This window comes from Gossypium raimondii, chromosome 4 (assembly GCF_025698545.1).
Source record: "Gossypium raimondii isolate GPD5lz chromosome 4, ASM2569854v1, whole genome shotgun sequence".
Classification (NCBI taxonomy): Eukaryota; Viridiplantae; Streptophyta; class Magnoliopsida; order Malvales; family Malvaceae; genus Gossypium; species Gossypium raimondii.
Window position 1 is genome coordinate 3,708 of NC_068568.1, and position 121,896 is coordinate 125,603.

The following is a 121,896-nucleotide window of genomic DNA, read 5'->3' on the forward strand; positions in this document are numbered from 1 at the left end:
TAAGGGAAGAAGAGGGTAAAATTTCCACAACATGACAACAGAACAATTGTATTACACTATTGCAAAAAACAGTACATGTGATGGTATTGCAGCCAGCACAAGCGTGCTACAACCTAACCTGAAGACGACTTTGGACCAGAAGTATCGACAGAAAAACTAGTTGTAGAAGTTGAGGAATTATGGACAGCTCTTGTGTGGCTGATGCTTGGTTTAGTGAACCAAGTTGTTTACAGAAATTGTTTGTGAGGCCCCACATGGTTGCATATTAGCCTAATCTTTTGTCTCCCTCTCATCCATCTCATTACGATCTTCATGTGCCTCTTGCTTGTAAGTCCTCTCAGTCCAACCTCCTGAACTCATAAACACATTTCTACTCCATTATGTCGAGCAAAGGCAAGTAAAGTGTGAAAAAAACAATATCGCAATGAATTCAAGATCCTAATATTATGCAACGATAAAACTGCACTGCCCTTACTTCACTCTTGGGCTTGGCTTAATTAGATGTGGAAACAACAAATATAGATACACAATGAATACAGATTATACTCTACTAAACAACTGACCTTGACTCGTTCCCAAGTATCACCGACGGTGAGGGGCCCATGCTCCTTGAGAATGTCAAAGATGACTCTGGTTGTGGTCTACGTTTGCTCTGGCGACGTTTTCAACTCGATTGGCTTCATTTTCGACTTGGGTTTCGTTGAAAAGTACCGAATCATACTCCCAAACATCTTGCTTTTAATTTCATTTTATATTAATTGTATAATATGAATTAAATAATATTATAATTGGTATATATATCATGTCAATTTGCTTTTAATTCTAAAATATTTAACCATCAACATTTATACACTATGACAACATTGAAAAAGGAAAATTAAACAGCACCTGTATAAGGTAATAATTATCAAACGATTGACCAAAGACAATCTTTAAATCCTGTAAGCTAACCCAAAACAGAAAAATCAAAAGAAAAAAAAATTATTCAGAACCAGCATGCATCAAATCAACTAAGACAATAAATGAACAAGAAATTGGTTATGACATCATTAGAGACAACACATCTTTTTATCAGTCTCATAAAACCATCAACCAATAAGCAAATTAAAATTATGTTAATCAGTCTCATAGAACCTATTTACTTAAAAGATTACAACTCAATTTCCCTTCATGTAAGGCTAGGTAACACAGATGAATATAATTCTATCTTTAACCAAAATCAGAGTATTTTCACCACATGGATATATCAATAATCACACAAAACTTCCCATTCAGCAGATACACAGAGATACCATGGGTCTACCTAAAACTTCCAATCAAAATCCATTTGCAAATCATACCCAACAGAACTCAAACAATCCCAACTATTTTAAAGAATATATACCCAACACTTACTGACTAATGCAAGCACCCAGCAGTATGAAAAAGAAAACATATATGCATACACAATCTCCACCATATATAATCATGAAACCCAAATCGACAAAAACCTTTGCAATTAGCAAATCGGTTGAAATTCTCCAATTCTTATCAATATCAACAAGCATCCCAATTAGATTTTTTTTTTTTTAAAAACTAAAGTACAGACTTTTTGAGAAAACTAAGAAACAGAATGTCACAACTCACAACGAATTAAAAAGACATTTTATTACCATCCAGAAAAACTACCAAATAAACTCTACATGCGTCACAACTCCCACCGGGTTCCTAGAACCAAAATCAAGCCAACACAGATGCAGTAAACAATTTACATACGGATGCTTTTTGTTTAGGCAATTAGTATTCTGCTAAGCAAAGATTTAAAAGAAATAGAAAAAAACACAAAAGCTATAATATTAAACAGAGGGGAACAAACAATCCAAAAATAAAGAACATATAGTATACGATAAACAAACAAAAATGAAGAACAAGACCGACATTTATAGATCTGAAAGACAGAACGAAACAGAGATTTCTAAAGCTGAAAACCAAAAACCCTAAGAAAAACCCACTGAAATACAAGTAAAAAAAGCATGGTTCTTAAAAGGGAGAACGGAAAAGACAATGTTGGAGAAAAGATTCATACCTGATTAAGCAAGGGAGTCCAAAAATCCCAAAAACAGAAATGGTAGAGAGAATCACAATATAGTGTCTTTGAATTCTTTCGGGCCTAAAAATATAAGAGGTAAAATTTGAAATGAGACAGACATAATAAACGAGAGAATAAAAGGGAAAGAAATGTTAGAAAAAAAAGGAAAATGAGGAGAGAATAAACTAAGAAAACATGCTCAGTATCACAAGCCACAGGAACTAAACAGAAACCCGAAAAACATTACCATTATAACAGCCCAAAAACACAGGACAACTATCACAAGTCGCAAAAAACCAATGGCCACATAGGCCCAATGAAAATTAAATTCGATCCAAAGAAAATTTACTTTAATTTTGACATTTAGAAAACAACAATCAAATAAAACAAACGCATCAATGTTACTGCAAACAAAACCATGAGATTGTAGAGAGATGAGTAATTTGGATTTTTTGAAAAATAAATCAGTAATACGATTCAAATATGAAACTTTGAAAGAAAACTCTCATCGTAAGATCAAAAAAGGCAAATATACTGTGTTCTTCATAAGAAAGAAAACAACACCTAGTTAACATCTTCTAAAGCAACACAATAAACACTTGTAACTACTTTGTAATATAAAACAACATTTTCAGTTAAATTGCATCCCTAATTCCATCCAGGCCATGCATTTAGATATTACGCGAATATTTCAATCAAAATCCAATTCCAAATCATATAAGCACCAGCACACAAACAGTTCCAACTAAGTTCATCGATGACCTCCACTCAACTATTTTAAAGAAAACCTACCCCGATCCTTACTGATGAGTGAAAGCACCAAGCAGTGTGAAAAGAAAACCAAATACTAATATGCACCTCCTTAGCACCAGATAAAATGCAAGAATTTTCACTCCAAATATGACCATGTTCTTCTAGTTAAAATTGATGTTAATTGATCCCAAAGTCTCTTACTTTCTATTCTATTTGAAAACACACAACAACGCCATACAAACTGTATTTTTCCTTTAAAAAAGAAAATCAAACAACACTTGTATAAGGAAAGTGGCCTTAAATATATATTAACTGTAGATTAAATGAAAACAGCCAAGTGTTCAAGTAATTGGAAACAGCTATTCCCTGACCTTAAATATATATAAACTGTAGATTAAAGATATCAACCTCATATAACACTCAAGATTAAACTTACCAGTAAACAGAGTGTAGGCTTCCCCTAACATACCTATATCTTGACAGTTCAGAAAATTAGAGCATAACTTTTTCACATTGTCCTAATCAAATTTCCACATCAACCATTAATAATTCGGAAAATTTTGAATTAAACCCAAGACACCACAAGAAGGTTATTCAAAGAATCAAATTCATGCAAACTAATACGATATAAACCGAAGTCATTAACCAATGGCTTAAAAAGGAAAGTGGGCTCAATTTGTTAGTTACTATCTCACAAACAAAAACACTTTAACTAAAAACAGGGCAAGAAAGATACTAACTAAAAACAGTTATATATGGACAGGAAGTGTACTACATATCCCAAGGACAGATCGATTAAACTTATTATTGTAGAGTTTCACAGGGAATTATTTAATTAAAGTCATTCATATGCGCCGATTTACTGATGGTTGACTTAACAATTGGGATACTGGTTTCACAGTACTTATAATCCAGCCAATCAGAGATTTTTCTTTTGCAACACATCAGACTAGAAAGCAGTTTTTTATACACGAGATCATTAGGCTATCTGGACTGTCACATTAGAAAGAAAGGCAGGCGAAAAAGTTTAAAGCATTATCTTAAGTGAGATAAAAGGGAAAGGAAAGAAGAGACTTTACTTTGGTCAGACCAAAGACTACAAAACTGAACCAACAACACCCCAAACACACACAGTTAAACACACCACACTCCAAAACAGATAATGGCAAAGATTCAAATGATCGACCCGTAATTCCAAACCAAAAGTTGTGTAAAAAAGATAATGCCAAAGATTCAAATGAGAAGAATCTTTAGGAGAAGAGAAATAAGGAGTCGAACTGTGAAACAAAGGCACAAATTCTTAGCCGGGAGTCGATCTGAGCCAAAAACCCTACAAACGAAGATAGAAAGAAACGGTGGAGTTTTATTGCCGGAGATATATCAGGAGGAGAGAGATTGAAATCGAGGTTATTCATAAATCCTATAACAAAGGAGAGAGAAGCTTCATTTCTTAAGTGGCTGGCTTCCTTGTTTTCTTCCCCTCATTCGGATGGTCCATTTGGTTTGTTGGATTAAAGTCATCAATAGTCTAGAGTAGGCTTGTTGGATTTATTATAAAAAAGCCCATTTCAATTAAAAAGAAACCTCATTCTCAATTCTTTTTTAATAATTTACAAGGCTAATAAATTTTGGGTATATATTTTGGTCCCTGAAATCACTATCCGATGTAGTCCAAAACCCAGTAATCCAAAACCTAAGAGATTCAAAGCCCCAAACACTGAAACAAAAGCCCAAAAACACCAGCCCAACCCTAAACCCAAGCCCCAAGCCTCAAACCCCTAGACACCAATCCGGGATATCCCTAGAATGGGATATCCCAATCCGGGATATCCCTGGAATGGGATATCCCTGGTTGGAATAACTATGTTAGTTAACCCGGTCCATACACGTTAAAACTCTGAACCGGCTACCAATACTGCTGAACCGGGCACAAAAAATACTGAATCGGGACGGGATATGATGCGGACAATCTTGGAATCGCTTATCCCGGTACGGGATATCATGGGGATATCCTGGAGCAGAATAAGAATGAAAATACATTCAGGGCTTATTAAAGAAACGAATTCAAAGTTACATGGCAGAGTTAAATGGGCTGGAGGAAAGAACGCTTACCTCAGATGTTGATAGAAGGCAGAGACAACATGAAGGGAACACAAGGGTAGCCATTTATTTTGACGCAGCTTTCGACGGAAGATTTTCCAAATCGGCTTCGGGTCTGGTGGCTCGGGGATTGATGGGCGAGATTTTAGCCTCGAAGACAGTCCTACACACCGCAATGTCGTCCCCGTTCATGTCAGAGGCACATGCAGGTTTACAAGCCGTTAAATTAGGAATTTCAATGGGTTTTAACTCAATAGAAATTGTAGGGGATTCAAGAATGGTAATTCAAAAATGGTAATTCAAAAATGTAAATCAACAGCGTCAGATAAATCAGTTATTGGGGCAATTATTAGAGACATTCAAAGCAAAAAAGACCATTTTCAAGAAATCAATTTCCAGTTTGTTCAAAGATCAGGAAATGGTTGTGCCCACGAACTCGCGAAAGAAGCATTAAAAAGGGGAGAAGAACAGTACCTGGAGGGAGCAGTTATAGTCTACAATCGACGCCAACAAGAGGAAAGATGGCCGAGGCACCCAGATTAAAGAGGTTTTCATGGAAGGTTTGCAAAGAAAAGAGATAGCAGGAAATGGAAGATTTTTTTAAACTGGCTATCGATTGGACTGCTGGTAAAGAGATGTGAAAAAGGCAACAATTTAGTGCAGACCAGGTATTAGGTTTCCTGTTTTTTAATTTTGTCTTTTGTTTCCTGTAATTCGGACCGATTTTTTTCATTATTTGGGCCCGCTTTTTCATTTAAATTGTTTCCTTTTCCTAGGACTCAGCCCGGTGTTCCCAAGGAACTGATAGCCATATATTGTAGAATTATCATACATGTTCAATTATAGGTTATCATACAACTGAAATATTTTGCAACCGAAACTTCAAACCAAAACCAAATCAAAAACCCAAAATCAAAATTGAAAGTGAAAGCCTGAATTGACTCTAAACTCCAAATAGAAAACCTTAACTCAAAAACCCAAACTTAAAGCTTTTAACATATATAACTCTCAAAGTAACAATCTATATAAACTAGAAAACTTAAAAATTATGAACAACTTACGACGATTTTTAATATTTTTGTCTCAAATCTTAAACTTTTGATTACAATTTTTAATAACGAAATTTCTAGATTTAAATTATATTTGAATTTTAAATTATCATTCTTAAAACTGTAAAATATTTCAACCAAAGATAAAATTTTAGGAGTAATGACGGAGACCAACACAACATTGAACATTGAAGCCAATGAATAATACCATAGTTGTCATAGAATGTGTTTTATGAGGCATTTAAATCATTATTATTCAAATATTAGATAATTAATTATATATTTAAAATATTAAATATTAAATTATTATGTTTTAATTTTGTAATCAAATTATTACTCAAATATTAAAATAATTGAGACAAATTTTGTAATAAATCGGCCTTGATGGGATAAAAAATTAGTTAACTAATATTAATTAAAATTTCATTAATTTAATTCTAGTCTATTCTAAAATCGTTGAAGTATAACCATTTCCCAAGAATAGAAATGGCACCTAGTATTCTCTCCTTTGCCGCGGAGAAGAGAAAGGGGAAAATATTGCTTTTCTCTATTTTTAGGATATTTTTGTTGTATTCATAACTCCCCTTCATACCTTCACATAGGTTGCCGCTGGTCTTGGTAATGTCTGGACCAGGACCTCGAGGCGCCTTGAAAATAGTCTCTTTTAATTTTGCGAGGAGCCGAAATCCAAAGCCCAAAGCAAAAAGTGCTTAACATGGATGCCGCCGGCAATCGAAGTTGTAAGTTACTATTATTTTTCTTCGCTGCCATAATCCCAGCCCTGCAAGGTCACATCGGAGAATATGATGAGTATTGGAAACAACGTGAATTGGAAGCTAAAGAAAACACCGAGCAGGCATATAACCCCAATCCTGAGGAAGTTACCCAGCATGTCAACCACCTTGTTTCCAGGTAGAAAAACATAGAGGATTGAGATTGTTAAGTGCCATTTTTCAAATACTAATGGTTTTTGGAATGTTTTTTTTTAGTTGATATCGGCTTTTGTATTTTCTATTTTGCATCAAGGTCGCTGATGAGGCTAAATAGCACAAGACGACATTTGAGGGCAAGAAAAAAAGGCGGTCCCTGCGATCCAACCAGCCCCATTGACCAGTGCTGGCGCTGTGATCGTAACTGGGAGAAAAACAGGCAGAGACTGGCTGATTGCGCCATTGGATTCGCACGTGGTACTATTGGTGGAAAGTACGGCAGAATTTACGTAGTGACCGATCCTTCAGATGATGATTTGTTAAATCCTAAACCTGGAACCCTACGTCATGCTGTGATTCAGAAGGAACCTCTTTGGATCATCTTTGCACGAGCTATGATCATCACGCTAAAAGAGGAGCTCATTATGTCGGGTGACAAAACAATCGACGCTAGGGGAGCCAATGTGCATGTGGCTTATGGGGCTGGTATTACTATCCAATATGTGAGGAACGTTATTATCCATGGCCTCCATATTCATCACATTGTTCCGGGCAATGGCGGCATGATCAGGGATTCCGTAAACCACTATGGATTCAGGACAAAGAGCGATGGTGATGGGATTTCTCTTTTTGGAGCAACGAACGTTTGGCTTGATCACCTTTCAATGTATAAGTGTAGGGATGGTCTCATTGATGCCATTCAGGGATCAACTGCCATAACAATCTCCAACTGCCATTTCACTCATCACGACCAGGTAATCAAAATTTTGATACTTCCAAGGATCATTAATATTAAAAACGTTTTTACCATTGATTCTAGGATGAGGTTGAGCAAGCTAGGGTGACGAATTATTTATCTGTACCTGTTGATACAGGTGATGTTGTTTGGAGCAAATGACAATCACAAAATGGATGAGAAGATGCAGATCACTCTTGCTTTCAACCACTTCGGTAAAGGATTGGTACAAAGGATGCCGAGGTGTCGATGGGGGTTTATTCACGTGGTCAACAATGACTATACTCATTGGCTCATGTATGCCATTGGAGGTAGTAGCCACCCTACCGTCATCAGCCAAGGCAACCGATATATTGCTCGACGTCACGTGGCATCCAAGGAGGTAGCCAATCTCATTTCCTTGTCAGAAATAAAATGATATGTTTTTTTACTTTCTAAAGTAACATTCATGACTGGTAAATTTTGGTAAAGGTGACCAAGAGGGACTATGCACCACCAGAAGTATGGAAGACGTGGAATTGGAGATCAGAAGGGGACCTGATGGTGAATGGGGCTTTTTTCTCTCAATCCGGTGATCCAAAAGCCAGCTCGAAATTCAAAGGCGACACTAAGGTTTCTGCTAAGCCTGCTTATAAGGTGGACTTACTTACAAAAGATTCTGGAACACTTATATGTATCCGTGGCCGAGCTTGCTAACAATCATCAATGCACCCAAGGAAAAACATGGTCAGGGAGTCTGTCGGAATTATTATGATAAGAAAGAATTGCAGAGAAGAAACAATTGAATTGCAACAAAATTGTCTGCAATAGTTTTATATATTTCACTCACCCGTTTTGAACAATGAAACATGAGTTCTTCTAACAAAGAAAAACTTCTAACTATGGAAAGAAATAATAAAGATTATATGCTAATAAATAACAAATATATTATGTTAATAAATTCTAAATTTTTAGAAAATATAATCTGAAAACATAACTTGCCCGCAAGTTCTTCAAATCCAGTTGCTTCGTAGCTTCTTAATTTGCTCGCATCTTTTCTGCGACCTCAGTTTGGATTCCTAATTCTCCAAAATAATGAATTCGCCATTTACTGTGAGTTCACCAGGCTTATAAAATTAGTCAAGCATATAGACTTCATCGAGCTTATAGACTTTGCCAGGCTTATAGAGTTCGTTAACTTTGCATGATGCATGAACAGTAATCGCAACACTTTCCTTGGCTTTCATGTTGCAAACACCAAATTTATCTCTCAATTCTTCAAACCTCATCTTTCGAAGTAGTGTGGTTAGAATATCTACAAGTTGAGTTTCTGTACTGCAATGAACCAGAGTCACTTTTTTGCTTTGTTCGACTTCTTTCACGAAGTAGTACTTAATTTTAAAATGTTTTGTCTTCCCGTGGAAGATTGGGTCCTTCGCAATTGTTATGGCAGACTGATTATCGTAAAAAAAAATTGAGTTGTTTCATTTTGCATAAAATTGAAGTCAGACAAAAACTTTCTCAACCAATTTGCTTAATTAACTATTGCTACTGCAGCTACATACTCAGGCTTAGCTGTGGATTGAACAACTGTCAATTGCTTCTTAGAACACCAAGAGAATACCCCAGATCCAAGCAAAAAGAAATATTGTCACATATCATCCACTGGTCCTGCCCAATCACTGTTAGTGTACCCAAAAAAACTTTGATGAGTTTGCCATTGCAGTGTCCATTGCAGTCTCAACACCCTTTTCGTAGATTTAAAATGAGATGCATCATAGCAATGCATAAATTTTGACTACAAGCCAACTGTGAACATAATATATGGTCGTGTCGTTGTTAAGTACAACAAACAACCAATAAGACTTCGATAGTTTTTTTCATCAATCTTTTGAAAATTTCCACTACTACTGAGTTTTTCTCCAACTGCAATAAACGTGCTACTTGGTTTACATTTCTCCATGTAAAACCTCTTTAAAATCTTTAGTGCGAAGTTCTGTTGGCTTATGAAAATACCTTCTTGAACTTGTCGCACTTTCATCCCAAGGAAATATCTTATTTCCCCAAGATCCGACATTTCAAATATCTTCTTCATTTGCAGTTTAAACTCCTTCACTAAGTCATTGCTGCTCCCAATCACAAGAAGATCGTAAACATATAGCGAAACAATTAATACTGTGAGTTCGCTGATCTTCTTCATATACATAGTAGGTTTGCTAGGACTCTTTTCAAATCACAAGCTCGCGAAATGCTCATCTATTCTTGCATACCTGTAACGACTCTATGGTTAGAGGTGTCAGAAAGTGCATTTTCGGGACTCCGTTCCTGTAAATCGAACTCTTAAATATTTATTAAAAATATTTACGAAATTAATTATGTATTTAATTAGGTTTCGGTTAAGTAAAATTGCATGAATTAAGAGTTATTATAGTATAAGAACTAAATTGCATAAAGGTTAAAAGTTAAATTATAGATTAAACTAACTATAAAGGACTAAAGTAGCAAATGCACATTATTTCATGTTAGTGACAGTCGTTAATGAAAGTTTAAATTTTATATATGTTATATGTTATAATAATAGTTAAAATACATTTAATTTATGTATAATTTATAAAATAATAATGGTTATTATAATAAAACATAAGGAAAAAGATGTTAACATGCAAAAGAGAAAGAAAAGAAAAGAAAGATAGAAATGAGAAAGTAGAACGGTGGCATCGTAAGGGCTTTTAAGTTTCAACTTCAATTGGTTAGTTAATTTAGTCTATTTTTTGTGATTTTTATATTTTTAGAATCCCAAGAACTAGGGCTACCCAACCCATGTTATAATTTTAGTATTGATTTAAGTTTTAATTATTTTTATTATTAAATAGTTTTAGTATTAGAGATTAAATTGATAGATTTTAAGCTAGAAACGGAAAAGGGTTAAATTGTATAACAAATTGTAAATTTTGAGTAATAAGGACTAAATTGTGAAAAATTCAAAATTTAGGGTTTAATTGAAAATATGGAGTTAAATTTAGTTTAAAGTGAAATTTGTATGAAAATATAGAATTAATTGTAAAGAATAAAAATTAGTCTCGGTTTAGGGACAAAATTGGAATTTAGGCAAACATTGAGTAAAGATTTAAAATATTTAATATGAGATCGAATTTTGTTGTATTGATGAATTTTAATTATTTTAATTTCGTAGCTAACAGCGTACTGGAATCCTCAACTAAAAAGGGGAAAGATAAAAACGACGTCGAATAGCTCAGAATCCATGATTTATATTTCTATAATCCGAACCTAGTTACTAATTATTATATTTTGATTTAATGCATATGATAAGTGGTTGAGGTGAGTATTTTGGCACTTTGATATTGAATTGAAATTATAGTTTATTGAAATTGATTGAGTTGGTATATATTATGAATGTATTGATTATTTGAATTGAAATAAATGTTTGTGTAAATGTGATAATGTGCAATTATGATAATTGGATATTGGTTGTATATCGAAAGTGAATTGGAACCCTATTAACTGTATCGGGCTGAGTCGGATATAGATGACATGCCATAGGATAGGAAGAGTTTAGGGATTTCTTCAACTTCGAGTCGATGAGGCACTGGGGGCCAATTTACTTCAGTTTAACTGATGAGACACTAGGTGTCAATTTATATAGCGCTGGGCGTAGTTATTACTTTGGATTTTTTCGATGAGGCACTGGGTGCCAAACTGGTGTGTTGGTTGGATCCGTGTATCCGTCCAAGTCCGAGTCGTGTTAATAGGGGTAATTAAATAACAAGTTCTATGATCGATATTGAAATGAATAAATATATGAATTGGAAATGGAAAAGTGAATTGATATATGAAATTTGGAAATGTTGTGATTATAAATGAGATATATATGAGTAATGTACTCATTGATTGAATATAGTTGAATTATGCCATTGTTAAAATGAAATGTTGATTGAGATGTGAAAAGCTATTTTATAACAAGTGATGTTAATTGAGTTATATGTTAAACCAACTAATGGAAAACTATTAGTGAAGTGAGCAAATCATGATGTAATGTGGTATTATGCATGAAATTGAGATGATAAATTTACAATTGCTTGTCAAATAGTAATATGATTATGCATTTCAAATTGAGGATTCATGTATCTTTTATGTCTTTAATTGTTCAGATTATAGAAATATCACTGAGTTTTAATCAGCGTGCGATTTTATTTTTCGTGCGTATGTTAGGTACTTCACTTTTGATCGCTGATTCAACATCCAACAACGATCTCGATCTCAAATGTGCTGATATTTATCCTTTTGTGTTGGTTTGACATATATGTAAACATGTGTTTGTGTTTGAAGCCATAATATGGTATATTGAATTGAATCAATGCTTGTTATGTGCATGTGAATTAATGTTGATGTTTTAGGTAGATATGAACTAGGCTAAATTGATGGATTTTGACATGTTTATAATTATGCATTGATGATATGTTTTGACGATATAAATGTGGTACCAATGATGGTACATTGGTTAGACACCTAGAATGATTGTTTTGGCTCGTTTTGAGTGTGTTTGATCGTATTTTGAACAGGTTAAACGATTGGTTTTTGAATTGCTTAATGCCCAAGCAAGTAGAAATGGCAAGCTTGTGTTTTAAGACACATTTTAAGTCTACACGACGTCATAGCAAATAATTGGAGTCATCAAGAAGGATATTAATCTTTTTGGTGGAGAGAAGGGCTATCAAAAGCTGAATAAAAAATCATTGCTGGTGTTGTGAGATGAACCATGAATGCTCCACATGACCTTAGAAATCCATAATGAGAGAGACGTCTGATACCATGTTAAAGTTTGCTTTCATTCAAAATTTTTCATATATTGAAAATACTTAAGCAAAGGTATTTATACAACACAGGATATTCTTGTTGTCAACAATGATAATAGCATTAACCCATTAACTGCTAGTAACTAAATTGCAACAGAATTAACAAACAACATTTATCTTAACAGCCTTGACCGTTATCATCAGTGCCATATCTAACTGCATTCACCATTGGAAACTCCTTGAAAATATGTTCAAACATTGACAAATGGTAAAACACTTAATCATTGTACAGACCGTTAAGTGATGGATAATTTTGCATGAGAAAAATAGGTAAGCTTACTGATTCATAGAGTTGGAAAGCTCAGCCACCAGCTTCAATGGCGATACTCACAGGTTGATGTGAGACGGACTTTTTTAAAGCATTCTCGTCATTTGAAACATCCCAATAAGTCATACCCATCAATGCTAACAACCTTAACGTTTTTCTGCCTGGAAAAGAAAAAGGCATCAAAATCCATAACTATAAACTAACTGCAAGATTACTATGGTGTTAGGATTTAAGCATTGGAAACCGAATTTTGGCACAATGGATTAACCCGATAAATTATTATTGAATACCAAACATGATAGAAAAACTAATAAATGCAACCAAATTGCTATTGAATATAAATACGATGGAAAAATCAATTATTGTAGATAAAAATAATAAAAGAGAGAACCCACCAAATTTATTAGATTCAGCAAATTGTTTATGTACTTCAACACTAACACCAAAAAATTTACAAACTAATAGAATCCTTAATTAAAAAGTTTACAACTATTTACTCTTTTGATTCAATATGTGATGAAGGATTTCAAGCAATGGCTGCAACATGCAAGCACCAATGATGGAGAAGAAAGAAAAAGGAAAAAAGAATAAATGAAAGAAATGTAAAAGAAAATAAAAAGGAAATATAATAATATGGTGGAGCTCACTCGGAAATAATGTAATGCACTGGTCGTTTGAGATTTAGCCACACAGTAATTAAAAAGATTTCTTAAACTTCAAATTATAGATTTTTATAGTTAAATGACAAAAAAAACACATTAAAATTTAGTGATTAATTAGGTAGTTTTCCTTTATTTTATCTTCATAGTTGAATATCTTACTTTTCTATAAAAATTTTGATTTTTTGAAAAAATAATAAAGTTAATAATGAGTAATCAAAACGAAACTTATTAATATTGGGAGATTATAATGAGTGAAAAATATCATTAAATTAATGGCGGTGGCCAAATTTTTAGTGTCTAAAATAAAAATTTATGAAAACTGAGGGATCACTTGTGAATTTACCCCTATGTTTTAAATCAAAACATAATTGAAAGCTAACTGATAACTTATAAAATCTGAAGAGGATCGAGACATTCTGTTTGGGTAAAGTGAATCCCATGAAGAAGCTCTCACATCCTTTGAGTTGGATATTTTCAGCTTTGTCATCCATCGAAACCCATGATTTTCTTCTACAATCATTTCCGAGCTTTCATTCAAGACTTGTATGGTCGTCATCATCATCCTCATCCCTTGGCGTTCCAAGTCATGAGCATATTGCCCATCTCATACTAGACCAGAATTCAGCAGAAACAGCGCTGAAAACCTTCCAATGGGCTTCAAAGCTCCCAAATTTCACCCACTCTCAGTCCACCTACCGTGCTTTGATCCAAAAGCTCTGTGCTTTCCGCCGTTTCAACACTGTCAAGGAACTGCTCGACGAAATGCCCACCACATTAGGCGTTCCCCCAGATGAAGATATTCTTGTCACCCTAGTTCGAGGCCTTGGGCGAGCCCGGATGATCCGGGATGTCATCGAGGTCCTTGATTTGGCTTCCAGATTTAACAAACCCCCTTCCTTGAAGATTTTTAATTCTATACTCGACGTTCTTGTCAAGGAAGACATTGATTTGGCTAGGAACTTTTATAGGAAGAAGATGATGCCGACTGGTGTCCAAAGCGATGAATATACTTTTGGCATTTTGATGAAAGGTCTTTGCTTAACTAACAGAATTGCCGATGCTTTTAAGCTTCTGCAACTTATCAAGTCTAGCACTGTAAAGCCCAATGCTGTGCTTTACAACACTTTGATCCATGCTCTATGTAAGAATGGCAAGGTTGGGAGAGCCAGAAGCTTGATGAATGAAATGGAGAACCCCAATGCAGTTACCTTTAATATCTTGATATCTGCCTACTGTAAAGAAGAAAATTTAGTTCAAGCTCTTGTGTTGTTAGAGAAGAGCTTCACCATGGGGTTTGTACCAGATGTCATTACCCTGACTAAGGTTCTGAAAATTCTCTGCGATGTGGGTCGTGTATCTGAAGGCTTTGAGATTTTAGAGAAAGTCGAGAGCAAGGGGGGTGTAGTGGATGTGGTAGCATATAATACTTTGATAAAGGGTTACTGTAGAATAGGAAAGGTGAAACTTGGACAGAGGCTTTCCAGGGATATGGAGAATAAAGGCCGTCTCCCAAATGCTGACACATACAACATATTGATCTCTGGTTTCTGTGAGTCTGACATGTTGGATTCAGCTCTGGATATGTTCAATGAAATGAAGACAGATGGGATCAGTTGGAACTTTGCTACTTTCGATAAATTGATTGAAGGGCTGTGTTCAGCAGGGAGAATGGAAGATGGGTTTAAGATTTTGGAGCTAATGGAGGAGAGTAAGGTGGGTTCAGGTGGGCGTGTTAGCCCTTATAACAGTGTGCTCTATGGTTTGTACAAGAACAATTGCTCGGGGGAAGCATTGGAGTTCCTTTCCAAGATGCAAAATTTATTTCCTAGGGCTGTTGATAGGAACATAAGGATATTGGAATTTTGCAAGGAGGGCAGTATTGAGGATGCAAAGAGAGTTTATGATCAGATGATCGGGGAAGGGGGTATTCCAAGTGTTCATGTTTTCGATTGTTTAATTCGTAGATTTTGCCAGAAAGGGTGTATGCGAGAGGCAGTTGAGCTGATGAATGAAATGGTTGTCTGTGGCTATTTACCAGCAGCATCAACATTCAATGATGTAATTAGTGGGTTTTGCAGTCGTGATAAACTTGGTAGTGCTTTAAAGCTAATGGAGGACATGGCTGGAAGAGGTTGCAGACTTGATGATGGAAGTTATAGTCCACTGATCAATGCTTTTTGTAGGATGGGGAATATTCAAAAGGCTATAATGCTTTTGCTACAAATGTTGGGAGAGAATATCATACCTGATGATTTGACGTGGAAAATAGTACTCGTCTGTCTTAGTCAAGAAAGGCAGTGGCTGGAGAGCAAAAAATTACTTGTAAATAACCTATTACCGTGTATTATTGAGATGTGAAACATTAGTCATGATTCCAGATCAAAAAAGGAAAAAAGAGTCGTGATTTGCTCTTAAAGTCTCTCACTCGTTTGGATTTAACAACGTTGATCATAATATGATGACGACGACTCTTGTGCTCTATTAAAAAAAAACACACTGCTGTGGAGAAGGGGCAAAGCAAAAAAGTATGCTCTGTATTCTCAATCTTAGACTCATAGAAAGGGCAATACTTGGTCTTTTATCGACACTCTTTGAGCAATTTCCCCTTTAAGGAAGGCATCTATTAAGAGTTTTCAAGAGGAAAAGAATAATTTTATAAGGCACTTTTAGTAATTATTGAATGAAATTATATAAATTATCAATAAAATATTAAATACTATAGAAAAATTTTAAAATTTTGCTACTCTTTTTTTTATAATTTTTTTATAAATTTTATCATTTTAATAAATTTCTATATAACTTTCTTTAATATTTTTCCATAAATTCTAAAATTAATCTAACCATCATAAAATAATTAAAAAAGATTAATCTCTCGTAAAATAATTTAAAAATTAAATTATTTTTACATGTCAATATTTTTATGTTTAATGTATGTTATCATTTTTTCTATATTAACTACTACATTAATCACCGTATCAATTGTCGTGTCATCACTTAGTCCATTTAGACTTCAATAAAAAATTTATATTATAAGGCTCAATTGATTGGGGTTTTAATTAAGAGATTAATTAATTTTTATTATTTTACAAGATCATTTTAGTTCTTAAGTATTAGTATCATGGGATCAATTGTGAAATTATAAAAAATTATAAAGTAACAAATATTATGTTAAAAGAATTATTTTTGTCATTTTATATTTTTATATAAAATATGAAAAGTTGTAAAAAAATCGCCCAATCTCTCTCAAATTTGATATTGAACAAATTGATCTCTTTAAAAAAACAATCTTGTCAATTTTAAAATGAACAATTAAAGACAATTAATCATGGAAATTAATATTTTCTATTAATTATACATAATTTTGATTGATATAATAACAAATTAAACCGTTGTTGTTTATATATTCTATCTATTTTATACTTTTTGAAGCAAAAGTTTTTTAATTATTCTCTTTGAATTTTTCAGATTTAAAAAAAGACTAATATATTTTTAGGATAGAATTCGTAAACTTTGAAAGATAACTTTGTTATATTCTAATATATTTATATAAATTTGATACAAATTCTTAATATTATGAGTAATTATTCTTAAATATTTACTTTTAAAATTGATAGATATTAAAATACTCTAATTTAAAAAATAATTTGCTCCAGATTAAAGGACAAAAATCATTTTACCAAAATAAATACACATAATAAAAATTAAATAAAAATAATTATTCATTATTTCAACTTTACCGTTTCTATTAAAACCAACCTCATAAAATTCATAAAGTTTTTCACCCGTAATCCAGTTAATAATTAAATTATGTATTTTATCGCTGACGTAAAAACGGTCTTTAATTAATAACTATATATACATATACAGAAATTTCCAGTTACCTGTTTCTTTTTTCTCCTCTACTTTCATTTATCATTTGGGTCCCTATACAAATCCCTCTTTTTTCCCCCAATATTCCCATTTTCAAACCCTAATCCATCTAATACAAAGATTTTAATCAGACGAGTTTATTGATCATTTTAATTTTGATAGATCGTGTATTTTCTTTTGCTTGTTCTGTTAGTCTTCGGGCGGGTTTCCGTTCGATTAGGGTTTCGTAATCTGAAGAAAAGGATAAAAAGGAAGGTAGGTTGGAAAGAAATGAGTAATCAAAAGAAAAGGAATTTCCAGATAGAAGCGTTCAAGCACCGAGTCGTGGTGGATCCTAAATATGCAGAGAAGACCTGGAGCATTCTTGAACATGCAATCCATGAGATTTACAATCATAATGCCAGTGGCCTCAGTTTTGAAGAGCTTTACAGGTTCCCCCCTCCCCTTTCTCCTTTTTAATTAATTTATGTGATTTTACTTCGTGATTAACGCTATGATTTTGATTCATAAATCTAGAGCTTTCCAGCAACGATTCCGTGCTTAGATTATTAAAAATCATTTAAATATATATATAGAAGTTGCGGATGCAAGTTTAATTAGGGTTTTGTCTAAATAATTTAAAACTACGAAGACTTTATTATTGGTTAATCTGCGTTGTACATGGATTTTTTTACATAATATTTGGGTTACAAATTTGCTGAAAATACTGTTTAAACATGACTATGGAGATAATAAGCTTGGAGATATTTAATTGAATTCTTCTTAAGAGTGATTTGGTAACCTACATGATGGGAACAATTGAATTTTGCCCGTCCGTGGATGCTCATAGCACTGTTAATGTTTTCGTACACATATGCACATTTGACGATTAATGTGGACTGTCCATATGCTGGTGTGATTTGACTGTATATGTCAGCTGATGTTCACTGTTAGACTCTGTTAAGTTATGAAAAGTTGAAAGTACTTATCCCTATTGTTCTTATCAGTTGCAGTAATGGGGATTCAGATTTTGGTTAAAGTTTTTGTCAGTATCCATGCTAAAAATCTTGGAAACTATATTATGTGCTTGGAAAAGATCTCTCCCTTGCCATCTCTCCTAAGTCAATTTCAAATGAGCAAATTAAAGCTTAGGTAATTTTTTTTTTTCATGGTATTGGCTTTTCTCACATGAATTCAGGAATGCATACAACATGGTTTTGCACAAATTTGGTGAGAAGCTGTACTCTGGGCTGGTTGCAACTATGACTGCACACCTCAAAGAAATATCAAAATCTATAGAGGCTGCTCAAGGTGATTTGTTTCTTGAAGAGCTGAACAGGAAATGGAACGACCACAACAAGGCATTGCAAATGATTCGAGACATATTGATGTACATGGACAGGACCTACATTCCAAACACCCATAAAACCCCTGTTCATGAGCTGGGACTTAACTTGTGGAGGGATAATGTTATACACTCCAGCAAAATACAGTCCAGGCTTTTGAGCATGCTTCTTGAACTAGTACACAGAGAGCGAACTGGTGAAGTTATAGACCGGGGCCTCATGAGGAATATAATCAAGATGCTTATGGATTTGGGTTCCTCTGTTTACCAGGAGGATTTTGAGAAGCCATTTCTTGAGGTTTCTGCTGAGTTTTATATGGGTGAATCTCAGAAATTTATTGAGTGCTGTGACTGTGGGGACTATCTGAAGAAAGCTGAATTACGTCTAAATGAAGAAATTGAGAGAGTTACCCATTACTTGGATGTCAAGAGTGAAGTCAAGATAACTAATGTAGTCGAGAAGGAGATGATTGCTAACCACATGATGCGACTAGTCCACATGGAGAACTCTGGCTTGGTAAATATGCTTCTTGATGACAAGTATGAGGACTTGGGGAGAATGTACAATTTATTTAGAAGAGTTCCCAATGGTCTCTCAACTATACGAGATGTGATGACCTCTCACCTCAGAGAAATAGGAAAACAGCTGGTTACTGATGCGGAAAAGTTAAAAGATCCTGTGGAATTTGTCCAGAGGCTCCTGGATGAAAAGGACAAATATGATAGTATCATTAGCCAAGCATTTAGCAATGATAAGACATTCCAGAATGCTCTGAACTCCTCTTTTGAGTATTTCATCAACTTGAATAACCGTTCTCCTGAGTTCATTTCCTTGTTTGTGGATGACAAGCTTCGTAAAGGTTTGAAAGGAGTCAGTGAGGAGGATGTGGAGATAATTCTTGACAAAGTTATGATGCTGTTTCGCTATCTGCAGGAGAAGGATGTATTTGAGAAGTACTACAAACAGCACTTGGCTAAGCGGCTTCTATCTGGCAAAACTGTATCTGATGATGCAGAGAGAAGTCTGATAGTCAAGCTTAAGACAGAATGTGGGTATCAATTTACATCGAAATTAGAAGGCATGTTTACTGACATGAAGACCTCCCAGGATACAATGCAAGGGTTTTACGCAAGCCATCCTGAGCTGACTGATGGTCCTACCCTAGTTGTTCAGGTTCTAACAACAGGGTCCTGGCCTACTCAGCCCAGTATTACTTGCAACCTGCCTGCTGAAACGTCAGCACTTTGCGAGAAGTTTCGGTCATATTATCTTGGAACCCATACTGGTAGGAGGTTGTCCTGGCAAACCAATATGGGGACAGCAGATATAAAAGCAACATTTGGGAAGGGTCAGAAGCATGAGTTGAATGTTTCAACTTACCAGATGTGTGTGCTGATGCTTTTTAACAATGCTGATAGGCTTAGCTACAAGGAGGTTGAACAGGCCACTGGGATTCCTGCTTCAGACTTGAAAAGGTGTTTGCAATCAATGGCGTGCGTGAAGGGAAAGAATGTTCTTAGGAAAGAACCTATGAGTAAAGACATTGGTGAGGATGATGCATTTTTTGTCAATGATAAGTTCACAAGCAAATTCTACAAAGTGAAGATAGGAACTGTGGTTGCACAAAAGGAATCGGAACCTGAAAAGCAGGAGACACGACAGAGAGTGGAGGAGGACAGGAAGCCGCAGATTGAAGCTGCAATAGTTAGGATCATGAAATCAAGGAGGGTGCTGGATCACAACAATATAATAGCTGAGGTTACAAAGCAGTTGCAGTCGCGGTTCCTGGCCAACCCAACGGAGATTAAGAAAAGGATCGAGTCTCTTATCGAGCGTGATTTCTTGGAAAGGGACAACAATGATAGGAAATTGTATCGGTATCTAGCCTAGAGAGAGACAGGAGTGTTTGATTTGGAAAGGTTAATGTTGACAAATGAAATTGTACCCTACTTGGTAAGTCAAAATTTGTTTCACATACTATGCTATCTCGATTTGTTTGAGTGGATGTCTATTTGTTTCTGGTTTTGCTATTTCTTACGCTGCTGCTTCTAACACATTTTATCCCCCAATCCATCTACTTCGTATTTGCTTCTTCCTGGCTTTGATTCGGAAAGCCTGCATGAGCGGTACTGTTGGGTATTTCAGAACTATGAATTAAGTAGAAGAAGGATTGGTGTCCAAAACAAAGCATTCTTCTCAACTATTAGTAATAGTTAAACCGAAGAAGAAAGATCCATTAAAATCCTGGTTGGGAAGTAGTTTGTTGAACACAAGAGGTTTAATGACCTCTGCCGCTCTGCTCGAGTGGTCACTCCTCTTATGATTCCTTCTGCCACGCTTCCATCATTTGGATTCGATCCAACATTTACATGGCCTCAAAAACTTCTCATATCAAAGCCTCGACTCCCCCTGGAAGCTTGTGGCTTTTGTTACTTAATTCTGAACATTTTATGGGAAGCCAACTTCCCTTAATTCTCTGCAATACTCTTGCCATCGCTGGCTTTTTTCATAATAAATCCATGGAGACCTTCCATCATCAATTTGTGCAAGTCAAATGGCACACACCTGAATTTGGATGGTTCACATTGATTTCTCTTGTTGAGCTTATTCGATTCTTATATGGTTGTGGAATTGGTCTTTCACTTGCAAGCCAACTTTAAAATCTCGCATGAAGTTGGTGCTACTTCAATAATTAGTTTGTGTACGATACTTCCTACTCGATCCTTTAATTAGTAACTGCAGGATTATCTTGAGAAATTTTGAACGTGAGAAAGGATTGTATGAAATTATGATTTAAATCCAACTAAAAATGCTAAAAATTAGGAAAAAAAAGTTGATTTGTCATTTTCTATTGGAAAATGATAATGACGACCTGAAATCACAGTTTCATTCAACCCTTTCTCTTTTCAATGTAGTCAAATATTGAATGTGTTTTGAGAGACAATAATCTTTCTAATAATTTTGATTATAAACCCTAATAACAGTTATAAGGGTTGAGGGGGTCTTAGCTTTTCAAAATTTTGGGAAATTTTGATTTTTTTTGAAATTTTGGAAAATTTTATTTAGGTTTCCAAAATTTTAAAAATTCATTTTTTCTGAAGCTTTTAGAAAATTTTAACTAGATCTTCTCAAAATTTTGAAAATTTTAATTATACCTTTTAATTATTTTTTAAAATTCTTTTAATTTTTTAAAAAATCTCATTACTCATACAAAAATATTAATTAGATCCCAATTTTTTTTAAAAAACTCATTAAACTCCTAAAATTTTTAAAAACTTTACTAATCTCCTAAAATTTAATCCCAAATTTACTATTGAACTATATTGTGCATTTTATATTCTTGCCGTTGTTAAGATTGATATAGTCAATTTTTCCATGAATCAGATTGTTATTTAAGTTATTAAATGTTCCTCTTTTTTTCCAAAATAAAAAATGATGACATTTTCATAATTATATATTCAACTATTAATTGGAAACTAACTGTGGTTAAGAGATAGACATAAATGTAAAATTCAGTGGAGGAAATCATAAATTAGAGAAGTTGAGGGACCTATTTTTGTTTTTCCGCGTAACGTAACCTTATCCCCAACCGCTTTGCCTGGATATCTCTGCTTGAATTCGTAAACTCCAAACTTCCGATCAAATCCAAACAATGGTTGCGACAATGATTACAAGCTTACCTCGGTTTTGCTTCTCTGCTTCGATCAAAACCTTCGCCAAGCGAGCTCCCCCCTTTCTTTATAACAGGCCAAACACTCTTTTATTAAAGTTCCCAAACACTTGTACCACCTTACCTTCTCTTACTCCCTTAAAACTGCTTCCTTTTTGCTTCTTCAATGCTGGAAAAGACAATCCCGATTTCCAGAAAAAGGTAAAATAAAATAAAATAAAATTCCCCACAATTTTATTACTACTTACCCCAAAGTTGCACGAGGCTAATATTTGCCCATCTTAAATCCCAGGAAGAGACTGAATTGGGGTGGCCAATACTCAAGCGATGGGAGGTTCCATGGGAGTGGCAAACAGTTTCATTAACTTCACTTGCATGTGGATTAAGGTGTGTTTCATCTTTGCTTATTTTTTTATAAATGGTTTGTGAGTGGTATCTTTGGATTAAGAAAGCAATAAAGTTTTCCCAGGCAGTTTTATTTTGACAGGATTAATAGAGACAGCAGCTATACCTTATCTAGGACTTAATATTGAAGAACTAAGTTTGGACCAGAAGGCTGAGATACTGTTTGTGGATCAAAGGTATGCATCACTATCCTTAAATAGTTACCATCATTGCATTTGCATTGAAGTTCCATTTGTAAACTTTATGTTCTAATGTCTTGTCTTTACTTCAATCTGCGGATAAGCTACGCTGAGACTTAGTTTCTCCTTATATAACAGAACTGTGAAACTTGCTTTTTATTTTTTTCAATTTTTGTCATGTTTTAAATACAGATAGATTTTCCTTTACCTCTGAATTGAATTGCTGGGTTTTTTTTGGTGTAAATATGGATGTAAATATGTTTGTTATTGCTTTGACAGCATTACAACTATAGTGGTACTTGGAGTTCTTTCTGGTGTAGCCAACACTTTTCAACCCCTTCCTGAAGACCTATTTCGCTATGGTATCTATTCATCATGCAAAACCTGTTTATTGCTTTGATCTCTATGCACCTTATGAAAATAATGTCTTATTCTATTAGGCAACACTGAAAAGAGGCATTGTCTCGTTCTTTTAGCCTTTTGTTTATATAGGTATTTGCATGGAAGGCTGCCAACTGACCTTTTTTAATGTTTCAGTTATAAAATTGAATTTTCTTTTATGTTGATGGTAATAGAGATTTAAAAATAAAAATCTAAACCAAACTTGACTGGTAATGATATGAATTATTTATCCAAATTTTCAAGCCAATATTGTGTAATACTCTTTTCAGATTTTAAGGAACCTTTCAACCTAAAGAAAGGATGGCTTTTGTGGGCAGCAATTGGTCTTGTTGGTGCTCTTATTGCTATTGCTTTAACAGGGGCTGCCATGTCCTTGTTTCGTGGTGAGGACTCTCAAAGAGAGGTTAGAAATTATTTGCTACTATTTTCAATTTAATAAAGGATAGTCAAGTGGATTCCTCTTGCGTTTGATTTTGATTTTAATTTTTGTATTTCAGAGAATTAGCTAAAACCTAGCTGAGGAATTTAGAGTGGATACTACCTTGTTGGAATTACAATTACTGTTATCTAAACTTAGTGGCATTCTGCCACTTAATATTCCTTACTGACCTCTCAAGCTTTTTTATTTTTTATTTATCAGACTGATGCTCTGGTCCGCTTGCTTCCATTGATTGGATCCTCAAGTATCAGGTACTTGCATAGGAGCTTTCCTTCATATTGTGGCTGCAAATTTGGTTAGAATGATGTGTAGCTTATGGGTTCTAAGCACTATTCCCTTCACTATTAGTTGAATTGATGTTGTTGATCTCTATTGTAGCACTGCTTGCTTGGTGGGCATCACAGGTGTTCTGGCACCAGTTCTTGAGGAGACGGTATTTCGAGGCTTTTTTATGACATCCCTGACAAAATGGTATTTTTACTTAATCTGTATTTTAAATAAATTATTGGATGCTCTCTTGGCTATGTTGTCTTAATGAATCAGTGAACATGGTCAACTATACTAATTCTAACAGTCTTTTTCCCTTTGTCGAGAATGTGCAATTTTACTGAACATTGAAGAGCTATTTCTTTGTTTAGAAAACTCATATACCTTACTTTCAAACATTTGATTCATCCTATAAAAACAATTTGCTGATACATAAATCAGTTATTAGAAAATAAAATATAACAGGAAATATAATAAAGGGTAGTAAGTAGAAGAACAAGAGTGATTTTATGATGAACTCATGATCTAAATATATATGTCAAAAACTGGGAATTATTTATTAACAAGTAGATTGACAACCATATTGTGCGACTTAAATTGAATCTTGGTAAGAGACGCTGTACTAAATATATAAGAACGGTATAACAAGTATGAAACATAGATAAATGCAAGAATGGACAAACTCTGAAGTTGTTACATTTGGGAATTCTTGGCTTCAATAATATAAGCATTGTATGGCCCCAATTTGTGGCTCTGGCCTGGGAAACTCAAGAAGGACATCTCAAATCTCAATTATCAAAGTAAATGTGGCCATTTAAAGCATGTTCTGAATAGTGTTTGTGGAATCTATCCAAATGGTTTGAAACAAGCTTGATTTAGCATGAGGGTTGTTCTTTTGAACTCCCTCTGCTCCCTCTGCTCCCCTGCAACACTGTTCTATCTTTTCTCTTGCTGCACAAAAGTTTTGTTTATAAAAATGCATAATTTCTGAATTGATTTGTGTGCATTGGAGGCTTGGTATTCAAGCTTGTTATACTTTCGTAATTAATTTACAACTTGGTTTGATGTTTTCCTCAATTCTTCTTTCAGGGTGCCTACACCAGTTTCTGTAATTATTAGTGCTGCTGTATTTGCACTTGCACATCTCACTCCCGGAGAGTTTCCTCAGCTATTTGTACTAGGTAATATTTGACAGCAAAGTACAAGTGGAGGATTTGCTGTAAACAATTATCATTTTTTGAGTTTCCACTTCCCAATCACATTCAAATATCACAATCGTTTAAGATACATCCAAAGATCAAATTACATAGTGCATATCATGTGTTTCCTTACATCGAATGGAAGCCGACAAATCTCTTGGTCTATTGTAGGGACTGCTTTGGGGTTTTCATATGCTCAAACTCGCAATCTGGTGACTCCTATCACAATACATGCTTTCTGGAACTCAGGAGTGATTTTGCTTCTTACCTTTCTTCAGGTAAAAATTTTCAACACTGATGATCATGAATCTTGTTGATGACCTTGATTTGGACTTGGTATCCTTGAATGTTGCAAGCAAATTTAGAATCACGAAACGAAAAATTATGTCTTGGTTTTTATGTGTGTGCAGTTGCAAGGGTATGATATCAAGGAATTGTTGCAGGCGACCTGATTAAGTGGAGAAGCTTATTTCCAGGTGATAATGGAGCCTTATTTAGCTGAGAGTCCGTAATGTGTAATTAGAAAACCAAATTTTAGTTTCATTGAGTTGAAATTATGATTGTGTTTAAATCCAAATCTGCTAGCATGATTGTTGAAATTATGTGCATGTGTAAAGTTGATCAGTGAACTCGCAAGCAAAAGAAATTATGAAGACAGATTCTTCAGCACAGCTGTTGTAAAGATTATTTGTCGTCAAGCTCATGCCTGATTTATAATATTGCACCAAATGCAAACAATCTTAAACGCAAACCATTTCTTTTTTCTTCCAAAACTTACTCATCACTGTCTATTGCACGACTTTTGGGATATATGTTCATAGGATCTAATATTAGAATACTTGGACACATACTAAATATTAATTTATTATAATGGAAATGAGAATCAAATATCTGAGCAATTTTTCCCCACAAAGTCATAAACCAAGAGGCAAACATCAATTAGGAAGGGACAACCACCATAAGGAAAAGGAAAAAGAAATGCAGACAGTCAAGGATAGATGAAGAAAGGTAACACCTAAAGGCCACTAGCCAGAGCTCTTGCATTTTCCCAAAACAAAATAAATACAGACTAAGCACACTGAAACACTCTTAAGTCTCGACAAGAAAACCGTACAGTGGTATATGTATGTTAATTAAAGGAGGCTCCTCCATCTTTCTTTCCAGCAAGAATCATAGATATATGGAGGCCTCTGCTGAAAGCTTGATTAAAGAGAATTCGTGTTTGGAATTCGTTTACCGCTGGGAGCCATGATAAAAATGCAATGGGCGTGAACAACAACAATCCCATCATGAAGTCATATGCTCTGGCCACCTCCTTTATTGGTTCCCAGAGTAGCTTATGCAGGCAAGGCCTGCAGGCTTGCCCAACCTAAGAAGAACAAGGAAAAGAATGGTTGGATTATGAACACATACGTACATACATATATATTACTTTTCTTTCCATAAAATATCTACTCTTGCTGTTTGTCAGTTAACAGAATGCATAATCTTATATGCTTTCTCTAGGTACAATCTTTCAAAGGCATGTACATCCCACAGGGTTTTAGATGTCAATAAAAATAGTTCTAAAAAAGGGAGAATTTTTTTTCCTTCCTTTCTCAAAAGTCAACATTAGGAAATTCTTTGGTGCTGTTTGAAAGTTTCAGAGATGGACAATACTAGAAAGTGAGCAATAAGTTGGTACTTGGTAATCAGAGGAAAACAGACTTTAGCATGTTTGCGCAGAAAGACACACTTAATATATCAGATAAACTTTGTGAAACCAAATGAGAAAAAAAAAAAGCATGGTTCTCTTTCTAGGCATTATGTTAAGGCATTTTAGTGATTACTTAAAATATTAGTTTTCTGTGAAATAAATTTTGGTACATTCAATGGATCATGTTAAATGAGTCAAAGCACTTCCAGTAAGAATGCAGTTTGTTTCAAAGTGATTATCATCAAGTAAAATGTTTTGGTGGTTATACCAAATGAACACGAGATGAAAATTTTCCTTTATTGGTCAGGAAATAAAGGAGAAGATTAATTGGATAACAAAGATGCAGTTCATTTTTGCCATGATCTATTGACAGAATGTGGCTTAAAATTTGAAAACCGTAAAATTTAAGGACTTACAAGAATGAAAGCCCAGCCGGTGGGCATGAAGGCAAGGATAGATGCGAATAAATCTGACAAAGTGAGGCCACAAAATTTGAATAAAATGATCATGACCGCCAACAAGATAAGGTAAAGAAGCCCTTTGAGCATTCTGAGTGGCAGCTGGAGGTCCATATGGAACATCTGTAGTCTACGTACTGATACCATCTACAGCAAAGAACATGCAAGCAGAACACCAAATCAATTTTATGCTTCTGTTGATAAATTTCAGAAGAAAATCTGAATTTCTATTTCACCTGCTTTTCTCAACGAAAGACTACATTCAATGTCTAATAAAAGTTAAAATGAAAAAAAAAAAAAAAAACTAGGCCGCTATGGAATAAAATGTGTGGGGTGAACAACATTATGCCTAGCACCTGCACACATTTACACTTTGACTATCAAAGCATTTGTCAACTATAAATCGTGGGGACTATAAGCTGTTATTAGAAAATTTCATTTTCATATTTTCACCTTAGGTTAAGCAAATTCCATTGACTTAGTCCTCCTAAGAGTTACTTCATAATTTCAAATTTATTACGTACCTTTGGAACTATAAGTATTACTAGAACAGCACACCAAGAGAGTCCATAAACCTGCAAAAAAGTTACATGTAATAAGGTTATGGTGATGAAACTAATCAGAGAGTAGCCAAAAATCACATTATTTTTGCTGTCATTAGCATATTTTATACCAACAAATTCCTGCTGTGATGGGCTATATCAAGGTGGTAGACTATTCCATACTGGTAGACAAAAAAACGAAGTGCAAGAAGAATTTCAAGCACCCTCCCCCTTATGCTTGTGTATCTAAGGTGCTCTTGTTCTTTATCCCACCATGACTCCCAACTGTTCTCAGGCTGGATACCAACACCACCACGAATTCCCATCCACCACTTCCAATCAGTCCAATCATTCACTGTTTTTTGCCACTCGAAACCAGATGGGTTGAATATAAAGGGAGCAAATAACCAAGATCCAACTAGGAACCACATTGAGAAGGTGATGAACAAATAAAGACTTGAACTGCGATATGATTCCCCATAAACTTCATATATGACAAGCAGTAGACCCAGTTCCAATGCTTTCACAAAGTGACTTCGGGAGTAAAGCCTGTAGTTATCAGCAAATTTAGAATGTCGAACAACAAAACCACGCCCAGTAGCTCGATATTTAGAACCTCCATGCAAGATTGTTTTCCCAAAATAATGTGCCTTTGTTCCAAGCTGGAATGTAAAGAACACAGAAGATAGCTGCAGCTGCATAATGAAAAAATCACCCAAAGCAGTGCGGAACCCTTTCTCTAGGCCAATCTCCATTAACATGGGCAGTACCAGTAACATGCCCATCTGAATGAAAGATTGTGTAACTAAAGCTGCTTCCAGGGCATTGTTATTTTTAATTTGTGGATCCTCTAGAATCTCTCTTTCCAGTCCAGTCATAACCATGTACAAACGGCCGTAAAGGAAAACATACACAATAAGGACGGTAACCTGAATCATAATAGGGTTAGTCACAATAGCTTTCCGAGTATAACAGACTACAAGCAAGAACACAGATAAAACCATCCATAAGTCTTAGTATTATCCAGGAGCCTACATTTATATGCAGTGAATGCCAGATCCAACTATCAAGGCTTATCTAGTTAAATTAAGGATTCAACACCCAGGCAACACCGAATATTTGTCATACGGTGAGATACCAACGTAACAGTAACCCTGACTAATAAGGTCAAGTCACTTAAAAATGAATCTAGTCAATCTTTTAATTTTTGAAGGAGCTCATCCAATCTAAAAATAGAAAAAAAAATTTGTATATATTATATATACCAGGCTGTTAAAATAGAAGCCAACTGTTGTACAGTAGAATGATAGCATTCTGAAGAAGTCAAAGTGACATCCAAGACGGTGGACATCACGAGTAAGTGTTTGTTCCCCATTTCCGTTTGCAACTTTGGCCTCAAAAATTGATATCTGATTCATCCCCACATCACGCCCCTTTCCAACTTGCACATAATCATGGTGTGTCACAGACCCAAGACGAAGAGTTGAATTGAACCCTGAAGAGATTTAAGCAATTAGCCATTATATCCAATATATGACATTGGCAACTTACAATGGTTGATCATTACCTGCGAATATGTCCTCACTTAAGTTTATAGTTTTTGATGCTTTGCTTATCCCACCCCTTGTTATGTGGAAGATTCTGTCAAATATATCAGGATGACCATAATGGAATCGCACCCTGAAAAGATAATCATTTAAAGAAACTGCACTGGTTAAGATAGAATTAAGTGGGTAAAGTTGTACAACTGAACTGAAATAGCTTTGTATACCATAAAAGAAAAGGAAAAAGCCCATGAGAATGTATTGCTGAATATAGAATCAACCAAAATCATCACTTAGGAGATTTCATTTTCAAATATATTGTCGTATACTATAATGAAAAGGATTCAACTCAGCTCAAACTGAATTGGAAATGCCTGGTTTGGCTTGACCTTCTGTAGCTAATTCAAAGTTACAAAATGCTACATTATTTCTATTCAGTTCCTTTATTAGATTTAAATGGAATTGTGAAAGATTTAATTTCAGATGTTGTGAGAGAGGGTTAGTTATCAGTACAAAATGGCTATTTATCACTATTATTATGCGAGTTCTTATAATAGCATAACCACCATTTAAGCTCTTCTTAGAAGCTCAATGAAAATATTAGTAGTAATCAGGCATGATGTTTCAGAAGCACTGAGTCAGTTATCGTAAGAATGCCAGGTTTACCTTAGAGGACTTGCCAAAAAGCGTTGGCCAATGGTTACAAAGCTGAACTCTTGATTGGACATAAACCAAGCAAGTGATGAAACACTGTAGAAGAGGAAGAAAAGCTCAAGCAAAATTCAGAACTTCAAATTATTCTGCAAATGGTATTTTTCATATTGACTCTATTTATCCATTCAAGATCAGTTGAACTTATAAAGAGAAGTGGTCACTCTAACCTTCCCGTAAATACATGCTCCCTTAAACCTAATATTGTAGGCTTTTGTGCACCATGGGAATGTGGGAACTCTTCCAATACATTTCTCATCTTAAAAGCCTCTTCAAAGTAATTGTCCTACAACCAAAGAGATAAAGACAATAGACATAGGAAAAATTTCTACAAAAAATGACTCCTTGAAAGACAGCAGAAAGGCATCTACCTGGTTCATGTCTATAGTCTGCAGGGCCTCTCCACGAGTGAATATAATAGCGTGATTTTGATTTTCAGGTTTCCCTTCACCAATTTTTGTTGGAGAACCTGGAAGTCTTATACGGTATATTTCCTACAAGCCACATGGCACGCCAGGTTGTCATAAGAAATTAGTAACACAAGAAAATAAAACAATAAGAGAGCAAGATATTTTACCACACGACTGTAAAGGGATGTCATAAGCAATTAGAATTTCAAATAATTCCATAAAAATCAGGGCATTAAGTAATGCACAGTAGTCTAGCTATTCATCTTAATCAAACAATTGAAACAGAATTCTTTTTCCAACATAATATTTTTGCCACTTCAATAGAAACTGGCTAGAACAGATTCTAAGAGTTAGATATAAAACTTCAAATGCCGGACACCAATTCACCAGTGAAACCTAACCATTCAGGCAATGAATTGTTGAGGTTAGCATGTGTAGATGTCTTGTAGATTGATTAAATCAGTTTTTCCAGACTATGATATCACTCTTTGACACGAGCCTTAACAGGTTTGTATGCCACTTTAAGAATATTGCAGATGCAAACCCTCTTTTGATTCTACAGACATGGTAAGGATCAAGGAGAAAGGAAATTAGAATACAATTTCTTATATTCCAAATCTAGTGGAATCTGAACTAATTTCTGGTCTCAACATATATACAAGTATTAGGTTATACTTTACTTTTTAGCATCCCACTTGCCACTAGTAGATAAGAGAGAAAGCACATAAAGCTAGTTGTAACTTATAACCGTTAACTTTATATGCATGAGTATATCTGGTCACAACAGGAAATATTTAACTCACTCCATCAAGAATCATATTCATAGAATCTTCACCGAAACCCCACCAGGCCCAAATTTATTATAAATGGTTGAGGATTGCCAGGTTCCAAAGAGGGTGAAGATTCAAAATCAAGTACTTTAAACAAAATTCATTTAGGAAATTAATTTCATACAAACTAGCACTTACTCTTTCAGAATAATTGATCGTATCACCCTTGATAAGAACAGAGTAATACACTTTCTCAGTTTTTCCCTCAGTCTTTTCCTTCAAAGCCTCATCTACTTCATCGATGTAAGCAACACGTAGTGATGGATACCTTTTGAAAGTAAAGGAATCAGCCATAGGTTTATGTCAAGAACTTTAATCTTATGACTGCACTCTGCAAGTTAGCTTACATTATCATGAGGTTTAGAATATCCTTTTGACGAGGATCTTTTGAACGTTTGAGATTTCCGTATATCTGACAAGAAATGATATAGGTGAACTTCAAATCAGGTAATTTTTGCTTCCGAATGCAATCCTCCTCGTTTGAAATAGCTATGAAGGAAGTCAATATAAAGTTAATAACTATATGAGACAACTTTCAGCTGAACTGAAAAATATTGAATCAATTTTGGAGATAATATTTAGAATTTTCATCTCATGTCTATATAAGCCATTGGTCGTTACAATCAGTAAATTCCATTGAGCACTGCAGTTCTAGAGCCTTCTTGTAGTACATCATCCCTCTAACTGGTTAGAAACACATAGGAAAACATATTTGTGTCAAACGCCAAGAATGAACAATTAACTTTAAGTTATTGTATGACAGACTGCTAATTGATCACCATCATCCTGACCTGATCTAGAGAGTGTCTGTCCTCTGTAACTCACCCATTTACGACGCTCCTCCTTCTTCTCCTCCTCCAGTTTGTCCTTCATACGCTCCTCGAAATTGGTCCATTCATCTAGTTTGCAGACATCTCTAACTTAGTTCATGTGATTCCAAAGAATAAAGAGCAATATGTTAATGGATAAAGAACTCACCTGGATAAATTGTCTTCAGGTAAAACAGAGTTGATACCCCATCCTCATTTTCTTTATTAAGTTCTTCATCAGAGTAAACAACTTCTTCATTGTAATGCGGAGTCAAAACACTAAGAAAATAAATTGCAAGAAATACATTTATATTAAAATTCTAAGAAGGTACTTTAAAGTCATATCTTTTCCAACCAACAGATTATAGTATCTACATATACTTCGTATAGAACTACCCTGGAGACCTCAACCTATCATGAAGCTAGAATTGTAGATTCACTTTTGAATTGATGTGGAGGTTACGACAGCTAGTTTCTAATATAACAGTCTCAAAACTGACTACAGTTACCAACCTGAAGGAACGCATGTTACTGACTTTTGGTGCACTTCTCATATTCATAAATAAGGAGTTCACAAAAAATGTGATTCGACGACGAGCCTCTGAATTCAGAGGCACATCTGTGCCAGATTCCTTGAAAGTCAAAAGCAAATGAAGCCTATTTACCTGTAGAAAATTTTAGAACTTGATAAAAATTTGTCTTTGTTTGAAATATGTGAAAATCATATTTAAGAGTAATGAGTTTCAGTGCCTTTTCACTCCAGATATTCTTTTTGATATCACTAGTATTTATGTTTTTAAACTTGTGAGAGATTTCATCACGTTTCAGAGCTCCCTTGAGAGGAGAGTTATCATCAATACTTTCAGGTATTATATACATGATCTCCTGGAGGGCAGTGGTGATTTTACTCTTGAATTCTTCATCCCCATAATCAGCCATCTGCCACATAACAACTCAAGAAACAGATGCTTAATTAACAGATACAGGTCAATTACATGCCACCAACAGCGAATGCAGGGACAAAAATACAGGAAATGAAAATAGAATAAGCTCAGTTATTACCAAGATCTTTAGGAACTTCTCAAACTTGACAGCCAGCAAAGGCATACCACTCATGTTGAAGTTTTGCAAAAACAATTTCTTACCATTGGCAGCATGGAAGACCTCGTCTACAATCCTATCCCAGAAGAAAAAAATAGAAAAACAATCACAGACCAGTTTGCATTATGTCTGAAGTTCAAAGGTACAACAAGTGCTTCTGTCTTACTTCTTGTCATCTTCATCTTTTAGAAGTAAAAATATAAGACTCTTCAGTGTGTAATAACAGTCTAGTATGGCTGCACAAGTATATTTATCACTCCCAATAAATTTTTCTAACTCAGCATGATCCTTCCTCTTAAACTCTTTTGCGATGTTTATTGCAGCAGGAATCTGTCATATGTGGATAGAGAAAATATGTAAAACAAATACTTTGTGTTTGCATTACATGATATGCCAAGCAACATAAACACTCAAGAATATTTACCTTACTGGCTAGCAAGAAGAGTGGCAACTGATCCCCAGGCTTATTAGCCAGTGGAGGTGGTAAAAGCAGCAACTCTCTGTCCCTGAACAGGAGAAGAAAGCAGAGTGATATTAGAAAGTATGCATGTATGTCTGCCTTACAGTATGAAATCTCTGGGAAGAAGATGCTCCAACCTATTGCTAATCAGATCCTCCATTCGCATGGAACGTATGAACTCATTCCACATGCAACAAAAATATTCATTCTCATTTGGTTCTTTTGAAGTACTCTGGGAAATTCATAGTATTTATGTTTAGCGCAAAAGAGAAAAGATAATGTTAAAGGTCATACAAATATAAATAGCTGAAGATCACACCATACATATTGCCTACATTTGCTTTGAATGTGAATAAAGTACTAGAATTCCAAAAGGTAGGATAGCACTACCAAGGTTTCTGTCACTGCATCAGAATGTAGTGGAACAAAACAGCTTCGAAATTTAGAAGAGATAGATTCAAATCTGGAATGCACCATCCCGATTGTTCGAATCTGTGCAATAATTGGGAGAAAGTATGAAACAAAATTCTTTCTTTCACATAATCATAAAAATATTTTGCATGTAAGTGTCAATGAAGTGGCCTCATACCTCACCCAAGTGCCTGAAAGCTCCTAGAACTCCACCTAGAAGAGTAGAAAAGATGGTGTACCATACTTGAACATCCATAAAATAAACCTACCAAAGAACTGCTCTCTCAGATAATGGTCCAAGTTACAAGGTACATGTAAGGATTAAGACTATGGTATTACTGTCAAACCGAAGTTCTTGAAAGCTTACGTACTAGGATGATTGGAGACCATATTGCTATAATGACTCCCATATTGTGCTTTACTACATAAGTTAGAGAACATGAATTAGTGCAGGTGAAAGGAAAATTAAATCGATTTTGGTGCAATCACAAGGTGAATTAAATAAAATAAGGAAGAACAATTTATTACCATTAGGAACAAACTTATGCAACCGGTAGTTTTCTACCTGTATCTTCATGATTACCTTTGTTGGCCGAATAAGTGGCAATATCTATGGACACAATAAGTGAAAAATAATGAAGCTGTCAGAACTCAGAAACTATATATCCTCAAAGAGTTTAATAATTTGATGGAAAAGTTTGCATGATCAATAATTTGCAGATTAGACTGGATGAATATGTTCCCACTGATTTCAAAATAAGTTACCATAGAAATAAGCTATGTGCTTCCACTCATGCAAGAACTAAAGTAAGTTAGATAAACTACCTTCAGCTCCAATACATGCTGTGATTTTTAACATGTTTACTCTTTAGTAAATCGTGTAAGATAAGATGATACATCAATACAAAAATTGGAACCAAGGATAAAACCTTACGAAAGCAGCAAAAAAGTGTCAGCAAGAAAGGGTCAAACCAAGGCTGTTAAAACCTTCAAAATTGGTCTCAGTATACAGCAGATGGTTCCAAAGAGAGATTCATATTTGGGAACCAAGATTGACTTGGAACAGACCTGATAAATCTCTTTGTTGTCAAGTACCTTAATTATTTAACATGATATCACATTTTCATGAGTCCTTATTACTCTATTGTCTACGTTCGATGGGAACAACTATGGAGAAAATTTTATGCTGCATTTTCTGGCAATGATTTCATAACTAAACTGAGAAATACGAAACAAATAACAAAAGAAGAAATCACCTAACTATTATAGAATTCCTGTGGTTCTCTATTCAGATTTCAAGCACTATATAACTAGGTGTAATTGGTGGGACTCATTCATAAAAGATGTTACTCTATACAAAGCATTATTCTGTAGCCAATTAGCTGAATCAAAATAATACTTTCTTATATATGTTTTTCTATAACCCAAAAATGGAAAAGAGATCCTTATACAAATATGTCATGGGGACTTTTAGTGCGAAGTAGCAATACAAGCTAACAGCAATATAATGCTTCCTGACTGCGGAATGAAGGTGCCCATTGAAGCAAATGAACTACAAGTTTTAAGAAATTGGTTATTGAACATTCTGACTACGAAAAGATATGCATCAAAAAAGGATAAATAACCTCCACAAAGTAACTGAATGCTAGCTTGACACTTAGCACCAATATCCAAAATATTGTGTACCTGAGAGTAAAGAAATGTCATTCACTTAATGCAATATGTTAAAATCCTAGAACAATGTGAAGAACATTAAACATGAGCAGGGAGAAAAAGGCCCAATGGAAAAAAAAATAACTCTCTTACTTTAGAAGTGAAAAGGTTCCCACATGCATGCCTCTTCCAACATAAAGTTTTGGCTGCACAAAGTAAAATATTAGCATAGATAACTTGAATAATTAAACTAAGAAAACAACCAAGGAGTCTGAGGAAAAGACACTAACAATGATCACACAGAAGAAAACAAGAAAGAACAATACTAATACTAATTCTCATACTAATGATGATGATTAAAAGCAACCATGTCGATATACTAACCTGAGCCCACCACATAACAATATTAATTACTGGCCAATCTGATAGCTCCATTTTTTCCCTCAGACGTGGAAGCAAGAATAGCATAATAGCCAGTAAATCAGGTATCATATAAAGCACAAGAATATAATTATACAATGACTGATTGTGTGAATCTCTGGCCCAGTGGTTAAGGAACTTCAATGGTCCTGTTGGATTCTTCACAGAAGTGGAATATCCTACCGGCAAAACTACTGCCCAGATAGCTGCCACAACCAATTTCAGAATGTAGCGCAGTGGTTGGGTAAGATCAGAGTTCCTCCAAGCATGGATACTGAGAATTACGTCCAGAATAGCTGCATGAAATTATATATGGAAAAGATGAAAATCTTAAAATTCTATTTATCAATACCAAATATCATGCAATTAAAAATAACGTCTATATGACATGGAACTTGTAAGTGAACTGTTATATTAAAACAAAGCCACAGCCACTCATGACGAGAAGAATTTTTCATAATACAATGTCAATTTGACAATTAAGGGATTGCTTTCACAAGAGGGAGAATTCATAAAGACCACCAGTAGTACCTCGAAAAAAACTGAGAATAGCATAAGTAATGAAAATGCTCAACACTCTTCTCAAGACAACTTCATTATTGGCAGAAGTGGACCCAGATTGCGTCCATGCAACAATTATCATGGCCTGAAAAAGAAAAAAAAGGCATCTATGCTATCAATACCTAGACAGTTACAAATACCTAAAGCAGAATGTTGAAAGGTGAGATCACCTGCAAAGCCATTATGAAGAATACCCACATTCGGTCGAAACTTCTATAAACCTGCCAATATGTGCGGACTTCAACAAAATTAATTTTGGACTTCCACCAGCCATCAGTAAATTTCTCTAGAATCTGCAAAGAATATACAAACATTAACTCAAGTCCTACATGAAAGATCTGAACGGTATTGAAAAAGACGAACTGATAGAGATCAATATATATATATGTGAAAGGAATTAGCTCGCCTTATTGAGAGCAAGACGGAATCATATGCCACACAAGTGGCAACATTATTTTAAAATTTCAAAACTGCAAAAAATGGACTTGTAATGTTGACAAATATAAGAAAAATAATTTACAATGTTCCCGTTACACCTATCTTAGTAGATAAACAATGACTCTAACCCTAGATTACAAGAAAAACTTTAGCTTTTGTTTCCTTCCTGATAAGTCATTTTAGCTTATATTAAGTCACTATTTGTTCAATACGTAGTTACTCTGATTTTGTTACATTGTTTTATGTTTCAAAATTTTAAGAAAATAGAGTCAACTATTAGCCTGCACAAGGGTAAAGGTGCAGTTTAAGTGATTCAGGAACGATGTATCAGAAGCTGGGGACAATAATCCTTGTAGATAGGCTAAAATTTCAGGAGAAGTTTGTGTTAAAAAGACATGCTATTTATTGTAAGGCTGAACATATCGTTCATGTTTGCACTATTAATGCTGGAGCTGTTGATATTACATTTTGCATCATATCCATACATTATAAAGCTGGAAATTTGACATGATCAACATGTGGTTCTTGACTTCCATTTTTCCAACAATTTTCTTGGTTTATAATAAAATCTTACTTCTTTCACTAACACAAAAGAGCACAAAACTCTCAAAAACTTGCAAGCTGTGAACCACAGTCACTTTGTGGAGGGGAGTGTTTCAAGATGAAATATTAATTTTATATTTTATTGTATATTATTATCTTAGAAATGTTTTTATTCCCATACCCACCCATGTCCTAATTTTCTGGAATTTCCGGTATTGCTATGTCCGTGTTGTATCAGACATGTATTGCCAATTGCCTACCCCTCTATGTGCTTCTTTGCTCATAGGGCCTCCAATATTCTATGGTGCCACAGTCTAGATTGTTCTATCTATCCCTTCCCCAAAAGATTTGAGCTAGGGTACACTTTCTGAACCAAAGGTCTACTGTAAACTTATATATACCAATATGCATATACTTAAATAGATTTTACATGCCTTATAAGTGATTCATTGAAGGAAAAAACCATATAAGAATCAATATTTCTTTAAGGAGATGTTAAATACACTTGTCATGCACACACATATAGATAAAATAACTATATAATGTGGACTAAATTTTAAGAGGAAAAATAAATTGCCTCGTGTGCAGCTCGCAATGGCATCTTCTCTTTTTGTTTACGTAGCTCCAAAGAGCACTTTCCAGACCTAGAAGAATGTATATTGTACACATCAAATATTGACTTGACTGGTAATAAATAAAACAGTTCTAATCATTCAGAGCTTACCAAAAGCACTCATTTAGATCATCATAGTTGCTCCATCTAGAATGGCTTGCTTTGCCGCCTTTGTTTTTTCCTGCTTCCTTTCTCACCAAATAATAATAAAATTTACGTGGGATGTTTCAGGTGATAGGAAAAAACATGTGCTATCCAATAAAACAAATATTACCTTAGATAGGATCTCGTAAATAGGTTTTATAACATTGCTTAAAAAGCTTCCATCTGGGTTTTGGATCATCTTATCTCCAGAAAAAACTTGATTAACATCGTCCGCCATCTTATACAATCATGAAACAGGGGAAAGAGCAGAAGCTTACTTATAGAAGGGAGAAAACAAGGGGGCGGGAGAGGGTAGGCAACATGACATGGAAGCTGAACAAATACCAATCAACATGATTAATTTCTAATGTAGGATGCATGCTTATATTACATAATCTTCTGCGACTGAGTTACCATATATCAGCATCCACAAAAAAATGTTCAAGTACACTATCTTCTTCAGCAACAAACCACATAACATGATTGATTTATTATGTGCAGTAACATACTTAATAAACCAATCAAGCAGAGTCAGAATTTTAAGAACTATTTCTAGGATGAAGGATAGATTTCCATTATCCACTTAAAGTTCAGCTGCAGAAGAGTGCATATTTCTGATAAGAACAGTCTCTCAAACTCTATTACTTGTCTGATTTTAGGCTCGACATTCACATGTGTGAAGTCAATGGAAACTCAGCAAAGTTGAATATGTTGACTAATGGCAGTGATGTAAAAAATAATGTATATGTCTTCTTTTTTTTCTCTTTTCTTTATAGTTGTCTAACATAAAAATGACAAAGTTAAATCTACAGTTAAGGGCCTTTCTCTCTTCATAATCATAATTCATGTAATTTGCACCACACAGTTGTGAACATTTACAATAGCAATTAGTTGTAGATACTCCATTTTCCGAAAAAAACTGAAGCATCTCTAATTCTCATTGCTACTTTATAAGAATTATTAATGATGGCTCTGATCCTAATGATATAAAAATTTTCAATAGTAACTACAGACACTAGCTATCGCCTCAATGAAAACATGGCAGATGAACAGATACTAGCACTAGCTGCAATTAGAGAATTTCCAAATCACAGATGGTGATTAATTGAAATGAAAGAAACATACTTTATGGAATATGTAACAAATGCATTCAGGCATGAATCTAATATTTGAAGCTTCACCCCATATAAGAAGATAGAGTGCAACATAAATGAGACATTCCTGCTCTGTCTCTTCTGCTCTGTACCAAAAGAATGAAATTTAGTGCGCTCAATATGCAATAAAAAGTCTAACGTAGATTTAAATTTTTTTAAAAATTCGTTATTTTTTTTCATAATCTAAAATAAATAAAAAAAACATTACCTGATATTTGATTTGGTACGCATATAGTTACACCATAATTCATAATTGTTGAGAAAATCTTGTTTCGATTGCTTTATGGCCCCTTTAAGTGCCTCAACCTATAAGAAACTTAATTAATCTTCAATAAATGATGGTATTAATATGAAAATCAATCCAAAATTAAATCAAACTGAATAGAGAAATTGGATTCAAAAGGAAAGAATGAAGGAACTTTATGCACCTCAGTACAACGCTTGAGATCCTTCTTCCTTGTATAAATATTGGCCAGTAGCAATATTAAGTGCTCCCTCTGATTTGTTGTGTTCCCTTTCTTTAATATCCCAAAATATTATAAGAAAAGCCAATGTAAGCATAGTGAAACAAAGAATCATCATGCACAACCAACCACTGTGCCTGAGTGTGCCCCATCCCCTCTCCCTCACCAAACCGACTCAGTAATAAAGGTTCTGTTCTCTAAGATACTTGACAGTGCCTAACTCAGAATTGAGTATGTAAAGCATATATTGAGTATGTAAAGCATATATAAAGAGTTAATGACATTGACAATGGCATTTAAAATATCGATATATTACTGCCCTCAAAGGATAATTTAGTGGTTAGAAGCTGTGATTCCAACTTTAAGTCCTCGAGCTCAAATCCTCAGATGAAAAAGAGTGGGAGTTGCCAAAAAGATAGAGCCACCTCCACTGTGTAGCTCGAGAACCAATGGTGTCCGTATATACCAAATTAATGTGTTCATTTATATAGACATTATCATCAATATTATCAGCCATGGAGTTTCTGCATTGGCTGCATAGCTGGAAAGATGAAAGCGAAACCAATGACGATAACCAAAAAAAAAGCAGATAATACCTGAAACCCAAAAAGAGAAGAAAGCCAACTAAATATGTCTATTTCATCAACACCATCAATTTTTCGGCTACTGAGACTCTTCATTTTAGTAACGGCTTCAACCGCAATCTCAATCTATATAAGGACAAGAAAAGGCCAAAATTTTCAGCATAAATTATTAACAATAACCACCAAAGCATCGGAAAACAAATAAATGAAAAGCAAAACCTCCGGAAGCTTCATAATTGGTGAACCGTCAAAGGGAAGAATGTTATATTCATTCCTTGGGTCTCTACTCCTCATCAGTCTAGCAAACGGTGGCGGCGGAGGCGGCGGCCTCTTCGGCACACTAGAACTAGCCATTGGTGTAGAGCGGTTTTGGAGTAATGGGTAGGAATGATCAATGGCATTGTGATTATATATTACGGAAAAAGAAAAAGAAATGAAGAGAATATTGGAGAGTTGAGTGTGGGGTTGGGGTTTGCTTCAGTAAATGGAAATTCTGAAAGGAGCAAATGAGAGAAGAAAATGCCTTGAACAAGGCTTTGCCTTTTCAATTCGTTTCAGTTGATTTTTGGATTTGAAATGCTGTTTTCTTCCCGCTAAAATTCCATGGTAGGGACCGGGACTCAACTTGTTGGAGGGATAAAGTCTGACAACTGTAATTAAATTTTATAAGAAAAAAACACCCAAGGATAAGGCTAAAAGAAAAAAAAAAGTAAAAGTAAAAGCGACATTGCTTCTTCTTTTTTTCTTTTTGTTTTATACTTGACTTAGACTCCCCCAATTCATTAAATTTAAATTTAAATAAATTAACTTTTTTAAGTTGTAATAACACTATTATCAATAAATTCTAGTTTTTTAATCATAAAATTTAACTTCTATAATAATTTAAGATCGAACATATCAATTTGTGAGTTGATGTTGAATTAACTTAAAATAGAAAATAATTTCTTTTCAAGTGGATTGAATATAGATATTAAATAGATTACAAATAATTAAGATGTGTGTGCAATAGAAGACATTGCATCCTCAAGGAGAAATGTAAGTTTAAACCTTGTTAACAACATTATCAACCGACATAAATGATACAAAATAAAAAGGTTTACGAATAAATTTATGGAGCAACCATTTTAAATATATCTGAATTGACCAATCAGATCGAGAATTGGCTAAGGAATCAATCTAAAACAATAGTTTGGATCGGCTAATCCATGAATCAACATGTACCAGTTGGAACCAATCCAAAAATCGATCAAATGGGGATTAAACTGGCTGAACTCCAATGGTCTGATGGATTCAATCATGTTTGATTGAATTTATGAGCTTTTTAAGAAGAAATTAAAGAGCATATTGTTCTAAACGGATTTGGAACAACATCCAAAAATGCCTGCACTCGTCCGAGCTATTATTATTGCTAGTCCCAGCTATTATTGATGGTAAAAATTTGTTGAAGTGATTTGAAGGTTATTGAATCATGTTCGTAGGGTACTCAGTTTAGCATGCTCTACTCGGCAGATCCAGAGGCTAAATATGAATTTCAGACCAATGGAGGCCTTTCAATTCACAAGTCCCCTCTAAACATCATTGCTTTGCTTTGCTTATAAAAACAATTTAGCGTACTCTGACTAAATATTGTATTGCTTTGATTTGTAGGCTTGCAATGTGTCGGTTAACCAAGGAAAGATTGGTACCAAAGATGAAGATGCACCATATGCCTGGAATGAACTCATTATGCAACCTTATTGGGCTACTTAACATTCATTATCAACTACTTTGCACACTTAACATGGCTGCCTCTTATCTTACTATTCATGAAAAACATCATTTGTATATGATTTTATGAAATTCTTCCCCAAGTCCCAATATGTCAAACATGGCAACATTTCGTCAAGATTAAACAGTTAATCATACATGAAAGGCAACCAAGATTATTTTACATATGGCCTCTCCTCTGAAATGGTGAAATATACACATGTACAGCAAGGGAGCATGTCATTGAGGCAATCACGTAACTAGTTTTCATAATGATAGAAAATGCAACTCATCTGCAAATACATCAAGCATCCAATTCCCAAAGGAAATTTCAAGAAAGAGCAGACAAGTGAATGAACAAAAAACAAAATTTTAACAAAAGTAGATTTGTCGACAAAGATAAGTAGAAATGCAAGTTCATAACAGCCAAGGTAAAACATAAATCCACACCTCAAACTACGATACAGAGATAGTATATATCAAATTTCTAGCTCTTGGATGACACCTTTTCCTTTGCCTTCTGAATCTTCAGAACCTTCTTCACGATCTTTTGCTCTTCCACCAAAAAGGCACGAATGATCCTGGAATCATGAAAAGAAAATTGTAAGCCATTTGCATACACAGGACGAAATACAAATAAGAGAGAAGCTACACAATCTTAAATGCTAATGTGCATACCTTTCCCTAACAGCACTGCCAGACAAAACTCCACCGTAGGCACGGTTCACAGTCCTCCTGTTTCTTGGCAATCTAGACCTCTTATACTCCGCAGGCCTCAAGTGAGGAATCTGCAAAACATAGCTCACATTTAACCTCAACATACGCACATAGTATATTCCAATTGGAATGCCGTGGAACACTTATATACAAGGAAATGATCACAAAATAAAGGAAACCATTAAACAAAGCCAATGAAATACATAAACAAAAGATTAAATTAGCTTAAACTCATAATTAACCTAGCATTATTGTCAAGACAAAAACTTTAGAGAACTTCGAAAGTAAATAAATCAAATCTTCAATAAACCACATTTCCAGGAAACAAAGTGCTTCTAATTCAATAAATTCTACTAAAAACTCTGTAAATGAGAGAAACATACTCCTTGAATTCTCTTGCCAGTGACAGGGCATTTGGGTCCACTAGCTCTTTTCTTTGTGGTCTGATAAACAAGCTTTCCTCCTAGAAAGAAAAAGAACCAAAAAAAAAAATTCAGCAGCAAGCGGATGCAGCATCAATCATACAAAAAAACTCATAATCCATTGACGGATCTAAATTGGGGAGATTGAAGAAGTTACCGGGCGTTTTGACGACGCGATGCTGGTTGGATTTGGTGGCATAGCTGTGACGAGTGCGATAAGTGAGCCGCTGAACCATTTTGAAGCCGCTCTGCCTCTAGCTAAGTAATCTAGGGTTTTTGAGGCGATTCGATCCGAGTTTCTTAGGTTATAATACTTCACTTATATATGTTGAGAAGGAAAGAATAAGAGGCCGACATTATTGGGCTTGTTCTGTTATTTACCCAGAAACCCTGACCTCAAGCTTTTCTGGAAACTAACAGCAAAAAGACAGTCTTTCTTTCTGTCATTGATTAGAGGGCTGCAACGAGGTCATGGTTTTAATTCTTGGTAAATACAGGCCCATGTTATTGGGCTTTTTGTGTTACATGTATATTGTTTTGGGCTAATTTCATCCAAAGTCCTAAACTATGATCTAATTCTAAACTAGTTCCAAACTTCAAAATATTCTGATTGAATTCTTAAAGTTATTGTTTTATATCAATTAACCTCACCATTAGCTTGGGTTGTGATTAAAGAATAGACATCCACACATGTTTATAATTAAACCTATATTGACTACTGCGATATTTGATATTTTGAGAACCCAAATAAAATATTTTGGACTTTAGAAGCTATTTTAAAGTATAACTAGTAGAGGTAAAAGTATAATGGAGACCTTTGTACTAGGAATAGAATTGCATTTTTCCCTCTACTAAAAACGAGTAAATTAGTCATTGTACATTATATCAATATCAAATTGGTCATTCTGTTAAAATTCCATTCATTTCTATTGTTAAAAATTGGTCTATGTATGTAAAATGAGGTATATATGGCGTACCATGTGTCACTATATAGCTATTCCATTAGTCACATCAATTTTTAACAATACAAATTGATGAAAATTTTAAAAGAAATAATTAATTTACATTTTTTTAGTAGAAGAAGCAAAATACAATCTGATTCTTAATATTTTTTAGTGCAAAAAAACCCATTCATTTTTACATTCACTACACTTTTTTCATTAATTGTCGTACCCCCAACATTTTCTTCATTATCTCTCTGCTCTGAAAGTTTGGTTAGGACATTATTATAGTAAGGCAGTTGCGATGTTGGTTTTAAAATTAATTTCCGTCGAAGAAGAAAATAAAACAAAAGTGTCCCTACTTTTCTTCTCAAAGTTTAGTTACCATATGACTTGTTTTAATTGATGCTTGAGACTCAAAATCGTATAAGTTCAAATAATACTGGAAGATGGTGCCATATGCCCCCATCGAATTATGCAGATGTTTCAGTCATATCATAAAGTTTCACCCTGTTTTGCAAGCTGCAACTTTATATATATACATAAATAAATCAAATCCAATTCTGTTGTGTTTGCATTAAGCAGTAACACTTTTGCAAGAACAAGAAAATTAAGTTGTGAATAAACATTTAAGATTTGCACATGAAAACTAGCAAAGTGTTTCCGTATGGAAAAAAAAAACCCACACCATAATCTGTACTTTTTTTTTTTTTTTGCTTTCGCCTGTCTGGGTCAAATCAAACAACTATCAGAATGTCAGCTTACAGTACACAGATGCCTCTGCCTCACTTCAACTAACTTTCACTATACAAATCTCTTCATATAAATATATAACCTAAAAGAAAAGGGAAAACCAATCAACCAACTCTCACAAAAGAACTAATTAAGTATCTTGAGATTTTTACCAGCTTCTAGTTTTGCTTCGCTTTTCTGTACTGACTGAAGTTGTTTCTTTTCTTTTCTCAGTTCGTCAAGATTTGTTGTGGATGGGATCCGGTCCTCTTCGAAATCTTCTCTTGCTTGATTGATTAGGATCAAACCTGTTGTTCACTGCTGAAGCTTTCTTCTCTTTGTTTATTCCCTTCATGTCAACAATAGCTTTGAGAACACGTTCATTCCTGCTTCCTATTCCATGCTGTGTGAAAACAAGGTCTGATCTTTTCAACCCACAAACTCTGCATGGCTGAATTGTTAATAACCCAAAAAAGATAAGAAACATAACCACTCTTTGACGACTGCAAATCATTTTCCTTGTTTTTTTTTCTTACAACTCAAACAAGAAGAATACAGGTATGTTTGTTTCCAGAGTAATGAAACTGTAATTCTAATTCCCTCTATTCTTATGTTCCATTCCTGTAGTATATAAGCCTGTTTTTTTGTACTTTATCTTTGATGTGTGTTAGTGGAGATTGAAAGGAGTTTAAAGCATTAAAGCATGGAGGGACCCATATCAAAAATCTGCAATCTAATAAGGCTGCAATGGAAGAATCTTACAATGGATGAATAAAGGGGTTTGATGGAATAATAGTAATACCCTTGAGAAGCCAGGTATCTCTCTTTTTTTACCCTTCCATCTCTATCATTTGCAGTTGCTTTTGTCTGCCAAAAAAACCATTAGGCCAACCTCGTCTCTTTGACTGGTCAAATCTCACCATTATTGCCACATCATCCGACCAATCTAATGTGTACATTCAACTAGGGACCCACTTGGTCAGCCTCTTCAAGTTTAGATTACATGCTGGTGCACTGCCCAGCCAATTAGAGTTAAAATCCATTTCACTCAACCATTCAATTTTTTTATACATTATGCCAATTTAAATTTAATTCTAAAAAATTCAACCATCAACATTTACACACTATATAATTTTTTGTTTTTTTTTGCAATTTTACTTTTCTTTATTATATTGAACAGTAAAATTACAAAAAAATGTTGAGGGTTAATTTTTTAAAATTAAGACTAATTTGACATAATTTATAAATGTTAATGGTTAAAGTTACTACTATGTTAATTTTAAAACTGCCACAGCTAACTTCTAGTGTTCAAAAGGATAAAATTGAATAGTTTAATGATTATGTTGTAACATTTCATAGTTGATTGACCAAAAAATTACTAATAATTGAGTGAATCTAAAATAGTTTACCCTAGAGTTAATGCCATTACCAGTCCTTTATATTAAGAAAAGTGTGTTTTACCAACACATTCAAGTGGGAGGAGTTTGATACTCTTTCCGGACTATAATCTTAGTTTAAGATTGATTACCAAAATATAATCAAGATTTAATATCACTATCAAATTCTATGAGATTAGGAGGAATAAAGAAAAGGGTGTTTTTGTTTTTTCTTATAAAGAAGCCATGACCACCTATGCACCTACAAGTTGCTAGATTGCTATAGAGGGAAAACAAAAAGAATGCATGTGACATACAACACCCTACAAAAGAAACAAATACTTGCTTCAGTCTCTCTATTTCTAAGATCCTCCTCTCCTGTGAGTCACTTTAGAATTCCAAGCTCTCTTCCCTATGCATCACCAATATGATGATAATCACTAGGGTTTCTTTTGATCTTTATGCTTTTCTTTCTTTGTTTTCTCTTTGGGCAAAATTCTTAATCCACAATCCAATGATTCAACAAGGCCCACTTCAAAAATCAAAACTTCAGTCTCAAAGTACTGTTGAAACTTTGTTGTAGGGACAAACCCATCTTTTGCCTTTATTTCTGTGCCGTTGTTGTCATTGAAATGGAACATTCTTGCAATTTATCCCAAGTTTCCTTGACATGGAAATGAATACAAAAAAACCAAAATTTGATGTAATTCTTTGAATGTATCCATTGTAGTGAAGGCATAGTTGGGGGATTGTGGTCAAGTTTGATGAGTGTGTAATCAATGCCTTCCTTTTGTTTTTGTTGATAGTCGCTTTATACCATTTTACTATGGTAGCGGTACCATTTTCGAATTGACAACAACGGATCAACATGCAGTGGCTGGTTCACATTTCAAATCTAGCCTCACCCTTGTACATATAAAAGCATCATAAACATTATTATACTAGGAGTTAAATTGTATTTCACAATTTTATTTAAAAAAAATAAATTAATTTTACATGTTAGACTAAAAAGCAAAATTTTTATCAATTTCTACTACTAAAAACTGTTGTAGCTAATATTGTACCAGATAGTTATACCTGGTGTGTCACATATACCTCATGTTGACTTACAAATACTAATTTGTAACTATAGAAATGGATGAATTTTTTTTAAAAAAAAGGTCACATATGTGATTAATTTACTCATTTTTTAGTTGAAAAGACAAAATGCAATCTAACTCTTAATACAAGATACTTCATATCACTTTTAACTTCTTATACAACCTCTCTTTACAAACATGATTATGACATGTAAAAATAACTCCAAATACATACTATTTTTGTTACATTAATCTAATTCTATCGACATTATTTAAAAGCTTCTTTATTATAGAAATCACATCACAAGAAATGATTAAATAGATGATGGTATACCACAAATTATGTAGATTTAAAATGGAATACAAAATCAACAACTTTTAATCGTAGTAAAATATTTGAAATAAAAAACAAACATATAATAAGAAGACTCAATATTTCTAGATGCCAACTGAAAAATATTGAAGTTGACTACAAACAAATTTAATTGAACATAAAATATCTTAAAATTAATCCTAACTTTGAGAATATAGTATTAAAATAATAGATGGAGTTTGATTTTTCATTAATTTCAAATATAGTAGCTTTAGTGTCGAAATCAATTCTTATTGAAATCCAATTTGTTATAAACAAAATAATAAGATATGATGATCAATCTTTTATTATTGCCTCCTTTAAAATCCAATTTGTTACGTTCTTTATTTTTTGTATTTATTCGAATTTTAAAAATAAGGAAGACTAGTCCAAGTCAACAACTTGAAAACGGTTTTATTTCCCACCAACACCGTTGTTAGCGCAAACCACAAAAAAAAAAAAAAACGATTTTCAAACTTCAAAAACCGCTCTTTTACTTCAATTTCTCTCATCGCCGGTAAGTAAGTTGCACTCTCCGACTTCACTTTATACCGTTTTTTAAATTCATTTTCGCTTACTAACGTAACTTTTATGAAAAAAAATTTGAAATTTTACTAATGTTTTTTACTTCAATTTTCTTAAATTTTGTGTTTTTTTTTTTTTTTAGTTTGGTTTCTGGGAAAATTTTGAGATAATTCCATGCTGGTGTGGAAGATTTGAATCCTGATTTCCTTTTGGCAAGTTTGAAGTTTGAAACTTATATTAATTAAGGCAAGGTGGTAATGAAGCTAAGTAGTAAGTTCCAGTAGGGAAAAATCATGCCGTTTAATCCTATTTTTGATTAATCAAATTGGGATTTGTTTCCATTTAATTATCTTCTTTTCCTACATTTTCTCGCCAACCGATCATAGCTATAAGCTGTAATGACTGTTAACTTTCAACTTTTTCCTCTTTTTTTTTACTTTTCTAAAGTCAGATACGGCAATGGCATATTTATGTTTTTTTTATTATGAATTTTGATGCAAAACAAAAGCAAAATCAAGTTTATAATTTCCGTTAAAAGCATAAAATATTATATTTGGTTCCTGGTCATCAAAAAATTGCATCTTGTTACACTATTGAAAGAAATATATATAATTGTTTGAACTGGGAATTGATTAATGGCTTTCTTATTATACGAAGGATCAGATTCAGTTGTTTGTTTCTGCGTTGTGGTCCCTACCAGGATACCACCTTACCATTGGTCATCAGAACTGTTTTCTAAGTTCTTCCTGTGTGCTACGGGTCTTCTAGTTCATATTACAAATTTCTATATGGCTAAAGTTTATTGTTTATTTCAATAAACAAGAATATAATATGATTATTGAAAGAGCAAATTTAACAACTTCCTCCAATTGGGGTTTCATAGCTTCATGCATTTGACTTGTGCATGTTGGTCATCTACAGCAACTGTTACAAATTGATTACTGTGTGCTTTGCTAAAATGTTATTTTAGTGTCCTGTAAACTTCAATGGCGATACCGAGGTTCTTGAGATGTCTGACACTTGTCTTAGAATGAAGTTGGTATAGCTTATCAAAGTTGAACATCATGATGTTGAACAACAAAAGTAGATGTCCTGGTCTCCCGTTTCATCTGCTTTCTTGGAGTTGTGTAATTGTTTTGTCGGACTGGTTCTTTCTGTTTAATTGTATTATGGATATATCACTTATTTTCAGCGGCAAATTTTGATCCGTTTACAGAACTCTTTTGGATTTTGTATATCAAGACAGAAGATCATGCTTGCAAAGTGCTCTGAAGAGCTGAGGATGAAAGCTGAAACGCTCCATCTAAAGAGGTGAAATAATCTTTTAACATTTAAATATTGCTTACCAGTTGCTTCCATTTCTTTGGATTTGATCACTATGAGAATAAGCTGCAACACTTAATGATACAATTGTGTGATCGGCGGAATGAAGAAATGGTACGGTGGTGCTCTTGTTGCATCTTTGTTTATGTTGCTGGTCCTGAGATATGTTGTCATGAAAAATCCTGTTGAAGAAAGCTACTTGATGAATCCCTTCTCCTCCAACGCAACCAATCCACTTGAATGGGTGCATATCACAGGTTCACCTACAGTTCAATATCCAGTTAATGCTTCTCAAGTAATTTCTGTTGATGCCATAGCTTTCAGTCTCTTTGCTCAAAGGAACCTTTCCGAGGGAGAGCAACAATCTTTGTTTACCTGGAATTTGTTGAAGAACTTAATTAACCATTCTCATGCTTTGCCAAATGGAGTAGAAGCTATCAAGGAAGCTGGAAGTGCATGGAATAGCCTGATGGCTTTGGTTCAAGAGAAAAAACTTGGTTATGCGAATGATAATTCATCTAAAAAAGCAAAAGAGAAGCAGTGCCCTCATTTTCTTAATAAAATGAATGCTACAGAACCTGACAAGAGTGATTATAAGTTGCGAGTTCCTTGTGGCCTCACTCAAGGTTCTTCCATTACGATCATTGGCATTCCAAATGGTCTTCTTGGCGATTTTCGCATTGACTTAACAGGGGAAGCACTTCCAGGGGAGCCTGATCCACCAATAATTTTGCATTACAATGTTAGGCTCCATGGGGATAAGATGACAGAAGACCCTGTAATTGTCCAAAACACCTGGACTATAGCTCATGATTGGGGTGAAGAGGATCGTTGTCCACCCTCAACTCCTGACAAGAATAGAAAAGGTAGTGCAAAAGAATTAGAATCTTCTTCATGTTTTACTTCAAATTAAGGTCACTTGTACATTTTATGATCCTTACACGTTCTCTTCACATTTAAGTACTCTTTTTTGACTTTATTCAATACCAAACATGCAATTTTCTCATCTCTTTTGGATGACACATTAACAGAGACTGGAAATTCTGTCAACATAGAAGCTACTTCAACCTATTGTTGACAGCATTAGGCGTCATCTGACCCAAAAAACCTTGATTTCTTAATGAAGTCAATTAACAGCTAGTTGCCTTAGCTTCAGCTATGAAAATGCTTTACCTTAATAATGTGCAGTGGAAGGCAATATTTCAAGTTCATTTAACTTGCTTCCTCTTCCTCCTTTTCCTTTCTTAAATTTTTTGTATTCATGAGACGCGTAACTGCATCTATGTTCTTTTGAGAGTTAACTCAGTTGCCTTTTTCCAGTGGATGAGTTGGACCAGTGCATTAAGCTGGTCAGTAAAGATGATAACCGGACAGTTAGCCCGCATTCCCATGGTTCAAGGAAGTCTTCAGTGGGGCTGCAAGGGGTTAAGTATTTTCCTTTTAAGCACGGTTCATTATTCGTTGCTACTCTTAGAGTAGGATCAGAGGGAATACAGATGACAGTTGATGGAAAGCACATAACATCCTTTGCTTATCGTGAAGTAATTTTGTCATCCTCTTCTTATTCATATATTTTGTTAAACAATTAATAGTATCATCAAAATTTATTGCTTACTCGTTGCTTTTTTGTTTAGACGTTGGAGCCATGGCTGGTTAGTGAGGTTAGAATTTCTGGAGACTTGAAACTAATTTCTGTCTTGGCTAGTGGTTTACCCACTTCAGAGGATTCCGACCTTACAGTTAATCTAGAGGCACTAAAAGCAATTCCTCTCTCTCATCAAAAGCCAGTGGATCTCTTTATCGGTGTTTTCTCTACTGCTAATAACTTTAAACGAAGAATGGCACTGAGAAGAACATGGATGCAGTATCCTGAAGTTCGGTCAGGGACAGTTGCAGTGAGATTTTTTGTTGGAATGGTATGGTTTCCATATAAATTTATCACATAAAATTGCTATATATTTTGATGCTAGATAGTTGTAGTTATATGGATAAACCATTCTCGTCAAGCAGTACATGTTAATATATGGTTCTTGATTCATGTTTTCAAGTCATTGTTGCACCCCTAAAGCGCTTATGATTTTGTCCCAGCAGAATTACATACTGTTCGAAGTCTCAGGTCAGGGACAGTATTCATTATATTTCTCTGTTTTTAGACCAGTTTGGTTCCAATTGGTAGCTTATGATGCTTTACTGTAGTAAGTTGCTTCAGCACTAGTTAAGAATCTATTTGTCCTAACATTAGACACCCAAACACTGTAATATACTCATTATTTAACTGCAATGGTCGCCTATTGTTAAAGTCCTATAGTTATCTAAGCCTTTTACATATTTAACTTATTAAGTTGGAGGTGCGCTGCAGCATAAAAACCAAATAGTAAATTAGGAACTCTGGAATGAAGCGCGGACATATGGAGACATACAATTAATGCCTTTCGTTGATTACTACAGCCTGATCACTTGGAAAACTTTGGCTATTTGTACCTTTGGGGTAAACTCTTGTCTCTTTCTTTCAATAAAGAAAATCCTTCATCTCCTTATAGAACTCACCTCATAAACAGACAGAAGTTGTTTCTGCCAAGTTTGTCATGAAGACAGATGATGATGCATTTCTTCGTGTGGGTGAAGTAGTGGCTTCACTGAGCAGGATAAGTATGACTCGTGGATTGCTTTATGGACTCATCAACTCAGATTCCCAGCCTCATCGCAGTACTGATAGCAAGTGGTTTATTAGCCCTGAGGTAATTCTTTTAGTCAATTCCTTCAAGTGGTTTCAACTATATTGACTTGGTGCACTGTCAGTGGATAGAGAATCATATTGTTTTAGCAATGATCTTAAAAAAGAATCATGTTAGCCTTTTTTAGTTTGGATTTTCACCATGTTAGGTTTGTGCAACCAAAATCCGTTCTTTTCCTTGCAATCATGTTCATAAAAGCAAAAATGATTAAAATCATAGAAAAGAAAGAAAAAGAGCAGATATTTTGCACAACAGCCCTTACATAGTATGTTCGATGAGCCCTATAACTAAATCTTAAGCAATTTGAAGCTTTAGTGAGTTCTCATAATGCTCCTATGGCTGCATAGATATTTCTGTTAACTATAAGAGTATTAGCTGTCTTCTTCATATTAGCTTCTCTTAATGTTGTGTTCTATCAAGGAATGGTCCGAAGAGAAGTACCCTCCTTGGGCACATGGTCCTGGCTATGTGGTATCCTATGACATAGCAAAGGCTGTTTACAACAGGTTCAATGAGGGGCGCTTAAAGGTACACTGAAAATTTTACCTTTTCCTTTTTAGATATTTTGTTCTGCAACATTCTACTTGTATGGACTAATCCATACAAGCATGGGAAGTAATTGGAAAAGGATACTTTTCACTGCTTGTTGTGTGGATAATTCTTAGTGCTGAACAAAGCTCGTGTATATCAGATGTTTAAGCTAGAAGATGTGGCAATGGGCATTTGGATCGATGATATGAAGAAAGAAGGTTTAGAAGTTCGATATGAGAAGGAAGAGAGGATATTTACTGAGGGTTGCAAGGATGGATATGTCATTGCCCACTATCAAGGTCCAAGAGAGATGATGTGTTTGTGGCAGAAACTCCAGGAGACAAAAAGAGCTAGATGTTGTGGTGATCCATAAACAAAAGCAGACAACACTCGAGGACTACAATGGTTTTTAGGTTCCCCAAATATCAATATCTACAGTGCATTTCATCACCAGCACTTTTCGATGCTAACCTGATGAGAAGAATAATTGGAGGAAAAAATCAGTATTTGCTGAATGATCTGGATCGAGAATATTCGGACAAAAGATGGATGAGGTCAGTGGTTATTGATGTATAATTAGCCATATTTTTGCAGTACATACATGTAGGTCAGGAACAATGAAATTCTAAGTAGAAATGGTAGATCGATGCCATTTGTATAGAGAAGCCACACTGGAAGGAAATAGGAGTTTTTAACAAAGCTGATCTAGTGTACATTCTACTTTTCCCCTCTGCCTGAGTTTTTGTTTATATTGATGTAGCTAATTTCTTATATTCAGTTATAAGTTTATGCACATTTCATGCCCTTCTACACTTTCTTCTTATCAACAAGAAGTCATTTAAACTCAACTCAAATTATAAGATTGTGATAGATTTCTTTTAAAGATTAGCTGAGGTGTGGTTTATGCAGGCTTGAATCCTAATGCAACCTCTTCCTTTTTCTCGAAGTTAAGGCTTCCTTTGTACCAAAAAATAAAGATCAAGAAGCAAGCAGATTGTGCATACTCAATTTTGGCTGCTAACATTTTATCTCTTCATTAAAATAAACAATATTATATTTCAGGAAATTATGCTACCAAGCTTGGAACAACTAGCATCGTTGCTTAGCCTTATCATTAGTCACATTTCCCTTTTCTCCACCTTACCAACCACATCTGCCGATGCACTCAATGCTACTAGATCTACTCCAGTCTTCCTCTCCGTCTTCTTCCAATACATCCTGTTCACTTGTTTGCAACACTTCCTCTCTTCATCAAATAACCTTCTACACAAATACTGATTAAAATATGATCTTGATCACAAGAAATTTGTGTTTAAGATGATACATATACATATAACTTCTTCAGAAAAAAATATGATACATATAACAATATACATAGTTTATGAACAAAAGATTGGATTCTAAACAATCATGCTCGCTACTTGCACTATGTTACTAACAAAGTAACAATCATGTAGCATAGAAATTACAAACTAAGCCCATTGAGCGGATCTATTCTCTGCAATTCAAGTCTACTGCTTTTGAAGCTGATTCAGTGTCATTGTGGCGTTGGCTGTTGAGATCAAATGACCTCAACAATCCAGATTTTCTCAAACGATAACCAGTTTCCTCCCCAGGAAACTCTAGTCTTTTAGCTAGTGGCTGCTCAACCAATATACCATCAGAAAAGTCACTTCCACTTCTTTTCTTTCCATTAGCTTGATTGCTTGAACCACTAATCAATGGCTTCTTTTCTGTGTGAACGTCCATTAAAGAAAGCTCAGCAGAAGTACTAGATTTCTGGGTACAAATATTCTCATCTTGTGGTGGCTCCACATCTTTTCTCCTACAGCTCTCTGATGCTGTCAATGAGCTCTCCATGGAACTCATAGTACCTCTTATGGGACTTCTTTCTATCTCTTTTAAGTTTGAATCTCCTATTTTGGTCAATTCTGAAAACAAAGAACTCGTGCAGCCGGTGTTAACCATTGAGCCTAGTCGAGAGAGTTCAGCTTTAGCGAGTCCTACACCAACAGAAGAGGAGCTATACCCAACCAGTGTTTCTTGGGCTTTCTTTAATACCAACTGTAAGTACTTTCCTTGAGCTTCGATTCTTAGCTGCAAATGTCTCTGAACCTGAAAATGGAACAATATACCGATTGTTATGCATTGTTGAATCAACTTAATATCAGCTATATAAATTGGAATTGGTTTAATAGGCCATACCATAATCTGTTCATGAAGCTTTCTCTGTACCTCCATCTGCATTTGGAGAGCCTGAGCAATCTGCAAGCTTCTGATGAACGCAATAATTATACGGTCAGTAAAATCTGTTTTACTGTAATTTACATCCAAAATGTTGTCAAAAGATATAGGATCCATGTATAACTATATTACTCATTCATCTGGTTGTGAGTTCCATCACTAAAATTCCCATTATTGCTCCGAATCTCTTTATAGTCTGTATCACAAGGAAAACAAATTTATTGTTGTCAAACTCAATGTAAGAACTTAAAAGCAGAAAGCAATGAATTCTTAATCTCACCATCAAGTTTATTGCTATGGCAGATTTCTGTCTGTTGGAATTTCCCCAGCCTGTATTTCTGCAAACAGAAGATATGCGGTTAAAGCTTGTACTGTTTTTCCTATCTGATTACACAAAAGAAAAAGTGATAGTGTGATTTTTATAGAATGAAGAGTAAAATGCCTGTAAATGGCTTTTAAGATGATACAAAGTGAGTCCAGAAATTCCCATGATCCTCATCAGACTCTTAGGTGTTGCTTCTGTCCATAAACAGACACAAAAGAAACAGGAATTAAGAATATTTGCATAATATATATTATAAATAATATGATTAGGCAAGATGATGATGATGATTTTTAACTGTCTGCCCCTCCAAGTTGATTGACAGCTTCAACAAATCTTTGATGAAGTTGAGGAGTCCACTTTAACCTAGGCTTTGTATCAGTTGACAGAACCAAGTTCATGTTTTGATGACCCATGTTTTTGATGTTGTTGTGTAAGAGAGACATGAAGGCACAACAAAGCTTAAACTCATATATTATGTTTAGCTGTACTTCTCTTTATAATTTAGGAAACATTGATAGGGTTGTATTGGAGAGGGAATATATGCCATCAGCTGTGAATCTTTTTTTTTCTTTAATTTCTTCTTTAATCAGCTGTGAATCTGAGTCTAAAAAGGAGAGAAAGGAGCAAAAAGTGCATGGTTTATTTCCATGTCCTCGATTCTTTTTTTATTTCTCGAATTTAAATAGCAGTCACCATGATATTTACTATCGATATTCACCGTAATTAACCGTGATAACATTCTTACATCCGCAATGATGATGAACATGATACGACTTAAACGTATATTACAATCTAAACCCCAGATCCCAGCTTGATGAACAATGGAAGCAACTTTTCCACACTATGAGAAGCTTTCAAGTGAAAAGGCAATAAACAAGATGCCTATAGTGGATGCTTATTTCCTTTTTGATGGTTGAAAGTGAAAAACCAAATGAGTAATGGCTCTTTTGCTTTTATATGGTATGGTACTTTGTTTTTGAAGTGACTAAGTGGCAGATTCTTTTTGTTGTATGTATGGATGTGGGAATCAAAGAATCTAATTTTAGATTTTTGTTTGTCTCTGAATCAAATCAGCTCAAACTGAGGTTTGCAAAAACCCTCTTCTCTGGAAATTGAACCAAAAGTAACAGGATTCTGCAAGTTTACTCCATTACAGGACAACTTCAGCTCCTTGTTTTTCTTTTACACGTTATCATTAGGGCTGACCGCTTGACATACAATTCCTTTTGCAGCTTGGGTTTTTACCTTATCATCAAAAACATCTATCAATCAATGTCCAATACCATCCAAGTGGCGTCTCAAAGTTAAAATCCATGCATCATCACATCAGGTATAAGCCAGGCAGGATCACATACATAAACAACTTACTTGACATAATCTTTTAGGGTTCAAAAACTTCTCCCAACAATATATGTACGTGTGTTATATCTAAGTTAGCATTTAATGTTTAAGCTGAATTGATATCATATTAATTTTTTAAAAATTTAATTAAAATGTTTATAACTTGTAATGTTGGGTGAATTAACTCATAAAGTTATGAGCAAGATCAAAGGTCAAGCTGTTGTAGGGCTACTTGATGATGCAAAAAATAGATTTACTAATCAATACATGTCTCCATGGCCCTAATTCTAAAGTTATCACTACTTACTTGTTCACTCTCCTCAATGCAAATTATGCTAACTTTATTTTATTATTAATTATGGACATAATTTTCAATATTTAGAGCTTGGTTTGGATGTTGAAATTATATAGCTAATTTTGAATTTAATTATTATTAACATCTTTTAGAGGAGGTAAGTTTTGGGTTTGTAAGAGTTTTGGCCCTTAGGGACACATATATTGGTACAACATTTTAAACTAAAATTTAATATTTTTATATTTAAATTTAAAATAAAATATAACCATTTAATTAAGTTATTGAAAATAATTAATAAATTTAAGATTAATATTTTCATATAAATATATTTATATGCTTGTAATTGAGATATATTTACATGTGTAATATATATGAAGATATTTAAAATAGAGATAAATTCGAAACGATATATCGAAACACATTGATATCAATATATAATGATACCTGAACAAAAATGATACATTCGATATATAAGAACATTGTTGAAGGGCAAACTACACAAAAGGTTACTAAGTTATTAGTAAGTTTACATTTTGGTCACTCAATTTCAAAAAGTTACAAAATGGTCACTAAATTAGGTAAAAATTTTCATTTAAGTTACCGGGTTGTTAAAATCGTGGCTTTCTAGTCTTCTCTATTCTAACCGCTTGCACCAATCAAAAGCTCGCATTCTCTCTCTTAATAGTTCATTTTTTTTCTTATGAAACAACTTTCTTCTCCAATCTTTGACATTGGTAGCCAGATCGACTCGGATCTAATATATATTCTTCTACTCATCAATGAGTATTGATCTACTGTACCGATTGTCGAATCGCCACTTGAAGCTTACTAACTAGACCTTTTTAAAAAAGAAAACTTAATAGCCCAATAACTTAAATAAAAACTTTCGAATAGTTTAGTGACTTAAATAAAAAATTTGTAATAATTTAATAATCATTTTATAACTTTTTAAAATTGAATAACCAAAACATAAACTTATTAATAATTTAATGACTTTGAGAGTAATTTACCCACAATTGACTTTCGTTTTGGAAGTTTTTGTTATTTCTCAATGCTTAGTGCTTGTTATGGAAATCAATATAAGGAAGAAAAACAACTGGAAGTGGAAACATGAAAGGTAAAGGCAAGAAGAAGTCGTGGTCGTGCACCCTACAAAACTTTAAGGTTTTAAGTAATTGTCAATTCATGATTTTTTCATAATATTATATGGCTTCGGATCCATAACCCATCTTATCACTATATTTATAGCCCCACACCCTTTATCATTACCTCCTTTTCTTATCTTTAAAATATGTTTGTAATTTTATACTTTTTAAATAATTTTAGTGATTTTTAAAATTAAAATTTTAATTTTTAAAAGATAATTAAATATTGATGTATCATTCACATGTAGCACACATCTAAGAGTTGAAAAATAAACATAAATTTAAGAGTTGAAAAGACAAAAATAAGTAAGAGTTAAAATAAGCGAAAAATCATTATATCTTTATTTTAGAGTAAGGAAAGTAAAAATGTTGTAGGACATAATGTCGAATATAATAATGTTATGATTGTCAATGTCGTTGCCATTGCTATCATGCTATAGTGTTGAGGAGCATTTAAATTATCAAGATTTGCAAAAATCCCATCGTCATATTCCACCCTAAAATAACATTTCTTATTATTTGATTGATTTATGGGTGTGAATATTCATTCCTTTCAGCGATGATTGAATTTGATTGGTTTGACAAAAAAAATAAGATATATTTTCAAAAAAGAAATTAATAATTTACATCAATTTAAAATTATTTCATTTTATAGATAATTATTTGATACATTGAATTTTAAATTTTTATTTCCAAAAAGCAAGAAATCTTAATTGAAATTTAAAATTTTAAAATAAATAAATGAGATACAATTAAAATACTATAAATTTTAAAAATTAAAAGTTACAATAAAAATACTTTTAAACCAAAATATATTATTATTTTTAAATAATTAAAATATTTATGTAATTATTAAAATATTAACATTATCAGTTAAAAATTAAATTTAAAATTTTAAATATGTTTTAAAAACCATAAAAATAAAAAGAATTTATAAACAATTGTAATTTTTATTAAAATTTAAAAATAACATAATTTATAAGTATATTAAATTTCTATTAAATAATTTTTAAACAAATATAAAATATTTTTAAAAATAAAAATAGAAATAGAAATTAAATTTAAAAGATTAATTTTTAAACACATATTAATACACTTAGAAAATTAAATTTAAAATATTTGTTAACATAACAGCTTTTTAATTCAATAAAATATTGATAATTTTTTAAAACACAATATAAAAATACTGATAATACAAACAATCATAAAATTTATTAAAAATATAAAATAATTTAATATGATTTAAGTTACACACAGGTAAAATAATAGTTAAACAAGAGAAAAAGATTTGGTTCAAAATTTTGGACACGTGCCGGTCACTGAAAATTTATGTTTCCTGGATTTCCAGCAAATGAAAGCCACTAGAAAAGAAGAATCTTTTGCAACCCCGTCCCCGGCCCGCGATGGAAGAACCGAAGATACCAGCTGCCGGTCAACTCCGCAGTCTTACGTGGCGGAACACCATTAGTTGAACCAGTGAATGGCAGAGATGATGTGTGTTAAAATGAACTTTTTTAAGTTTTCACCAAAATGTGCTGAGCTGTACATGACCCGCCAGGTGGGTCACTTGACATGTGGTTCTTTTCTTTCATGTCGGCAATTACAGGTTGTATAAAACAAAGGTGAATTTGCAAATAGGGATGGGTAAAACTCCTCTCTAATCCCTCTCAATTTCAACATTGAGTAAATTAGTATTTTTAAAAAATTAAAATAATTCAATTACTATCAAATTTAAAAGTGAACAAATACGATATCAATGTTCTTTTCAAGTGTACATAATTTTGATTAATATAATAAATTTAGTCATCAATATTTATAATGTTTTGTGTAAATATTGATGAATGTTTTGGTCAAATTTGTTAAACTAAGACCAAATTGATAAAATTTGTAAACTTTGAAGATAAGCTTGTTATTATACCAATAAAATATCTACAATTGACTAAAAATATTAACTTTGTGATTAATTATCGCTGCTCATTTTTAAATTGACAGAGATTATATTATTTTGATTTTAAAAAAAACTAATTCTCTCAATATCAAAATTGAGAGAGATTAAAATATTTTTTACTAATAGGAGCTAATAATATTAAGGCTAATTGCATCATTGAATATTTTATTGTAAAACATTCTAATTGAATCCTTAGAATATTAATATTGTATAAATTATAAGGACATGAAATAGTTAATATTACTTTAGACTCAAAACAGATCAAATTCTAAATGCGTTTATGTTTAAGTATGGATAGTTTTTATCTTGAGAGTTGTTTAAATTTTAATATTTTTAATCACATTAGATCCATGTATTTTATGGGATGGGTATGAAACATTTTTATATGAGTAACAGTTACGTTATAATGGGAATGGAGGAAAAGGTTTATAAGCAAGGAGGTTCAATTTGAAACTCACACAAATTTATCATTCAACTAGCGTAACTACATATTAGTTAATCTTTTACTATCATAATATATAATTATATAGAAAAATATATTGCTTACAGGTTTAAAAATTTTACATGGACAATAGTGATTTTTAATTTTTATTTAAGTAATAATTTTATAAAACATATTATTGTGCATTGATTGGATAAAATTAATTTTAAATATATTTAATGTTAAATTTAAATTAATATTTAATGCAAAAAGTGGACAACTAAGCCTAAATAGAAATTTTACTAATTAAAACATTTTAAAATTAACAAATAATTTAAAATATAGAAACACAATCAACCCAAATTATTTTATATTGCATTACTTGAGAAATTTAAATATTAATTCGTAAATTTAAATATCAAAATTAGTATTTTTTTTTAGAAAAAAAATCATGTTTGAGTTTGACAAAGAAGAATAGTTTGATTTGATTGGAGTTAAGGAGTGAGGAAATGAAATTTGAGGTGAATTACGGTATAATGTTATTCAAAAGAGTGAAACAATCATTTGATGAAAGAAAAGCGAGTAATTGAGAAGAGAAAGGTCAAATAGTCGTAAAGGAAGATACATCTGATATGGCATCCAACATACTATATACCTGTAGAGTGGGCAACAAGAGCACCATCTTTTTCAGCAATTTGGAGCATTACACACACCACGAAAAGATCTTTAACTCCACCAAATTTGTGGCTCTTAATTGTTCCCCTCTCTTGCTTATGTGGCATTCCTTCCCCACCCCAAATCTCACTCACTGCTCCCATTCCCTCCATTAAAATCACCAAAACATACAGCTTGTCAGTGCCAGGGATCCACAGTTTTTAATCATTTATACCACTGGTAATGATTTTCTGAAAAAAACATAGATAAAGTGAAAGAAGCCTTTGCTGTACTACACAGAAGAAGATCATGTCTAATGATCACTCTTGTGCTGCTATAAAGCTGTTTGGCAAGATGATTCCATTGCTGCCATTAAACCAGGATGAAGCTTTAGCTGCTAGAGATGACTGCTGTGATACAAATCTCCATTCTTCATCTATTTCTTTAGCTTCCATGGTGGACCAGGTAGCTCAACTTAACTCTGTTTCTGTATTTTGTTTTTCCTACAATTCTTAATGGCTTAGGCTTTTGGCAATTCCAAGAATAACCCATTGTTTACCAAGTCATAATTGTTAATGGGTTGGTTCCACTTTCTTGCCCTCTGATACATATACATGTATGTTCATCTGATAGTTCTTTGACTGAATTGAACAAGTTTGCTCTGTTTTGAGCTCAATATATTTCTGGATTTTAGGAATCAATGGAGAACGGATTCCACAAGGATAAACATGAAAAGACGAGATCAGAAGATATAAAAGATGACTCCGAAGCTTCATCCCTACGAAGCTCTAAGAATGGTGAAACAACATGTTCACAACAAGACAAGACAATGAAGAAGCCTGATAAGATGCTCCCATGTCCACGATGTAATAGCAAGGCAACCAAGTTTTGTTACTTTAACAATTACAACGTCAACCAACCTCGTCATTTCTGCAAAAACTGTCAGAGATATTGGACTGCTGGAGGCACCATGAGGAACGTCCCGGTCGGCGCCGGTCGTCGCAAAACAAAGGCCTCTTCTTCTCTGCACTTCAATCATCAATGGTTTCCTTCTAAAGTAGCATGTTTTTCAAGGCCTTTTCCATGGGATGTTCCAATGGCAAGCTATAATATTCCAGTTTCTCCAACAGTACTGGGGAAACATTCAAGGGATGAACCCAACATGGATTCAACAACTTTGAGAATAATAGATGATGATGGTGAGACCAACAAAAGCTCATTGTTGGCAACACCGATTATGAAAACCAAGAACACCAATTCGGGAGGTTTATTCAATGGCTTACAAGCAAAAGGCAACGATGAAAGAAATTACAGATCTGTAGAAACATTCTCTGTGTTGAGGGCTAACCCGGCAGCATTGTCTCGATCACTCAACTTTCATGAAAAAACATGAAAAAAAATATTATGTCAGCAATTGATGGATCTAGTGCTTTTTTGCCTAGCTTGACCAAAAATGATCAACCATGTCATGTACATAAATTTTCTTTTTTGGTTGCTGTAAAATTGTCCTAAATTATTCAGTTTTTCATTTATGCCCTTTCCATCTTTTGCTGCTATAGGATAAGAAAATAGCAGCAAATCATGGATTCTGCTATAAATTGTGAGGAAAATCAGAAAATGGGTGCCTAAAGTTGCAGTAGTTGATCAATGGGAAGACAAGGACACCTCAAAGTTAGTCAATTTCTTAGCTCATAACAAATTTATGCAGTTATGAAACAAATACTAATCCCATTATCTACCACTTTTTTTGGAGGCATCAAATTTAAATTATAAATTCTTTCTAGAGCTAAAAATGTAACTTAGTAGATGTATTAATTTAAAATTTTATAATATGTCAAGAAATTAAACTATAATTTTTTTTAATTTTTAAAAAGGTCATAATTGAATTTAAATTTTATGGGAAACCGAAATATAAAATTACCATTAAATTAATTTAAAACTTTTTAATTTTTAAGGGACTTCTTTAAGAGAAGCCCTTACCTTTAGCCCGCCTTAACACCTAGAGGTGCTCATGGGCAAGGTCGTGCTGGGTTCAAAAAAATTTTTAGCCCACGTCCTAGGCCCGGGCCCGGCTCGGCCCAAAATATGGGTCTGAAATTTTGTCCAGGTCTGGCCCGAGAAAAAATCCTAAGCCTGAGCCCGGCCCGGCCCGGCCCATTTTTTAATAAACACCAAAAATTTATTTTAAAAATAAAAAAAGTATTTTAAAATAAAAAAATAAAAAAATATATTTATTATATTCGGGCCGGGCCCGAGCTAAAAAAGTGGTGCCCGAGGCCCGGCCCATTTTATAAACGGGCTTCATTTTTTTGCCAAATCCATATTTCGGGCCTATATTTTTACCCGAACCCTCCCATATTTTATTCTAAACTAATTTGTATATCCGCGCGATGCATATGTACTAATGCAATGTATAAAAAAGATATGTTATTTTAAATTAATGATAGTATATTCTAATTTTAGGTTAAAGGAGTGAAAATGGGAAATAAGAGAAGGATAGAAAGAAAATGAAAGAAAGGGAGAAAAGAAATATATATATTTTATGTGTTTTAATATGTTTATTATGTGATTCACTATAATACTATGATTAAAAAAGTAAAACAATATAATATAAAATTTGTATTTGTTAAAAGCAAAATGTGTGGTTCACTATGAAATCAAATAATTTATTATATTAATATACTTAATTTTCTTAAACTTAAGAATAAAAATTTATTATATAAATTTATTTCATAATCTAATTTGATGTATGAAATGCAATAATCTTGATATATATTAATTTACCAATTAAGTTAATTTAGTAATTGATAGTAATAAAAGATTTAATATTACTATATATATATATTAGATTTCTTCTCTTATACCTAAAAGAGTTAATATCAAATTTGATACTTAAGTTTAATTTTAATGTTCAATTTGATAGCCATACCAAACAACATCGTATAACCAATAATTATTTAACACGTGTTTTAGTACAAAAAAGCATAAGATATTAATTTGGATAGTAAAATCAAATTCAGATATTAAATTTAAATTTTGAAGTTAAACTCAGGACCAAACATTAAAGTCAAACTTAGTTATTAAAATAAAACAAAAAAATCCTCAAGTACCAAATTAAATATTAAAATTAAACCCAGGTACCAAATAGGATATTAACCCAAAAAACTGGTGTAGGCCCTTATAAAAGCAGATAACCATGGATGAGATGTAGTGTAAATGTGAAGCAGCTTTCTCTTTCAAACCCCATAGAATGAAAGCAACCCAGTTGTACAAAGCAGAAAAGACGAGGATATAAAGTAGTTCCCTTTTTTCCAATGCCTTTTTGTTAAAAAGATAGGTAGATATACCTAAAACAAATAACTCCATTAACCATACCAACCATGCATGATTAATTTAATAATTCCGTAACCTCATCGATGGTGACCTTTCTCTGGTTTGCTTTTTCCTCATTCCATCCAGTGTCTGTATATATATATAATGAGATTGAAATCTGTTGCTTGTTCCCAATATATGTATCAGCAGAAAGCTGAAATTAATATTAAAGATATTTTGATGAAATTGAAGAGAAACCATATAAAAAGGCTAGCTATCAATGAACCTGACCTCACCTACTTATTACTCCACATCTTATCCAACGTTGTAACTTGCAATGAAATTTCCTTATTGCCTTGTTCTTTTCCATTCTAAGGACTTAGAGTGGTTTTAAAATTAAATTATTTATCATATTTATAGTAATGATTATTCCTTCAAGAAAATTGTTTTAAGAGTAAAAAATGAATAAAAGGAATTTGGGAGGCTAAAATACAATTTTATCATTATATTAACTTATAATTTTCTAAAAAAATAAAGGGTTTAGTAGACAAATTTTTAATTTTTGAGGCCAAGGCCACTGCTTGTTCCCTCCCTTCCTCCACTTGCTTGCCATGAGCTGAGATCGGGCCCCGACCATATGATTAAGAGCCAAGATGAACAATCACGACGTCATACTTTAAGGTTGTTCCCAATGTTTTTGGTAATTTATTAAGTCGATTTCTCAATATATTTGATAACCTACTAAGGTATATATGTATATAAATATAGTCCACCCTCTCTATAATAACTCATTTGTTTGCAAAGATTTTATTTGTTAGAAAGAGGTAACTATTATGCACCTATAAATACATGTTGTCATGGAGATATAATAATCATTGTAAACTTACCATAGAATTCATATTGTGAATTTTCATCAAATGAATAAAGTGAGAATCAAATTAACAAAATTAAAAAACGTGTAATGATGCATACGTAATTGCTTTTATGCATATTTTATGTTACATTATTTCACATGATTAATTATAACGTTCATAAATATAACAAGCTTAATTAATCCGTATGAGTTATCAAATTAAATGAATTAAAGCTATTAAATTTAAGTAACCAATTTATAAGTTTATAATGTTTTAAACTCAGATTAGAATACATTCTTTCACATGATTAATTATAAAGTTTATAAATCTAATAAGCTCAATTAATCAATATGAGCTACCAAATTAAATTAATCAATTAATCACGAGTTATTAAATTCAAGTGATCAATTTTAAGTTTATAACGTTTCAAACTCATAGTAGAATATATTTTTAATATGATAAATTATAAAGTTAATAAATTTAACAAACTCAATTAATCAATACGAGTTATCAAATGAAATTAATTTATAATGAATTATTAAATTTCGTAATCAATTTATAAGTCTACGATGTTACAAATTTATAGTTGAATAATTAATTAAAGAACTTAATTTTTATTGAATTGATATTTTTAATTTAAGATATAATAAGAAAAATGATCAATAGATTTTTTTCATGTGAAAATTAAAAATAAAAAAAAGGCAAATGCACTACATCTGGTTTCCATGTCCGGAGAGAAAAAAATTGGTTGCTTCAATACATGAATAAAAAATAAGGGTTTTCCGCAAGGAAGGATTTAATAGTCTTTGTAAATTGTATTTCTTGAGAAAACAAAACAAAAGCATGGTCAGTCAATCAAGAAAATCCAAATAGAAGAAAATTACCTGGAAACTTTCCCGCAAGTTTTATGTTTTTTTGGTACGTATTGTGTGGAAATACCTTTTCCGTGATTCATTGTTTGTCATACAAAGCTTAAACTTCTACGAAACCATGCATGCATATAAGAAAATTTTAACTTGACTCCTCTTCGTCAATCCTTTAGTATTATATAAATGCACCCAAGAAAAGCCTGTTTTTTGGATAAGGTAGTAGCCAATTTCTCTCCACAATAGGGACATGAAATTCCATAACTTTATGTCAAATTTGCTGCTCTGCTACTTTCAACCTTTATTTTCCAAGCCCAAAACTTGGGAATTAGCTCCAAAGTTGAACATGGAAATCAATGCTGCCGTTGGCGACGGTGAGAAACTAAGCAAAAGCGACGTAAAAGTGGTGATGGAAAGGCTGGGAATGAGGTACGAGATAGAGAGGAACGACGGTGCCGATGAGTTGTTGGGTGAAATGTTTGGTGATGAAGAGCCTGCGTTGGAGGAGATTAAGGAAGCGTTTGATGTTTTCGACGATAACAAAGATGGGTTTATCGATACGACGGAGCTGCAAAGGGTGCTCATTTGCCTAGGCGTGAAAGGGAAGATGGTGACGGTGGAGGAGTGTAAGAGGATGATAAGGGTGGCTGATAAGGATGGAGATGGTAGGGTGGATATCAATGAGTTTTTGAAATTTATGCAGACTTGTTTTTGTTGAACCAATGACGTTGTTAACTTTTCTTCTTCTTCTTCTTTTTAACATCCACTATGAGTGACATTTTCGTAAGTTAAGTACTCTCTTTTCTTTTGTTATTTATTACTATCATGGCTTTTTGAGTACCTTTTCGGTATCATAAGTAGGTTTTGGTGCCAAAACGTGACATGATTTAAAAGAAAATCACACAATAAAAACAAAATACTCTTAACCATAATAAAACTCTTGCAAATTTACCATTTATTCTGATACAAAGAAGAGCCTTAATTAAGGCCATATTCAGCTAAAGCTGATCAAAATGACCTTACAGTGCAAGCCCCATAGGATGATGTAAAAGATGACCCTATAGCCCAATGGCACTGCTATATCAATTCCCCTGCCTGCTTTAGAAACCACAAAATACAAACAAAACAATAATAAAACTAAACCCAAAATGATCTTCCCATTTTCACCTAGGAGCCCATCATGAATTGGTCCTATAAATACAGTCTATATAAGTGAAACAAGTTAACACCATAGTTTTTGGAGCACAAGTAGATATAGAGATCATTATTACAAGGGCTTTGCTTTTACCAATGCAGTTAAACTTGAAATTACAGACGCTCATTAAAAATACAAAAATCCTCACCTGAAAAAGCTCATTTTAACTCCTCTTCCGTTTCTGTATTTATTGCTCCCACCAACAATAAAAGTGGTGACTCAGACACAGTCAATGGTTGTTACAAACAACAAAAATAGTAGCACTTAAATCTGAAAAGTGATCCAAACTCCACAGCTGTGGCTCATGTCATGTTTCATCACCATCACCATGAACATGCTCCTCTGTTCCAGAGTTAATATTATCGTTGTCCCCCTCCAATGTGCAGCTTTGATCCTCGGAAGATGAAGCTGTGAGACAAAAGAAACACATGACTCCGTCATATCTCCATACTCATGTCCGAGTATATGTGATGTTGCTGTCTGAAAAATAGAATTGATCCTCTTTTACCTTCATTATCATCTTCTGCTGGTGCATAAACCGACCGTCTTGAACGCATTTGCTGGTGTGGGGTAGGCTGGGAATCACAAAACAAACCTTTGGTAAATTTAACAAGTACTAGCTACAGCTCCCGAATTCGGATAACATAAAACACTAGAGAAGATCATGCCTTAATTGTACCTCGAATGCTTTAAGAGACTGACACAGGTTATATAACCAGGAAGATTATATTATATCAATACCTGTAATTTTGGGCGCAATGCTTCAAGTGGTCCTTTAGGCTTTTGTGATCCTTGCTGTTCAACATGTGACCAAACATATAACCTTAGTTTAAACTACTATTGCCATTCAATATCAAAACCTGAAACAACTCAGACTTATGCCATAGTTTCTATACTTTACCTTTCCTAGTGCCCAATCAGCCGAATCGAAAAATGCACGGTCATGGTTCTAGCAGACAATTCAAATGTTTCAGTCAGCAACCGAGGACGAATTATGTTATTTTAACTCTTCATTTCTCTTTACGTATATATAAACATAGGTATAGAAAGATAACTCGGATACATATACGTATTAGCATTCAAGAAATATTGTATAAATAAGAGTCAAAGCATAGAAACCTTCGATATTAAGGTTGGCTTTTTAGGTAATAGTCCTCCGTACTTTTTTTTTATTGCTTCTTCCTGTAAAAGTCAAAACAAAAGAATTAAAAGTTCACTATTGAAATAGATACATCTATACATATATAACCATGAAGAATTCAGAACCATATATTACAAATTTTCCACTTCCTTACCTCCTCTGTGGCTGAGGGCATCAGATTCTTTTCATTTTCATTTTCATCTGAATCTTTCAACTCTTCAGATAAAGCAACTTCTTCACCAAAGATTTGATCTTTACCATCATCAACTTGAATTTTTTCACCATCATTCATCACTTTCTTCTCCTTTACACCCTCAACATCATTAGTTTGTGACATTTTTTTACTTCTTTTTTCACAGTCAATTGCTGGTCACCGTAAAACACACACAAAGATTCCATATGAGTTACAGAGTTGAATGGTCAGATTGAAGACAAATATTGTCACTTTCTGATCACAATCATTATTGGAAAACTGGAATTACCGAAAGATGAACTAAAAATACTAAAACCCCATTAAAATCAACATATCTGCCACCTTTTAAACACTACAAAATAAACAAGACCCAGAATACAAAATTTCAACAAATTTTGTTAAAAAAAGTATTAAGTGATTTACCTGATGAAAGATCCAAGAGCTTGATGGAAAGAGTGAAGGGTGATCACCGACTTTCAATCTCCTGTATCTTTTAACTATATCATCAACATGAAGCCTGAAAAATACGCATGGAACATCTTACATGGTGGGGTAGGGGGGATAGTCTTGGGCTTTTTGCTTGGCTTGGGTTGGGTTACAATCTCAGCTGGTTTGAAACAAGGGCCCAAATTCTGTTGATAGATTACTTGCTTCAAGTATTGTTTCTTGGCCACTGGTCCTCCTAATTGATCGAATTTGTATTTGTACTTGTAAATTTTTTATACCGGAAGCATATAAAATGCAAGTGGGTGTCATCATATCAGCCCCCATAACAACCATACTCATAAAATCAGCAGAGGGTCCCCCAATATCCACCATTGTCTCCATTCCTTTTACATCATAACTCATTGGATTTGTTCATTTAATCCTTCTTATTACTCTGCATAAGAATTATTTTAAGCTTGAGCATGAGATTAGTTTGGTCAATGAGCAAAATTATGATCTTTCAAGCAAATTGTCAAGTGGTACTTTCTGTAAACTTCTGCAAATAGTGGAGTTACCTCAAAAACTAGTTGCGGGTGTGACTAGGATAGCATATACGCAATAAGACACTGTCAGCTTTTATTTTTTCTTTTTTTCTTTTTTGTATAAAAGAAGTTCTAAAAATACTCATGTTAGCTCTTAAAGTAATTACATGAATTAATTGAACTCAAGTATCTTATTAGTTGGCCGAAAATAACACGTTATAGGGCTTTTACTATGCTGACTGCAGGACCCATGCAGTGGTCACATCCACTCACTCAAGGCCTTCACGTATATATGTCGACCTCATTCTCCATTATATGGCACCCATTGTTCTTCAAACTCATTTCTGCAACACCAAAAAAAAAAAAAAAACAAACATCAAACCTCCATTTTCAAACTCCTCAAATAAACAAATAGAAAATCTCTTATTTAGAAACAATTCTTGTTCTTTTTAGCTTTGTTGCCTAAAACATACGCTGATACATTTATGGATCGATGCCGGATTTCTTCATCTAAGGTCTAGCATGTTTAAATGAGGTACAGTACTGCAGCCAAGGATGACTTGCCGGCCGGCTAAGCTATCTCTTCCATATATTCTGTTATTATGTTCATTTTATTGCCAAAGATTTGAACAAGACTGTAATACATAAATGAAACAAAAACCTTTGGAGGAGATAACATCGATCCGGCAAGTTGTCCTCGGCTACAATTCTGTCTCATTTTCACTTGTTACATCTATGATGATAATGGTCTGGAAATGCTGAAGAATATGGAGCACTTTCACATGCACAGTCAAGTTACGATGTAAGTTTCCATGCTGGTAAACATATATTAATACGATCTAGATATAGCATTTTCACTCATTTTATCATGTATGAATGTCAATAATGTATGAAATAAGTGGCTGGAGTTTTGCAAATATGACAAAATCATCATCATAATAGATAAAAGTTCTGCAATTTGCAAAAGTGTCAACATGTTGCATGGACAGAATCAAAGGTACCAAATCTGTAGGGCCATCATTTGGTCCTTATTAACCTTTTGGATTCCAAGTGTATGGAAGGAACGAGGCAAGGTACATGATTTAAAGAGACCAGTGTTTCCTTTATGTACAAAACATGATTACATCAACTCAGGCCCCCACCTTACCCCACCTCCGACTTTTTCTTTTTTGGTTATTAATGCTGATACAGCTTGGACATATCCTTATCATCCACTTTATTGTTCTATGTAAGGGGTACATTGAAATTTAGCTACGCTAAAAAAAAGGGGTCATTTCCATCGTTTGAAACGAATTAAGATTGACAGATTTTTAGCTTGCTAAATAGAGAGAAGCTGGCATGACTGGCAATATGGTCCCTTTTTTAACCAGGAATGCTTGGGATCCAAAGGAAAACAATGTTGAATCCCCATCGAACACGAATAAGGAACGAGAAGCGACATGCTTTTGGTTTAAATTTGGTTGAACAAGTTGCAGTAGTGAAAAGTTTCCAATGCTGTGAGAAAAAAAAGAGGACACTTTAGCTAGCTACAGTCACGAGTGACGTGCATAATGGTTAAACCAGACTGATAGAGGGTCCATCATTGCGTTCAGAAAATTAAAATTATCACAAGGTTGAGATTTTTTAGGCCTAGTTTCTCTGTCATGGAAGGTACACTGTCACATAAAGATTCATCTTCCCTATGTAAATGTCCTTTAGTTCAGGTTTCATAAGAGATAATTAATCACCATAAATGGGAAACTTTCAAGGTCTCTTTGATACAACAATATCATATCAGATTAGCTTCCAGGACATAGATTTACTTTTTTTAAATCTGCATATCTTTCAAGCTACTCTATCTTGCAACTAGTTTCAGCACCACTTGAACCTGGTGGAACATCCAGCTAGGCGACCGTATCTCGATCCGTGGGGTTGCTATGCTGTGATGCTATGGCCATGGAGAATATAGGAACACAAGGAGAAGGCTAATGCATTTTCAATTTGCCAACATTTTCAACCCCTTCTGCAAGTACCAACGCCTGAAATTGCAAGCAACAGTGAGGAGTGCACTACAAAATGCTCCGGTCTGGTGCCGCCTTTACTGTCAAAGATTGTCAACTTAAAACATATCCATAACTTACAAAAGCTGCAAAAAAAGAAACGATATATGTCATAAAAGTTTAAGAGTTGTTGATCACTGAATCTTTGTTGATAGGCCTGATTTAGTCAAATGTAAAGAAAATCCAGACAATTCCTTCAATATATACATCACGTAACAAATGTGTGCCTACAAAATTCTCCTCTATCATGTAGCCCAAACGAATGGGTCCAATTTAGGCCCATGAAAGCCAGTACGAGGATATTGGGCTGAGCTTTATCAAACCTTTTGTTTCTTTGAAGCCCGCTTTTACATACAAACACACTCAATTCCAAAAATTACAAAATAGTCATGAAACTATTTGAAAATTTTCATTTAAGTCCTGACCTATTCGAAAGTTTTTATTTAAGTCATTATGTTGTTAATTTTTTAAAAAAATCTAGCTAGCGAGTTCCAAGCGACGATTTGATGATCAATGCAATGGATCGGTACCCATCAGCGAGTAGAATAACATATCTTAGATCAAAATCAATTTGATGATCAATATTGAACATTGGAGAATAAAATTGTTTAAAATTTGGTTCACAAATTCCTAAAATTTAAAGCTATTTCACGAAAAAATTGAACTGTAGAAGAGAAGGGGATGAGAGCTTTCGATTGGTACAAATTGTGCGAACAGAGAAGACCATACAACAATAATTAAAACAACTCAGTGACTTAAATAATTTTTTTTGAATAATTTAATAACTATTTTATAACTTTTTAAAGTTAAATTACCACAATATAAACTTACTAATAATTTAATAATTTTACCCTAAAATAAAATCAACCAATCAAACCAAATCAATGGTGGACACTAAATCCAGTTTCGAAGAAAAAAAATGCTTGACGCTAAATCCACTCCATCACTTATTTATTTAATATACGGAACCTAAATTTAGCTTTAAACTTCAATTTTATATGAGTTTTTAAAGTGAATTTGGCTTCCATGATGAATTTATTTCTTAAATAAAATGATATCATATATACCAATTAATATTTGACATGTGTATTCTAATAAAAGTGCATTGGTATATAATTGAGACTCAAGAGAAATTTAGATACCAAATTGAATATTAGAGATGTTTAATAGAGAGTTTGGGACAAAAAGCTAAAGTATGAAATTGGAGTTGAAGCCAAATTTAGGTATCATTTTGAATATTGAAGTCAAATTCAGGTACTAATTTGGAAAAAAATGACTTACGTACCAATTTGCACATTAAAGCTAAACTAGGGTACCAAATAGTATATTAACCCATTCATTTATATTAGTCTCCAGTTTCTGGTCATCTTTAAAGTCACGCCTCACGCGCCCCTTCCTTATTTTCTCAGTCTTCATGCATTAGGGTTTTTCGATTTCAATTCTTAGCAAATTTCAACAACTCGTCTCCGCCTATCGTTTTTGTAATTTTCCATTACCTTCTCCGTTTTGGTTCTTTTTTTTTTTGAAAAAAAAATTAGAAAAAGATTCATCTCATGTTTCCAGAACGAAAAACATTATGAATTTTGCTTTATCTTCTTTAATTGCTCCATTGACGTTGTTTTATATGTTGTTTATTGCAGATTTTATTCAATTTAATGTATTCGTCCAGAGGGACGAATGCCTACGGGCAGCAACCTTACGTTGGCCAATCCGGATACGCCCAAAATGTGAGGGTTTTAAAGACTCTGTTATCAAGCTCCTTTTTCTTTAATTCGTTTCTAATGTTTTTTTTTAATTGTTATGTATTATGTTGGTACTGCATGGTTCTGGTTTTCAAATGTTTTTCTAAGGTTATACTGGTTGGTTTTGTAGAATGAACTGATAAATTCTACTTTCTTTGATATTGCTTCAGTATTTGACCCTTCTGTTTTCGAATTATTATTCCAAAATCTTTATTGTAGCTGAACATATAAATGTTTAATACGAGTAAATAATTGGATTTATAGGTGAGGTAATACGTCTAAATTCCCGATTTTGCTATGTTCCCTTGCAACTAGACTTTAGCATGTTTATAATTAAAGACTTATCATGGGGTACGGTTTTGTTTACAACCCTTTTGGCAAATTTTGTAGTTGGGTGCTGGTTATTCTAGTAGTTCTGTTGGAGGTCCTGATGGGGGAGCTCAAATGTCCTTGTCTTCTCGGCATTCATCAATTTTAGGTAGTTCTCAAGATACTGAAGTTGGTGGATACAGAGCCCTTCCCTCAGTTTCAGCTCATTATGGGGGGCAATATAGCTCCATATATGGCACATCTGCTTTGAGTGCTACTCAGCAGGTCAGTGGAATTTGTTTCCTTTTCCTTTGTGTTTGCTTTGGTAATTTGTAAATCTTCAAAATTTTCTTTAATTAAACCTTATCATAGAGATTTGGGGATTGGGGTGGTTTCATCTATTGTATTCTGGATTTCTTTTCCTTGGGATTTTTCGATATGTACAATATCATTAAATGTGGTAATTTTGTACTGGACAATATTATTAAATTGTATTGGTTTAATTTTGAATTTGATGTCTTTTTATATGTACTAGGTTCCTGCTGCAAGTTCCAAAGGGGCTGGAGCATCAGCTTTGGAAGCTCGTAATGCTTATGCCTCAGCTCTGCCAGATTCACCAAAATATGCATCTACTGACTATGTTTCATCTGCAAGTCACAGTTATAGTCACAAAGGTGACCAAATGTATGCTGAGAAGATTCCTGACTATCCTACAGTGGAGAGAAGACAATTTGGAGAACGACAGGGTAGTTATCTGGGGAGGGATTTGTCTAGTGAGCCAACTGGAAGATATTCTGATTCTGCTTTTTTTGGTCATCAGCATCAGGTCTAGCAATTTTATAATGTTTCCTCAATTAGCTTCTTTCTGCTTTTTATTGTCCTCATTTTCATGTTGTTGATATAAATCTGTGCCATCCTTGTCCATTTTTGTAATTTTGTTCCTTTTTCTCCTTTGGTTTTAATCTTTAATATTTTCTATCTTGTGCAACAGCCTGACATATATGATCGTCTTGATCAAGCTGTCTTGCTTCGACAAGAACAATTGCTCAAAGCTCAATCAGCCTCTCATGATAGTAGTTCAAGGTATTTATTATTTTTATTTTTATTATTACAAATTTGGGAGGGGGAATGGGTGACACTTGGCTTGAACCCTGATCTTTGGTGCCACCGTACGACACCCTTGCCACTCCAACTGTGGCTATGTCGGCAAGGTATTTGTTATTTTGGTAAAATATTAATGTATGGTTTCCAATTGAGGATGTTTGTGATAGCAACAGATCTTCACTTGTAGTATTTCCTTGTAAATAAATGGCCCAGCTCAACCTTCTGACTGTTTGTTAGACGGTAATATATTGCTTACGAGACTGAGTAGCAACACATTTCTGGCAGACAAGCTGATTATCTTGCAGCAAGGAGTGCTGCTGGTCGACATTCCGCACAAGACCTTCTGTCTTACGGAGGAAGAATAGATGCCGATCCCCGCAGTTTATCATTGCTTAGCTCTTCTTCTTCTTACGGTGGACAAACTCCTTCGATATTAGGGGCAGCTCCAAGGAGAAACGTTGATGATATGATGTATCCACCTAGTTCTGCAAATCCTGGTTATGGAGTGAGCCTACCACCTGGTAGAGATTATGGAACAAAGGGACTTCATGTGACAACCCTTGAGACTGAATATCCTGGTAGCACATTGTCACGCAGTGGTCTTCCTAGGATTGATGAACGCAAGGACGATAGGGCTGGTTACCTTAGGGAGTTTGAGATGAGAGAGGAGGAGCGTCGTCGGGAGCATTTGCGTGAAAGAGAAAAAGACAGAGAGAGGGAGAGGGAGAGGGAGCGAGAACGAGAACGACTACGAGAACGGGAACGTGAACGTGAACGTTTGCGCATCTTGGAGCGACGGGAGAAGGAAAGAGAGCGGGAGAAGGAGAGAGAACGAGAGCGCAAGCGTGCACTTGAAGTTACACGTGCAAGAACTCCGCCAAGAGTTTCTAGGGACCACCGAGGTCCATCTTTGACAAAAGAGGTTCGGCCTGTGAAGCGAGAATCCCCACGTCGTGAAGCTTCCCATAGGTGGATCTTGATGTTTTACATTCCATCCTGCTCTAGTTCTGAATGTTTAGCTCCTTGTGTTTCTCAGTCTTCATAACTAACTTCATGTTCTCTATTGCTGAAGGCGCCTTTCACCTGTTAAAGAAAAAAGGAGAGAATATGTAAGCAAGGTAAAAGGACAATGCAAGAGCTTCCATTCGAAGATAGTTTGAACTTCTTCAAGAATTTGCTTTTTTTTTTTTTTTCCCTTTGGAATCTGATTTTCTCTGAAATCTTCCTGTTATTACTCTTTCACGGGCGTTCAAATCTTTTGATGCTTCCTGTTGGTATTTGCCTCGTGGTCCGCAGGGCTAGTTGCTTGGATCCAAAACCTAGAGAATTCCTCATATGTTTATATGCCCTTGCTCACTCATTTTGAGTGTAATGCTTTGACCTTTGTTTCTGGGTGCTTTTCCCCCCCTTATTCGCTCCTTCAATCCTCTTAGGTGGTTTTCTTTTCCCTCATCCTTCCCATCCTTGTTGAGTAAACACCATATTCCTTCCACGGAGACAATTTCAAAATTTCAGAGCTTCCTGGGTTTATATTGGCTGACTGCTCTAAACTATGGTGGTTGGGTTGCACTTATATTTTTTCCAATTTATGAAAATTTACCTGTATTGTAGAGAACTTATTCAACTTTTCTGAGTTGGAGTCCGTTTTCCATGTATTTACCTGTAGTATTGATATTTAATTTTGTTATGTGTATGCCATTTGAAATGTTTTTGATCCTTTTTGCAATATTCTGCTTATTTGCAGGTATATACATCCAACTTGATAGATGTAGAGAGAGGTTATCTGTCGATTGATAAGCGATATCCAAGACTTTTTGTCTCTCCTGAATTTTCGAAGGTCTTTTCCTCTTTCTCTCAAAATTCAGTTATGCATTAAATTTGCATTCTTAGGTATTCTGTTTTACCTAACTTCTTCAACTGTTGTAGGTTGTTATAAACTGGCCAAAGGGGAACCTTAAACTCTCTATGCATACTCATGTCAGGTATCTTTCCTGTATGTATTTGTTACTTGAGTTTTTGACATCTCAACCAGCATTGAACTTCTTGATCTGTTTTCTAAAGACTGAAGTGGTCTTGCCATCATGGATGTTGATATTTTATCTGTGAACTATTAATTTCTTAATCTATTAATTAGTTTTAGGACATGAAATTGCTAATGCATTGTTTTCCATGAAGCTTGGACTTTTGCTTGTGGAATAACACAACGATTGAGCAAAAGATTAGTTGTTGAAACTTAAGTAGTTGTGGAAGACAAGTCAAAGTCCTGCCCCATGTTCATTGCATGTTCTTTCTCCATCATTAACTTACTTTGATCAACTAAATGATATTACATTTAATGCTTTTATGAAATCATAATAGTTTAATTTCTGTTGTGAGGAGCAGCTTTGAGCATGATTTCATTGAAGATAATTTAGTTGAATCCAAAGAACTTTCCAGCAAGCTTTTGCCTGTTGAACCTGAAAAGCCAGAACAAAGAAGTACAGTGTGGAATGCAAAGGTTGGTCATTTTTAATTGTAGCATCTAATGACAAAAGTTAGAGTTTTATCTAGAATATTTTTCTTTTTTCTTTTATGGGAAGCAAGTTTTTATCAACTGTGACTTGGTTATTCATTTTTCTTGAGTAGCCATTTGAACATAATATCTGAATGATTTATTGAGTTCTTGCTGATTAAAGCATTTAAGCTTTTAAGGTTTGCTTTGTATTAATGTAATTTCCATTGCAATAGTTGTTTTTAAGAGTCAAGCTTCATTTGAAGTAATATGCTACTTTGGATCAGCCTCACTTGAAATAATGATATTTCTTGTTTGGATGACAATTGAGGAATATGCTTCTAGCAGTGCCTGCTTTAAACTATTCTTTTGGTTGAATTGCCATTATAATTACTTGGTACTTCTGTGTCATTCCTTATGTTGCAAAGCACCCTTAGAAGGTGTTTTCTTATTTGTTTGATCTAGAAGACTAAAGCATAGAATTTAGTTTCCTAACAGTTTCCTTTTATTATCTACACTGTTATTATCTACACTATAAGGATATCAAATATAGTAATCTTGCAACATGGTTTGTTTTAACTTTTTATGGAACTTATTTGAACATGCTAAGTACTAAGAGTACTAGTACATTTTGTTATATTTCCTATTTTGAAAGGAAGAAAATTATGTTTTGTCTTCGAAGCTATTGTATCATATTTAGACTTTACTAATAGAGAAATCTGTAGAAGCATGAGCGATGATGCGATCTAAGTAATGAATAACTTTGAGGTTTCATTTGTATAATTCATGTATGATTTAAGCTCGCCCACCTGCTTGTCTCTTTGCATTTTTTTATAGGAAAATTGAATATTCATATCAAATGTGATTTTATCATGTTTTAGTAAAGTATCTTGTGATTTTGTTCAGATGATGTTGATGAGTGGATTAAGCAGGAGTGCTTTGGAAGAGCTGTCATCTGAAAAAATCCCTGATGACCGTATACCTCATATTTGCAATATTCTAAGGTTTGCTGTTCTTAAAAAGGATCATTCTTTCATGGCAATCGGTGGACCTTGTGTTTCTGCTGATGGCAGCAATCCTACTGGTGACGAGTTCTCTCTAACTCAAACAGCCCTTAGGTTTGTCCTGTCAGCTGATAGTTGAATGCTATGAAGAGTTGTTTTGGAAATGTATAACTTGATTCATTTCTCATCTGTGGAGTTGTTTTACTTGAGCAGATATGCGCAGGATGTAGTTAATCTTGATTTACAGAAATGTCAGCATTGGAATCGTTTCCTTGAGGTATTTTTATTCATTCTGATTGTCTCCTGAAACCTGATGTCATATGGTTCTTGGAATTGACAAAACTGATAAAAGCTTTTCTGCTTTAGATTTGAATCTTTTTAATCAAAACTATTTGTATGGGTCCTCTTCTATTTTATTTTTTGAACCTATTGTTCAGGCTTAATTGTAAGAATGTTCATTCTATCGGACTTGAAATCCCTTTTACATTGTTATTTGCAGATACATTATGACAGAGTTGGAAAGGATGGACTGTTTAGCCATAAAGAGGTTACCGTACTGTTTGTTCCAGATTTATCTGAATGTCTCCCTTCACTTGATGAATGGCGAGCCCAATGGTTAGCTCATAGAAAAGCTGTTTCTGAGAGAGAGCGCCAGCTGTCTTTGAAAAGAGAGGTATTGTTCTATTTTATTTTTCTGTTAGGTTTCCTGATCCTCAATTGAATGTCCAAAAAATGCATGTTTGTATATAAGCATCAGCCTTGTCAAGAAGATGCATGCTTATTATGGGAATAACTGTGACCCTCTGATGTATACTCAGACACATTGATCCACAGAACAACAGAAGACAAACCAGAATTATTACAGGATTGCAAAATGCCAAAAATCTTGATCTGTAGATTTGTCTCAAATCTAAAAATCTTGCACAAACTATAGCTTTGAGCAGTGCGTGCAAGGAAACTGTCAATTCCAAACTACTTGATATCAGTTTTGGGTTAAGATGGATATATGGGTGACCCATGGTAGCTTATGTCTTCTGCTATATATATGTTATGATAAAATAGGGACTAGTGAAGGTGTTACCTACTTGACTAATGGAAATTTTGTTTACTTTCAGAAATCAAAGGAGAGGAAAGAAGGATCAAAAGGTGAATTGATTATTACAAATTTCATCATCTTGTACTTTTGCTTGCATATATTCTATGGGCAGATCAATTATGAATTGGATCGATAGCTTCTTCCCTTTACTTCAAATTTTCATTTATTTTGGCTAGACAAGGAAGCAGATACTACAAAGCAAAATGAAAGAGGCAAATCAGGAAAAAAGATTCTGTCCATGTCATCTAGTGATGGAGTAGTTGCTAACAAAAAGGAGAAGGATGGCAAATGTATTGAAGGAGATGATTCTGAAGGAAAGGCTAATGGGGGCGAAAATAAAGTTCTGGTAAAAGATGGCAGTGAAATAACTGTGGAAGGAGGTCCTGAGAAAAAGGAAAGTGGAGAAGCTGCTACTGCTAAGACGGGCGTTGTGAAGTCCGTGAAGAAAAAGATTATAAAGAGGATCGTCAAACAGAAGGTTGCTAATAAGACAGCTGCAGAAGTAAATACTGCTAGCAAACCGAGCAACAAGGTTGAAGATGCTGGAGAGCAGAATACTAAATCAGAGATTGGCAGTCAGCCGGAAGAATCTTCTGCTGGTAGCGCAGGGATTAAAACTTTTGCACGGAAGAAGGTTACAAAAAAGGAGGCAGTTGGTAAAACTGATCAGGATGAAGATAATGATGTTCCCCTTGAGGCAAAAATGGAGGTAGAAACGGGATGCTCTGGAGATAAACCAAAGGATAATTCTGATGCCACTGCTGCAGCTGTAGAAAATGCCACTGTGAAAACAACTTTAAAGAAGAAAATTATTAAGAGGGTGCCTAAAAGAAAGGTTCCTGCTACACAAGCTAAGGATGAAGTAGCTGAAATTAAGAATGATGGTGGCGAGGATGAGAAAATGGTTGTTTTAGCTGGAACTGAGACCTCAAATATAGGTAAGCAAACAGGTTCAGAAAAACAAGGTAATGCTGCAAGTTCGAGTAAATCAGAATCCAAGCCTGAAAAGGAGAATAAGAAGGACGAAAAGTCAACGAACACGGAGTCACTGAATGACAAGAAAAAGGTTAACGCTAAGTATACTTGTGATGTCAAGGGGGACAAATTGAAAGAAGGGGAAAAGCCAAAAGATGAGAAAGCGGAAAAAGATAGTAAAGATGAATCCCGAAGTAATACTAACAAAGAATTGAAAGAAAAGAGGAAGCCTGACGAGCCTTCTCTGAAGCATCCTGGATTGATTCTACAAACAAAGTGGAGCAAGGATTCTAAAGTAAGTTAATAATATCTTTGAAGCAGTATCTTGTACACTGGGTTGAACTTTTGTGAAGGAAAATGTTTTTTATGCTTAAACTGTCTAATATTCCTATCTTGTACTTGTCTAATTATGAGTCCCAATGCTGCAGTTGCGTCCGTTGTCACTTTCACTGGATTCACTTTTGGATTATACAGACAAGGACATTGAAGAATCCACATTTGAGGTTTCCTTCTCCTTATTATCTTTCTGCCTTAATATCTGCATTCTTTTTAATATTTTCCATCCTATATATTTTCATTTTTAACTTAATGATATCTGAAGTAGTTTTTGTTTTTATTCTTACTCTATAATTTACATCAAGTGCATTCCATTTTTGCAGCTTTCATTATTTGCTGAGGTGCTTTATGAAATGCTTCAGTATCAAATGGGTTGCCGTATTTTAACATTTCTCCAGGTTGGTTTATGATGATTATTGTTTATTTTACCTAACTCCCCATAAAAGATTTTCAACTGACATCCTTTTCATTTTGTAGAAACTGCGAGTAAGATTTATTACAAAAAGAAATCAGCGTAAGAGGCAACGGGAAGAAAAATCTGACAAGGAAACTGAGAAAACATCGCCAACGAAACGATCGAAAAGCAATGAGCTCCCTGTGATGAAAAATGAATCTACTAAGTTGGACACATCAACTGCAACTCAGCAGGAGGATGAAATGATTGTGACCAAGGAAGAAACTACCACAGATCAAGTTGAGGAGCCAAAGATGGCCAATGAAGAAACTAACGTTGATCATGTTGAGGAGCCAAAGATAAAAGATGAAATAGAGGAAGAAGATCCAGAGGAAGATCCTGAAGAATATGAAGAAATGGAGGATGCAAGTCAACCCAATTCCTCTAATGAGGTAGAGTTTCTTCCTCCACTTTAAACAGGGAAGCTGAAATAATTTTTGTCGGACATTATTTTCACTTAAAGAGTTTCTGGATGCATCCCTTGAATTTCAATCTTTTCGTTCTATACTACTAATATTTTATGTTATATTATGATTGACTTTCCATTTTACACCTGGATTACTTCAGGGTGGTTTGATTCAGCAAATTCATTTTCATATGTTTATTGCTGTTATTTATCCTAATTAATGAAAGATTATAACTCAGAAAAATGAAGAAGAGAAGGCACAAACAGATGCTAAGCCTGAAAAGGGGTCTGAAAAGGAGGCTGAGAAGAATGAAGCTGTGGCATCTACCAAATCTGAAATAACCACAAAAGCTGCTAGTACTGATGCTGGGCCTGAGGGAGATATGTCTAGAAAGGAGCAGAAAGTTGATCCTAAGAAAAAGGTGCCTGCTATTGATAAGGATTTGTTGCAGGTATTTTCCATTTCACTTCCATTTTCCTTGCCTCAAATCTTTCCCATTCGAGTATGTAATGCTTTTTCATCTCTTATTAATGCAAGTCTCATTTGTAATAGGCTTTCAGGTTTTTTGACCGGAATCGAGTTGGCTACGTTAGGGTGAGATCTAAATCTTAATACTTATTTTGGTATATTCTTTTACAATGGTGATGGTTAGTGGACGCTTGCTGTATTATACAGGTCGAAGATATGAGGTTGATGATTCATAGCTTGGGAAAGTTTCTATCTCATAGGGATGTCAAAGTAGGATTCACGATTCTATGATTCTTTCTGCGGTTGCTTGTCATAATTAACTTTTTATATGTTACTCTTGCATTATGGGTACTCATGGCATTCTTTACCTGCATCAGGAACTAGTGCAAAGTGCATTGTTAGAGAGCAACACAGGAAGGGACGATCACATTCTTTACGATAAGCTGGTTCGTATGTCTGACATATAAAAGCCTTTGGGGTCCAATAAGATGCTATAATCTGTTTTGCATCTAATGAGGCATGCCCATTCAAGATGCGATTCCTAGGAGCTAAACTTGAGTCACTGACGTTCAAATAGAGGGTTTTAGCTTCTATTAGTGTATAAGCTATTGGTATATGCAAGAGATTGTTTGCTCATGGCATATATCATGTCAAGAGATTAGTCCAATGTGGTCTGTGGTCTTAGGCCTTAGTGAATGTTCTTAATCTATTCGTTTTCATTTTCCTTGTTTGAATTGAGATCAACTGTATTTTAGCCAATAAATTGTTGGATATCTATGGTGGTATTCGATCAAAATTTGTTTGAAGCAGCTATTGTCTGCTATTTTGATGATAGGTTCAAACTTTGTTGGTCCTCGAAAAAGAAAATGATGGTATTCCATGTGATTTACATAGTATGACAGCCTTTAAAGGAGTAAATGAATAGGGGTGAGAGTAGAAAGGGGGCACGTTAAAGGAAGTAGGTGAATAGTAAAAGAGGCGTAATTAAAAGGTAGAACATGTTGGCAGGTGTGGACAATTCCTCACTCACAACTAGTTTTGGTAAACAAAGTAATACAAAGGGTGATTTCCCATTTAGCCACCAACTGCATCTGTTTCCACATTCGTTAATTCATCCTTCGGGCTGACACATTTTCTCACCCTACCTAATCTCTCTTAACAATAATAAATCTTGAAGTATTGAGATGAATAGAAGCTTGTAACAAATAAGTAAATAAATATGTTTGTTTGTGTGGTTTTATGAGGAGTTAATATTGCTTGTAGCTGCTGATCAACTCTATTTAATGATAGTGATTCCAAAGGGGTAGAAAGAGTATTTCATAATTTCTTCATTTTTCTCCTAATAAATATTTCCAAAATCTAAAACCAAACATGTCAAATATTAGATTATGTTAAGCATGAGGTGAGTATAGGCTTAGATGATCACAAATGCTTCAACCTAACAGCAAAGCTAGGAATTAAATCACCACGTTTTTCAGAAATTGGGGATAATTTCCACAATTTCTGCAAACTTAATCATTCATTACAAGTAGCTCCACCATTTTATTTCATCTTAAATGAAGAATTCATAAAAAAATCTTTGCTTCATCAAGTTTCTCACAGTTTATAGATTAACATTGCTATCATTATTAATAAAATCTAATTAATTAATCTGATTTAATGATTAATTACTTGAAAACTTTCAAGGAAAAAAACATTTAAGTGCCATTAAAATGTATGATTAATGAAACGAAGAAACAAAGATTTTATTAATACACCATTTCTTTGTTATATATGTATATATACCTTGAATTAATTCGTAGCATTTTTACTTAATTATTAATTCTTTCTTTTTAAAACCAAATGTTTGGTCGAATTGTTGTTGTTTTGAAACCATGCTTTTAATTAATCACTTAATAATTACATTTTAAAGCAATTGTATATCCAATTTACACATACAACCATCCTCTCCTTTTCTTTATTTCTTGGGAAATGAAAACCACCAACTTTCTCCCAAAGTCTTAGGAACAAAAAACATACAAATTCTTTTTATATTAAATGTCACCTATTAAAACATCGTCACGATATTAAATCAAAATTTTCAACGGTATATAAATACACCTTAAATCTCAAACTAATTTCTATATGCTTACAATCATATATCATGATGGTTGTGATTCTTTTCTTTAAAAATTATGCATTTTAGTACCTAAAGATAATAATTTTATTGTGTAATTCGAGTTTTAAGGTTGATTTGATTAAAGATAATTGCTAATAGTATTAAGTTTGAATTCTTATTTTTTAATAGAATGGATTTAGTGTGTTAATTGTGAAATCATTTAATTAGTTAAATACAACTTGATGACTGTGATTTTAATAATATATTAAGAGTATTGACTCATGCATGTGTATGGTATCATGTATGCAAAATGAGAGAGAAAAAATTGTGAATGTGATGATAAAGAAGTAATAAATATGTATAAAGAAAATTAAATGACATTGATTGTCCATAATAAATTGATTAACTATATCCAGATGTAATAGTAAAGGAGGGTGTAATGGTCATATATCATTAACTATGTTTACAACACAATTGCCTATATATTATATCGCACTCATATCCCTACTCCCAATCACCTCTCCCCTCATTTTCATCGCTTTCAACTTTATATATATATTCATTGTGTTGATCCAAAAAGCCAAAGGGAGTTCATAGAAATTGTTATACAGTTCTAGCTAAGGTTCATTTGAAAGATACATACATACACACACATATATATATATATGGGGAGGTCACCATGTTGTGAGAAGGTAGGGTTGAAGAAAGGTCCATGGACCCCAGAAGAAGATCAAAAGCTCTTAGCTTACATTGAACAACATGGCCATGGAAGCTGGCGTGCCTTGCCTTTAAAAGCTGGTCTTCATTTCTCAATATCTTTATACATATATATATGTTTTTGCTTGCTATATATTAATTTGATATATATATATATATATATATATATATAGGGCTTCAAAGATGTGGAAAGAGTTGCAGACTGAGATGGATTAACTACTTGAGACCTGATATCAAAAGAGGAAAGTTCAGTTTACAAGAAGAACAGACCATTATTCAACTCCATGCCCTTCTTGGAAACAGGTACTTTAATATTAAACATAATCCAAACTCCATTTTTTATATTAATTTGTGTGTATATATATATATATGTATAGGTGGTCTGCCATAGCTACTCATTTGCCGAAAAGAACAGACAATGAGATCAAGAACTACTGGAACACACATCTAAAGAAAAGGCTAACCAAAATGGGGATCGATCCTGTCACCCACAAGCCTAAAACCAATGCACTCGGTTCCACCACTGGTAACCCTAAAGATGCTGCTAACCTTAGTCACATGGCTCAATGGGAGAGTGCTCGTTTAGAAGCTGAAGCTAGACTGGTTCGTGAGTCCAAGCTAGTTCCCTCAAACCCTCCTCAAAGCAACCACTTCACTGCCGTTGCGCCTTCGCCGACTCCGGCAACTAGACCGCAATGCCTCGACGTACTCAAAGCATGGCAAGGTGTCGTCTGCGGGTTATTCACTCTCAACATGGACAATAACAACTTACAGTCCCCTACGTCAACGTTGAACTTCATGGAGAACACCACAACATTGCCTATGTCATCATCGTCTGTTAATGGAATGTTTAATGAAAACTTTGGTTGGAACTCATCGTTTAATCCATGTGAAAGTGGGGATATTTTGAAAGTTGAATATGGCAGTGATCAAATTCCAGAGTTAAAGGAAAGATTGGATCATCCAATGGAATTGCATGAAATGGACTGTTCTTCAGAGGGTACATGGTTTCAAGAGTTGTTTGGATTTAATGGTTTGTGATTCTGCAGAAGGATTCATCAAAGGAAAGAAAAAGCTATCTGGTTTCATCTTTGAAGTTCACTTAAGTGTAGGATTTTTATTGACAAGTGCCTTCACATATTACCATTAACTGTAATAATAAACCTTCAAATTAATAAATTTAAAAAACTCACAAGGGTTTTTGGCCTATCCAATGTTTTCACTTCCAAAGAAAAATGAGTTATATACATCATCTATTTGCTATTTTTTAAATAGAATATTAAAGAAAAGGAAGATGGTGGGTGCATAAGAGTGAGTAACATAGGTAGCTATAACTTATTAATAATGGCGTTCATTTCTCACAATCATCTAATGTTGTTGAATATCTTTAAATAATTAAATACCAAGCTGCTGCTGCTGCTGCTGCTGCTGCTGCTCCTTGAATAATTTTGCTAATGGTTGTTTTTGAACAACATGAATATCTGACAACAATCTTGGTCTCTCCCAACTGGGGATAAAACATTTCTACAATTTGTATGCACAATAATAATATTGAAATTTTAGAACATCTTCCAGACCAAAGAGCAACCATGACAGAATATGCGTTTATCATGGACTCATTTTTAAAAAATATTAAATCAAAAGTCAACCTATAATTTTATCATGTATTAACTTAAAACCATAAAAGATACAAATTAAAATAATGGTGTGGTATGAAATTATAATCTCCAAATATTAGTATAAAAACAATAATGTCTAAATATAAAATGTGTATATCCAATAATCATTCTCAACATGTAAGTATGTATATATAATACCCTCAAGCAATTCCAATACTACAAATAGAAGCTATATTCTTTAAGATCCACCTATTGTGACACACTTGGCCCTTTCTTTATTATAACTGCTGAAATATTATAATTGGGGCCCCATCTTTATTGCATTATCACAAATTTAGCCCTGTTATCAATTATAGTTCATCTATGAAAAAAATTACTATGTAAATCAAGTAATCAAATTATACTATACATTATATTTCAAGTTTGTGATAAATGAAGTTACATTGTAGTAAAGGCCTATATGGTTTTCATCTTTGGCCATCATAGTTATACATTTTTACTTTATATCAGGCCCTCTTGATCTTCAAGCGATCGTTTCCGGGCTTTCAGGTTGAGCTCGAGACTTTGAGGTAACGGAGGTGTTCTTCCCCTGCGGAAGAGAACCACGAGTGCCCTCACCGTTCGGCAAAGATCAAATACCTACACAATAGTACCAGAGATTCTATAAGAAAACGGTTTCTGTACTGGACAAGCAAACAGTTTCTGAATCTAACTAACCGATGAAGCGTCGATCTCAGCAACACCTTCACATCCTTGCCCTCCTCCCTGCATTAAGTCACAATATTTTGCAGCTTCATTCTCATCTTCGAATACCTGTACGTAAACCGGAGATGAGTCCGAAAACAAGGTAAAAGTATTAAGAAGGCCCCTTATTAGGAGTTAGATCCCCTTTAATAAAAAAAGGAACAAATTAATCCCTCTACATTACATCAAAGAACAAATTAGTCATTTCTTTTAAAATTTTCATACATTTGTACGGTTAAATACTGAAGTGATTGACAAAATAACTAGAAGTGACACATAGCGTCATGGGCAAAGCTAGAAATTTGTTTTAAGGGGGGACAAAGATGAATTGCAATTTTTTGGGGAAGGGGCCAAAGTGTAATTTTACTACTATATTATCTTATAATTTCATAAACTTCAAAGGACCATTTTTTGAGAGGGCCAAGTCCACTACCTACCCCTTATATATGTCTCTGCATGTCATGTCGTGTATACCTCATGCTAACATATTGGGACCAGTTTTTAATCGTAAAAATGGATAAAATTTTTAACAAAAGGACTAGTTTGCCCTTTGATCTAATGTACAGAGACTAATTTACCTATTATTTTAGTATAGGGGGCAAAATGCAATTTGACTCCTAGTATAGGAGCTTCCATGATACTTTTACAGGTAAACCAACAGAAAGAAAGTGAATGCTATAAGATAAAATGACAGCTTGATCTATTTACACCCGGAAAACTGCAAGCAATTTGAAACTCGGAGGCGTTACCGGTTTAGAGAAATAAAGGCATATCATATACCATACAGCAAGGATATACTAATTTTAAACCATGGACATACCGAGTCCTGGAAGTCCTTGATTAATTGTGATTGTTATTTGATTCATTGACAACCGAGACTACACAATGAAAAAAAAAAAAAAACGAAACACCAAATCAATGATACTTACAAGTACTCCTTCCCTAACATCCTCCACCAGCATCTCAAACTTAGTACCAGATCTAGGCTGTTCGGTTTTGTTTCCGAACCCAGAACTCCGCTTTCCTCCTTTAGAAAACAATAACCCGAGTTCCGTTTCGACTTCACTGTTAAAAGCAAAGAATGTAAGGCAGGGCATGCATAAGAAAATAGTTCAAGAAAAGATTATCCTGGGGTTTTTCGGAACTAAACTAGACCTGCGGTTTCTTCGAGTTTTCATCGTGCACAACTGGTTTTCCTTGTGAGTTAATACATATACAGGTTTCGAAGGATCTCTCCATGGATTTGCCTCCAACACTGAAACAAAAGATCAGATGCAGAAAATTACTTAAGCCTTGTAAAAAGAAACAACATATCAAAAAATTTACATCAATAAATTCCAGTTTTGGTCACCAAGTACATGCAAAAACTCATATACTCTATAGTAAAAGTATCATGGAGGCCTTTGTACTAGGAGTCAAATTGCATTTTGCCCCCTCTACTAAAAAAATAGGCAAATTAGTCCATGTATGTTAGCTCAAAGAGTATATTGGTCCTTCCAGTTAAAAACTTCATCCATTTGTACTTTTATCTACACTATATATGTTAGTTCAAAAAGAAAAGGGAGCAAAGTGCAGTCCAACTCTTAGTACAAGGGGCTCCATGTTACTTTTACCTATATACGGATCGACTGACCTTTTTTGGTAAAGTACTAGTGATCAATATATATCCGGGCATATGTATGAGCATATAACTCTTCAAATACATTACAAAACATGGAAAAAAAAACATCATTATACCATGATGTGACATTCACACCCGAGTCCAGAGGCTGGTAGCATGATTGGTTAATTCTATGGAAGAAGTATAACCTATGAACCATAGCAAACAGCAACGACAGATATGCCTAAAGAAGAAAGCTACAATTACAGACAATCCACTAAGCAATAACAGGGTTTGGCTAAAGGCTAAAGCAGTCATTTTTAAGCTACAATCACAATTAAAGCTAAAGAGAGTAGACAAATGCATTGAAAAAAACCCAAAATTTGCAGAGCTTTGTTTACCATCATAACTGCTGCTATCAAAACTTTGCTGCAAATGCCTCCGCATATCATACGCCCGAGACGAAACCCGTCGCAAGAACTCGCTGGAAGTAGATGGAATCGTACCGTCCAAATGAAGCGCCCTTTCAACCTCTTCTTTCTCACCATCAACATCATCATCGTTACCACCATGACCATCTTCTTCTCCTCTTCTCGCATCCCCACCGTTGAATTTGCATTTACAATCAACAACTCGATTCAATCTCCCTTTAAGCTTCACGCCAAAGAAAGACGACAAGCGAGGAAGACGGGTATTGGTGGCAAACGAGAAGGCAACAACTTGGGGACGATGCCGCCGTCGGGTCGGTAAAGTGTTGGTCGGAGGTAGAACTATAGATGGAGAGACAGACGACAGGGAATCCATGTTAAAAAAAAATCTGGGTTTTTTTCTGTAGTTTGTAAGAGAGAATTTTCAGGATTAATTCGTAGGATTCAATTCAAAGGCGTGAAAGACAGGAACTTTGGTTGCCGTGGAGAACTGTGTTAACTCAGTAGAACAGGAGAACGCCAAGTTTGCTTTTGTGAACCTCTTTCCCTGTATTTGACCAAATCTGGCAGATTTTTATTTTTTATTTTGCTTATGTAGAGGTGGGCCAACCCGAGGTGTTGAGATTTGGGACCGACCAAACAGAATATAAGGCTCTGATCTTGTCCCTCTGATTCATCTCTTGTAACACATAAAAATTATAAAGCAAATTAACCATATGATCCCAGTATACGTACACGTTTATAAGTTCATCCATATGTACAATACTCCACTAAGTTAACATTTAACACATAATTAAAGATGATAAACTCGTTCAACTCATCTCATAGCTATATTAATTTTGATACATGTATAATTGGTATAATTTATATTGAAAATTTCTCAGTTCATATTATGTTTTTTTAATAGTATTATATCATATCGTATTTATGTCATGCCAACTGAAAATTCCACTAACAATGACAAAATTACAGGAGCAGGCCACTCCAAATTTTGATCAAATGAACAAAACATTTTTAGGAATTTCTGTGATAATTGATAAAGCACAAGTAGAGTGAGAAAATTAATGGTTCATTGCCATTCCAAGTAAAATCTTCTAATCCTATGCTTCTATACATCAATGAGCAAAGGCAATATACGGGTAACATCCCACCTAGGGACCCAAAGTTCTGATTTCCGACTAGTCGAAACGAACAGGATGAATCCTTCTCACTGCAAAAAAAAAGCCAAAAAAACACCATATGCAGAGACTAAGAACTAAGTAATTTTTAACACAACATTTTGGCAAGGTTCCATGGAGGCAGCAATGAGATGGAAGACCAAGCCAGATCTAGAATAACTGGTAATTATAACTGAAAAATCTTATCCACATTTCTAAGGAAGGCTCACTCTTTTTACCAATTTGCACCCAATACCTCCAAACGATACTAGGATTTGCGGAATATCAGCGGCAGCATAACCTAATGTGTCCTAATGTCTCAATGCGGATAACCTCGAGAAATAGCAATGTATTGTGTGCGACTCTATATGCTGGCAATCACAAACCCTTTTCAAGCATCAACTGTACACAACATTTAACTTCCCGCACCAGCCCCTTCAAGGGTGGTTGTTTCATTTGAAGGAACAGAAACTGTTTCACCAGAAACTGCACAACCGGTTTCGCCATGCTTGAGCTCTGGACCCTGATCAGGGAAAACCTCCGACTGCAAAGATGGCACAATGTTATTCACATGCAGCCATGTCAGTTCCCACAAGCTATCTCCACCTAGTGCACTCCTCTGCATGAGTATTCCCCTTGTCTTCATTACAAGCAAGATGTTCTTGAGAAGCTCGAGCACAAGCTCCTGAAGCTTCTCACTTTTCTTACCTCGGACTTTTACTTTCATATATTTTTCCATTCGGCTGAGTACACCGAGCCACAGTTTGCAAAATGTAGTTAACTGAGAGAGCTCATGGAGCAGCTGTAAGAACACTTTGGAAAGGAGCTTTGTGGCAAGAATAAGTGTGCCTTCCATGTTTCGGTAGTCTTTTTGGTGTCCCTGAGCAATTTCAAGCAAGTCATCGAGCATTGTGAAGATCACAAGATCGAAACACTGCAACCATAAACCATGAGAAAGGTGGATCCCATCTACTCCAGTCAAGCACTTCTGCAATGATAGAAGAGCATGGTTTCTGACCTCTTCTCTCTGGTCCAAACAAACTTTTCTGAGTCCCTGCACAAGCCTCAACCATAAATCACCAATATCCTGAGACATCTTACCAGCATCATCCTCTCCCATTGCTTCCTTAGCCTCACGGGTCCACCTTGCCAAACAATCAACTGAACCAGACATAAGATCCAGTGCACGTACAGATCGCTCTGCCTGTCCAACACGAGACTCGGCAAACTGCCTCGCAGCATCTATGCAGAGAACATAATTGGCTGGGAGCAAGTGAGCCCCATCAGACATAATAAATAAAAGCGCATCAAAACCTGCTTCAGATGCTTCTGGATGCCGGGCTGTGATGGATAGTAAAGATGTTATTGTACGCCACCCCATTTGAGATCTGATATGTGTAGCATTTGCCTTCACTAAGCGACTTACTTCCTGTGTAATTTGCTCACAGTATGCATCAGCCACTCGAGCATCAAGCTTCAAGACAAGTTGCAGGGACCTCAAGAGTTCATCAGCCAGGTTCTCTTTGTAAGGAAGCAGCCTTTGGCAAATTCTAAGAAGCCCAAAAACTGCCTTCTCTACCAGCGCACAAGGCATAACAGTTGATTGAACAATATTAGCTATGTGCTCATAGACACCCTGCCATAGAAGCACAATCCTATCACGGTTGTTCAAGGTAATTGCAATAAGCAACTCCAGGCAGAAAACTGCAGTGTCTTCATCCTCAGGTGAGCTGCTCCCTTTCTGGGGCCGCCCTGCAGCCCAAATTAGGGCCCGTGCTAGCTGCAACAAAGATTCAGCTTGCAAAAACTTACTTTCAGTAAATATGCTGTCAATATGGCATTTTTGAATTGTCTGAAGGGTGCGTTGATGAGCAGCAAGTTGTTGCTCAGTGGGCTGTGATCTTGGCTCCTCTGTATCAAGGGATAAAAGCTGACTGAACCGGCCCATCAATCCAGAGGATCTACGGGGGGTTCCTATGGACTGTAAGTGAGCTGAAGATAAAGAATTTGTAATGGGCTTTCCATGACCAGGGTCTGCAGAGAGCTCTGACTCATCAGCTGCATCACTAGCTACACGAGCTGGAAGAAGCCCCAGCTTGTGCAGTCGCAAGATACAATCCAGTATATTCCTCCAACCTGTACGAATGTAATCACCATATCTATTTGCAATAGTAAAAACAGTTACAGTTGCCATCCTGGCTTTGGCATCATCACCGAAAGCCAACACTGGTTCCTCAACAGATGATGGATTCAAAAGAGTCGTAAACTTGCAGAGAGACACAACTAGGTCATCCAGTACATCTTCAAGATGATGGCATGCAGAAATCTTTGCAACAGCTAAGAATCCATCAATACAGGTCTGGTAAACATGTTCATGTTCAGCATGATCAAATACAACAGAGATAGCAGCAATTGTTGGACCTGACATTATTGCAAACATATCATGGTCAAGGTATGCTCTAGAATCAGCTACAATGAACGGTGCAGTTTTCTTAGACTTGTGCATTAGATCTATCCACCGACTAGGGGTCATTTCAGGATAGCCAAAGCCTTGTTCTGGAGTTGTGCGGATCTCATTCTTGCATATTGAGCGGTATAGTTCTGACAAAAAATCTCGAGGAAGATCATTGCCTCCATTTATATGCCGATTATTCCGGATGAAATCCTCCTCTGTCATCTTTTTCTTTACTTGGACATTGTGCTGGTCAGTGTTAAGCATTATAAGTGAATATGATAATAGCAAAGCAGCATCCTTGTTAGCTAGAATCTGTGGCGATTGCTCATAGTACCTCTCAGAGAATGCCTCCAGCACCCTTTGTATCTTCTGCGATTCTCCAGGCAATCGAAAAGTTTCCAGGAACAGTCTTAGTGCAGTATCCAGATTCATATCTTGGAAATCAAAAGTCCCAGCAAATTCATGAAGAACCTGAACACAGAACTCATCATGATTTCCTAGGAAATCCCCAACAAGATTCTTATCTAATCCAGCAGTGTACCTGAAAAAGCAAGCCACACTTTGGGGGTCAAGTTTATCAGGCAGAAGATGTGTTCCTTGTAGGAACTCTAGCCCTTTTTTTGGGTCACGGTTGAAGTGATCAGCTCCAATCATCAACCTTCTCTTGATGTATTTTCTCCGCCTGACAAATGGAACCCAATGAACTGGATCAGCATAGTTATCACACTTCACCATCCAGAATGGCAGATATTCCTCAAGAATAACCGGGGCCTGCTCTGAACTAACCGAACCATTCCCGATCCTCTCAGCCATTCCCTGGATAACAGCAATTAAACCATCCAAGGCAAGAATGTGCATCGCAGACAAAGGGCAGTTCACAGGGAATGCACTCTTTGACAACAAATTAGCAAGGTCTTCAAACACATTGCGGCAAGTTATGTCACAATCTAAATTGGCATACATCTCCACCATAAATGTTTTCTGCCTACAGAAATCAACTAGAGCTTCCATGGCCACCTCCTGCTGCTGGTATGAAGCTCCATATTTTCCTTGTGCAAGCCTCAGAATTACACAGGAAAAGAAAGCCTCGAGTTGTAGTTTGAGTTCTGTACGCAGATGGTGATAAAGATTTAGAACAATACTACACACCATTGAAAGAATAAGTGGGCTCATTGACAACCCAAATTGCATCAGATTACGAAATAATTCATCCTGAATCAAGCTCAATAGCCTTGGGTGACGACGAAAGGAAGGCCCACCCAATTCTATGGCAGAGTTAATTAAGCCCAAGGCAAAAAGTGGCACATCTTCATCAAATGTCAGGGTATTTGAGCGCGGATCCATTCCCACATGCTCAACAGTATTTAGTAAAGTACACAAGAAATGAAATATCTCCACCATGCAAGGGACACCATATGGCTCTGTCATGAGGAGCGAATCATATGGGACTGTCTCCTTTCCATTACCAGCTACTGCCATACTTTCTTCCCTCACAGTTCCTACCAAACCTACAGAATTGGATGCAAAACTTCCAGAAGATGCTTGATCATCATACTCAGAGCCATTTCCATTTTCTGCTTGTTTAGCCCCAAATGCATAATCGTTATCTATTGCACCAAGCTGCAAAAAGCAGAAAACTCTAGATCAGATGAACTGGTGATGAAACTGTAGCTAGAAAAATTAAACAAAACTGAAAAAATATCAATTGGCTTCTGGAATGTTTTCTTCTACTTCCAGCATGCAAAGAAAACAGATTAAAGAAGAGGTTGAAAGCAAAATAAATAAATAAATAAGAATAATAACTAAAAAAGAACAGGAGAGGAACAACAGAACAAGCTCTAACCTCTAGTTTAGCAGTGCCACTTCTGTTAACCAACGCATGCTTTGTGTTCTCAACATTCAAAAGGTGTGAAAATATACACCTAACAAGTTCGTGCATTGTGTGGCGGGCTATCCGCTGCAACAATTCAGCTTTCTTCTCTGCTTGGTGAACTATTCGAAAGCAAGTGTTAACGATTGTGCAAACATGCTGATTACTCAACATAACTGACGCTTTACTTTTCATGCAAGCAAGAAGAACGTGAAGTATCTTCATCAGTACCACTTCCTCTGATGCTTGATCTGTCACCTCAAATCGGCAGCTAGTCACAGAATCAACTACCAAACGCATAGCTTCTTCAACATTTGCAGTATTTTGATCAATTACATCAAGGGTTAAAATTTTATGAACAGATGATAGAGCGACACCAGTGATTGGTGCACCAGTTTCATCAGATTGAATCACATCCAAAAAAGGCTGGAGATACGCAGCAGGGTTGATGGTATGCCACTGATTCTGCCACAAAAATATTTGCTTTCTTAATGCCTTCAATGACTGAATTAAAGAGTGTTCTAGCTGATCGTCACTCGACATGTATCGACCACCCCATCTTACATTTCTCCTCATGACAGCTAATACAGCACCTATTTCAGAATTAATCATACATGCTAAAGTAGCTTTGTTAGAATATGTCATATCATAGTCTTCAGGTTCTTCCTCAATTGCCTTGATCCCAGATTGCAGCTTGAGTCGCCCCATTCCTGAGTAATATCCTTCTGGAACCTAAGGCTGTTCTATATTTTTATCAACTGTTAGAAAGGAAGGCGCAGGGATCCCACTGGAGCATAACCTTCAAAAGTTACAGAGATGGACATTATAAACAAGCTCACTAACCAATTCATAAACTGAAAAATCAACTACTCTCAACAACTAAAAAAAGAGGGGGAGGGGGGAAGCATCTAAAAAGCAGTATCAGTAGCTACAACAAAAACACAGAAGACTTCATAAGCTAGCATGATAGCATACATAAACTGACACGTGAAAGATAATAAGTGCACTTAAGCATGTATATTCCTATTTCCAGGCAAAGAGATCGACTAAATAAACATCTCAATGCATAAGAAAGCAAAAGAAATGAGAGGGTAAATACTTAATCATATACTCCCAAACCACAGCCTAATGTAAGGCCAGCTTCACTACAGATTGACAGCACCTCAAAATTCTGGCTCCATATATATAATATGCTTATTACATATGAATCTCTGTGGTAAAATATGCAGCTCCAAGAAGACAAAAGAAAGAAGCAGTGTTTCAAGTATCTTTCTTTACAAATAATGATCTAATGAAGCATGCTTAAGTTGCTAAGACCTACAGTAAAATAAAATGTAAAGACAGTGCAACAGCAGCACCTTATCAGAATATCGCTATAACACCAAGCTCTCAGCCAGCAAGTTTTAAACCAGAATTTGCCGGTGAACCTTACTGTTTCCTCCTTTCAACAAACTCCCCCACCAGGACATAATACTACCGCTTCCCACCATGAATACCACAAACAACACTAAAATCTCATTATGTTATTTAATCCTAAATCTATTGCAAGCCTAAGGTACCCTGAAAAAGCAATGATAAAGTTCCACAACCCATATATCAGTTTGAGCATATGTGGACAGCCCCAAAAGAAAATCAAGTTATTTTATACAGAAAACCCCTAGCAATGATGAACAACCGTAATCATCAAAAGAAACTGAGCATTAAACCAACTATAAGAAATCTAAAACAAGATAATGCAGTTATAAAGAAGCTGCAGAATCACTACCAACCATACAGAACCCAAATTTTGTGAAAAAAATAAATATTTAAACATATCTGCCTAAACTCCCTTCCACTTGAAACAACAGGTAACATCGGAAGTATCTATGACAGGCTAAGAGATCTAGCAAAATGGAAGGGGAAAAAAACATCATTTTACCAGATTTCAATCTATAAAATGCAAAGACAAAAACACCAAATCACAGCTTAATCAACTGAAAAAAAAGCTAACATAGATCTAATACACCACTGCAGAACTAATAAAATATGGAAAGAAGGAAAAAGAAAAGAAAAGAAACTTGAAATTCTAAATGCAGAGAGTTTGACTCACAGTTCGAGTCAACCTTCAAGATTCAAAATCGTAATTTTTGTGCTTTATTTTTCGCTGCAATTTCGTTTCCTCAACTTTATACTGCTGCTGAACGCATACACAAAATTATAACAAAAAATAAAAATAAATCGTAGAAGACGAAATTGAGATGAGATCGAGGGAAAAACAAGTTACCTTTGTGAGATCCAACGATGAATTGATATTTTTATTTCCCTTTCTTTTTACCCTTTTTTTTTTCTCTGTGAGAAATAGAAAAAAGAAGGGGAAACGAGAAACGAGAAAAGCAAAGAGGAGAGTCCTGAGATCGACTGAAAATGAAAGTGAGATTTCTTAATTTACAAAAACAGCCATTTAAATTGTTTTTTTTAATATATATTTTCTTTTAAATTCTAGGGACCTGTAGAAAAAATGGGCTGATATTTCATATATTTCCATAATTAAAATATCACTGCAATGATAAAGTAATTATTTTAAAAAATTATAGAAGATTGCCAAAATTTTAAATATAATAAATAATCGATACACCCAACTGATTTAACAGTAATCCTTTCAATCAGTTAAGCCAATAAATATTTGTATTGAATTAAGTAAAATAATTAAATTATGAATTTCATTAACAGCCAATCATTTAGATTTAAATCGAAATTATTAGCTCAAAAACAAAATAGGATCCAACTTAAACATGGTTAATTTTATTTAAGTTCAACAGAATCTGAAATATTTTTAAAATGGATGGATATGTTGTACATAAATCTAAATTCAACATGAACAACTAAATTCGGCCCGACGCATAATAGCTAAATTTTAAAACATGTGAAATCTTTTCTTTACTTTTCTTTTCGTGTCTGCACGTTAATCATATATTAATGATATTATCACAAAAGGAGAACACATTCTATCAAATTAAATACTAAATTAAAATAAGATGCAAACCATACCTTTTAAAAAATTCACATGCTCTTGACAAACATTATTCATGCCTAAATCCGGACACAAATTCTAGGATAAAAATATAATAAAAGTTTTTGTACTAAGAGTCAAATTACATTTTATTCCCTTTACTCAAAAATAAATAACTTAAATCCTTATACGTAATAAAATAACTAAACAATCATACGTGACGTGTCACATATACATTATGCTCACGTAAGTTTTTAACAGTAAAACCAAATTCAACTTTTAACAGAAGAACCAACTGATTACCTTTTTTTTGAGTAGAGGGTCAAAATATAATTCATGATACTTTTACCCAAATTCTAGCTGGGAAAAAGGCTAGACCATGTTTTAAATCAAATGTTCCACAACAAAACAGGATTAAGTTGAAACATGTAATAACTAGAATGCACTTGTGTCACTGAACACTAATTTGTTTCTTCCTAGTTGCCAAATGTGGCACCCTATGTCATTATCTTAGCAGATCTCACATAAAGGCTATCAACAACCTTGCCGATGTTGGAGATGGTTTCTAATGTTGCCGGATAGATGGCATCGGCCTTGGGATCATCAAATATGACGAGACATCCAGCACCCTGATCCAAAGTCCCTGCAAACTTCTTATCCAGAATCATCTGAGAAAGTTTCTTCTCCACGTGGTCTACAGGCAATTCAATGAGCTCGGCAATATGGGCAATCTCAACCCTCGAAAAAGGTTCAATTAATCTGCAGAGGTTCTGCTCCAATAGAGTGTCGTAAAGGGAAGAAAGGTGCCTGTGTACGATAGGATCTTCCTCGAGTTGGGCCCGGAAATCACGAAGAGCAGTCTCGAAAAGCTTCAGAGAACGTTTTGAGTGAGCATCAGCAACAGCTTTCATGGCATCGAGTTCAGGCCCCACGTATTGTAGGCCTGCTTTGGAGGATATTATACCAGCAACATCATCGGCCTGGCTCACCATTATTTTGCACAACAACATGTACTTGAGGCTAAATACAGCACGAGGATCTTCAAGTGCATTGAAAGCTTCAAATGCTTCGAAGAAATAGCTATAAGCAGTTTTGTAATCCTTCTCCTCCGCATGGAGAATTCCGCTCTGCAAATCTATGTTACCCTGTTGTGCTGGTGGCACATAAATAGCATTTGCGGCTGTTCTTGCAGCGGTTAGAGATGCCTTGGCTTTAGGGAGGTTTCGGAGAGAGAAATGAAGCTTACTCTCCAACAAGTTTATGTCAACGAGAAGCAGCTTGTCATCCAACCTTCTAACCTCCTTGATTAAGCCAGAAAGGAGATTCAGTGCTTCAGGATACTCCTTGTTCTCCATCAAAAGAGCTGCAAGCTTTGCTTCAACTCGTTGGCGAAGGAAAGTTCGCTTCTCAGCACGAGTCCACTGCACCACTTCTTTGCAAAGAGAAATCTGCAGATCCGAGGTTCCTGGTATTTTAGCTACATCATCAATTATGCCACGGACAATTTTAGCAGTTTTTGCCTTGGGAATTAATGCAAAAAAGGGCCTCAATTGAGTCAGGAAACTTCTAAGCTCCTCTGCTCGGTTCTCTTGTCTAAGAAGATCAGAGAGATTCGTTATGGCCTGCTCTTTAATCCGCAGAGCATCAGGAGCGGATGAAGGATTTTCTAGCACACGATAAAGGATTGATATGGCTTCAGATGGTGTTTTGGCTTCTAGAGCCTGAGCAATTGAATCAGTGGTTGCAGGGAGGGTTGATGAAGACATTGTAAATACTTAAAAATTTCCAAATCCTGCAAAATCAACAATTAAATTTGACATAGATAAACTTGCACAAACAATTAAATTTCATTACAAAGAGACACAAAGGGAAATCAACCCAAGAAGTTACCAGCTACTTTGGCAAATGGATTGCACTTGAACCAACTCGAAGATTGCAAAAGTCAATGGCTTTTTAAAATCAACTTTTTGCGTTACTTTATCACTCAAACAAAAGTTAAACATCATCACACAGCTCATTTTTTTACAAAACCGCAAACATTCTCACAAAGCTAACTGCAACTTTCTAGGCCATATAACCATTCATCCAAAAATTTTGAAACAAAAACACTTTATTGTTCAGTCTCCAGAAATGTTTTGACAATATACATAAAAATATGTCAGATATACACAAGAAAACAGTACAGAATAGCAACTCCTTGGACTATATGTATCAACGTGTTGCAAAAGAACAATAACTATCTCCTGCTCTCACATACAAATCGAGTTCCACTTCAATAAACCTCAAATAACTATGGAATGTCAATATAGTTCCTCACAGAAGAAACAGCCATGTAAAGATTAAATCCAAGTGTTAATGGTATATTTGAACTTCTACAACTTTCAATCAAAGGGTGACAATCTAGAAGTCATAATCACTTCTAAATGTGAATATGATGTTAATTGAAATTCCACTAATTAGCTATTGACATTTGCTAAGCCTCATAACACTGTATTCAAAGTAAAAAGGAGTTGATATTTACTCGGTTGATATTCCCTATATTGGAACAAGTGAGTTTGTTTCCCTAAAGAATGGAGGTGAAGCAAATTAGAAGACCCGGTTATATCACCCCCGACACTTCACTCATTTGTCGATGTCCCTCAGATTGAGAGAATATATGAGTAAACAGTGATGTACTCGCTACTTCACTTTATGCTGCATGTTCTAACAATCAAATTTTAAGATCTTCAAATCAGGAACAGTGCATAAGCTCTATAGTTTACTCTACTACTCTAATGCCATTTCCATTCCTAAACAAAACATTTCCTTCGTTATCTATTATCAATGCAATTTAAACCCAACTACACAGCAATAGCCACCATATGAAATGGTCCAACCGGAAAATTAATACTCACTGAGAACCATAGAAGCTAACCAGCAGAAAATTATGAAGCTATGTGATATCTAATCCACCGATGTGACCAAACATCAACATGCTTCCACATTCGCCGGACTTAATAAAAGGAAATATAATATTCCTTTTACTTATTTAGAGTTTGGACGGATTCGACACCAGAAAACCTTGAAACAAAGTAGGATGAAAATCCGATGGCGGAGCGGGAAATCAAGAAGATACGAGGTAACAAAGTGGAATATCAAAAGACCAAAATAGAACAACAGAAGAAAATTTTAAATAAAATATCATAAAATGAGCTAAATCGCAAACAAATTTTCGATAGTTAAAGAGAATTAGCAGAAATATCATGAATCTGATGGAAACCTAAAAAGAAACAAATCGTAAAATCAAGAAAAACCAAATCCTAAACATTAAAGTGAAAAAAAAAAGTAAACTTAAAAATAAATAAAATCGTACCTTCAACCAGAGAAGAAAATAGTCGAATCGATCTGTTCGTCAATCAAACACTTCACTGCTTAACTTAGAAATGTGTGCCCTTTTAGAGACGATAGACTTATGCAGCAAGAAAACTTCAGAGACGATGGATTTCAAATTCTGCCTTATAGAGTTTTGGGCTTCCATATGTTGATCGGCTTCGGCCCCTGTCTCAACCAACTTCAACATTTCACTATTTGAACAATGCTTAATTCCAAAATTAGCCCTAAACTAGATTGTTTTTTCCACTTAAGTACTTAAAGTTTCCTAAACTATAATTTCTTCTATTTTACCCCAAAAGTGTACGAGATAAAAAGAAAGCACGAAGTGTCACAATTTTATTGACTGGTATCATGATTTGCAGTAAATAAGACCAAATTAATAGTTTAATTACAATGTTTGACCAAAAAATGTTAAATACTAAGTGAAAAAAAGGTGTATTTTGAAGGCTAAATTGTATTCAAGACTTTGAGTAAAGATTTTAATATTATTTAATTTGTATTCGGATTGATTGAACTAGCTCAAGGTCAAAAAATCTTTGTTCAAGTTATGGTCGAATTAGATTCGAAAAATTTGACTCATGAACAAGTTTAATACATACATATTTAAAATTTGATCTATATGTTTTAAATATTTTTCACGATAGATCCGAACTAACATAAAATATATATACTAAATCAATTTTTTATTCAACCAATCAAGTCGAGAGGGATCGACTGATCCAACCCCAATTTTTAGGCTCGCTCCAACGGATTCATTAGAAACCAAAAAAAAAAAACATATTATTCATTCATGAGAGTTAAATTAGATATCAAGATGTTTAAAATAAATCCATTCAAAAGTCGGATTATTTGTTTGAAGTGATAAGTTCGGTTCAATACCAACCGGACTCATCATTATCTCATCATGATGAGATTTAGGGTTGAGTTCAATTCGATTCTATTGAGTTATTGAAGCCACCACCTGAGGCGGCGTTGGGATATAGCACCACCAGGGAAATCTTTGACTTAAATGCAAGGATGATGTAAATAACTGATACAGCACCGGTGACAACATATTAAAATTTTCACATTTTTCTTCCTTTTTTTTTAGAAACTCAAGAAATGTTCAACAAAATGTCCATGGAGGAATCACTTTTCACTCCAAAACCAACAAGTACAATGGAGTATTATACCTAGTACAAACCAAAAAAACCTTCCTTTTTCGTCATCCCGAATGCCAAATGACCGACTCTTCGATGACACTTACAGCATTACCCTGGCGGATACCAGACTCTACAGCCGTCAAACACCTCTTCTGAAATTCAAATGAATTGAACGACAGTCCACTAGGCACTTGAGAGTTCTTAGGACCATAAATTAAAGAATAAACCGAAAAATCAAATTCGGAATGTGTCACAGCATTCTACCATTAACCTGGCCGGACGAAGATGGTGCTTTGAGTTTAACAACCCTCTCGGTCTGTTCAGAAAAGAGAATGTTGTTCCAGTTTGTTGGTCTATGAACAATTCTCGATGGAACTCGATCACTATCTTCCCCACCGGATGCTTCATACCCATCACTAGCGGATCTCGACAATGGAAATCCCTTTTGACCAGCCATATTGAGAGGTAAACCTGTTGGATGTCTTGATTCTTCGGCTCCTGATGAGGAGATCCGAAATGGATGAATATCTGGTGAATCTAAACTACTCTCCGGAGAAGAGGTAACAACCCCAACTGAGCTCGACATTGCTCGGCTCGTTTGGAAAGCACTCCGCGCTTCTAGTTGAAGTGGTGCCAAACTACTTGACGTGTCACTGAAACCTTTATCAGCAGATTTAGACGAAATGTTCATTATGGACTCCATGGGTAGGTCTGCGGGTAGACGCACCCGCTTAGCTGCTCGTCTTCTATTGCCATCAGGTCTCGGGAACATTCGTCGGCCACTGCTGCCAAAGCTACTATCCCCTTCTAACCCAAATGGGGCATCACGTCTCACCACAGGCTGCAGGATTTTGGACTTTTTCCTTGCTTCAGCAGCGGCTTTTGAAACATCTTCCGCATTTAACCGTGCTAATGTCCACGGACTGATCTTAACTGCACCTGGATTCTTCTTCTTAATTGGTTCCTCCCTGACCATTTTTTTCCCGAACGAACTTACAGATCCGGTATCAGGAGGAACAACATCAAACTAACACCAATTACAAAAAAAACAGCTCAGTTTCAGTGATTCAACAAAAAGTAGGATCATTGTATGATGAACAATTTGAGGTAGGTTTCGTAAAAAATACCTGATCTTCAAGGAACAAGCGTGGGGGCGTACACCATGCACCCCGGTGGAAAGTAGAAAACGAACTAGCACTACTTAATCCAGTAAGCGAGCTGGCAGGGGACATTTGTGGACTCTGTTGGCCGCCGACACCTTGTAGCTCTTGCTCTTGCTCCCGTAAAGCTATTATATAATCGTATGTGCTGATTCCCTGAGGCATATTCAGAAATCACCAAAATAACAAACAAGCTTTTTCGTTATTTCTTTACCCTCTAACACTCCTTGGGATTTTACTAATTGTAGCCGTACCTTTTTTATGAGTAGAATGTGAAAGAAGAATAGCTGTGCAAGCGGTAACGTCGCTACCATAGCCAAAATTGTGCACAATACCTGCGGACATAAAAAACTACACTAGTAAGTAACGGATTTGTTTCAATGCCAAGGGGGGAAATGAGGATTAACATGAATACTTACAACCACAATAATGAACGGAACCAAAGAGAAACTGCTTCCTAACTTCGTTGAAATATCCAAAGAAAACTGCTTCCGGTCAACGAAACAGCAGATAAGTACGAGGATTCCAGTTGACCATTGTAGAATAAGCTGCAATCTCAAGCCCAAGGTGGACAAACCAAGTACATACCTGTCAATATTCAATTAAAATGAAAATGACTAGAAAAATAAAAAAGGCTTACTCTCGGTTCTCTTCGTGTCTGGCAATTGTGCAAACATGGCAGTGATCTCGTGAAGTGAATTTGGCATTTGGTAGAAAGAATGAAAGACAAAAGGACACGATAATAGAGGCTAATTGTAAGGTGCGAATTGAGTCATGGAGCAAGAAGCCTAGTGTTATTGTTCTCGTAGATCAGGGTCGGAGATGCATGCAAGGAAGAGGTTGACTAGAATGGAAATTGGGATCGCAAATGAACATGTGGTATTACATGATGTAATATGACGATGGGAAGATGGAGGCCAAGCTTACCAATAGAAGAGCCGACACCATGAGAGTGAAAAATTGTCTGTAGTTCCTTTTGCCTATACAATTGTTTAGCCACTACAGAAAAGAAACCAAGGGAATAAAATAAGTATTAGTAGAGTTTCTGATGAAGAACCGAGATAAAGTATTCAATGAATGAAGATCATGCATTACCCTGCAGTGATGATCGAAATGGTTGACACATTTGTCACAGACTCGGCAGTGCTTACTGTATTTGAAAACCTGCCAAGAATAAAGTACTTATGACAACAAATCGAATGGCAATAGCATAAAAAGAATGCAAGATAAGCACAGATGGTGGAGCTACTCTTTCCCCTCGTAAGTCCTAAGATCATAATGTAATAATCATCTCATTAAAGGGAAGAATAAACAATCAAACTTTAAAGGCACCAAAGGGATCCGTACCTCAACTTCACACAAACTGCAATAGAACATTCCATCTTCACTCATCTGTTGCTCGGTAGATTCTTCATTCGAGCCACAGCATTTGCAAATAACAGCACAAGGAGAGAAAATCCATAGCAAACAAGATGACCGCTTCATTGAACCATCGTTTCCCTCAAGTTCAACACCACCGTCTTTCAAGGTTTCATCAGTTGCTGCTGTGTCCTTTTCTGCAGTTTTTCCTCCAACCAAAGCATCATTGTCATCATGCAAGGTTGTAGCTGAACCTCCACCTAATTTACAGTCTTTTGGTCCAGAATACTTCCCACTTTCAGGAATTTTAAGATACTTTTTAGACTTAAAAACTCCGGGATCTGCAGGATCTGCTGCCGCACACCAAATATATAGGCCAAAGCAACAAGTAATCTAAAATGAAAAACATTGTTACTAATACTTCCATGTAATAAACACACACTTCCCCTAACAGATTCTGATATCAATAGAACCAGAAAAAACCAAGATTCTAGTAGCAAAACAAAGAACCTTCTCCGGTGTTAAATCAACTGCATTTTGAAACTCAAGTCCAATTGTTCTTAAACTTGTTCAATCAACACAAATAACTTAAACCTACTTTATCCTAAAAAGCCAAACCCGAGACTCAACCGCATACCAGGAACTGTCATCTCCTAATCCTTAAACAAAGTTTAAATGTACAATCTTCAACCAAATCAAGTGATAAATTAACAATCTTTTGATGTACAAAAATTAGAAATTCTAGTACAGAATCAAAGGAAACAGTAGCTAAAAGACAAGCAACATATTTTGCTTTATCAACTGAGGTGACATGTTGATTGAAAAAAAAAACGACACGAAGAGAAAAACACCAAACGGATGAATCAAAAGAAACAAACAAAACATAGATCTCAAAGATGTTACTAAAATTATGTACCAAAAAAAGGAAATTTGTTTGAAATGGCTTACAAGAGGGGTATAGATTCCCATCACAACATATTGAAACATTTTCTTCCCAACAAAAGGAGCAAAGAACACATAGAAAGCAAATCCAAGTGCCAAGAACACAGCAACAGCCACCACCTTCACAAACAACAAAAATGAAAACTTTACTCAATACCCCGAATTAAAACAAAAAAAAAAGCTCGATTATTTACACACAAAAAAAGTTACCTGAAGTGGATGAGAAGGAAGCTGCCATCCATGCTTCCTCATTTCCTCTTCAAATGCTTTAGTCCCAGAAAGAACAAGAAAGAAAGTGTATGAAACAGGAAAAGAAAAATCTGGGAATTCCTTTTTTTTTCCCACTTTATACTTATTTTCTCACACTTTCCCTCATTTTCCAGGAAAAAAAAGGATAACCCATTTTCACTGGATCACTAACCAAACAAAAGCAACATTACCCATTTTTTGTTCTTTTTTTTTTTTTTCACTACAACAACAATGAAGTTGACGAAGAAGATAGGTATGGACTCTGCTTCACTTAATCATAGCCCTACAGAGGAAAAAAGAAAAACAATGGCTAGTCTGGTCTTTTTCGGGGGTTTCCTTTGTTTTCTAAGCAAAAACAAGGAGAAACAAAGAGTGGAATGAAATCTGGCTTATCTTTTCTATGTCTATAAACTTATTAAATTTGCCATTCAAGTCCAAAGTCCAACCCAACTTTTACTTTAATTTTATATTTTATTTTATTAATTTGTTTCTGCCATGACCTTTTTCACTGCTGCAAATCATGTGTCACAGGCCCAATGCAACAGACACTTGTTTGGTTTCCACTTTTTGTAATTGCTTTCACCAACCATTTGTCTTTCAAAATTTGGTCCCCCAAGGTCGCAAACACATTTACTCATCGCATTAAAAGCCATTAAAATCCCTTCCCACTTTAAAGATTAACACCAACAAAACTCAAAACCCAAATATTCCATAAACAAAGTTTTATCAATTGAAATTGTTATTGGTTCTTTTTTGTGATGTAATTAACCCCAAAAGAAAAAAAAAATATGACCCACTCAATGTTTATTGTATTTTGACTAGAAATGAGTGTTCTTCTGTAGAAACGAATTTGACACAGTGACAGGAAATTGGTAGGGAACCCCCCAATTTAATTAATGTCCATTTTTTAGCTTTGAAAGCTCATGTACCTGTCTTTACCTGATGCCATTAAATGCATGGTTTCTTTGGGTAAAAGTAATATGGAGATATTTATATTAATATTTATATTATAATTTTAGTCAAAAATAGGATAAATCTTAAAATTATACATGAGTTTTATTTTGGTAAACTTATACATATGAAAATTTGATTTAATTATACACAAATTTAATGAAATAAATACATCTATTTGTTTTATGTGGAATAAGTATAATTATTTGTGTGTGCAAAAATAAACATAAATTGATGTTATATCGATAATTATGTTAATAAATTATGAGATTTAGGTCAAATTAAAATTTTATATACAAAATTACATAAAAATAAAGTTATTGTATAAAATTACGTAGTTTTGAGATTTATTCCAAAATTAGCTTTCCGTTTAGTATTCAAAGGCAAAGTTGGGCAAAGCCATGTGTTACAAACTCTAGCCTCAATGGCTCCCATGCCCCTATCACACAATTTATATAGGGTGGATGAAATTTCAAATTAAAATTTTTATTTGAAAAATATTTATTTTTCAAGGTAAACTTCACAAATAGTCATCCAATTATTAGTGTATTTTTATTTTGGTCACTCGAGTTTAAACATTTTTAATTTAGTCATTAAGGTTATTGAGATTTAATATTTTGGTCTCTAAAGAGATATTGATGTAGTTTTTTTATTGACATAATAATAAATTTAGCTCTTCAATATTTATAAATCCCATCAATTCTGTCATAATTCTAAAAAATTCAATAAATTTAACTCGTAAATTTACACCTCCTTATTCAATTAACAACAAATTCGTATCCATCAATGTACTAAAAAATAGTACGTCAAGTTTGATCCAATCCAATTTAAACTATGTTTCACGTGATTATAGTTTTGAACGGCGAGTAAGGGTGGTTAAGTTGAAATTAGTGACAGACCAACTAAATTATTGTTGTATAAGTCAATAATCACCCAATTTTTATATTAACTTTTATTATATTAAAAAAGGTCACGTAACAGAGAAAAGAATAAACTCGGAAAAAGAGCTGAATATTTTTTTTTTATTTTTGCAAATGGTGTTTTAAGAAATAGATTTGGCATTTTATTGTCAGTTTTTGGACTTTGTGACTCCCTTTTTCTAGGTTATAGCAAATAAATAATTAGTTATTTAACAAGTAAAGACACCGAGAAAAAACAATGGCAGCTGGCCAGCCAGATGACGGGAAGAGTCACAGTTGTAATAAAAAAAAAATTGCACGAAAACGGCGTTACGGTAATTGAAGGAGGTGTCAGAATATATGGACAATTTTGGAAGGTTAAAATGTAAATTTTATTTTAGTATTTTAAATTGTAATATTAATTTGTAACCTAAATAAATAGAAAATAATATTTATCATTTAAAATATTGTATTAATAGTTTGATTATATAATTATAAATATCGGAATTAATAGTGAGACACGAGGCGTAGTTGAAGTGCTTTAATGAATGAATATATATATATATTGGTACATTACAATTAATTTTGAGAAAAAAATAAAAACCGATTTCAATCGTGGTGTTTGGATAATTTTTTAAATTAAACATTTATGATTCCTCAGTCGTTTAATTTGTAAATTTTATTTTATGATTAAAATAAATATTTTATATTTAAAATATTTTAAAAAATTGAAAATTTTCTTAAACATAAATCAATTTTATTAAAATAAAACTCAAAAGTAATAAAAAAAATTCTAAGCAAACCAACTTGAAGTTGATCATAATCGTAAGTATATATTTTTTAGATATAAAATTATAAATATAATTTTGAAGGAGGAAATATTGGTAATTATCTCATGAAAGAAGTAGCGGTGAACAAAACTCGATTCGACTCGAAAAAATCGAAAAAAAATTCGAATTTCGAGTTAAACGAATCGAGTTATTCGAGTTAATCAAGTTATTCGAATCAACTCGAATTTTTTTTTCGAATTTCGAGTTCGAATCGAGTTGAGTTTTCGAATTCGAATAACTCGAATAATTCGAATAATTCGAATATCAAACTATAATATTTTATATTTTTACCCCAAACTCCCAAACTTTTTTACTTTTCTCTCAAAACTTTTACTCCTTCCCACTTTCCCCCCAAAACTTTTACTCCCCTCCACTCCCAACCCCCCAATCTACCCAAAATCCATTTCCCACCAAAATTTTACTCTCCCATTTATTTTTTCTCAAAATTTTACTCCCAAAAACCCTCAAAACCTTTTATTTTCCCCCAAAATTTTTACTCCCTCCTACTTTTCCCCTAAAACTTTTATTCCCTTCCCATCCCACCTCCATCTATCCCAAACCCTCCCCCCTCCAATTTTTTTTTAATATTTTCCCTCCAAAATTTTACTCCCCCGTATTTACTTTCCCTCAAACTTTTATTCCCCAAAACTTTTTATTTTTCCCCTAAACTTTTATTTCTCACCCTTTACTCTCAAATAAAAAATTAAAATTATTCAAAAAAAATCACTAAACATAAACAGTAATAATTTTATTTATATCTACTATTAATATTATTAAATTAAATTTCACATTTTATATATTAAATTAAATTTCACATTTTATATTATTTATATTATTGAATTGTTTAGTCATATTGAATATTTATATTAAAATTGAATTATTAATTATGCCATAAAATATCCGTGTTAAAATTTTATATTGGTATCAATTTCACATTTTATTTTTAAAATAACTTTTATTAAAAATCATATTTTTACATTTAATATATTTTTAATTCTAAAATACATAGTGACAAGAATCAAGATAATTGAAACAACTAAGCAAGCAAAGAAGCTAACCGGTATATAAAAAATTAATAAATAAATTATGAAGTGATGAAAGTTAATAAAAAATTTGATTAAGGTGGACAAATTTTATTACGATGGGTGACAATTGTTACAATGACCCAAAATTGTTTTTTAAAATTTAATTCGAACAAATATATTTGATTCGATTCGATTCGAATTCCATCTCACTCGACTCGATTCGAGAAAACTTCAAATAAAGTTAGGATGATAAAATGAGATTCGAAAACTTGATTAACTCGAAAATTTTTTATTCGATTCGATTCGAGTCGATCGAATGCTCACCCCTAGAAAGAAGCACTTAAATCTTTTTACTGTCTCTTCAAAGGACAATGACTAATGTTTAAATTTCGTGTTGGGGATCGACCCATATAAATAATGAAATAGTAAAAATGGATAATAACAAACTTAAATATTTACATGGAATATCCTCATTGAGGGAAAAACCGTGGGCAAAAGAGGTATCGGCTTTTCACTAAATGAGTAAACAAATGAGAGTACAATATGAAGAAAATAAACCTAAATATACTAAGTGTACATTACCCAGAATAACGAATACAAAGCTCAAAACCCTAAAGAGCAAACCGATAAATAAAACCTTAAAAATGGTATAAAATACTATCCATAATTAACACGAAACTCTCACCAAAATTCATATGCGATTTCATATTGTCACCCTAAAAAAACCATTACTACTTGACATTTCAAACTAAGGATACAAAGCCCCTTTAAATAGGTTAAGATTAGAGTTTTAATCATACTAAAATATCCTTGGAACACCTCACATTTCGTATTGCTTGATTAAGTAGGTTATTAGTTTTAATGAATAAATTTCTTTATTCTAACCAAATCCAGTGGCGAATCTAGAGGGGGGCTGGCATGGTCTCCGCCCCCCTAAAATGTAAAATTGTTATTTAAGCCTTTAAATTTTTTTAAAAATTTTAAATTAGTAAAGGTAAAATTGTACATTGCCCCCCTAAAATTATAAAAATTTGATTTAATCATTTAAAAATTATAAAGATATTGACTATAAAAAATTAAAATTTCATTCGATCCCCCTAAAAGATTGTTCTGACTTCGCCCCTGACCAAACCTATATAATTTTTATTAATATAATTGAATTATATTTATCATTTTAACTAAACCTATATAAAAAGGCAAATTAATATTATACATATTAAATGAAATGTTTGAACATAAAGAGAGAGGTTGATATAGAAACAACAAGTACAAAACAGAACGAGCGAGACGATAAGCACTACCCTCTGATTTTGCTTTTCTTTATTTAATTAGATATATGATTTATTTTGTTAATTGTTGTTTTTTAGCTGCATGGGCGAGGCTCTCCATTACATGGTTCCCACTTCAATGAACATTAAGTCAAAGGAATGTCGTAATTGGTATCTTCTCCAGTCTCATTTCAGAGGCACGGTTTTATAAAAACCAAGTAAAAAGAATCACGGTAAATTTTCAAAATTATCACTTTTATTTATGTTAAGTCACTTATATTTAAAATGTTATGTTTTAGTTACTAAGTCGTTAATTGTTATTAACAATATAATGGTAAGTTAATGTGACACGCTAAATCATCTTTTCAAACAAAAAATTAAGTTAAATTCTATAATTAATCCCTATATTTTTTTATTTTGAGCAATTTAATTTATTCTTTTATGTTCTTTTTCTTTTCTTTATCTTCCATTCTCTCGCTTCTCTATTTGTTTTCCTCCCTTTTTTTTTTTTTAGCGTAGTTTTTCTATATTTTTATTTGTTAAATAAAACTAGCCCATGTACTTTTATTTAACAAATAGAAAACATAGAAAAATTACGTTAAAAAAAGAGAAGGAAGAAAAATAGAGAGAGAAGCAGAAGAGAATGTAAAATAAAGAAAGAAAAAAGAGGAAAATTAAAAGAACATAAAATAAACAAATTAAATTGCTCAAAACGAAAAAATATAGAGACCAATTGTATAAATTAACTTAAAATTTTATTTGAAACGATGATTTAACATATCATGTCACTTCTTGTTACACTATTACTTGATAATTAACGGCTTAATGACTAAAATGTTACAACGCGATAACGTAAGTGACTAAAACGTAATATTTAAAATATAAATAACTATTTTGATATTTACCCAAAGAAAAACTATTTGTTTATGTTTATTGCCATCTAACTTGAGAAAAAAAATACATTTGAGTGTGTTTAAACTCACATATTTTAATATTAATAATAATGTCTATATGAATGAAGGTAAAATTGAATAAATAAAAATAAAATTTATTTTATTAAAAAAAGAAAGTGTGAAATGTCCCGTGAGTGAGCATGATATAATAGAAACACACGTGATTGATACATATTGATACCCGTGACAGGCCAATGTCCACCTCACCTCCTCTAATGTTTTCATTCACAATCATATCTTTTTTCCTTTGTTATTCTTTTACGAGAAAATGTATATATATATATATATAATTTTTTATAATTTATAAAATTTTAAATTAGTAATTATAAATTTACATTTTAATTTTTTAAAAATAATAAAATTTATAAAAATATAAACTATTAAAATAATAAAATTATATTTTACTATCGTAAAAATATACAACTTAATTTAAACTCGAATTTTTTACTCCATAAAATGTGATGGAACATTGAAGTGGACCGAAAATAAAGTATACAGCTTTATAGCCGAAAGCAATTAGGAACAAAATGATTATAATCAAATATAAGTTTTGCTTCATTTGTGCGCAAAGACAACAAATCATTCAATTAATTCTTTTCTTTTAAATAAAAGTTATTTTTATTCTCATTTGCTTCCAACATTTCTTCTCATTTTCCTCATTTTTGTGTCACCCCCACCAATCAACTTTCAATTCTACTATTAAATAAATTACTTTTTTTCTTTTTTTACTGTTAGAAATTATACAATTTAAATTTCGATATTTGTTAAGAAAATGAATGCACTGATGAAATAAAAGGATTTGTGGGGACAAAAGACACCATTTTTCTTTTATTTAACTTTGATTAGAATAAGATTTTTAACCTTTAAATAGATGTGGTTAAAACTCTTATTGGATAATTCGTTTTTCAGCGTTAATGAATTTCTCCTCTTTTATCCATGATTTTCTTTTCTGAAAGGATTTTTATATAAAATCGATATTCTTTCTCTTTTTCTTTTTATTACTTAGCAGTCATTCTACCGCCATTATCGATATTTATTATAACAACTACCAAATAACGGCTAATAAAAAAATATATAAAATGCATTTTTAGAAGAAACAAAACACCTACCATTCTTGAATTGATGGCAAGGCAGTTAAACCATATGGCGAAAGCTCTAAGATATTAGACCCAAGAGTTTACGTCAATTCACCGATACAATTATTATTTTTAAGAGGATAAAAACACTTGAAAACACTCAAATTTATAATAGTAACCCAACTCCACTTGAACTTATGCTGTCTCCTTTCCATGCTTTTTTGTTTTTGGTTCCATGACTGAAAACCGTTAACTAGAAAAAACGGACAGAGACAGAGGAAAGAAAAACAGTGGAAAAGCAGAGTATTGATAAAGAAAAGACATGTAATTGTCTAACATATTAAGCATGCCATGCCATCTATCATATCATGTTATGTGGTCTCATTTGTATACATTATCTACTATACAAAAATGAAGAGGGTGCTGAAATCTCACCCTCTCTCTTTCTATCAATAAATAGACACAGCTATGGGTGTAAATATGAATTTGTTTAATTAGTTATGTATTCATTACTAACCATTCTCTTTAGTGGGTGCAAATATAGAAAGCAAGGTTTACATTCAATTTTCAAAAATTTTAGATGAGTTTATTTAAAATTTTCAAAAAATTGGGAGGTCCTAAAATGAAATTAAAGCTACAGGGTCTTCCTTGTTATCATAGGGTTAAATTATTGTTTTGGCTAAATTTAGCCGTAACTTCTATATTTGGGTTTGAGTGTTTTTTTTCAAATTAATTTCTGAACTTGATAATTGTTTTCATGTCCGGGTTTAAATTAGATAATTGTTCATACATGGACTTGAACTTAAGTTAGCCCCTGTAAACTTGACAATTGTTCTCTTATTGAGTTTGAATTTAGTGTTTTCAAGGAAATATGAAGAACTAGTTTGGACAAAAAAAGTTTAAACCCCAATGTGAGAATAATTGTCAAATTTAAAAATAATTTGGGTCAAAAAAAATTTAATTCTAATACAAAAATAATTATCAAATTCAAGATCTAACTTGAAGAAAGATAAGTAGAAAGTTGATTAACCATAATTAAATGTAATCATGCCCAATGGCATTGTTTTTCCCCTCATATTTGCGTCAAAAGAGTGGGTCATGGGTGAGTGTCATTCATTATTCAACTTTACACAAACATGTGAGAAGCATTAATTTATCAAAGATTATCCATCAATTGAGTTTATATTACAAAATTCAAATTCGATTAATATTTTTTATTTGTCCTGACAATAAAAAAATTTAAAAAATTACGGTTACTCAGAATTTTATTATTTTTATTTAAACATATTAATGGCCAACAATCACAAAAACAACATAATTCAGCATGTTCCATGTACAAAAGAATGCATGGAATAAGAGAATCAAATTACACTATATATACACGCACGCACTAAACTACTTTACGTACAACCTTTTAAGCTTTACATTTGCCTGAAATATGACAGATTTTCCATGCTGCAATTCAGAGACATTACGTTTCCTGTTCTTCTTTTAACCGTAACCGTGCTACCGGTCGTTGCCTATCTTTCGTAGAATCGACACTGTTATTTACACCGTGGTTGTTATCGGTTACTATATTCTGTGTTCTTACTTGTGTTGCGTTACTACTGGCGGTGTTGTGGCTGCTAGTTCTGGCAGCCGGTACATCATGATTATGTTTTCCCTCGTATGTCGTTATAACAGCCTTGGGATCAGTCGAAGCCCTCTCGACGTGTTTACGGACATTGCATCCCGGGGTTGTACATTTGTAGTAGCTTCTGTAGAACCAAAAAAAAATGCATTAGGCATGTTCCACATCCATGCACAAAAGAACAGAACAGAAAATGAAACATTCCAGTATCCACATTTGTTCCAAGAGCTAACACCGGGGTTACGGATACACAGTTAGTCAATGAAACCGAGACTCATTAGTCATTACCTTGGATAAGGATTGCCTTTGACAACTTTCTGTCCATACTTGCGCCACCTATAGCCATCATCCAATAGATCAACTTCGCTTGTTGTCTGCACGATAATTCTAGGTTCGGTAACAGTCCTATGTGACGAACATGGCTCCGAAACTCTAATTTCCATACTTCTGCATATAAAGAAACAAGTTTCGTTGGATATAGGGAGTTTCAATACTGATTCAGTGGTGGTGCATATAATAAGAACACAGGAAATTTTTTGCATACCGTCTTTTGGTATCAGGTTCATCTTCATCTTTTTCATCATCACTATCACTCGTCCCGGAAAGAAGATCGGTTGTAGCTTGGCTAGACTCTTGATCCTTCTTAGACATTGAAGAACATGTCCCTTCTTTAATTATGTTTAAGTTGGTACTATGAAGTTGAGAAGTTGATTCGGAATTCCCCCGATTATTCGAAGTTCCGTTTCCTTTTGCACGCTTATTCTGCTGAGGAGGTTGATGGTTATGTTGCCCTTTGTAGATGATTTCAGTGACTTGGCCATCAAGTGATCTCTCAACCTTCTTCTTGACGGGACAACCGGGATGCGTACACTTGTAATAACTTCTTGGGAATTCGCTGCCTTTCACCTGTTTCTGCCCATACTTCCGCCAGTTGTAGCCATCACTGGCATGCTTATCAGAAGCAGGTTGGGATCTCTGATCAGGCTGAGATACGTCCGACGGTTGCTTAATCATAACACTAGAGTCTTGCAACGAGGTTGCCGTATCGGCATGTATTTGCATATGCGAATTAGCTTGTGCAACCTGCGCCGTGACTTGTGCTAGAGCCTGTTGGTGTGTCATTCCGAAAGGTCCCTATGCATTTCATAAACAAAGGATATTGCAGTGAATCAAAAGCACCAACAGTTATAAAACTAAGAGCTGCCACTACAATGACACCCCACATTGCCAAAGCTTTTTAATGTAACAATGAATCAGACACGAGAATGTATCGAATCATATATCCAACAGCATAAGCTTTGAGGTCATCCAAGCTCGGTTTTTAACATGACAATGAATTAGACATGGGTATGTTCGAGTAACTTAAGCAACTAATCACACTCGAGATATGTTCAACAACATAAGCATGGACCTGAAAAGTTTTTATGTCGAGTGTATGTGTATCAAACCATATATCCAACAACATAAGCTTTTAGGTCATCCATGCTCGTTTCTAACGCGACAATGAATTAGACACGGGTATGTTGAAGTAACATAAGCAACGAATCACACTCGAGATACGTTCAACAACATAAGCAACCATCCATGGCTTCCTTTATATCTATCTCCTCACTCATATAAGACTCATAAACCAAGAGGCACATTCTTACAAGTTTTGTAATTTACATTAACATCAATCAAAAGGTTAAAGAGTCCAATTCAATCCAAAGGAGTCTACAACTTGGGATAAAATAAAGTATTACGAAGTCACTTGTACTAGAAGTTGGTATTAAAAAATGGATAAATTAGTCCTTTTACATTATATCAAAAAATAAATTGGTCTTATTTTACTATTAAAAATTATACCTGATTATTCTGTCAGTCAGCCAGACCAGTTTTTAACACTACATATAGATGGTTTTAAAAGAAATAACAAATTTACTCTTTGATTGTTCATTTCTCTTTAGTAGAAATGACAATATGCAATTTAACTCTTCGTACTTTACGTGGTATTTTACAGCAAATACAAATTCCAAACTCTTTAGATATATATAAAGGGTTGCGTAAATCAACTAAACTAAATTCCCTCAAGTCCTAATTTCACAAATTTTCTTTTCTATTTCATTCCTTTATTGCTATATGAAAACAAAAACAAGAGTCTAAAAGAAGAAAATGTTATTTTGAGTGCGAGGATGGAGTATATATAATAAAATATATTTGGAAGAAAGTTAAAAAGATGACATACATAAAAGCTTTTTCCTATTTACTTGGAACAAACTCTATTTCCCATCTTAAAAGCATCCCTTTTATACCATTGGTTCTCTCAAACAAAACAACAAACAGGGAAGGAACTCATTTAAAGAAAATCAAATTTAAGTTGCTAATATTACCTGGGGACCAGGAGAAAACACACTAAATCCTGGAGATTCCAATAAGCTCGCAGGGCTCAACAATCCTTGTGGCATCACAAACGACGACGGTTGTTGAGTTATCGCTAAACCGGCCGGCTTATTCTGCTTGAACCGCAACCCCGTGTTAACTCCTCCACCTTCAGCCTGCTCTTCGGTCAGCTTTTGAGCTGCTGGAGACGCCATGGCACCGGCGAGCAGCTGAGAAAATGACTTGGAATCGTCGGTGGTGTCGGAGAAGAAGTTGGAAACAAGTGTCATGGGACCTGGACTGAATCCCATCAAGCCTGCCCCACCGTTGAATAACGCCTCCGAGAACGGCCGTGGTGGTGGAGTAATCATTGGCCGTTTAGACGAAGCTACTGTTTTCGACGGCGGCTTCTGCTCCTGCATCTCATCCGCCATAAAAACGTGTAAAAAGAAAAGAAAAGAAAAAAGACAAAGCTTTAGCTTGTCTGGATTCTGAAATTATAAGTTTTCCTTCCTCTTTCTCTTCTTGCGGATCTGAATCGTAACAACTTTTTTAGTGAAAAAAAGTCCACGCTTCAGATACGTAAAAGCCTTTTCTTTTTCCTTCTTTTTTTTTTTTTTTTATATATATATCTAAGGGTGTTCAATCGCGCCATCAGATCGGCCGATATGTACACTTAAAATTCCATTTATGCCCCCATTTTTTTACTTTTTTCCCTAAATATATTTTAATTTTAAAATTAAATACTAGAATTATCCAAATTCATTTTTGTATAGATTATAAAATACTAGTTTCTTATTAATATATTTAATAATTTTGAAAAATTTTAAGGGTGCATTTGAGCAATGATGAAAGTAATTATACTCTTTAACTACAAAAAAAATTTATAATTTTTAAACATGTTCGGTTAATAGGGAATTTTTTTTTAGAGTAACAAATTTTCTCTCAATTATAATTGGAAGTTTTGAATGTTTCAAATTAAAGAGTTCTCGAACCGTTTTTAGTGCTTGTGTCTAACTCTATTATCTCAAATGGTATCGTATCCCATGATATGGTGCAAGAAAATTTTTTGTATTTACATAACTAACATCCACCACATAATATTTTCCTACAAAAATAATAGGTAACAGTTTAAATAATTTATAAAAAAAATTAAAATAAATAACATAAATTGATATTAATATTGGTGGATTATCATATGTAATTTTTAACCATTTTGAGATCTCTTCCAAACAACATTTCTTAGCACTCGAGAATCTGAAGCAGAATCCTATCAAAATCTACCCCATTCCTAATTAACACAATAATGTATTGATATTTGAGTGGGATTTCAAAGTTAGATACTCATCTAAGGCTTCCTTTGGATTGAGGTTTAAAGGCAGTGAGGTGTGTTTACATGGAAAATATGGTGCCTAACTCACTGCTGTGTTGTTTGGTTTAGACTGTCAGTGCAGTGAAGTTTCTTTTTCACCACGCTAGTCAGTTGATTTTCAGCTGGAGAAATCAGCAGCAGTGGAGGGCTAAACTGAGCTGTTGGCACTGTAGCAGACAAGATTAACCTTATTATCATTTCCAATAGGGATAAAACATGACAAGGAATATTATTTAGTTGTAGGAAGGACCATAAAACCACTTGCAAGAACTTGATGATGTTGCTAGCACCAAAGACACGATGAGCAATGGCGAACTTGGCTGGTTCAGTAGGAGGAAAATAAGGTGCCAACACACATTTATCAGCACACCTTCTCCTCAAAATTTTGCAAGCGGCACATGGGCTAATAACCACCAGCGGCGACGATAACGGTGGAGAAGGTGGTGAGTTCGAAGAGATCGAAGAATTGGGAGAAAGGGATGGAGAAGAAGAAATAGTAGGAGTTGGAATTGGTTCACTGTATTCCATATCTTGCAAAATGAGTTTTTAGGGTAAATACATTCAAGGCCACTAAAATATTATTAAATTTACGTTTTGGTCACTCAATTTCAAAAAATTATAAAAATGATTATTAAGTTATTCGAATTACAACAAAATTCACATATTTTAATAATTTTAAAAAAAGTAAAATAATTTAAAAAACTTCTATTATATATCAATTCTAATATGATGTCCTTAATAGTCATTTTTTATTCTTACCTCACCGCTACAGCTGCGTTTGAATCCAAACACACACTCCACCATTGTTTCTAATCTCACCGCCACCGCTGTTTTTAACCTCACCGGAGGTAAACACACCAAACTAGCCCTAAATGTCTTTCTCCTTTTTCTCTTATCTTCTCACTTGATTCATGATAATAATTAATCGATAATGATATATTGTATTAGTTACAATTTTAAATCATTTATATATTGTAATTATTATATAATTTTTAATGCTCGTGTTGATTAATGAGAACAATTTCTTTAAAAGTAACTATAATGTTAATATATAATTTCATATATTATCAACAAAAACAAATGTAATTATTATTTTCATTCGATGCGTTAATGATACATTATCAATGAAGCAAATATAATTATGGGTTTAAAATTTACATATTTAAATTTCTCGTTGAAAAGAAAATAACTTGTGATTGCAATACAACCTACTGTCTCTGTCTCCAACAGCACTTACTCACATCCAAGTCCGAGTAACGTAGGTTAAAACCGACAAGCCCAGAAATTGAGATTTACAGATAAAACCCACCATGGCAGCAGCAAGATTGAAAGCTTAATGTGGCTTTTTCCAATATGTACCATGGCATGAACTCATCAGCATCATCCTCAACAGGAGTTGGTAAGTTCGGATAAATTAGACTCGGCAATGGCATCTCAGTTGAGTCCTGTTTTCATCATTAACGTTTTTTCCTCCAAACTTCCAACAACCCCCTAATGCTTGGCCAGACTTGAAAATTTTGGTGCCCCTTGTTTTTTCTTTCTTTCAACAACCATGTGGAAAATGATCTCTTTGTTTCTACACAAACTGACCACCATTAGAAGCACATTTCAAGTCATTGTTGCGAGCAGAACCTCTTGAAAGCATCATCAAACACAAAGCCACCTCTTGTTGTTCTTGTTCTTCATCCTCCGTATCTGCCAAAGTGACAGAGTTCTTACAGCAAACGCCAGTTGTGTCACTGTTTCTTGAATGACAAGCCATGTGACGACAAACAGCTTTCAATGAATGGAAACCCTTACAACCTTTGAGTACACAAGTGTTGCCTGTGTCAGAGAAATTGTTGGTCTTTTTGGGGTTAACCCTTAAACCACATGGGGATTGACCACGACGACGACCACCACCACCATCATTTTCACCTTCAGCAGCTCGCCTGTTAATGGAGATTTCAGCTGATCCTTCATCAGCTTCAGCAAAATTCATATGAGTCCTTATGTCACCACCAAGCGACTTTCCACATCGATATCTCTCTTGTTACAAAACTTACAAACAAATTCCTTCTCGACGTTTTGCCATTAAAACTCAATGGAGACTGATCATTCAAAAACATTAAAAAAAGAAACATAAGCAAACATAGTATCAATAGCTCATTTCTCACCTCAATCTTCAAAGAGACTGCATTTTTTCATGATAGCATAGAAAACAGATCACAAAGTTTCTTCTTTTTTTTAAAGGATCCAAAAACAGACTCTTCAAATCCCAATTTTCCGAAATGGAAAAAAATAAGAACTTCACAGTAAATGGGGGTGGCTTAAAATGGCAATGAAAAGGCCTACAAGAAGAATAATGGAAGCAAAGAACCCAAAGACTCTTTATTTTTTTTTCAGTTCTCTCTCTTTTCCCTTTGTTTTAGTGTTGTAGTTGAAGTGGAATTACATTTACATGCATGGAAGCAAAATGCTTTAAAAGGGAAAAAAAAATATAGACAACACGTGTAATCAAATGAGAATCATCCGATGATTTTGAACGGTCATGATTTTCTGGGCTTTGTTAAGGATTTCCCCAACAGAATGAGAACGACTCACTGATTGTAGTTGATAAAAATGGTTTTTTTTTTTTTTTTACATAGCAAAGCTGTGAGAGATATCCAGAAAGGTTTTGTCTTTGCTTGCAAAGCTCATATAAGTTAAAGCACAAGAATCTCCAACCCCTTTATGTTGCTTTCAGCTTCCTCTATTTGCCTTGCCACCATTAAAAGGATCCTTCTTTTGCAAAAAACCTGTTAAAACTTTATGGTTGGCCCCTCCATCTTCCTTCCAAACACCTATAAAAAATCGAATAGACTCGTAATATTCACATTCAAATAGATATTTATTACTGCACTGTGTTTTTTTTCTTTTTGTTATTTTACGTGTCATAATTATTTAGATGACGATAAAAATATTAAAGAAACTTTTATATTAAGAATTGGATTGCATTTTATTTCATTTACTCAAAAATTAGTAAATTAATCATTGTACATTAGATAAAGTAAAATTCCATCCATTCTAACAGTTAAAAACTGGTTCCTATAGGTCAATATGAGATGCACGTGAACTTTATGATTTTT

General features: G+C 34.3%; 17 protein-coding genes, 3 long non-coding RNA genes and 1 pseudogene across 30 annotated transcripts in view; 11 read left to right on the forward strand and 10 right to left on the reverse strand.

The window, feature by feature from the left end:
• LOC105779400 (uncharacterized) overlaps window positions 1-5,656 on the reverse strand; it is a 5,694-nt gene extending 38 nt beyond the window's left edge. The window contains exons 1-6 of one of the 7 annotated variants that reach the window (XR_008195005.1): window positions 5,396-5,649; window positions 4,934-5,084; window positions 3,901-4,833; window positions 2,066-2,149; window positions 564-939; window positions 1-350 (exon numbers count right to left, since the gene is read on the reverse strand). The exon at window positions 1-350 is cut by the window's left edge and continues 38 nt beyond it. This is a non-coding gene — a long non-coding RNA (uncharacterized LOC105779400). Of the gene's footprint in view, window positions 351-563; window positions 947-2,065; window positions 4,834-4,933; window positions 5,085-5,395 lie in introns of all 7 variants that reach the window. The other 6 variants (XR_008195007.1, XR_008195003.1, XR_008195004.1 and 3 more) reach the window with 6 other exon arrangements.
• Window positions 5,657-6,628: 972 nt separating this feature from the next.
• On the forward strand, window positions 6,629-8,506 carry LOC105779398 (probable pectate lyase P59). The gene is made up of 4 exons (XM_012603140.2): window positions 6,629-6,882; window positions 6,997-7,654; window positions 7,775-8,017; window positions 8,107-8,506. Exons 1-4 carry the CDS (start codon window positions 6,686-6,688, stop codon window positions 8,329-8,331), a joined length of 1,323 nt encoding a protein of 440 aa, XP_012458594.1. The 5' UTR covers window positions 6,629-6,685; the 3' UTR covers window positions 8,332-8,506.
• A 5,295-nt stretch (window positions 8,507-13,801) lies between these two features.
• Window positions 13,802-15,834, forward strand: LOC105779396 (pentatricopeptide repeat-containing protein At2g17525, mitochondrial). Its single transcript, XM_012603139.2, has one exon. It carries the CDS (start codon window positions 13,857-13,859, stop codon window positions 15,774-15,776), a length of 1,920 nt encoding a protein of 639 aa, XP_012458593.1. The 5' UTR covers window positions 13,802-13,856; the 3' UTR covers window positions 15,777-15,834.
• Window positions 15,835-17,303: 1,469 nt separating this feature from the next.
• On the forward strand, window positions 17,304-20,643 carry LOC105779395 (cullin-3A). Its single transcript, XM_012603138.2, has 2 exons — window positions 17,304-17,719; window positions 18,466-20,643. The coding sequence occupies exons 1-2, from the start codon at window positions 17,559-17,561 to the stop codon at window positions 20,501-20,503; spliced, it is 2,199 nt and encodes a 732-aa protein (XP_012458592.1). The 5' UTR covers window positions 17,304-17,558; the 3' UTR covers window positions 20,504-20,643.
• A 1,518-nt stretch (window positions 20,644-22,161) lies between these two features.
• LOC105779399 (uncharacterized) lies at window positions 22,162-25,925 on the forward strand. The gene is made up of 10 exons (XM_012603141.2): window positions 22,162-22,484; window positions 22,576-22,670; window positions 22,757-22,864; window positions 23,147-23,229; window positions 23,539-23,672; window positions 23,910-23,959; window positions 24,087-24,179; window positions 25,065-25,156; window positions 25,346-25,452; window positions 25,585-25,925. Exons 1-10 carry the CDS (start codon window positions 22,266-22,268, stop codon window positions 25,624-25,626), a joined length of 1,023 nt encoding a protein of 340 aa, XP_012458595.1. The 5' UTR covers window positions 22,162-22,265; the 3' UTR covers window positions 25,627-25,925.
• Window positions 25,926-26,022: 97 nt separating this feature from the next.
• LOC105779394 (callose synthase 7) lies at window positions 26,023-41,247 on the reverse strand. The gene is made up of 37 exons (XM_012603136.2): window positions 40,940-41,247; window positions 40,733-40,846; window positions 40,101-40,190; window positions 39,881-39,978; window positions 39,644-39,758; window positions 38,649-38,756; window positions 38,486-38,562; window positions 38,339-38,405; window positions 36,951-37,073; window positions 36,751-36,865; window positions 36,184-36,515; window positions 35,953-36,005; window positions 35,772-35,832; window positions 34,675-34,756; window positions 34,518-34,567; window positions 34,325-34,411; window positions 34,126-34,227; window positions 33,873-33,967; window positions 33,700-33,781; window positions 33,442-33,605; window positions 33,237-33,351; window positions 32,925-33,113; window positions 32,688-32,839; window positions 32,344-32,453; window positions 32,157-32,264; window positions 31,987-32,049; window positions 31,713-31,854; window positions 31,504-31,633; window positions 30,497-30,619; window positions 30,296-30,411; window positions 30,081-30,164; window positions 29,438-29,550; window positions 29,136-29,365; window positions 28,002-28,799; window positions 27,853-27,903; window positions 27,287-27,475; window positions 26,023-26,543 (listed from the first exon to the last, which is right to left on the reverse strand). The coding sequence occupies exons 1-37, from the start codon at window positions 41,072-41,074 to the stop codon at window positions 26,304-26,306; spliced, it is 5,103 nt and encodes a 1,700-aa protein (XP_012458590.1). The 5' UTR covers window positions 41,075-41,247; the 3' UTR covers window positions 26,023-26,303.
• Window positions 41,248-42,709: 1,462 nt separating this feature from the next.
• Window positions 42,710-43,928, reverse strand: LOC105780676 (60S ribosomal protein L34). Its single transcript, XM_012605149.2, has 4 exons — window positions 43,763-43,928; window positions 43,567-43,646; window positions 43,145-43,254; window positions 42,710-43,047 (listed from the first exon to the last, which is right to left on the reverse strand). The coding sequence occupies exons 1-4, from the start codon at window positions 43,839-43,841 to the stop codon at window positions 42,954-42,956; spliced, it is 363 nt and encodes a 120-aa protein (XP_012460603.1). The 5' UTR covers window positions 43,842-43,928; the 3' UTR covers window positions 42,710-42,953.
• A 4,615-nt stretch (window positions 43,929-48,543) lies between these two features.
• Window positions 48,544-53,992, forward strand: LOC105780877 (beta-1,3-galactosyltransferase GALT1-like; annotated as a pseudogene).
• A 482-nt stretch (window positions 53,993-54,474) lies between these two features.
• LOC105780775 (myb family transcription factor PHL8) lies at window positions 54,475-56,211 on the reverse strand. The gene is made up of 6 exons (XM_012605269.2): window positions 56,064-56,211; window positions 55,886-55,962; window positions 55,724-55,781; window positions 55,576-55,639; window positions 55,405-55,474; window positions 54,475-55,314 (listed from the first exon to the last, which is right to left on the reverse strand). The coding sequence occupies exons 1-6, from the start codon at window positions 56,209-56,211 to the stop codon at window positions 54,691-54,693; spliced, it is 1,041 nt and encodes a 346-aa protein (XP_012460723.1). The 3' UTR covers window positions 54,475-54,690.
• LOC128040376 (uncharacterized) lies at window positions 55,124-55,892 on the forward strand. The gene is made up of 3 exons (XR_008195011.1): window positions 55,124-55,265; window positions 55,423-55,497; window positions 55,747-55,892. It is a non-coding gene; the product is annotated as an uncharacterized LOC128040376 (long non-coding RNA).
• A 5,434-nt stretch (window positions 56,212-61,645) lies between the features above and the next one.
• Window positions 61,646-63,252, forward strand: LOC105780776 (cyclic dof factor 1). The gene is made up of 2 exons (XM_012605272.2): window positions 61,646-62,037; window positions 62,267-63,252. Exons 1-2 carry the CDS (start codon window positions 61,882-61,884, stop codon window positions 62,963-62,965), a joined length of 855 nt encoding a protein of 284 aa, XP_012460726.1. The 5' UTR covers window positions 61,646-61,881; the 3' UTR covers window positions 62,966-63,252.
• A 3,698-nt stretch (window positions 63,253-66,950) lies between these two features.
• LOC105780608 (probable calcium-binding protein CML46) lies at window positions 66,951-67,322 on the forward strand. The gene has a single exon (XM_052629858.1). The coding sequence runs from the start codon at window positions 66,951-66,953 to the stop codon at window positions 67,320-67,322; it is 372 nt and encodes a 123-aa protein (XP_052485818.1).
• Window positions 67,323-67,789: 467 nt separating this feature from the next.
• On the reverse strand, window positions 67,790-69,710 carry LOC105780607 (uncharacterized). Its single transcript, XM_052629363.1, has 7 exons — window positions 69,557-69,710; window positions 69,095-69,306; window positions 68,919-68,981; window positions 68,701-68,748; window positions 68,541-68,594; window positions 68,308-68,374; window positions 67,790-68,207 (listed from the first exon to the last, which is right to left on the reverse strand). Exons 2-7 carry the CDS (start codon window positions 69,275-69,277, stop codon window positions 68,107-68,109), a joined length of 516 nt encoding a protein of 171 aa, XP_052485323.1. The 5' UTR covers window positions 69,278-69,306; window positions 69,557-69,710; the 3' UTR covers window positions 67,790-68,106.
• Window positions 69,711-70,438: 728 nt separating this feature from the next.
• LOC105780609 (uncharacterized) lies at window positions 70,439-72,375 on the forward strand. Its single transcript, XR_001129310.2, has 2 exons — window positions 70,439-70,903; window positions 71,951-72,375. It is a non-coding gene; the product is annotated as an uncharacterized LOC105780609 (long non-coding RNA).
• Window positions 72,376-73,521: 1,146 nt separating this feature from the next.
• On the forward strand, window positions 73,522-83,355 carry LOC105779707 (protein SHORT ROOT IN SALT MEDIUM 1). Its single transcript, XM_012603599.2, has 22 exons — window positions 73,522-73,621; window positions 73,781-73,867; window positions 74,273-74,476; window positions 74,727-75,017; window positions 75,183-75,274; window positions 75,581-76,264; window positions 76,368-76,413; window positions 77,040-77,132; window positions 77,222-77,277; window positions 77,678-77,792; window positions 78,693-78,904; window positions 79,004-79,067; window positions 79,290-79,463; window positions 79,906-79,936; window positions 80,063-81,156; window positions 81,290-81,364; window positions 81,521-81,595; window positions 81,675-82,043; window positions 82,297-82,509; window positions 82,611-82,652; window positions 82,734-82,796; window positions 82,904-83,355. Exons 2-22 carry the CDS (start codon window positions 73,796-73,798, stop codon window positions 82,991-82,993), a joined length of 4,155 nt encoding a protein of 1,384 aa, XP_012459053.1. The 5' UTR covers window positions 73,522-73,621; window positions 73,781-73,795; the 3' UTR covers window positions 82,994-83,355.
• A 1,774-nt stretch (window positions 83,356-85,129) lies between these two features.
• On the forward strand, window positions 85,130-86,550 carry LOC105779597 (transcription factor MYB106). The gene is made up of 3 exons (XM_012603417.2): window positions 85,130-85,422; window positions 85,515-85,644; window positions 85,719-86,550. Exons 1-3 carry the CDS (start codon window positions 85,290-85,292, stop codon window positions 86,380-86,382), a joined length of 927 nt encoding a protein of 308 aa, XP_012458871.1. The 5' UTR covers window positions 85,130-85,289; the 3' UTR covers window positions 86,383-86,550.
• An 800-nt stretch (window positions 86,551-87,350) lies between these two features.
• Window positions 87,351-90,299, reverse strand: LOC105779598 (uncharacterized). The gene is made up of 5 exons (XM_012603418.2): window positions 89,706-90,299; window positions 88,860-88,959; window positions 88,634-88,769; window positions 87,678-87,773; window positions 87,351-87,599 (listed from the first exon to the last, which is right to left on the reverse strand). The coding sequence occupies exons 1-5, from the start codon at window positions 90,106-90,108 to the stop codon at window positions 87,462-87,464; spliced, it is 873 nt and encodes a 290-aa protein (XP_012458872.1). The 5' UTR covers window positions 90,109-90,299; the 3' UTR covers window positions 87,351-87,461.
• A 444-nt stretch (window positions 90,300-90,743) lies between these two features.
• On the reverse strand, window positions 90,744-97,640 carry LOC105779596 (ARF guanine-nucleotide exchange factor GNOM). 5 transcript variants are annotated; one of them, XM_052629017.1, is made up of 4 exons: window positions 97,478-97,640; window positions 97,317-97,387; window positions 95,188-96,013; window positions 90,744-94,964 (listed from the first exon to the last, which is right to left on the reverse strand). In XM_052629017.1, exons 3-4 carry the CDS (start codon window positions 95,920-95,922, stop codon window positions 91,305-91,307), a joined length of 4,395 nt encoding a protein of 1,464 aa, XP_052484977.1. In that variant the 5' UTR covers window positions 95,923-96,013; window positions 97,317-97,387; window positions 97,478-97,640; the 3' UTR covers window positions 90,744-91,304. The 5 variants fall into 5 exon arrangements, with proteins under 5 accessions (XP_052484977.1, XP_012458866.1, XP_052484978.1 ...); XM_012603412.2 differs by having other exon boundaries at window positions 97,304-97,387; XM_052629018.1 differs by having other exon boundaries at window positions 97,317-97,390; window positions 97,478-97,637.
• Window positions 97,641-98,480: 840 nt separating this feature from the next.
• On the reverse strand, window positions 98,481-101,740 carry LOC105779611 (26S proteasome non-ATPase regulatory subunit 11 homolog). The gene is made up of 2 exons (XM_012603432.2): window positions 101,556-101,740; window positions 98,481-99,995 (listed from the first exon to the last, which is right to left on the reverse strand). The coding sequence occupies exon 2, from the start codon at window positions 99,967-99,969 to the stop codon at window positions 98,701-98,703; it is 1,269 nt and encodes a 422-aa protein (XP_012458886.1). The 5' UTR covers window positions 99,970-99,995; window positions 101,556-101,740; the 3' UTR covers window positions 98,481-98,700.
• Window positions 101,741-102,620: 880 nt separating this feature from the next.
• On the reverse strand, window positions 102,621-106,824 carry LOC105779610 (probable protein S-acyltransferase 22). The gene is made up of 9 exons (XM_012603431.2): window positions 106,389-106,824; window positions 106,185-106,298; window positions 105,225-105,629; window positions 104,973-105,041; window positions 104,805-104,876; window positions 104,297-104,425; window positions 104,132-104,212; window positions 103,845-104,033; window positions 102,621-103,744 (listed from the first exon to the last, which is right to left on the reverse strand). Exons 1-9 carry the CDS (start codon window positions 106,428-106,430, stop codon window positions 102,968-102,970), a joined length of 1,878 nt encoding a protein of 625 aa, XP_012458885.1. The 5' UTR covers window positions 106,431-106,824; the 3' UTR covers window positions 102,621-102,967.
• Window positions 106,825-114,682: 7,858 nt separating this feature from the next.
• LOC105780688 (probable WRKY transcription factor 4) lies at window positions 114,683-118,020 on the reverse strand. Its single transcript, XM_012605167.2, has 4 exons — window positions 117,429-118,020; window positions 115,604-116,193; window positions 115,348-115,506; window positions 114,683-115,186 (listed from the first exon to the last, which is right to left on the reverse strand). The coding sequence occupies exons 1-4, from the start codon at window positions 117,849-117,851 to the stop codon at window positions 114,901-114,903; spliced, it is 1,458 nt and encodes a 485-aa protein (XP_012460621.1). The 5' UTR covers window positions 117,852-118,020; the 3' UTR covers window positions 114,683-114,900.
• Between the last annotated feature and the right edge of the window lie 3,876 nt (window positions 118,021-121,896).

What these genes read in the sequence shown, in the direction of transcription:
- LOC105779398 (XM_012603140.2), top strand. Translation starts at nt 6,686, where the DNA reads ATGGATGCCGCCGGCAATCGAAGTTGTAAGTTACTATTATTTTTCTTC. An exon ending in ATTTCACTCATCACGACCAG is followed by an intron (nt 7,655 to 7,774) that starts GTAATCAAAATT and finishes CTGTTGATACAG; the next exon opens with GTGATGTTGTTTGGAGCAAA. An exon ending in GTCACGTGGCATCCAAGGAG is followed by an intron (nt 8,018 to 8,106) that starts GTAGCCAATCTC and finishes ATTTTGGTAAAG; the next exon opens with GTGACCAAGAGGGACTATGC.
- LOC105779396 (XM_012603139.2), top strand. Translation starts at nt 13,857, where the DNA reads ATGAAGAAGCTCTCACATCCTTTGAGTTGGATATTTTCAGCTTTGTCA.
- LOC105779395 (XM_012603138.2), top strand. Translation starts at nt 17,559, where the DNA reads ATGAGTAATCAAAAGAAAAGGAATTTCCAGATAGAAGCGTTCAAGCAC. An exon ending in AGTTTTGAAGAGCTTTACAG is followed by an intron (nt 17,720 to 18,465) that starts GTTCCCCCCTCC and finishes ACATGAATTCAG; the next exon opens with GAATGCATACAACATGGTTT.
- LOC105779399 (XM_012603141.2), top strand. Translation starts at nt 22,266, where the DNA reads ATGGTTGCGACAATGATTACAAGCTTACCTCGGTTTTGCTTCTCTGCT. An exon ending in TCACTTGCATGTGGATTAAG is followed by an intron (nt 22,671 to 22,756) that starts GTGTGTTTCATC and finishes TTTCCCAGGCAG; the next exon opens with TTTTATTTTGACAGGATTAA. An exon ending in TGCTTCTTACCTTTCTTCAG is followed by an intron (nt 25,453 to 25,584) that starts GTAAAAATTTTC and finishes ATGTGTGTGCAG; the next exon opens with TTGCAAGGGTATGATATCAA.
- LOC105779394 (XM_012603136.2), bottom strand. Translation starts at nt 41,074, where the DNA reads ATGGCTAGTTCTAGTGTGCCGAAGAGGCCGCCGCCTCCGCCGCCACCG. An exon ending in CGATCAATTATTCTGAAAGA is followed by an intron (nt 30,620 to 31,503) that starts GTAAGTGCTAGT and finishes TGTGGCTTGTAG; the next exon opens with GAAATATACCGTATAAGACT. An exon ending in CCGGCTGGGCTTTCATTCTT is followed by an intron (nt 26,544 to 27,286) that starts GTAAGTCCTTAA and finishes TGTTCTTCTTAG; the next exon opens with GTTGGGCAAGCCTGCAGGCC.
- LOC105780676 (XM_012605149.2), bottom strand. Translation starts at nt 43,841, where the DNA reads ATGGTTCAGCGGCTCACTTATCGCACTCGTCACAGCTATGCCACCAAA. An exon ending in TCGCGTCGTCAAAACGCCCG is followed by an intron (nt 43,647 to 43,762) that starts GTAACTTCTTCA and finishes TTTTCTTTCTAG; the next exon opens with GAGGAAAGCTTGTTTATCAG. An exon ending in GGCAGTGCTGTTAGGGAAAG is followed by an intron (nt 43,048 to 43,144) that starts GTATGCACATTA and finishes TCATGATTCCAG; the next exon opens with GATCATTCGTGCCTTTTTGG.
- LOC105780775 (XM_012605269.2), bottom strand. Translation starts at nt 56,211, where the DNA reads ATGTCTCTCTTACACAACAACATCAAAAACATGGGTCATCAAAACATG. An exon ending in CCATAGCAATAAACTTGATG is followed by an intron (nt 55,640 to 55,723) that starts GTGAGATTAAGA and finishes CTTGTGATACAG; the next exon opens with ACTATAAAGAGATTCGGAGC. An exon ending in ACTCACAACCAGATGAATGA is followed by an intron (nt 55,475 to 55,575) that starts GTAATATAGTTA and finishes TGCGTTCATCAG; the next exon opens with AAGCTTGCAGATTGCTCAGG.
- LOC105780776 (XM_012605272.2), top strand. Translation starts at nt 61,882, where the DNA reads ATGTCTAATGATCACTCTTGTGCTGCTATAAAGCTGTTTGGCAAGATG. An exon ending in TAGCTTCCATGGTGGACCAG is followed by an intron (nt 62,038 to 62,266) that starts GTAGCTCAACTT and finishes TCTGGATTTTAG; the next exon opens with GAATCAATGGAGAACGGATT.
- LOC105780608 (XM_052629858.1), top strand. Translation starts at nt 66,951, where the DNA reads ATGGAAATCAATGCTGCCGTTGGCGACGGTGAGAAACTAAGCAAAAGC.
- LOC105780607 (XM_052629363.1), bottom strand. Translation starts at nt 69,277, where the DNA reads ATGTCACAAACTAATGATGTTGAGGGTGTAAAGGAGAAGAAAGTGATG. An exon ending in AGCCAACCTTAATATCGAAG is followed by an intron (nt 68,749 to 68,918) that starts GTTTCTATGCTT and finishes ATTGTCTGCTAG; the next exon opens with AACCATGACCGTGCATTTTT. An exon ending in AGCAGAAGATGATAATGAAG is followed by an intron (nt 68,208 to 68,307) that starts GTAAAAGAGGAT and finishes TTTGTCTCACAG; the next exon opens with CTTCATCTTCCGAGGATCAA.
- LOC105779707 (XM_012603599.2), top strand. Translation starts at nt 73,796, where the DNA reads ATGTATTCGTCCAGAGGGACGAATGCCTACGGGCAGCAACCTTACGTT. An exon ending in CTTTGAGTGCTACTCAGCAG is followed by an intron (nt 74,477 to 74,726) that starts GTCAGTGGAATT and finishes TATATGTACTAG; the next exon opens with GTTCCTGCTGCAAGTTCCAA. An exon ending in TCTCTCCTGAATTTTCGAAG is followed by an intron (nt 77,133 to 77,221) that starts GTCTTTTCCTCT and finishes CAACTGTTGTAG; the next exon opens with GTTGTTATAAACTGGCCAAA.
- LOC105779597 (XM_012603417.2), top strand. Translation starts at nt 85,290, where the DNA reads ATGGGGAGGTCACCATGTTGTGAGAAGGTAGGGTTGAAGAAAGGTCCA. An exon ending in TGCCTTGCCTTTAAAAGCTG is followed by an intron (nt 85,423 to 85,514) that starts GTCTTCATTTCT and finishes ATATATATATAG; the next exon opens with GGCTTCAAAGATGTGGAAAG. An exon ending in CATGCCCTTCTTGGAAACAG is followed by an intron (nt 85,645 to 85,718) that starts GTACTTTAATAT and finishes ATATATGTATAG; the next exon opens with GTGGTCTGCCATAGCTACTC.
- LOC105779598 (XM_012603418.2), bottom strand. Translation starts at nt 90,108, where the DNA reads ATGGATTCCCTGTCGTCTGTCTCTCCATCTATAGTTCTACCTCCGACC. An exon ending in TGATAGCAGCAGTTATGATG is followed by an intron (nt 88,960 to 89,705) that starts GTAAACAAAGCT and finishes CTTTTGTTTCAG; the next exon opens with TGTTGGAGGCAAATCCATGG. An exon ending in AAAACTCGAAGAAACCGCAG is followed by an intron (nt 88,770 to 88,859) that starts GTCTAGTTTAGT and finishes TGCTTTTAACAG; the next exon opens with TGAAGTCGAAACGGAACTCG.
- LOC105779596 (XM_052629017.1), bottom strand. Translation starts at nt 95,922, where the DNA reads ATGGGGCGACTCAAGCTGCAATCTGGGATCAAGGCAATTGAGGAAGAA. An exon ending in GTGGCACTGCTAAACTAGAG is followed by an intron (nt 94,965 to 95,187) that starts GTTAGAGCTTGT and finishes TGCTTTTTGCAG; the next exon opens with CTTGGTGCAATAGATAACGA.
- LOC105779611 (XM_012603432.2), bottom strand. Translation starts at nt 99,969, where the DNA reads ATGTCTTCATCAACCCTCCCTGCAACCACTGATTCAATTGCTCAGGCT.
- LOC105779610 (XM_012603431.2), bottom strand. Translation starts at nt 106,430, where the DNA reads ATGAGGAAGCATGGATGGCAGCTTCCTTCTCATCCACTTCAG. An exon ending in TGGTGTCGGCTCTTCTATTG is followed by an intron (nt 104,426 to 104,804) that starts GTAAGCTTGGCC and finishes TTGAGATTGCAG; the next exon opens with CTTATTCTACAATGGTCAAC. An exon ending in ACATTCTACTCATAAAAAAG is followed by an intron (nt 104,034 to 104,131) that starts GTACGGCTACAA and finishes AATATGCCTCAG; the next exon opens with GGAATCAGCACATACGATTA.
- LOC105780688 (XM_012605167.2), bottom strand. Translation starts at nt 117,851, where the DNA reads ATGGCGGATGAGATGCAGGAGCAGAAGCCGCCGTCGAAAACAGTAGCT. An exon ending in TGTTTTCTCCTGGTCCCCAG is followed by an intron (nt 116,194 to 117,428) that starts GTAATATTAGCA and finishes TGAAATGCATAG; the next exon opens with GGACCTTTCGGAATGACACA. An exon ending in AAAGGCAATCCTTATCCAAG is followed by an intron (nt 115,187 to 115,347) that starts GTAATGACTAAT and finishes TTGGTTCTACAG; the next exon opens with AAGCTACTACAAATGTACAA.